At 38.6% G+C, this 111,553-nt stretch overlaps 5 protein-coding genes and 1 long non-coding RNA gene across 8 annotated transcripts; 4 read left to right on the top strand and 2 right to left on the bottom strand.

The window, feature by feature from the left end:
* The first annotated feature begins 12,789 nt into the window (after window positions 1-12,789).
* LOC109152238 lies at window positions 12,790-13,359 on the top strand. The gene has a single exon (XM_019299826.1). It carries the CDS (start codon window positions 12,790-12,792, stop codon window positions 13,357-13,359), a length of 570 nt encoding a protein of 189 aa, XP_019155371.1.
* A 77-nt stretch (window positions 13,360-13,436) lies between these two features.
* On the top strand, window positions 13,437-14,414 carry LOC109152237. The gene has a single exon (XM_019299824.1). It carries the CDS (start codon window positions 13,437-13,439, stop codon window positions 14,412-14,414), a length of 978 nt encoding a protein of 325 aa, XP_019155369.1.
* A 2,953-nt stretch (window positions 14,415-17,367) lies between these two features.
* LOC109152279 (TMV resistance protein N-like) lies at window positions 17,368-64,734 on the top strand. Of its 3 annotated transcripts, XR_002049375.1 has the most exons (17): window positions 17,368-18,143; window positions 19,841-20,909; window positions 21,269-21,541; window positions 21,636-22,942; window positions 23,211-23,248; window positions 24,632-24,760; window positions 27,471-27,562; window positions 27,716-27,826; window positions 27,955-28,134; window positions 28,593-28,718; window positions 28,810-28,905; window positions 29,183-29,365; window positions 29,453-29,628; window positions 29,948-30,078; window positions 49,897-49,999; window positions 50,669-50,719; window positions 50,809-51,157. XR_002049375.1 is itself a non-coding variant. In XM_019299873.1 (16 exons), exons 1-16 carry the CDS (start codon window positions 17,635-17,637, stop codon window positions 64,629-64,631), a joined length of 4,605 nt encoding a protein of 1,534 aa, XP_019155418.1. In that variant the 5' UTR covers window positions 17,369-17,634; the 3' UTR covers window positions 64,632-64,734. The 3 variants fall into 3 exon arrangements, 2 of the variants coding, with proteins under 2 accessions (XP_019155419.1, XP_019155418.1); XM_019299873.1 differs by lacking the exons at window positions 50,669-50,719; window positions 50,809-51,157 and adding an exon at window positions 64,528-64,734 and having other exon boundaries at window positions 17,369-18,143; window positions 49,897-49,977; XM_019299874.1 differs by lacking the exons at window positions 49,897-49,999; window positions 50,669-50,719; window positions 50,809-51,157 and adding an exon at window positions 30,840-31,518.
* LOC109152283 lies at window positions 28,146-51,993 on the bottom strand. The gene is made up of 3 exons (XR_002049376.1): window positions 51,941-51,993; window positions 28,567-28,661; window positions 28,146-28,211 (listed from the first exon to the last, which is right to left on the bottom strand). It is a non-coding gene; the product is annotated as an uncharacterized LOC109152283 (long non-coding RNA).
* LOC109152282 lies at window positions 61,140-63,013 on the bottom strand. The gene is made up of 2 exons (XM_019299877.1): window positions 61,470-63,013; window positions 61,140-61,389 (listed from the first exon to the last, which is right to left on the bottom strand). The coding sequence occupies exons 1-2, from the start codon at window positions 62,289-62,291 to the stop codon at window positions 61,255-61,257; spliced, it is 957 nt and encodes a 318-aa protein (XP_019155422.1). The 5' UTR covers window positions 62,292-63,013; the 3' UTR covers window positions 61,140-61,254.
* An 11,596-nt stretch (window positions 64,735-76,330) lies between the features above and the next one.
* On the top strand, window positions 76,331-89,308 carry LOC109152280 (TMV resistance protein N-like). Its single transcript, XM_019299875.1, has 7 exons — window positions 76,331-76,614; window positions 79,280-79,965; window positions 80,268-80,327; window positions 80,610-81,171; window positions 82,583-83,052; window positions 85,287-85,291; window positions 89,303-89,308. The coding sequence occupies exons 2-5, from the start codon at window positions 79,457-79,459 to the stop codon at window positions 83,048-83,050; spliced, it is 1,599 nt and encodes a 532-aa protein (XP_019155420.1). The 5' UTR covers window positions 76,331-76,614; window positions 79,280-79,456; the 3' UTR covers window positions 83,051-83,052; window positions 85,287-85,291; window positions 89,303-89,308.
* The last annotated feature ends 22,245 nt before the right edge of the window (window positions 89,309-111,553 follow it).

The following is a 111,553-nucleotide window of genomic DNA, read 5'->3' as shown; positions in this document are numbered from 1 at the left end:
AAAGAAAAAAAATGTAATCCCATTCTCATAATTATGATAATATATATGAATACACTTATTAATGTATTTGTTGATAACTAAAAGTGCACATATGCAATTTTCAAAAAAAAATATAGTACACACATGCGAATACAATATTATATATCTAGATGCACGGTTAATTATACGTTGATTTTATTATATATTAAGTGTTTTTAATTTTTTTTATTTACACTTATAATTCTTAAAATATTTAGACTATGCAATAATTATTTTTGTGACTAATCAAAAGTTAATTTTACAACCCATTTATACTTGTGTTATAATTTATGAATTAAAAAATGTAATTTTAATTTCTCACATGTAAATAATAAATAAAATTTGTTCCTAAATAATTTGAACGTTGCAAGTTGAATGCTGATCTCTTTACAACAATCTTTAAGTAATAATGAAGTAGTGGTTAGTTTTCAAATAAAAAATAAAAAAATTATGTAGCGGTTCTATGCACCAGTTGATAGTTGACAGTTGTCTTTTATGAATTATTGCTTCAACTTTTGAGGTGGAGTGGGGCCCACCCATGTGACCCAATTCCGTGAAATTTAATTTGGGAGTTGACTGAGACGACTTAAGTCTTTTTTTTTTTTTTTTTTTTTTTTTTTTTTTTTTTTTTTTTTTTTAACTGAGACGACTTAAGTAAGGCCTATATACTTAACTCCAATCCGCTATGTGCATATGTGGACCATGGTTCATGCACTGTATAGTGATTGCTTCTCATTACATTCTCTTCTATAGAAGCCACAAGTTGGCTCCTATCCATGTGAAAACACTGAAGTCTTCTCTGTCAAGTCTTCGTGATGTTTTATTTGTTTTAAGGACGAGAAAAATCTATAACTACCAATTTAAGGTGTGTATGAGATAAAATTTTTATTGTGACCTTTAATTATGTATAAATCTGTTTAAATTGTTTATAGTTGGTTAATTCAAATTAAGAAAGTTAAATTGTTATGTCTAATAGTACAACTTCTAATGTGATTATGAAAAACATGTGAACACAGTGTTAATATTTTTGTTTTTTTTCTGTTTTTGTTTTTTAACTATCGTCCTAACTTTAATAAAAAAAATCTGAACATATAGCAAATATTTTACTCTAATACTTTTAATTATTTTTTGTACCCAAATACGTTGGAAGGCGCAATTCACGTGAAACCATTCGTACATATTTGTCGACTGCTCCTCAGCCTACCTTAATTTGAGGGAGAGAACTGAAAATTAGGATCAATCTTAAAGACTTAAATTACTTTATTCAAACTCAAATTGTTATCTTTAATTTGAAAAGAACAAAAAAATCTTTAATAATTTCATATTTCAGTATGTCTTAAACGAATGGATGCCCAACATGATGAATTTTGACACAAAAACAACTAAAATTGTATTTTTTTCAAATATTAATGAACCGATCACGTATTTTTTACCATCAAACTTAGAAACACATTATAAAGTTTGGTAGGGAATATCCCGACCGACATAGCTTCACCACGACCGAGGTGCCTTTGTCCTTTTCTCTCTGTCCTTGCAGGTAACAGGTCGGGCTCCTTGAGAAGAACCCGGTCGGGAACCGACCGGGAGTTGCCCGAGCGATGGTGTCAACCCCGAGCGGTAGTCCTTCGGCGAGAGAGCTGACTAAAGACACGTGGCGGCTTTCTACGACGACAGACAGGGCACCCGGGAGGAGGACACGTGGAGGCTACGTGGAGAGCATGCCGAACGGCTGGATCTTTGTCTCCGGCGTCGCGGCTATAAATACCCACAGTAGCTACAGTGTAGGGGACTTTTGGACGATCGACAGGTTGTTATTAGAGACTCCCGACCGCAGTCAGTCGGTACTCAGAGCAACCAAGTAGATTGTACTTAGGAACTCTACCTTGATCAATAAAGACTTTACTTGCTTTAATTGGTCTTGTGTTATCTATATTGCTCGCGTAGAATTAGCAGTATCATTTTGGCGCCGTCTGTGGGGAACCGTGCAAGAAAGCTACGTCTTGACGAGCACCCGGTCCTTCTTTTCCACCATGTATCCGTGGGCACAAAACAATTTCGCTGATGACCAGGCGGATGCGGCAAGCTCATCCGACCATCATGTCACCTATCAGCAGCAGGGTCAGACGCTCAACCTCAACCTCTCACCGCCACATCTCTCAAACACCTACCCGGCCGCCCAACAGCCGGTCAACTACATACAACCAGGGTATCAGCCGCCCGTTCAGCAATACCCCCAACAGATGATGTACCCGGGCCAATATCCATACCCGGTCCCACCTCAACCGTACGGGTATTGGCCAGGCCAGCCGATGTATTATACACCACCGGTCGGCTACCCACCTTACACGCCTGCGTACACGGCTCCAGCCGCCGCCCCTCCAGTATACCCGGCCGCTCATGAAGAGCCGCAGCATCAGCCCGCTTCCCGGGCTCGACGCTCGGCTCGTTCGCGGTTGGGGTCGGGGGGTGCTGATGCGATGGAGGCACCACGGCAGGCCCAGCAAGCAGAAGCAGTCCCCGCCCGAGCGGAGGACCCTGAGGAAGTTGCCCGAGCGGTAGCTTTCGACCGCCTCCGGCCGGAATTGAGGCAAAGATTGGGACCCCAAGATCCAAATCCTCAACCGCCTCAACCGGAGGACGTGCACATGCAAGACGCCAGCCAGGAGGCTTCATCCGGGCATAGCGGGTCGAGATCCCATCGACGGCGACGCGCTCGGGATACAGCCCAAGCCGCTCAGACCGCCGAGCTCAATGAGACCCGAGGGCTGCTCTACCATCTCCAGGCTGAAGTTGCACAACTCAGGAATGCCTACCCTGGAGCACCCCCAGTCAATCAATCAACCCTACACCAGACGCCTTTTACAGCAGCGGTGATGGCCCAACCATACCCGCTTGACTTAAAGGTCTCTGGGGAGAAGAGCTATGACGGACGGGCAGATCCTGAGGCCCACGTCAACGATTTTTTCAGCAACATGATGCTGAAGGGCGTTTCGGACGCCGTGATGTGCAGGGCTTTTTACTCGACCCTCACCGGTCGGGCAGCGGAGTGGTTTCGAACCCTGCCACCCGGGTCGATCGACAAGTTCGAGACCCTAGCCGTCAAGTTTGTGCGGAAGTTCATCACTTCCAAGGTGGTGAGGAAGTCTTATATGTATCTCGAGAAGGCCAAGCAGCTAGAAGGGGAAAGCTTGACCGACTTCCTCATCAAGTGGAAAGCGGCGGTCGGGGAGGTCGAGCCCATGGATGATGCGACCGCCACCCACATGCTTCATATCTCCCTCCGGGCGGGGTACCTATATCAGGATTTCATCCTTCACCCCCCGACCACGTACGAGGAGGCCCTCCGAAGGGTCACGGATTACGCCAATGCTGGTGAGGCGAATGCCGTGAAGCGCTCGCAAGAGGTCGGCTCTTCGTCCCGTAAACCGGCCGGCCGGGCGGAACATCGATCGGGAGATGACAATCCCCGATCCCGCACCAGGCCTGGCGAGTTTACGGCCTTAAACCGATCTGCAGCGGAGGCCATGCAGTATGCCCAATCCTGCAATCTCATCAAACTCCCCCATCCCGATCGAGACGGCCCCGACAGGAGTAAGCACTGTGCTTACCATCGGTGTGCCGGGCATGACACCGAGGAGTGTACCCACTTGCGCCAATTACTGGAAGACCTGCTCAACTTGGGAAAATTGGACAAGTGCGTGGGGAAGAGAGAGGAGAGCAAAAAGAACACCGATCGGAGGGATCATAGACGATCTCACCATCGCTCCGATCGGTCGGGTCAGGACCGAAGAGACGACCGCAGAGACGATCGTCACGACGACCGACGGGACCCTGATCCCCCGACCAGCAGTCGCCCGGTCGGCAAGCCCACCATACATGTCATATTTGGTGGCCTAGAAGACGCTTCCCAGCCGAGGACGAATTGCCCGGTTGCGATTGTAGATTCCCGGGAGACCGGGAAAAGACAAAAGATGGAGCCCATAACCTTCACCCTAGAGGATCAGCCTAGCAGCAGTGACCACGGCATGGAAGCGCTCGTGGTCACGATCGACGTCAAGGGAACGGATGTCCAGAGGGTTATGGTGGATACGGGTAGCAGTGTGAACGTCCTATACTTGGACGTCTTTGAGAAGCTTGGCCTCGACAGGAAGGAGCTGACTCCGGTCGGTGTACCACTGTCGGGATTTACCGGAGCCCTTATATACCCCGAGGGAAAATTCACTCTCCCGGTCGAGATCGGCACCCCCCCGAAGTCGATCAAGACAGAGCTGGAATTCGTTGTGGTCAACCTCCATCGTGTCCACAACATCATCTTAGGCCGACCCGCCATCATGAAGATCGGTGGGATAATTTCCATGCCCCATCTCTGCATGAAATTCCCCACCCCTAACGGGGTCGGCGTAGTCCGCGGCGACGTTCAATTCGCCCGGAAGTGTTACACCCGAGCGGTCAACAGACGTGATTCCGGTCCGTCTTCCCGGGTGAATACTATAGCCAAAGAGGAGGCTAAGGAGCGGAAGGAGCAACCCGAACCTTCCGAAGAGATAGAAGAAGTTCCCCTGTCCGAGGACCGCCCGGATAGGAAGATCAAAATAGGCCGGGCCCTCACCCCTGAGCTCCGAGCAGAAGTTCTAAGCATACTCCGGACATGCCCGGGAGTATGCTGATATTTTTGCGTGGGGACCCGAGGACATGCCCGGGATCGATCGATCGGTCATTTGCCATAAGCTAGCCGTCGATCCCGCAGCAAAGCCGGTCGTGCAGAAGACACGACACCTATCTTCCGATCGCCGCGAGTTTGTCATAGAAGAGGTCAAGAAAATGGCGGCGATCGAGCACATCCGTCCGGTCATTTACCCCGAGTGGGTGGCAAACATTGTTCTTGTTCCAAAGCCCCCAGCTTGGAGGATGTGCATAGACTTCACCGACCTCAACAAGGCCTGTCCGCTCGACCCGTATCCATTACCGAGCATTCACCAGATGGTTGACGAGACGGCCGGGGCCGAGTTGATGAGCTTCATGGATGCCTTCAAGGGATACCACCAGATCATGATGCACCATGAAGACGAGAGCAAGACAGCCTTCGTGACCCCGGACGGGCTGTATTGCTACCGAGTGATGCCGTTCGGCCTCCGGAACGCAGGAGCGACCTATCAAAGGATGGTCAATATGCTCTTTGCTGACCTATTAAGCCGAACGATGGAGGCCTACATTGACGATATGCTGGTCAAGAGTCGGGACCGATCCGACCACACTCGAGACCTCCGAGAGTGCTTCCAGATCATGAGGAAGTACCAGTTGCGGCTGAACCCGACCAAATGCACATTCGCGGTTCAGACCGGCAAATTCCTCGGCTACATGATGACTAAGAGAGGAATTGAGCCCAACCCGGCCAAAGTTAAAGCGATTCTGGACATGCAACCACCTTCTACCGTTCGGGAAGTCCAGCAATTGACTGGTCGGTTGGCGGCCCTCAGCCGATTCCTCTCCAAACTAGCCGAGCGCGCCTTACCTTTCTTCAAGGTGTTGCGGAAGGTCAATGGATTTGTCTGGGACGAAGAATGCCGAGCGGCTTTTAATGAGCTGAAAGAATATCTCATGTCGCCGATCGTGCTCTCAAAGCCTGAGCTCGGAGAAGAGCTAGACGTATACCTCGCCGTCTCTGATCGAGCAGTAAGCGCAGTGCTGTGCTGAACCGATCCGGAAGGGGTACAGCGACCGGTGTACTATGTAAGTCACGCGCTACATGGTCCCGAGCTCCGGTACTCCCGGCTAGAGAAGGTCGTCTATGCCCTGTACATAGCCGCGAAGAAGTTAGCTCCCTATTTCCAAGGTCGAGCAATTCGCGTCTTGACCGATCAGCCGATCGGGCCTGTCCTCCGAACTGCTTCATCGTCAGGCCGCCTAGTCAAGTGGGCGTTAATGCTGACCCAGTATGCGATCGAGTACCGACCGAGGCCAGCAATCAAAGGTCAGGCTTTAGCAGATTTCTTGGTCGAATGCACCGCCCGGGATACCCGACCCCCCGAGGTTGCGGATCCCGAGGCTGAGTGGTGGTCGCTAGCTACTGATGGGTCAAGTAGCAAGAAAGGGGCAGGCGGAGGAGTGGTGGTCACGAGCCCAGAAGGTTTCAAGGTGTATTTCGCTCTGATGTATCAATTTCACCCGACCAATAACGAAGCCGAGTATGAAGCCTTTGTCAACGGCTTGCAGTGTGCTCGGGACTTGGGGGCTGAATACATCCGAGCCCAAACAGATTCTGCGCTCGTGGTCGGGCAAGTTCTCGGAGATTATGAGGTTAACGGAGAACGTTTACAACTATACCGAGACCTTGCCATGGAGAAGCTTGCACAGTTCCGGGGGTACACCGTCCGGCACATACCCCGATTGGATAACGCCGACGCAGATATCTTATCCAAATTGGCTCAAGACGCCCCGGAACACATGTCAAAGATAGCCCGAATCTTGGTGATCCCGAGACACAGTATCCATCGTCTACCGGTCAACCCAATTCAACCGGTGGAAGATAGTTGGATCACCGATCTAAAGGAATTTCTCGAGCACGGTCGACTCCCAGACGACCCGCAGCGTGCTCGAAAAGCCAAGCTGAGAGCCCCGAGGTTCCAGGTCTTGGACGGTCGTCTATATCGACGATCGTATGGAGGTCCCCTCATGCGCTGCTTGACCGCGTTTGAGGCCGACTTAGTGATGAAGGAGCTTCACTCGGGAATCTGCTCCTCACATCAAGGAGGCCGATCACTGGCCCGTCGTATCATGCTGATCGGGTACTATTGGCCGTCCCTCCAGCTAGACTGTGAAAAGTTAGCTCGGGAATGTGCGACGTGCCAACTGTTCGCCCGGATGCCTGGACGACCGGCAACGTTCTACCAGCCAATCACGACCGCAATTCCTTTCGCTAGGTGGGGGGTCGACATCTTGGGCCCTTTCCCTCAGCTTTCCGGTCGGAGAAAATTCGTGATCGTTGCCATAGATTACTTCTCCAAGTGGATAGAAGCCGAGCCGTTAGCTACGATCACCTCTCAGCAATGCGCTCGTTTCCTTTGGAGAAATGTGGTTTCCCGCTTTGGTGTGCCTGTGCATCTCATCAGCGACAACAGCCGCCAATTCGTAAGCCAGTACTTCCAGAATTTTTTGGCCACGATCGGGACGACTCACGTCCGGTCGTCGGTGGCTTACCCGCAGGGAAACGGTCAGGTGGAGAACGCTAACCGGACGATTTTGGAGGGTCTGAAAAAGAAGTTACACTCGGCCGGTCGTAGTTGGGCCGATGAGTTGCCATATGTCTTATGGACTTATCGGACGACCCCGAGGGAAGGTACTTTGGAGACCCCTTTCGCCCTGGTTTATGGAGCCGAAGCCCGACTCCCGATCGAGGCTTGGATCCCGACCGATCGAGAGAGAACCTACCACGCGGAGGAGAATGAACATGCCATGGCCGTGGATCTCGATGGGGTTGAGGAAAAGAGGGAGCTAGCTGCTCGGCGGATGGCCGAGTACCAGAAGCGAGTCAAGAGCTCGAAGGACGTTCGGGTCAACCCTCGATATTTTCAGGTCGGGGATTACGTCCTACGACGAAGAGAAGCCAGTCGACCGTTAGAAGGCGGAAAGTTGGCTCAAAACTGGGAAGGTCCGTATGTCATCTGCGCCGTTGTACGACCGGGAACATACCGACTGGAGACGACAACCGGTCGGGCAATCGAGGGGACTTGGAATTCCGAGCACCTCATTATGTTTAGGCATTAAGCCTCTTTTTTGTAATTTTTGACGAAGTCGGGGCTTTACCTGCGAGTAAGTCCCGGTCGTCGTTTGTAAATAAGCTTGTATGTATGTAAATATTTGCTTAACCGCCTGCGAGCGGGAAAGATTAACGTATATACGATCGGTGATTGCTCGACCGCTTGCATGCGTCGGCCCGATCGGTTAATTTCTTATCTCTAGTGCCTGCAGATTTATTTACCTTCAAGCCAAGCCGACCGGGCGAATCTATCGACCGGTCAAAAGCGCTCCACATCGGCGGACATTCGAGTCACGCCACCGATCGGGGAAGCTAGGAGCTCTCAGCATATATCCCCGATCCGTCCAACTTCTTTCCACGACTGCACCCACTCGTGCCTCGAGTGCACAATCGTGTGGGGGCTGGGATGAAGGAAGTGTTAGCAGGCCCGTCGCTCGGTTATATTCCGACTGCAGAGGCTTGCTTGTTTTCAAAAGTTTTCGACAAAGGCCATGAGATCGGGTAAACCCGCTCGGATGGCCAATCTGACGTCGAAACCCCGTAGCTCCGACCGGGCCATTAGGCCGTAGGATCGGGTCACGAACGGGTCGAGCTGTGCAAGACCGGGCCATAAGGCCGTGAGGTCGAGCATTAAGGATCGGCATTCCTACGCAACTTAAAGAAAAGGCGTGAAAAGGAAAACGAGCAACACAACTTCACCAAAATAAAAATTCATTTATAAAAAGGGTGCCCGGTACAAAACTCGGGACCGGGCTCCCGATCGAAATCATTTACAAAAAGGGAAGAAGGAATAAGACTAATCTACTTCTTCGAGCTCTCCGCACCGGCCTTCTTCGGCGAGCCTTCTCTGCCCGGAGCAGCATCGGCCCCGCTCACCTTAGCCCGGCTCTTCGGGTCAAAAGGCGCCGGGCCGGGGTCGGGCACCTCGTCGGGAAGCGTGGTCAGGACCAGTTGGAGGTCGTCCCCTTCAAGGGCCTGCTCCATGATCTTCCGGGTCTGGTCCCTCATTTTACGTTGGCCGGCCTTATATGCCCACCGGCCAAACGTCCATATCAATTTCTCCCCGACCTCGGTCCCTCGGACGGACTGAAGGAAGCGACCGCCCGACTCGGTGTCCTGGAAGAGGTGCTGCGCGAGTTTGTCCGGGTCGCTTTGTCGGGCCTTGAGCTCGGCGGCTTCCCCGATCGCTTGCTGGGCGACCTGCTCGGAAAGGTCTCGCTCGGCCTTGACCTTCTTCAGCTGGGACTCCAGGTCCCGGATCTCCTGTAGCCGCCGGTTGGCGACCTTCTTCAGGGCTTCAGCTTCGTTGGCCTGAAGTGCCCGCTGCTGAAGGAATTGGGTCGCCCGGGAGATCTGCACACATGAAACGATCGTGTTAGCCGAATGACAATACTTAGAAGAGGTTCAGAAAGGGGAAATGCGTTTACCTCAGCCAGGTCGAGGCCGATCTTCTCGGCCACTTGGCTCGGGGACAGCTTGGAGAAATCCTCCTTTGCCGACCCAGCGTTCCCGATCCGAGCAAGGATCGAGGATCCACCCCTGCTACCCCCGCCCGAAGGGGTCGGGCTGTGTTGCTCCCGGCACCGCTTTAAGGCTCCGGTCTCCGAGGTGGTCTTCTCGGCCACCTTTTCCTTTCCTTTCCCGACCGACACTCGGGAGACCAGGACTTCAGAGGCGTCCACCACGAAGCCTTCGGTCGTAGTTATGGTGGACGCCCCGATAGGTCGGGCAACCAGGATCTCCTTCTCCCCGGCTGGCTTAGCTTGGCTTTTCTTCTTGCCAAGGGAGATCTTGGCCACCGGGCGGATAGGGACGTCTTCATCTCCAAAACCGGCCATTGCTGCAAAAAAGACAAAGACAGATATCAATAAGAAAAGCGGTCGGGAGTGAAGGGCCCGGGGTCGGGATGATCCTTAGGCCTTTACCTTTCTTCTTGCCCCGGCCGGGCATCTTCGCGATCGTAACGCCCCGAGGCTCGGGCTTGTACTTATCGGGTATATCGTACACGGGCTCGGGCAAGTCAGCCGCCTCGTAGCTCTCGGGTGATTTAAAGATTTGGTATTCATAGATCTCGCCCGAGATCTTTCTTACGGCGTCGATGAGGGTCGGCGTCTCGACCGGGACGACTTGCTTCCTAAAACGCTGACTCTAGACCCTCTCGACCGGCAGGATCCACGGATCGTACTTCACGGAGAAGATCCGGTCCTTCCACCCCCGGTTATTCCCGGGCAGTCCATCCATCGAGCACTTATCGGCTCGGGACTGGGTCATCAAAAAGCCTCCTCCGTACGCGGCTGGCAGCACCTTCACTTGATACACGAAGTTGAAGAGCTCCATGGTGCAGGCCACGTCGTGTCGTCGGCAGATCTGGGGGAAACACGCGATCATCCGGTGCGCGTTCGGGCAAATCTGCCCGGGCATGACCTGGTAGTACCCTAGGAACGCGGTGAGCAAGCTTGAGAAAGGGAAGGTGATCGGGGCCATTAACGAGTCGTAATGCAGCCCGATCCACTTCCCGTGGTGCCGCTCGATTATGTTCCCGAGCTGCCTGCTGGTGTCGTACTCGACCCGGCCAGATAAAACCGCCGCGATCCTGCTGGCTTCCCCTTTGGTCAGCAAGCTCTGGTGACCCTCTACGCCTTCGCTGTTGAGGAACTCGTACCCGTCCCCACGAGCTGTTGCTGGCTCGGCCGGGTCTCCTTCGACGTCCTCGGCTTCGTTGGCCTGTTGCCCTTCTTCAGGCTCGGCCTGAGGGTAATCCCCTATTACCCTCAGCGGCGTTCCTTGAACATCCTCAACCGGGGAGTTCCGCTCGCTCGTGGACGTTTCTGCATTCCCCGACCCGCTAAAGCTCGACCCCGACGTCTCCGACGAGCTGGTGGACGCTTCCGGCTCGGGGGCTTGCTCGAGCACTGGCGGTGGTCGTCGCTCGACCTCTGGAGAGTAAGACATGATGTCTATCTCCTCGCTGCTCTGCTCGATCGTGTCGTCGTAGTCGGCAATCGAGACGTTTTGGCTATCCGAGTCCGACATTCGTTCTACCTAAAGGTCGGTCGGAAGTTAGTATAGGGCTCGGGATGTTAGCGCGAAGTTAGTATTGCCCTACCTCTATGCTAAACGATGAATAAAGAAGAAAGTAGAGGAATTAAGAATTTACCGAGTGATGGAACTTGGAAGGAGATTCGAAGTCTTGCTTTGCTCGAGTGGGCTGCTGATCTGCTGCTCGGGATTCTCTGAGAATGCCGGTTGCGTCAGAAGATTGAGGAAAGTTTAAATGAGGGCCTCAAAGGCCTATTTATAGGAGAGCATTTAGGCGGGAAATTCATCCACTTGCGTGACACGACCCGCACTGACTCCGAGGCGACGGTTACAGTCGCAGAGGCCAGCAGTGGCCGACACGTGGCGAGGAGGGGAATGACAGCTGGCCGGTCGGTTTAGTGGCTGAGGGTTGGACTTCTTCATCCCGTCCCGTTTTTTCCCGGACGATCAAAAAGGCCCGGACTGGGGGGCTCTTGGTAGGGAATATCCCGACCGACATAGCTTCACCACGACCGAGGTGCCTTTGTCCTTTTCTCTCTGTCCTTGCAGGTAACAGGTCGGGCTCCTTGAGAAGAACCCGGTCGGGAACCGACCGGGAGTTGCCCGAGCGATGGTGTCAACCCCGAGCGGTAGTCCTTCGGCGAGAGAGCTGACTAAAGACACGTGGCGGCTTTCTACGACGACAGACAGGGCACCCGGGAGGAGGACACGTGGAGGCTACGTGGAGAGCATGCCGAACGGCTGGATCTTTGTCTCCGGCGTCGCTGCTATAAATACCCACAGTAGCTACAGTGTAGGGGACTTTTGGACGATCGACAGGTTGTTATTAGAGACTCCCGACCGCAGTCAGTCGGTACTCAGAGCAACCAAGTAGATTGTACTTAGGAACTCTACCTTGATCAATAAAGACTTTACTTGCTTTAATTGGTCTTGTGTTATCTATATTGCTCGCGTAGAATTAGCAGTATCAAAGTTATTCTTTATTACACCGCATAAAATAAGCATTTCATATTTCCAATAAAATCCATCATTTTAAGTAAAGTTGTATTAATAATATTCAAATATAATTTAATGTACTTGTAATATATATTGGTAATCAAAGTTAATTGTTAGGCAATAAAATATGTTAAATGTACGCATACATATATAGATGCATAAAATATGTCTCTAAAGGAGTAACTAACATACAAATAAATCACTAATAATTAATTTTTAATTTTTATACATTATTTAAAAAAATTTATAAATAATTAGTAGTTTATAAGGTAGGTATTGGATTAGTGATAACAAATCCTTAGGAGAAAAAATAAAAACCAATCTCAACCTCACATGTGAAAAAATATAATGCACCAAATCAGATTTTTTAAAAAAATACGGTAATATTTTCATAATTATCACAAATTTTATTATGCAAACTTGAACACCAAAATTGATAATTTTTAGACTTTTTCATATTTGCATATTTAGTATTGACATTTTAAGTGAAGCGTAGTATAATTCGCCTTTTTAGTAGGCAATTCGCACTACTAAAACAATTTAGCCGCTGGTGAAGAAAGTTGATAGTAGGCGAATTATACTCCGCTTCACAAGTGGCGGGGATACTTGGGGTTGTTCAAGCACCGAACTTTGGGAAATATTTGGGCCTCCCCTCATTTATAGGAAGGAATAAGAAGGCAGCTTTCTCGTATATTGAGGATAAAATAAGGCAGCGAATCCTTTCTTGGAATAAAAAATTGCTATCGCAAGCTGGTAAGGAGGTCTTATTGAAAAGTGTGGCTCAGGCAATGCCTACTTTCTCAATGAGTGTCTTTTTACTACCTATGGGGGTTTGCACGGCTATTGAGCGCGTCATGAACCGATATTGGTGGGGACCTGGGAATGACCGTGGAATTCATTGAAAGGCTTGGGACAAGTTGTGTATACCAAAGAAGTAGGGTGGTCTGGGCTTCAAACAACTGCATGCTTTTAATATAGCAATGCTGGGAAAACAGGCGTGGCGGTTTTTAACCAAACCTGAATCATCGGTCTCGCGAGTCTACAAAGCGAGGTATTATCCAAATGGGACCTTTTATGATGCCAAAATAGGAAATAATCCCAGTTTTTGTTGGCGTAGTATAATGGCAGCTCAGAGTATGGTTTGTAGTGGAATCAGGCGCAGAATTGGGAATGGAAAAACAACCCTCATCTGGGACCACCCATGGATGCAGGATGAACATGATTCAATGATTCATACAGATAAGCCAACATATTTGAATAATGCAGTGGTGATGGGATTAATTGATCAAGAGACACAGACTTGGGATCCGGATATATTGGCAGATATTTTTAGTCCTACGGATGTGGATAGGATAAAAAAGATCCCAATATCACCGGATTATGAAGATATGTGGTATTGGTATGATGATCAGGGAGGAAATTATACTGTTAAGAGTGGGTACAAGACAATTGTGGGAACTCTCAATGATAATACGAGCACCCATAATTGGTTAGGCCTATGGAAATTAAAAGTCCCCCCAAATGGAAAACATTCTTGTGGAAGGCTTTGAGTGGTATCCTCCCTACCACAACGAATTTGATTATAAAGAGAGTGGATGTACAATCAACATGTGCTATGTGTGGAATAATGGATGAAGATACAATGCATGCTTTAGTAACATGTGATTATGCAACATCCATTTGGGCTCAATCTCACCTTCCAATCCCCATGATAACAACAAATATTTTTTATGATTGGTTTAGTGATCTATTGAATATTTTAGACACTAACCAAATTGTTCACGCAGCTGCTATCTTATACCACATTTGGAGAGCCAGAAACGGAGCGGTATGGGATGCATGTCTACCGCGACCACGGAAGGTGTTAGCCGTGGCCAAAGCCACCACACTTGCATGGCAGCGGGTCCACCCCACACACCGCCAAATAAACCATCACGCTGTCGCGCAAGGCCACCTTACTACCACTGCCGTGGCACGGCAGCAGCAGCAACACGCCACTGCCGACACACACGGACTGCCGGACGATGCTGGCCACACGACGTCGCCGACGGAAGATGCCGACTCCATCCGCAAATGTTATATCGATGCCGGTTTTATGCCTGCTACAGGAAAGGCTACGGTTGGCGCGATTTTGTTCGACGAAGAAGGAGAATATGTATCGGCTTTCAGTGCGCCCTTATCAAATTGTCTTTCACCGCTTATGGCTGAGACAATAGCGTGTAAGGAAGCCTTGTCTTGGCTATGGAATCGCGGGGAACGATCAGTACGCTTGCTTACAGATTGCTTGACCCTACAACAATATTTGACAAGTCGAATTGTCACAATACGGACTTACGTCGGCTATGCCATTGATGCTTGTAGAGCACGTATTACTTCTTTTGATTACTGCTCAGTTAATTTCATTCCTAGATCAGAGAACTATTTAGCTCATAGATTAGCAACTTCTGCTTTTAATTCTGCTACAGTTATGTATTCGGACAATGTCCCTCCAGACTCTATTCTGAGTACTTCTAATATATGCCTCATTGGCCACCTTTCAAAAAAAAAATACTCCGCTTCACATATTGTTTTGATAGTGCAAATATACTCCTCTTCACACATTTAATAGGCAATTTTTAGACTTTTTCATATTTGCTATGTGAGTTGCATATTTGGTTGTTAAAGATTACATATTTAAGTGTTAAAATTTTTCTAATAAAATTGATGATAGTTACGAATATGACACCACACTTTTTTATTTTGTTTTGTTTTTGTTTTTGTTTTTGTTTTTAAATGTAATCAGATTCGTTAAATTTTTACAGATGCAAATCTAAAATTTATTCTTAATTTTTCATAGAGATGTGTTGTTATGAGATCCTAAGCCTTATAAGTTATCCACTAACTGATAAAAATTATTTACTCCGTACTAAACAACTCTATAATTAATGAACTAACTTCTCATCACAGCTCAGCTTCGTTGAAGGTGCAAGTTGGTCACGTACATGTGAAAACATTCATATTTCTTTGTCATGTCTTGTGGGGACCGAGTCAAACATTAGTGTCTTTAAGTAGAATAGTGGCTAGTGGACACTCATAATTGATGATATCAACAACCTTTGGACAGTGATATGGATTGAATAGTCCAACTCACATGCGGAGTAATAACAGTACAGAGTCCTTTCTTTGTTCAATTTTTTTGTTTTGTGAACCCTTTCTTTGTACAAATATGAGATTCATAGGATAGCCCACATGTACAACTCAACTGATTATAGTGGTAAAACTTAAAAGTTAAAAAAAATGATCAGGGATCGAGTTTCAACGGTAGTAGTGTCAGAGCAATCTCTCAAAGTGAGGAGGGTTCTTTGTGCGCAGTAAGTAAAGGTCTAACCCTTTATGGTCACTTGAGTTATCATGATTTACATTCTCTCAATACTTTGTCAGGCCGAGATCGGGTTCAACCTTTTGAAAAGAATGAGATTCATAGGATAAAGTATCGTTATTAATTCTTATCACGTTAGAGAAATAAAAAAAATATAATTAAAAATCTATACAGTATATTTCTTTTTTCCTAATTATTATTTCATAAAAGTATTATACATTTCATACTAGACTAGTTTTTTTATTATTATTATTTATTAATATTATTTATTATTATTTACACAAAAGTTGTCCTTATTAATTATTGCTTCAACTTTGGGAATAGTTATGTTGTGCATGCCAAAACGATGTCGTTTTATTAAAAAATGCGCGTCTCTCCTTTAAAAAAAATCAGGTTCAATTCCTAGCAACAACATTATATTGTTCATTCATTTTGGAATTTTAGTTCATAGATTATGGAATTATAGTTCATTGATTCTGGAATTGTAGTTCATCGATTCTGGAATTTTAGTTCATAGATTATGAAATTTTAGTTCATTCATTCTGGAATTTTTAGTTTATAGATTAGATTCTGGAATTATAGTTTATCTATTCTGGAATTATAGTTCATCGATTTTGAAATTTTAGTTCATATGTTGTTGCTGAGTATCGAACCTGAATTTTTTTTTTTAAAGGGGAGACGCACGTTTTTAATAAAACGACGTCGTTTTTGTATCCGTATGCACCATGCATAGTGCATACGGATGCACAACATAATTTGCCCAACTTTGGTGACTAATTAAAGATTAATCTTACTTGTTCTCAAATGTATTATGTTTTCTCTTATTAATAATTAAAGCATATTAAGTGCATACATACATACATAAAAATGTAAAATATGTCTCTAGAGAGCAAAATAAAAATAAATCATTAAAATATTTTGATTTTATTTTTTGAAACATTATTTAAAACAATTTATAAATATTTTTCAGAAGTTATTTTTCTGGTTTTCAAACGGACCAAATATATTATATATATATATATATATATATATATATATATATATATATATATATATATATAAAATTACCAAGTTTGCATATTTATTAGTTGTTAAAGACTGCATATTAAGTGTTAAAGTTTACATGGTAAAATTGATGATAATTATTAATATGTCACCACATCATTTTTTTTTTCTTTAAAAAAATTCTGATCAAATTCGTCAAATTTTTACAAATGCCAAGCTGAGATTTGTTCTTAATTTTTCTAAAAATGTATTCTCATGAAATCCTAAGCCTTATAAGTTATCCACTAACTCCGTACTAAACAAGTCTATAATTTATGAACTAACTTCTCATCACATCTCAGCTTCGTTGAAGGTGCGGCAAGTTGGTCATGTACATGTGAAAATATTCATATTTCTTTGTCATGTCTTGTGGGTTTCTCTGCATGACCGAGTCAAACAGTATTGTCTTTAAGTAGAGTAGTGGCCTAGTGGACACTCATAATTGATGATATCAACAATCTTTGGAGAGTGATATTAATTGAATAGTCCAACTCACATGCGGAATAATAACAGTACAGAGTCTTTTTTTTTTTTGTTTTTTTTTGTTTTTTTTTTTTGTTTTTTTGTTTTTGTTTTGAGAACCCTTTCGTTATACAAATATGAGATTCATAAGATGTCCGTATGAGCAACTCAACTGGTCATAGAGACGAAAGTTGAAAAAAATGATATTCATAAAGTAACCATAACATATTAATTCTTATCACATTCGAGAGAAATAGAAAAATATAAATTAAAAATCTATGCAGTATATCTCTTTTTCTTAATTCATTTTTAATAAAAGTATTATACATTTCATACTAGACTAACTTTTTTTTTTTATATTTACACAAAATTTGTCCTTACTAATTATTATTTTAACTTTGGCAACTAATTAAAGATTAATTTACTTGTCTTCAAATGTATTATGTTTTCTCTAATGAATAATTAAAGCATATTAAATGCATACATACATTTTAAATGTCTCTATAGAGTAAAATAAAAATAAATCATTAAAATATTTTGATTTTATTTTTGAAACATTATTTAAAACAATTTATGAATATTATTTAGTCTTTTATAATTTATTTTTTTTGAGTACAGTCTTTTATAATTTATACATATAATGTATTTTTTATATTCACATGCTCAACATAATAATTTGCCTAGTGGAGAGTGATAGGGCCCAATGGTCCTTTTCTTCTACACATTAATTGTCTTTATTATTTATCAATTATTGCTACAATTTTTAGCAGGAGTGTCGCCCAGCTACCTGAAGAATCCGATGAAATTTTCTGAGACGACTTGTACAAAGTCACGCCTATTGTAGTTTTGTTTGTTCATCATATTTCATATGCTTTTCAATCTCCCTTCTAATTACTTCCCTGCTTGTGTTAGAGGAATCCGGCCGATTGAATTCCGGCCATATCAATATATGGCTTCATAGATGGCTTCTACCTCTTCTTCTGTTACTGCTTCGCCATCCACTCAGGGATGGACGTATGATGTTTTCTTGAGTTTTCGAGGTCCAGATGTTCGTAAAACTTTTATAGATTTCCTTTTTGAATCGTTAGAACGTAGAGGGATTCACACTTTCAAAGATGACGATCGACTGGAGAAAGGGGACTGCATCTCTCAGAGCCTACCAAATGCTATTCGGGAATCAAAGTTTTTTATCGCAGTCTTCTCCAAAGGCTATGCTTCGTCAAAATGGTGTTTGGAAGAACTTGCAACAGTCATGGAATGCCAAGAAAAGTTGAAGGAGCAAATTGTGGTGCCAATTTTCTACCACGTGGAGCCCACAGATGTCCGGAATCAAAAAGGAAGTTATGAAAATTCGTTCAAAGAATTGCATGAAAAAATTGGCAAGGATGATGAGAAGGTAAGAAGATGGAAGGAAGCCTTAAACAAGGCTGGCCAACTCAAAGGGTATCATTTGAAGAATGACTATAACGAGTATGCTTTCAACTTCATTCCTCTTCTCGTATGATTCATCTTTAATATATTATGCCTGCCCTTTAATTTGCTTCTTTAATATTTGCTCATCAGCTGTTTCTGTCTGCTTACTTTCTTCTTTTATTTTTAATTGGAATAAGGTTCAAATTGACCACTGACCGTAACCTAAAAGTGCAATTAGGTCACTGAACGGAAAAAAGTGCAATTAGGCCACTGAACACTCTAAAAACGTGCAATTTCAGCTGATAGTCGGTTACCATCAATTTTAGCAGGTTACTTGCTTACGTGGCAGCTGAGTTGACATTTTTAATAAATTTTAATAATAAATAAATAAAAAACACGGCCACCCCATCGTTTATTTTTTATTTAATTTTTTTTTTCAATTTTTTAAAAATTTATTATTAAAATTAATTATTAAAAATTATTAAAAACACCAACTCAGCTGCCACGTAAGCAGGTAACCTGCTAAACTTGATGGTAACTTGCTATCCGGTGAAATTGCATACATTTGGAGAGTTCAGTGGCCTAATTGCACCTTTTAGAGTGTTCAGTGGTCTAATTACACTTTGTTTTAGTTCAGTGACTTAATTACATTTTCAGGTTACGTTCGGTGGTCAATTTGAACCTTATTCCTTTTTAATTTCTATGCAAGTACGTAGTGGTTATAATTATAAAAGTAGTGTGAATATTTTTGTTAGTATAGACGTCCGTTAAGGATTTTATTAAGAAAACAACTGCAACTTTTTCTGATGCATGAAATGATGGAAATTAATTTTATATAGATGTCTCGATGCTATCTGTTGAGTTTGTCTCATATATGAATTAGAAATATGAGTTTGTCTCATACTAGGGGTAGGAGTGAAACAGGTAGACCTTTTGTACAGGGATTAGACGCCTATAAATATATTGGTTGTATCCCTTTGTAAAGGGATTGTGTCACCACTATTACCATAATCACTATGAATAATTGCCCGTTTGGTTCACGGAATAGTCCTGGAATGGAATAGCATTCCCAGTAATAGGCCTATTCCGGTGTTTGGTAGAAATTTCTATTCCCGGGAACATTGTTCCTGGGAACGACCTATTCCCCTTACAAGGGGAATAGAGGAATAGAGATTCCGGCCACCCCTGGTATTAGGCTATTCCTGAGTTCTCAGGAATAGCTTTTATATTTTATTTTCTATTTTACCCTTTGCTTAACCAACTGCTATATTTCTCTCTCTTTGCCAACTCCACCATCTGTTTCATTTTTTCCCTTTTTCTCTCTGTTTCTTTGCAACCGGAAACTCGCAGCACTGCCTCTCAAAATAATAATAATAATAATAATAATAATAATAATAATTTTATACAAGGGCATTTATGTCTTTTAAACATATATTCTATTCCTATTCATTAACCAACCAAACATTGGAATACAGTTCCCATTGTTTATTCCTTTAGCGAACCCAACAACAAAATACAATTCCTATTCTATTCCTTACCTATTCTATTCCCTATGGAATAACACTCCTATTCCCTCCAAATTCATTCCGTGAACCAAACGGCCCATAAGAGTATTGTTTCACCCCGTGGATGTAGGCACATTGCCGAACCACGTAAATCTTGTCTTCTTTACTTTTCTGCCATTATTATTATTTTCTTTCTTGTTCTTATTAATCTCAAGACTATCAATATTACAATTAGTTCAATCTTGTCAGATACGAAGCAACATGTGCTGAAAATGTTGCTGCCGACATACATGCTCGATTGAATCATGCATCGCTAGCCTTTGAGGAGAACTTAGTGGGGTTGGAATCTAGAGTTAATAACATTGGTAACTGGTTGATGTTGGATTCTGATGATGTTCGATTCATTGGCATTTGTGGTATGGGAGGTATCGGTAAGACAACAATTGCAACAGCTGTTTTTAACAGATTTTCGTCCCAATTTGAAGGAGCTTGTTTTCTTGCCGATGTTAGACAACATAATGTCATTGAATTGCAAAAGACCCTTTTAACAAAAATCCTAAAGGTAAAATCAGGAGTAAAAATAAGCAATGAGGTAGATGGAATGGCGAAGATAAGAACGAGGCTTAAAGAGAAAAAAGTGTTGATAGTTCTTGATGATGTAGATGACCAGCTGGAACAATTAGAGAGATTAGCGGGAGGTGGTCATTGGTTTGGTAGGGGTAGTAGAGTGATTATTACTACAAGAGATGCCCGGGTATTGCGTTCCCATGTAGTTGATGAAAAGTATATATATGAAGTAGAAACATTGGGAGAGGATGAAGCTATTCAACTGTTCAGTTTGTTTGCCTTTAAAAAGGAAGCTGCGCCTGATGTCAAAGAACTCTCTGGATTAATAGTGCGTTATGCTATGGGTCTTCCACTAGTTCTCAAAGTTTTGGGCTCTTATCTTTGTGGATTAAAGGCTGTCTACTGGAAAAACATCTTGGTGAAACTCAAGGACTCTGACTCCGTCCACACCCCCAAAGATAAAATTCTCAGAGTGCTTATGATAAGTTTTGATGGACTAGATCTTGAAAACCAAAATGTCTTTTTACATATTGCATGTTTTTTAAGAAACTGGAGGGAAGAAGTTGTAAAAGATGTGGTTGACAGTGATCTACTTGTGCTCATTGAAAAATCTCTTATATCTGTCAAAAATGGAAAAATTGAGATGCATGATCGAATTCAAGAAATGGGTTTGCATATTGCAAGCAAGGAGAACCCAAGAAAAATGGTATGGCGGCTTAAGGATGCTAATGACGTGTTTAGCGGAGCAATGGTAAGGCATATATATATATATATATATATATATATATATATATATATATATATATATATAGTAAGATCCCGTAGAAAAATTAGTAATTAGTCGGTTAAAATGATGGTTATGCATATATAGTACATGCATGTGGTTTCTTATTTCGTAGATAATGCATGCATGCATAATGTAATAAGATTATGTTATTATTGGTTTAATAACTCCATGGAGGCATTGTATATGTGGGTATCCCTTCCCTTATAATTAAAAAAAAAAAAAGCTATTGAATTCCTAATTAATAAGCTAGCTAACATTATTATATATTGAATGCATTTAAATTATTAGAGTGTGTACTGTACTGTACTGTTTTCTTATTTCAGGAACACATAGAAGGTATTGTGCTTTCTGATGATCAGGGGCCTCCTGAGAAAAATACCTTTAAAATTACTCTCAGTGGGATGAGAAATTTGAAGATGCTCAAAGTTGGTGGTGATATTGTTTTCAGCATCATTGATGGTTATCTTCCTAGCAGTTTGAGGTGGCTTGAAATTAAATCTTATGCTTCCGATTCATTACCAGGAAGCTTTAAACCATCGAAGCTTGTTGGTCTTACTTTGGAGAAAAGTTCTCTAAAAAATTGCAGGATCACTCAGGTATATGATTCTAATCTGACTTGCTACATATATGGTGTCTTTTTTTTTTCATCAAAGACTTTGGACTTATTCTATTCTCCATCTTTTCTTGCAGAAATTAGACAAATTGACCCTTCTGGATCTTAGTTATTCCAAGTCTTTGGAAGAAACCCCAGATTTTGATTTGATGCCAAATTTGATGACATTATACCTTGTTGGCTGTGAGAATTTAAAAGTGGTCCACTCATCTATTGGAAAGCTTAGGGAGCTTGTTTTATTGGATTTAAGCAGGTGCAATAACCTTGAAGAGCTTCCCAGCTTTAATCAAGTTTCATGTCTCAAGGATCTCGGTCTTGAATCCTGCAGCAAATTAAAGAATTTTCCAGAAATTGAGGTAACAATGCCACATCTAGTGGAGTTGAAATTAAGAAAAGTTGGAATCATAGAACTCCCTTCATCGATCCAGCAATTGCAAGGCCTCACTAAGCTATATTTGGATGATTGTGAACATCTTGTATGCATTTCTAACGGCTTCTGTGAGCTGCAAAATCTCAAAGTTCTTGTGATTAACCATTGCACAAATTTGAAGTCGTTGCCAAAAAATCTCCAAGACTTGACCTCGTTGGAATTCTTGAATCTCAATGGAAGTTGTTTTTATTCTTTACCTAAAAGTTTCAATCAACTTCCTTACCTTCAATACCTTGACATCAGAAATTGTGTAAACCTTAAAAAGCTCCCAAAACTCCCAAAAACCACCTGCCAACTATATGCAGATTCTTGTTTTTCCTATAGAAGACACATAGATGAGTTAGCAGACTTCCCGAAATTACAATCAGTAGCATTCTCTTTCTCTTATAAAGTTGGAAGGTCAGTGTATGATTTTGCTGATGAGATGTGTATTCATTTTCCCTCTCATAGAAAGACTCCTTTCAGTGTTACCTATCCAATCAAGGATGAGGATTTCGATAAGGTCAATGTCTTGAGAATATTCCAATATCAATGCTATAAGTCAAATGGTATCGCCATTGATCTCAATCCCGGCTGGAATTGTCAAAGCTTTGTGGGATTTGTGATATGTTTCCTCCCAAAATCAAATGTATGGAGATTACACTCCCACAGCGACATTGTTGATGTTGAGCATTGCACAATCATAGTCAAATTGTCATGCAAAGATAATACAAATGAAGTTCACCCAACAAAATGTGTCATTGTCAAATCAAGTGATGGTTCAGAATCCAAAGGAAGCTTATGCTTTGCCTACATACCATTTAGTGGTTTGTGGCCTGCAAAATCTAATAGTGTAACCCCAAATGATTTTTCAAGATTTGAGGTGAACTTTATGGGTTCAGAAGCGACTTCAAATGGGAGCTTTATGGAATCGAAAGCAATTGCAGGTTGGGGTTTTAATTTGTTATATGAAAGGTAAACATATTGATTTTGGTTCCTCTTCATTTACTTTCTTTCTTGAACTTTTTAATACTTTGTACTACATATGTTAGTTCAATATTAGCTACAACTTTCCAACTTCTTTTAGTCTATTTTATTTAGGCCAATGAATTTATATCAAGCATGCTTGTTTATTTTCTATCAAGCATGCTTGTTTATTTTCTAACATAATTATTAACTTGTACTTTTTAATTATTGAATAAATAAACACAATGTTTATGCATATTGCTTTTACTTTTTTCAGGAGTGAAAGACCAGCAAGTTGGGATGATAGTTGTGAAGGTACTCATACTTTGCTCATTTATACTATTATATATATATATATATATATATATATATATATATATATATAGTGGTTTGAATGTGGATAGTATTTTTCGTGTGGCCAGTGTAAATTCACCATGAGGTATGCATAAATGCACCACACAATGTTTAGAAATGCACCATAAAAATACCACACACAAAAAATGCATTACACCTCATCACACCAAATTGTGAGGGATCGCTCGGCAGCACAATAACTTATGATATAACACCATATATATATATATATATATATATATATATATATATATATATATATATATATATATATATATATAAAAGAGCCAATAAATTAAAGTTAGGCCTATATATAACATAAATTCTTTTGAAAAAAATGGCTGTCTAATTATTTGATTAAATGAATGATTCAATTTTTTTTAGTATTTGTTTTATATTTTTTCTAGTTTATCTTTTATTTATATAATTTATTTTTCCAAAATATACCCACATTTCGTCAATATAAACTTTAGTAACGAAATATTTTCCGTTAAGTATTTATTATTCTTAACATATTCATTGATTTCTATAAGGAAAGTCATAGATTCAAATCTTATCCTAATCATCATTAGCATAATTGTTGAAAATATACTATGAATATATTAGATGTATTAAAAAATACAATATAATACTCCTTTTACCCCATTTACATTAATAATGCTCCAGTTATGTTTTTTCTTTTAAATATTTTATCTACTTTTAAAAATAGTTGTAGTTTTAACTATTATAATTCAAATTAAAGGAAAGAAAAAAAAACCACAAAATTAATTTGATAAAGTTAATTGTATATACAAGCTAATTCTATTTTTTGAGAAAACATATCCTACTAATTTCAAAACTAAAAAAGATGCAAAATATTTTCTATCAATAATCTTATTAATCAAAATGTAGCTCGATCAACGTACCATAATTCTCATAGAACATTGGGTTACAGACTTACCGAGTTTTTTTTTTTTTTTTTTGTTCAACTGTGATTTTGAAATGAAATTTTCAATATTTAATAAAGTCATATCATTTTTCTTCTAATTAATTTCTTTAATGCATGGTTATGCATACATTATTGTCACTTATAAAAAGTAATTCCCAAGAGAAGAAATTTTTTTTGAACATGTTGAACATTAGGCTCTAAAAAGTTATGTTTGATCTTTATGGTGTAGAATTTAAAGAATGGGATATATATATATATATATATATATATATATATATATATATATATATATATATATATATATATATGTGTGTGTGTGTGTGTGTGTGTGTGTGTGTGTGTGTGTGTGTGTGTGTGTGTTCATCTTACTAACTAAACTATAAGTTTTTGCTAAAAAAAATGAATATATATCAAAGGAAAAGAAGGTGAAGATGAGGAAATGGGTGAATCACTTGATTGTGACAAAGATGTTGGAGAGTATGAAACAAAAGAAAGTAATGCAGGGCACAGTGTTGAAGTTGCAATGTCAGAACATAATGATTCAGGTAATTTATTTCTTAAACTATCATTATAATTATTCTATATATATATATATATATATATATATATATATATATATATATATATATACTCTTTAATATAATAGAAGGTGCGTTTCATTTCAATTAAAAGATAAAGATGAGTCAAATAGTACATTAATATTTTTTTTTGTCAATATACCAATTGAAAGGTGGTTTATTTCAATTACAATTTTTAACTTATATGATACTACACATTTATTATTTTATATATCAACTACCAAAAAATCCAATGGCATTTTAACCCAACAAAAAAAAGGGGGGTGGGTGGGGGTGTTTTTTTTCTTTTTCTTTTTCTTTTAATTTAATTTTAATTTATTTAAAATTTGTAATATATATATATATATATATATATATATATATATATATATATATATATATATATATATATATATATATATATTTTTTTTTAAAAAATTAATATTTTAAAAAATTTCTACATGGCATTCGGTAATCGAGTAGCAAAAGGTTTTATTAACAAATTAGACAAATTGTACAAAATTGATTAATTTATGGATCTGATTGAATTATTTTTTTAAGTTTAGTGTCCAACTACATTATCACGTGGAGTTTGATGTCTCTTATTTGAGTATTATTCTTTTTTTTTTTAATAACCCTGTCTAAAAGTTTTACACTTTATTTGTTAAAGGGGAAATTGTAATTTATGTCCCTTCATAATATGTCAATTATCAATATCATCATTGAATTATTAGTGGTGCAAATGTTGGCTCTCAATTTTAAAAAATGGTACATATATTGCCTTCCGGTGGTGTAAATTTTGCCCCTCAATTTTTAAAACGGTACATATATTGTCCCTCTCGTACTATACGGGAGGGGCAATATATGTACCGTTTTAAAAATTGATGGGTAATATTTACACCACTAATAATTCATGGGTGACCATTGATAAAATTTTACTATTACAATTAACATTTATATACGCAACATTGTTTGGCGAATGATTTGGCCTCTCATGATCATGCTAGTTTATTTATCTTTAACTGTAACTTTGTTGATTTCAACGTTTCAAAATGAAGCTTATTTCTTTTAATCTTGGGGAAACTCTCTTTGTTAACCTTGACTACAAATACAACTGATTTCATAATTCATAAAAAAAATTGAAAAATGTCATACTATTTTAATTTGTAAAGGAGGGAGTAATTATCAATTTGTACAGTCAGCCCAACTCAATTATTGGAAAAGAAATACAAAGTGATCACAATTATCATATTGAAGAAGATTATGAAACTACAACATCGCAACATGAACTTGGTAAATATATATTTCTAAATAACAATTACTTTAGCCCTTCATACCATCCTAATAAAATTCTATACTACGTTATGGATACTTCTTACTCTTTAGCATTTTATAATTAAGAATATTTATCTAATAAGAAAAAGATTTTAAAATCTTTATATATATATATATATATATATATATATATATATGTGTGTGTGTGTGTGTGTGTGTGTGTGTGTGTGTGTGTGTGTGTGTGTGTGTGTGTGTGTGTGTGTGTGTGTTAAATACTATTACACTATTATTATATTATTATATATTCACACACACAGACATTGATTGTTCAATAAGCTTCAAAAAGAGGTAATTTATATCGTGCATCCTGGTGCAAGACAACGTCGTTTTGTACTTTTTTTTTTATTTTTTAAATTTAGCTTTTTCGTTTTGCTGTTACTTTGTTAAAATAAAAATTCATGTTTTAAAAATGTACATAATTGTATATGAGAATGTACATAATTGTATAATATAATACACATAAATTTTTAATTGTTAAAAAAATTGCGTATTTGAATGTATATAATTGTATAAAAAAGGTACATAATTATATAAAATAATATACATAATTGTATACCACAATGTACATAATTGTATAACATAATGTACATAATTATATAACATAATACACGTACACTCTGTCGCGTCAACTCATCATACAACTTGATAACACAACGTCGTTTGGGAGGCGCGAGATGCACAGTGCCATGTGCACCGTGGTGCAGTGTATAACGATTGTAAAAAAGATCAATGGTTCAACTACTAAGTTTATACACACAGTTACGTTATATATTTTAATATTAATACGATACAAATATGGTTGAAGTGATACTTCAATTCCTTCATCGAATTTTGAATGCCTTATATTTTATTTGTTCGTCAAAATAAATTAAATAATTATTTGTCACCTATTTTCTTCAACATTTTTTTCTAATATTTAAAACTCATTTTTTATTTTAATTAGATTTTATGTAATATTTACTCACTAAAACAAAATTAACTTATGAATAGTTTGAGTAAGGTCTTAATTATCGATCTCATGCATACATTGCTAGTGTTGCAAACTTGCAATGTGTTGCAAAGGGTAACACAGTGCTAAAGAGGTTTGGAACTTTGGATGGCATAAACGTTGTTATTTATAAGTGTATGTGCGTAACAAATGCGTTCGTAATTCAATCAACATATATCATATCATTCATAAATCTATTAGAGTAAATAACATATTTTAATAATTAATATTAAATCAAATGGGTTCATGCAAATACGTTGACATGATAATTTTAAATAAGTCAACATGTTAACCTGAGCCATTTTAAAGATTTAACCCTTTATTTTCGTGTGTAATTTCAAGTCTTATTGGATCGGCTTTGTTGACAATTGCTAGGTCTAAATAGAACCAAATTGTGGAAGTCTACTGAAATTGTAGATCAAGTTCAATGCCGAATCGTTTCCATGCCAGAGTGCTTTAATACTAAGGTTTTTGAACTATTTTTTCTCTATTATTTTTCTTGTAGTTCATATTTCTTATTGATAGAAAATTGGTGCTTTAAATAATAAATAAGTTGTAGGTATTAAGTATTTAATTCTCCATGAATTTCAATACTTGATGTTGAAATGGATTTTGTTAAGGTTGCCCGACTTCTTTATACAAATTCTGGTGTTGGCATCTTGGCTCTTAGCTCAGATGGTATTCAAAAACTATGGAAATGGCCCAACAATGAACAAAATCCAACCGGAAAGGTAGTGAATAGATTATGAGATTTATTATTATTATTATTATTATTTTCTTTTTGCATTACTATTTATGTTAATGTCTTGCATTAATGTTTTGTAAATGGTCGAGTTTCTAAAGTTTACGGTGTCTAAAGGCCACTGCCAATTCTGCTCCACAACATTGGAAACCAAATAGTGGTCTTCTTATGATTAATGATGTGATAGGTGTCAACCTCGAGAAAGTAATTCCTTGCATCGCCCTCTCGAATGATGACTCTTATATTGTGTCAGCTGCTGGTGGAAAGATTTCATTGTTTAATATCATAACATTTGAGGTATGGGCTGTATGGCTATCGAACTAGTTTAACTCTTAATTATCACATTTGGCTTTATAAATGATCATGTGTGCATGCTTATATTTCTATAATGGAGTTAATATCATATGAGATCCTCCGAGTATAGTAATTTTGTCACGTTTAGTCCTAAACTTTCAAATTGATCATCTGTGGTCTTTTGACTTTCAAATTTAACCATTCGTGGTCCAAGTTAACCACCTATGGTCCTTCAAATATTAAATTTTAACCAACCATGGTCCTTTCAAGAGGACCACGACTGGTTAAATTTTGAAACTTGAAGGACCATGGGTGGTTAACTTGGACCACGAATGGTTAAATTCGAAAGACGAAGGACCACAGATGGTCAATTTGAAAGTTTAGGACTAAACGTGACAAAATCATTATACTCGGAGGATCTTAGATGGTATTAACTCTTCTATAATGTATATGTGATGTAGGTAACGGAAACAATCACGTTGTTGTCATCTGCACCAACTTTCTTAGCTTTCGATCATGATGACAATAACCTTATTGCAATTGGTACGGAGAAATCATCCATACATATATATGATAGGATAGAAAAGGTAAGTCATTTATGACGACATATCATATCTTATATTGCATTATGCATATAATAATTTAACATGTACTAATTTAATTGATTTTTAAATATAGGAATCGAATGAACTTAGAGAACATCAGAAACCTATCACTGGTCTAGCATTTTCTACAAAGCTTAAATTGCTGGTTTCATCAGATGCTGATTCCCAGGTAAGCATATGTAGGTCGATTAGCAAAGGAATGATAAACAACTATGGCAAGATCCATTCAATTAGCAGTACAGTGGAACATCCCATGAGTCCATGCATGACTAATTATGTAGCGACATAACAACAAACTTTTTGATTGCAAATTTATGAATTTTGTAGAAAGTTCAAGAAGTTTTCAAATATTTGTGTTTTCTATGTTATTCACTCTGTGCATACCGAAATTTATTATAACAAAAAGTTAACTGGAAACCAAGATTACATTTTTTTTTTTTTTTTAGCTTTGTAGCTGGAGCACTAGTTTATGGAAAAAGAAAAAATCAGTTCGCATCCAGTTGCCTACAGGTGAAGTGTGTTCAGGTGTTACACATGTGATGTTCCATGTTGACCAACTCCACTTACTAGTTACACATGAAACACAATTGGCAATATATGATGCATCCAAGATGGAGCACATAAACCAGGTAGAACGTGTTTTCTCAAATTTTGAAATACGCTAATTAACACTACCGTACCGGATTTAAATTTGGAGTATGCATGTGTTGTTTCAGTGGATCCCACATGGTTCCTTTTCTGCACCAATCTCTTCTGCTACATACTCTTGCAATTGCCAACTAATATATGCATCCTTCAAAGATGGGAATATTGGAGTGTTTGATGCACATAGGTTAAGACCGAGATGTTGTATTGCTCCATCTGCTTATTTATCCCAGGCTGTATTGAATAGGTAAGAGCACCTTCCTATGTCTAAAAATTTTGATGATTTCAAGAGCTTGTTGGAAATTAAGTTATTTTTATGAATTGAATTAAAATAGATTGATTAAATTTATATCTCAAAAGCAATATATACTGATGAATCAAATTAAAGGTCCAATAACAACAAACTAACAAACAACTTTAGATAATGATGTTGATTTGGCCTATAATTTTAGAATATATTCTTGTTTTTTTAATGAACAAAATATATATATATATATATATATATATATATATATATATTCTTTTTCTTAATAAAATGTTAAGTTGTCTATGTTATATTATTGCAGAAATGAGGGTGTGTATGCAGTTGTGATTGTAGCGCATCCACAAGAGCCCAACCAACTTGCATTTGGATTGACAGATGGGTCTATTAAAGTTATTGAACCATTGGAATCCGGAGGGGAGTGGGGAATATCTAGTAAGTATTTTATACTTTTTAATCATTTATATGAATAGCATTCAAAAAAAATATGAACATCTAAGTAACAAAAAGATAAAAATATTCTTGTAAATATCAATTACGTAATAACATTTTAAAAAACATTTTAATACATAACACATTAGATGCTAAGGAGTATTATATACATACATTTATATATACAAACATACATATATGCATACACACATGTATGTATGAATGAATTAATTAATTTTGTTTTGGATAGAATAAACTATAATTTTTCTTAGCCTATTAAACAAAAAAAATGGTTTATTAATGAAAAAAAAATAAAAATTTGAATATTTTGTGACAATTCTATATATCTAAACATTTAAATTTTGATGATTTAATATTAAATTTTCAATAAGGTTCAATAGGTTAATGGTTCAATTACTGATTGTATATACGCTCACACATTATTATTATTTTTTAAAATATGGATTAATTAAAAAAAAAAAAAAAGCTCATCAAAATGATAAAGGCCCTGTTTGGTAAAAAATTGGCTTATAGGCCAATTTTAGCTTATTTGACCACTATTAATTGTTTTTTTGAAAAAACCAATATGGTTATATTTATATATGAATCAAAACAGAGTCAGGTGGGATTCCATCCCAGTACATAGCTAACGAATAATTAAAGGCATCTGATGCTAAATCATGAGCTATAGCATTCTGTGATCTAGGAATAAATATAATTGAGATAGAATTAAAAGTAGCAATTAATCGTCTGCACTCATCTAGGACATAGCCAAGATAAGATCGTGGCTGAATAGAGGACTCGAGATAGCTTCGCAATGTCTGGCAATCCGTGTAGATTTGGACCGATTCTTCTCCTCGCTGTTTGAGCCATGATAAAGCTTCCTTACATGCTAGAGTCTCAGCCATAAGGGGTGAGAAACAAGTTTGTGGTGGCACGCAGTAGGCCGATACATAAGCTCCAATATGGTCTCGTAATAGAACTCCGGTTGTAGCTTTCATCAAGACGGCATCGTATCCTGCATCTATAAAGCATTGTTTCGGATATATAGGGCCGTCCGGCAGTAGTGTTGACGTGGGCGGGGCTGGCACGGCAGTGGTGGCAATAGCGGAGACCGGCAGTATCGCAGTAGGCGCTACTGTTGACGTCGGCAGGGCTGGGACGGCGTTGGCGGCAGTAACGGAGGCCGGCAGTATCCCGGCAGCATGGTGTGTGGCAGTGGGCATCTCGGTCGGCAGTGCTACCGGCGGTTGTTTGGCATGTAGTGATTGCCATGTATTCTTCATAGATAGAGTTGCTAATACAACCCTCTTTGGTAATTGTAGGCTTGCATCCCATACCGCTCCGTTTCGGGCTCTCCAAATATTGTATAAAATTCCAGCTGCAAACAACATTTCATTAGAGTCTAGAACATTCATAATTGTCCTAAACCATTCATGAAAAATATTTGTGGTAACATGGGGTAATGGAAGGCCAGATTGGTTCCAAATGGTTTTCGCATAATCACACAACACTAATGAGTGCATAACATCTTCATTGATCAAACCACACATGGCACATATTGGATCAACTTCCACTCTCTTTATAAGCAAGTTGTTAGTTGTAGGGAGGATATTACTTATAGCTCTCCACAAAAACATTCTCCACTTTGGTGGTATTTGTAGTTTCCATAAAGCGTCCCACTTATCAAACCCCGGGGTATTTTCATAAATGCCCACCACATGCCTGTATCCATTCTTTACTGAGTAGCATCCATTTGGGTCATCATACCAATACCACGTATCATTATAATCCGGGGAGACAGTATTTTTAATATCCTTGGCACATCACTTGGATCAAAAATATCTGTTAAAATATGTGGGTCCCATGTACCAGTTGTTTGATCTATTAAGCCGGATACCTTTGCATTCACTAATTGTGGTGGCATTTCTGTTTGGATCATAGGGTCCAATTCATCCTGTAACCAAGGATCCTTCCATATATGAGTGGAGTCACCATTCCCAATACGGCGCCTCACCCCACCAACTATCAAGTCTTTGGCTGCTATAATACTCCTCCAACAGTAGCTAGGATTATTTCCTAGGCATGCTTCGTTAAACGGGCGGTCATGATAATACCTGGCTTTATAAATGCGGGCTACCAAGGAGTCAGGATTGGTAAGAAACTTCCATGCTTGTTTTCCTAGCATAGCCAAATTAAATGCTCTCAAATCTTTAAATCCCAAACCTCCATATTTCTTTGGGATACATAGTTTATCCCAGGATTTCCAATGGATACCACGATCCGTTCCAGAACCCCACCAATACCAGTTCAATTTGCGCTCGATAGCAGAGCAAGCAGATACTGGCAACAAAAATACAGTCATTGAAAAAGTAGGCATTGCTTGGGCTACACTTTTCAACAATATTTCTTTCCCGGCCTGTGTTAGGAGCCTTTTATTCCATGAGCCTATTCTCTGCTTTATTTTGTCTTCAATATAGGCAAAAGCCATTTTCTTATTTCTTCCAACAAATGCTGGCAGTCCCAAGTACTTCCCAAAATTCGGCTCCTGGACCACTCCTAGGGTCTGCGCCACCATATCCCTGTCAGCTTCACTAGTATTCTTACTGTAACAAATACTAGATTTCTGATAATTGACCATTTGCCCAGAATAATTCTCATAAACAGTCAGAATATTCTTAACCTCAGTCGCCTCCTGTACATTTGCCTTAAAAAATAGTAAACTATCATCAGCAAAGAACAAATGTGAGACAGGGGGCGCCGCTCGTGCCACCCTACAGCCATGAATTAATCCATTAACCTGTGCCTGCTGTAATAATAGAGAAAGGCCCTCCGCACAAATAATAAATAGATATGGGGATAGAGGATCTCTCTGTCTGAGCCCACGAGTAGGTAATATTGCCTCTGTAGGAGAACCATTTATTAGAAATCTGTAGGAGACTGTGGTAACACATAACATGATCAAATCTATCCAACTCTCATCAAAGCCTAAAGCTTTAAGCATCCCTTTCAAAAAAGGTCATTCCATACGATCATATGCCTTAGCCATGTCCAGCTTTAAGGCTCCCCATCTATTAACACCACATTTTTTTCTATTCAAGAAATGTCCCACCTCGGCTGCTACTAAAATATTATCAGTAATTAGCCGATTAGGGATAAACGCACTCTGTGTGTCCGAAATAATATTTTCCATCAGGGGTTTCATTCTCCGCGTAATCATCTTGGCCATTACCCTGTATATCACATTACTTAGGGCTATTGGTCGTAGATCAGATACTAACTCTGGGGTATCTTTCTTGGGAATTAACACAACATTTGTTTCATTCAATGCAGGGGAGATAGTACGCATATTCAAGCATTCCACAATATAAGTAGCCATGTCACCTCCCACAATATCCCAGAAATGTTGATAGAAACCTGGGTTCATTCCATCTGGGCCTGGGGCTTTATCTGGGAACCTTGAAAACAGTGCCACCCTTACCTCATCAATCGTAAATGGCCGTAATAGTGTCTCATTTTGTTCATGCGAAACCTTTGGTACCACTTTCTCAAACAGCTCATGGCCAGATATAGGATTACTAGATTTAAACACATTGACAAAATAATCCATAACCACATTCTTCATATCATTCCCCTCAACCCAATCCCCTGAATTATTCATAATACGAGATAATGAATTTTTCTTTTTACGGTGAGAGGCATACCTGTGATAGAATTTAGTGTTGGCATCCGCATTCTTGAGCCAATGCTGTTTTGCTCGTTGTTTCCAATACGCATCCTCTTGGGCCTCCATATTACTCAATTCCACCTCCAGGCGCTGGAATTCAGTTAAAGAGCCTACATCCGTTCGTCCTCTGAGTTTCAATTGCTCTCTCCGGAGAGCTTTGATCCGGTCACCAAATTTATGATACCTGTCTCCCCCCCACTTAGCCAAGCGATTACCACAATGTGCAATATAGTCCTGCAACCCATTACCCCTCTTCTCATTCCACGATTCCTCTACCACATGCCTGCACCCCTCATCATATAACCAAGCCATTTCAAATATGAATTTTCGTCTGCCTGTCCTCCCAGTTCCTAATGGATCATGAATACCTAGAAAGATGGCAGAATGGTCTGATTGTCTCATTAACAGATTCGTCACATTAGCCCTTGGGACTACATTGGTCCACATACTTGTTGCCAGTACTTTATCCAACCTCTCCTCTATCCATCTTGGCGTACCCTTTCCTTTCTCCCATGTAAATTGATATCCACTCATCGGTAATTGAGCTAGCCCACAGAAGTCTAGAACCTCTCCAAATCCACGCAGGAGGTAATTCGGATGCGGATTACCCCTGTAACACCCCAGATTTTCAAGACTTTTTAAACTTATAATAAAGGTAGAATCTTATTAAATCCCAAGATATAATACAAGCGTTCGGGGTGCTATGCCACACCTGGGCTAGAGAACCCAAGTGCACAGGCTAACTAACTAATATCCTCAAAGTGTGATCTCATAAACGTGGCACGCAGGCCGAAAGGGAGACTATTCTACTTCTACGCTCCAGTTCTAGCGCGCTCCAGTGCTCTAGTCATCTGTGCCTGAAAGCCAAATATATCTGTTCAGCGAGAGATGCTGGTAACCCACTTCAACGCGTTGAAATACAATACATATAGAGATATATATAGATATACGAAAACCATTTTGAACATGAAGATATATCCTACGAACTCTAGCTTTAAAACTGGGAATGACTCGACAGATAAGGCCAGACACAAGCAATAGTCATAACGAGCATATGTAGTTCACAACAGATAAGGCAGTTAAGGCAAGGCATAGACAATAATCATAACCCAATACGAACAATCCCCAATATAAATCCCGTAGTCACAACCCCAAGATACTCATAATAACAACTCGTCCATATCTCATCACATAGCACACTTTGTTGGCGCCACAGGACCAATCGCATGCCCATACATGAGGGTCAGCGCATATAGCTCTGACACGGCCCCGCAGCACCCTGCCCCGTATCCACACGGAGGAGTTGTTCGCTTTGGCTCCCAATGAACCGCAGCTCACAAGAATGTGTAATCTGACTGTAGCCAGGAAACCCATCTGACTACAGCCAGCTTCCGAGCCGCTGCTCGGGAGAATGTCATCTGATTGCAGCCAGGAATTCCCATCTGACTACAACCAGCTTCTGGACCGCTGCCCAGGATACCGTAATCCGACCACAGCCAGGAATTCCCATCTGACTGTAGCCGGCTTCTGAACCGCAGCTCAGGAATAACCAATCCGATCGCAACCGAATTGGGGTAACACGCACACATAACACATAGCAAGCACATGCAACCCATATTACACGTTGGGGAGGGAAATAAACGTATAAGTAAACCTATGCGTGAACCATCACCAACTAGGAATAGTCCTAAGGGGTTCATACTCCTTCCACCTAGGTCAACCGGGTACCAATTCAACTAGCATGCAATATAATCGACTCATAATCCTACGAATGGTACCCGTAATACCAAACTAGACATAGGCACGACAAACGGGGTCTGTTGGGACACCACGGGGATCGGGGAAACATCAAACGGGGAAGCCGGGGTCCCGAGGGGGGGGGGGGGAGTCTCCAGCGGGTAGCCGGTGGGTGGGGGCCACCCGCCGGCTGCCCGCCGGAATTACTGTTCCGGGCAGCGGGTCGCCGGCGGGCAGCTGCCCGCCCGCCGGCCGCCCGCTGTCGGGATCACTGTTCCGGCAGTGGGTAGGTGGCGGGTCCCCTACCCCCCCCACCTACCCCCCACTGACTCTTTACACACAAAACGCCCCGGGAACCATTGTGGAACCCGAAACCATGCTTAGACACTTTACAACGCAATTAACGATCAACACGTAGACAATTAACGGATCAATTACGATAGACGAACGGCACATAACCTAACATGCTTTTCTAATCATAATCAGCACCCAAACATGCGATTTCCCACCCGATAATCCAAGAGTAAGATCATACGATACAACCTAGGGTTCTAATCACTTTTATATCAACAAGAATACGATTCATCTTCTAATTGCAAGATTCGGTAGGAACAACACATAATCATCAAGGATAGCAATAAGAACATCATAATCATCAAGAACAGCACATCATCATCAAGAATCCCAATTAATCATCAAGAACATCCCAATTATCAAGAAACTCCCAATATCAAGATTATCAAGATTCCCCATGGAATCATTAAATCAACATCAATAATAATCATAGTAATTCGCCATTCACAATCATACGGGGGAAACCCTAAGGGGAAATCATAGCTATGAAAATAGGTTTTGTTGAGACATGGGTTACCTCTTAGCCTTAATTAATTCCTTGGCTATGAAGGATCTTTCTTTTAAGCTTTCTTGATTTCTTGATTTCTCCTAGGGGAATTCTTGGAGCTCTCCTGGGGTGATTGGGGCGTCTGGGCGTGTGGGTTCTAGGTGCCTCTTAAGTCCCCTATTTATATATTTAGGAGTCCTGGTTAGGAACTAATATTATAGGCTTGCTAATTCTATTCCTTTTGGAACTAAGGATTGGGTTTAGGGATAAGGGTCCATGGCCATAGTGGACCATATTAATTAATTAAAGGGAATCCTAATCGTAGTCTGAATAGTAAAAGGCCTACTTCCTTTATTCCTAATAGATAACTAGGTCTAGGATTCCTAATTAGAATCTGAATAGTAAAGGGTTTACTTTCTTTATTCCTAATAGGCTTAGGACTCTAATTTAGGCAAGGGTCCACGGTTCATGGTGGACCTTTATTAATTAATTAAAGGAAACCTAACCGAATTAAATCATATTTAATTATTATTAACGGGATTAATTTAATAATTAATCCGGAATTGAAGGCCGTAACACGGGGTGTTACACTCTCCCCCCTTACGAGAAGCTTCGTCCCCGAAGCTTGGAAATCATTGCAGGGTTAACGAGTCAAGAGAAGAACCGTGGTCCTATAGAGAAGGTATTTCACGGGGGAAATTGTATACTTGCACGCCTATGTGTGTAGGGTTTTTGGGAGCGATTGGGTTTTACAGGGCTAAGAGAGTGGGTTTCAAACTTGAGGACACGGTGAATTCAGGAATTAGGATCAAGTTTTCGAGGTTGCAACTTAGGTTGTGAGGTTGCCACTTGTATGGAATTGTTAAAACATGGGATTGAGAATGGGGTCTGAAGGGTAGAAAGGGTTTTGAAATAAGGAAGGGGCCGATTTTCCGAGGGAGGGAAAGGAATTCGGCTAGGATGGGTTAAGGTTTTCTCGATTCCAAGTGAATAATCTGGTTAGATGCTTTGATCACGATGCTCCGACGAGCTGATGATCCTCCTCCCTTGGTGTTGGTGCTTGCTTGACTTTAAGATCCTTGTCAGACCTTGCTTCCCAGGCTAAGGTTTCGTCCTTCTCTTCTTTCCTGAGGGAATTTCCGTGGTGATTCAACACTTACTTCTTTAATGCGCCCAAGGTCTTGACCGAGTTGGGTCAACCAAGCCAATCTCTTAGGGCGCATTTCCCAACTTCTTCCCAAAGTCTCTTGGGAATCGATGGACTTTGGGTTGAATTTCTCTTCTTATTGAATTTCATCTCCTCTTTAGTGGATGAAATTCTTAGTAAGACTTCATGTCTTACCCGAGGTTCGGCATTGCTGTGCCCTGTTTGTGTTATTTTTTTAATGATGAAGGTGTCCTTGCGTGCCCTTTTTCCTTTAAAGCGCAGTCGGTTACCAAATCTCGTTGTGGGATGACTCGGTGACTTTATGAGTCACCTCATCTCCTTGTAGGTCCTTAATGACCCTTGAAGTCTTGGCGCGAATGTGTTCTTCACCCTTTTGCTTAGCACCATGGGCTACGTAGTTCTTGATTCCATACAACTTGTAAGGAGTCCTCTGATTTTGCTCGAATGATGTCCATGGTTTGGAGGAGTCCCGGTCCCTCCTTAGCATTTTGACTTTTAAGGTTTTCGTGGGTTCTTGGTACGAGTTCCCAACTCGCCTCCTTGGTTTGCGCAATCCTTTACGCCAAACATCCCTAGTCGGTTGTATCGTAGGATCCGATTTCAATTACTCGTGCAATGTAATTGATTGTGATTTCCCGATGGTGTCTCGTGCGTTAAGGTCTTTTACGTAGGACACTATGTTTGGGTGGTCCATGGTTCCTTACCCAAGACTCGCATTCCTCGATCGAGGCACACAAGTGCGCCACAAATTCAATAAAATGAGGGGTTAAGAAATCAGCACGTTGTACCAGTGGGCGCGAGGTGGGCGGTCGTCCGCCTGCCTGCCAAGCTCCTGCCAAGGACCCGCCAAGGTCCCGTCAAGGGCCCGTTGGGGACCCGCGGGAAAGTGACTAGGAAGAGTCAATTCCTTCGGGAAAGACCCCAAAAATGCACAGATTCATGTCCTGACAAGTCCCATGCCCTAGTGCACAATAAAAGGGACTTGGATACATATGATGACTCATCGTACAATGTTCATTGATCCTTAAGCACGAGTTTTAGAGGTAGATATGCATATATATGTGTATCTATGTTTTCTTGGTCTGGGTTAAAGGGGTGTAAGAAGTGCAAGGGCTATGTTTCAAAGCCGAGGGCGGATAGGGTCGGTGTCTCCAAGGTCGTAATACAGGAAGGGAGGTTGCTACCTTGTACGGGTTTGTTTGTAACGAGGGATCAAGAGCGAGGTTTGGAGTGATAGGATGGATTCTTTAACGAAATGGTACTTGATTGGCAAGGGGAGGGAAAGGGGCTAAGGACTCTTGGTTTCGAGTGATTATGCCTGTTTGGGGCTTGGTTGTGGCGTACAGTCGAACTGGTGATCCCTTTTCCTTGGTTTCGTTTGATTCTAAGATTTTTGTTTGATCTTCTCTTCCCGTGTCGAAGCCCCCTTCGTCTCTATGGCTTCCAGGGGAATTCTCGTGATGGTTTCCGTGCACGTTTCCCTCGGAGGTCCAGAACTCTGGACTCAGTCGGTTAGTGGGTCAAATCCCTAGGTCTTGACTCCTAATCCTTGCCGAGGGTTCTTAAGGGTCAAGAGGGTTTCGGGTTAGTCTTTCTTGTTTCTATTGGGTTTCATCCCTTCCTTGGAGGATGAAATTCTTAGCAAGGCTTTAGGTCCTCCTTGAGGTTCGACCTGTTGCACCTATTTGACGATGTTTTCTGTAGTGAGGGCCCTTGACACATTGAACGTATTGGTTTGCCCGCTCTTGTCAACGCATGGCGTTCTTCGGTGGCGTACATGCCGGCTTTGGCTTCTCATAAAGCCTTCACGGTTTTTCGTGCAAGGGTGGGATGATACGTATTCGTAACTTCCACCTACTTCGCCGATTCCTATCTAACAACTTATTTCAATATTGAATCAATGAATGTCGGTTCTTCACGCCCCTGGGTAGGGTAAAGGGCTTTATGCTGCTCTACGGAGTGGGGATATGAACTTAGAGTAAGGGCGATGATTCCAATGCTCATAACAATTTAGGGTTTCCGAGGGTTTGGGTTAGGCGCAACAAAGGGTGAGTAAGGTCATGACGGTTGTGAATTTGCTCTTAAGGTAATTAAGGATTCGGGGTGGGAGTTTTCAACAAATAGGGGTATCAAGATGCTGGGGTTTCAGGGCGGACGATAATTTAAACTGGGGTGGTGGGGTCGTAAGGTGTCGCGATATACTTACCTTGCACCCAAGGATTCGACTAATGGTGTCGTTCATTCGCTACTTTAATCGGTGTCCTAGTTCTCCTTCCTGTTTGTTGTAGCCGCAACCCGGGTTTGCCGAGATAAAGCAACTTGTCGGAAGGTGCATGCCATTTGTCTTAATCGGGGGTCATCGTGGTTAACCCTGGGTCGGTGAGTATTGCAGTCCGTCCCTTTTAGCAGTCCTGACGTCTTGATGCAACGTCTTTTCACCACCTCTTCTTAGTAGTTATCCAAATCTACCTTTTCTTTGGTCACGGTCCTTGCCAAGTGTTTTGACGGGAGTTAGGACGAGGCGATTTATCGGGTAAGTGTACGTTACCCAGTTGTGGAAGTAAACTTATCTATTCGCACCCTTACCTGGTGTGGTAAGCGTAGGGGGAGGTCCATTTAAGTTAGAGAGGGATGAAGTGAGGGGGAGTCATGTGTAGGTTTCACAATCTCACTGCGCGTCCTAAGATTCCTGAATCCTATGTTCCTAAGTACCTAGAGTTCAAGCCTAGTGTCCTAAAGTCCGGTCTTAAGAGTCTTATCCTAGGGTCAAACTTAGGCTCTGATACCAACTGTAACACCCCAGATTTTCAAGACTTTTTAAACTTATAATAAAGGTAGAATCTTATTAAATCCCAAGATATAATACAAGCGTTCGGGGTGCTATGCCACACCTGGGCTAGAGAACCCAAGTGCACAGGCTAACTAACTAATATCCTCAAAGTGTGATCTCATAAACGTGGCACGCAGGCCGAAAGGGAGACTATTCTACTTCTACGCTCCAGTTCTAGCGCGCTCCAGTGCTCTAGTCATCTGTGCCTGAAAGCCAAATATATCTGTTCAGCGAGAGATGCTGGTAACCCACTTCAACGCGTTGAAATACAATACATATAGAGATATATATAGATATACGAAAACCATTTTGAACATGAAGATATATCCTACGAACTCTAGCTTTAAAACTGGGAATGACTCGACAGATAAGGCCAGACACAAGCAATAGTCATAACGAGCATATGTAGTTCACAACAGATAAGGCAGTTAAGGCAAGGCATAGACAATAATCATAACCCAATACGAACAATCCCCAATATAAATCCCGTAGTCACAACCCCAAGATACTCATAATAACAACTCGTCCATATCTCATCACATAGCACACTTTGTTGGCGCCACAGGACCAATCGCATGCCCATACATGAGGGTCAGCGCATATAGCTCTGACACGGCCCCGCAGCACCCTGCCCCGTATCCACACGGAGGAGTTGTTCGCTTTGGCTCCCAATGAACCGCAGCTCACAAGAATGTGTAATCTGACTGTAGCCAGGAAACCCATCTGACTACAGCCAGCTTCCGAGCCGCTGCTCGGGAGAATGTCATCTGATTGCAGCCAGGAATTCCCATCTGACTACAACCAGCTTCTGGACCGCTGCCCAGGATACCGTAATCCGACCACAGCCAGGAATTCCCATCTGACTGTAGCCGGCTTCTGAACCGCAGCTCAGGAATAACCAATCCGATCGCAACCGAATTGGGGTAACACGCACACATAACACATAGCAAGCACATGCAACCCATATTACACGTTGGGGAGGGAAATAAACGTATAAGTAAACCTATGCGTGAACCATCACCAACTAGGAATAGTCCTAAGGGGTTCATACTCCTTCCACCTAGGTCAACCGGGTACCAATTCAACTAGCATGCAATATAATCGACTCATAATCCTACGAATGGTACCCGTAATACCAAACTAGACATAGGCACGACAAACGGGGTCTGTTGGGACACCACGGGGATCGGGGAAACATCAAACGGGGAAGCCGGGGTCCCGAGGGGGGGGGGGGGGAGTCTCCAGCGGGTAGCCGGTGGGTGGGGGCCACCCGCCGGCTGCCCGCCGGAATTACTGTTCCGGGCAGCGGGTCGCCGGCGGGCAGCTGCCCGCCCGCCGGCCGCCCGCTGTCGGGATCACTGTTCCGGCAGTGGGTAGGTGGCGGGTCCCCTACCCCCCCCACCTACCCCCCACTGACTCTTTACACACAAAACGCCCCGGGAACCATTGTGGAACCCGAAACCATGCTTAGACACTTTACAACGCAATTAACGATCAACACGTAGACAATTAACGGATCAATTACGATAGACGAACGGCACATAACCTAACATGCTTTTCTAATCATAATCAGCACCCAAACATGCGATTTCCCACCCGATAATCCAAGAGTAAGATCATACGATACAACCTAGGGTTCTAATCACTTTTATATCAACAAGAATACGATTCATCTTCTAATTGCAAGATTCGGTAGGAACAACACATAATCATCAAGGATAGCAATAAGAACATCATAATCATCAAGAACAGCACATCATCATCAAGAATCCCAATTAATCATCAAGAACATCCCAATTATCAAGAAACTCCCAATATCAAGATTATCAAGATTCCCCATGGAATCATTAAATCAACATCAATAATAATCATAGTAATTCGCCATTCACAATCATACGGGGGAAACCCTAAGGGGAAATCATAGCTATGAAAATAGGTTTTGTTGAGACATGGGTTACCTCTTAGCCTTAATTAATTCCTTGGCTATGAAGGATCTTTCTTTTAAGCTTTCTTGATTTCTTGATTTCTCCTAGGGGAATTCTTGGAGCTCTCCTGGGGTGATTGGGGCGTCTGGGCGTGTGGGTTCTAGGTGCCTCTTAAGTCCCCTATTTATATATTTAGGAGTCCTGGTTAGGAACTAATATTATAGGCTTGCTAATTCTATTCCTTTTGGAACTAAGGATTGGGTTTAGGGATAAGGGTCCATGGCCATAGTGGACCATATTAATTAATTAAAGGGAATCCTAATCGTAGTCTGAATAGTAAAAGGCCTACTTCCTTTATTCCTAATAGATAACTAGGTCTAGGATTCCTAATTAGAATCTGAATAGTAAAGGGTTTACTTTCTTTATTCCTAATAGGCTTAGGACTCTAATTTAGGCAAGGGTCCACGGTTCATGGTGGACCTTTATTAATTAATTAAAGGAAACCTAACCGAATTAAATCATATTTAATTATTATTAACGGGATTAATTTAATAATTAATCCGGAATTGAAGGCCGTAACACGGGGTGTTACACTCTCCCCCCTTACGAGAAGCTTCGTCCCCGAAGCTTGGAAATCATTGCAGGGTTAACGAGTCAAGAGAAGAACCGTGGTCCTATAGAGAAGGTATTTCACGGGGGAAATTGTATACTTGCACGCCTATGTGTGTAGGGTTTTTGGGAGCGATTGGGTTTTACAGGGCTAAGAGAGTGGGTTTCAAACTTGAGGACACGGTGAATTCAGGAATTAGGATCAAGTTTTCGAGGTTGCAACTTAGGTTGTGAGGTTGCCACTTGTATGGAATTGTTAAAACATGGGATTGAGAATGGGGTCTGAAGGGTAGAAAGGGTTTTGAAATAAGGAAGGGGCCGATTTTCCGAGGGAGGGAAAGGAATTCGGCTAGGATGGGTTAAGGTTTTCTCGATTCCAAGTGAATAATCTGGTTAGATGCTTTGATCACGATGCTCCGACGAGCTGATGATCCTCCTCCCTTGGTGTTGGTGCTTGCTTGACTTTAAGATCCTTGTCAGACCTTGCTTCCCAGGCTAAGGTTTCGTCCTTCTCTTCTTTCCTGAGGGAATTTCCGTGGTGATTCAACACTTACTTCTTTAATGCGCCCAAGGTCTTGACCGAGTTGGGTCAACCAAGCCAATCTCTTAGGGCGCATTTCCCAACTTCTTCCCAAAGTCTCTTGGGAATCGATGGACTTTGGGTTGAATTTCTCTTCTTATTGAATTTCATCTCCTCTTTAGTGGATGAAATTCTTAGTAAGACTTCATGTCTTACCCGAGGTTCGGCATTGCTGTGCCCTGTTTGTGTTATTTTTTTAATGATGAAGGTGTCCTTGCGTGCCCTTTTTCCTTTAAAGCGCAGTCGGTTACCAAATCTCGTTGTGGGATGACTCGGTGACTTTATGAGTCACCTCATCTCCTTGTAGGTCCTTAATGACCCTTGAAGTCTTGGCGCGAATGTGTTCTTCACCCTTTTGCTTAGCACCATGGGCTACGTAGTTCTTGATTCCATACAACTTGTAAGGAGTCCTCTGATTTTGCTCGAATGATGTCCATGGTTTGGAGGAGTCCCGGTCCCTCCTTAGCATTTTGACTTTTAAGGTTTTCGTGGGTTCTTGGTACGAGTTCCCAACTCGCCTCCTTGGTTTGCGCAATCCTTTACGCCAAACATCCCTAGTCGGTTGTATCGTAGGATCCGATTTCAATTACTCGTGCAATGTAATTGATTGTGATTTCCCGATGGTGTCTCGTGCGTTAAGGTCTTTTACGTAGGACACTATGTTTGGGTGGTCCATGGTTCCTTACCCAAGACTCGCATTCCTCGATCGAGGCACACAAGTGCGCCACAAATTCAATAAAATGAGGGGTTAAGAAATCAGCACGTTGTACCAGTGGGCGCGAGGTGGGCGGTCGTCCGCCTGCCTGCCAAGCTCCTGCCAAGGACCCGCCAAGGTCCCGTCAAGGGCCCGTTGGGGACCCGCGGGAAAGTGACTAGGAAGAGTCAATTCCTTCGGGAAAGACCCCAAAAATGCACAGATTCATGTCCTGACAAGTCCCATGCCCTAGTGCACAATAAAAGGGACTTGGATACATATGATGACTCATCGTACAATGTTCATTGATCCTTAAGCACGAGTTTTAGAGGTAGATATGCATATATATGTGTATCTATGTTTTCTTGGTCTGGGTTAAAGGGGTGTAAGAAGTGCAAGGGCTATGTTTCAAAGCCGAGGGGCGGATAGGGTCGGTGTCTCCAAGGTCGTAATACAGGAAGGGAGGTTGCTACCTTGTACGGGTTTGTTTGTAACGAGGGATCAAGAGCGAGGTTTGGAGTGATAGGATGGATTCTTTAACGAAATGGTACTTGATTGGCAAGGGGAGGGAAAGGGGCTAAGGACTCTTGGTTTCGAGTGATTATGCCTGTTTGGGGCTTGGTTGTGGCGTACAGTCGAACTGGTGATCCCTTTTCCTTGGTTTCGTTTGATTCTAAGATTTTTGTTTGATCTTCTCTTCCCGTGTCGAAGCCCCCTTCGTCTCTATGGCTTCCAGGGGAATTCTCGTGATGGTTTCCGTGCACGTTTCCCTCGGAGGTCCAGAACTCTGGACTCAGTCGGTTAGTGGGTCAAATCCCTAGGTCTTGACTCCTAATCCTTGCCGAGGGTTCTTAAGGGTCAAGAGGGTTTCGGGTTAGTCTTTCTTGTTTCTATTGGGTTTCATCCCTTCCTTGGAGGATGAAATTCTTAGCAAGGCTTTAGGTCCTCCTTGAGGTTCGACCTGTTGCACCTATTTGACGATGTTTTCTGTAGTGAGGGCCCTTGACACATTGAACGTATTGGTTTGCCCGCTCTTGTCAACGCATGGCGTTCTTCGGTGGCGTACATGCCGGCTTTGGCTTCTCATAAAGCCTTCACGGTTTTTCGTGCAAGGGTGGGATGATACGTATTCGTAACTTCCACCTACTTCGCCGATTCCTATCTAACAACTTATTTCAATATTGAATCAATGAATGTCGGTTCTTCACGCCCCTGGGTAGGGTAAAGGGCTTTATGCTGCTCTACGGAGTGGGGATATGAACTTAGAGTAAGGGCGATGATTCCAATGCTCATAACAATTTAGGGTTTCCGAGGGTTTGGGTTAGGCGCAACAAAGGGTGAGTAAGGTCATGACGGTTGTGAATTTGCTCTTAAGGTAATTAAGGATTCGGGGTGGGAGTTTTCAACAAATAGGGGTATCAAGATGCTGGGGTTTCAGGGCGGACGATAATTTAAACTGGGGTGGTGGGGTCGTAAGGTGTCGCGATATACTTACCTTGCACCCAAGGATTCGACTAATGGTGTCGTTCATTCGCTACTTTAATCGGTGTCCTAGTTCTCCTTCCTGTTTGTTGTAGCCGCAACCCGGGTTTGCCGAGATAAAGCAACTTGTCGGAAGGTGCATGCCATTTGTCTTAATCGGGGGTCATCGTGGTTAACCCTGGGTCGGTGAGTATTGCAGTCCGTCCCTTTTAGCAGTCCTGACGTCTTGATGCAACGTCTTTTCACCACCTCTTCTTAGTAGTTATCCAAATCTACCTTTTCTTTGGTCACGGTCCTTGCCAAGTGTTTTGACGGGAGTTAGGACGAGGCGATTTATCGGGTAAGTGTACGTTACCCAGTTGTGGAAGTAAACTTATCTATTCGCACCCTTACCTGGTGTGGTAAGCGTAGGGGGAGGTCCATTTAAGTTAGAGAGGGATGAAGTGAGGGGGAGTCATGTGTAGGTTTCACAATCTCACTGCGCGTCCTAAGATTCCTGAATCCTATGTTCCTAAGTACCTAGAGTTCAAGCCTAGTGTCCTAAAGTCCGGTCTTAAGAGTCTTATCCTAGGGTCAAACTTAGGCTCTGATACCAACTGTAACACCCCAGATTTTCAAGACTTTTTAAACTTATAATAAAGGTAGAATCTTATTAAATCCCAAGATATAATACAAGCGTTCGGGGTGCTATGCCACACCTGGGCTAGAGAACCCAAGTGCACAGGCTAACTAACTAATATCCTCAAAGTGTGATCTCATAAACGTGGCACGCAGGCCGAAAGGGAGACTATTCTACTTCTACGCTCCAGTTCTAGCGCGCTCCAGTGCTCTAGTCATCTGTGCCTGAAAGCCAAATATATCTGTTCAGCGAGAGATGCTGGTAACCCACTTCAACGCGTTGAAATACAATACATATAGAGATATATATAGATATACGAAAACCATTTTGAACATGAAGATATATCCTACGAACTCTAGCTTTAAAACTGGGAATGACTCGACAGATAAGGCCAGACACAAGCAATAGTCATAACGAGCATATGTAGTTCACAACAGATAAGGCAGTTAAGGCAAGGCATAGACAATAATCATAACCCAATACGAACAATCCCCAATATAAATCCCGTAGTCACAACCCCAAGATACTCATAATAACAACTCGTCCATATCTCATCACATAGCACACTTTGTTGGCGCCACAGGACCAATCGCATGCCCATACATGAGGGTCAGCGCATATAGCTCTGACACGGCCCGCAGCACCCTGCCCCGTATCCACACGGAGGAGTTGTTCGCTTTGGCTCCCAATGAACCGCAGCTCACAAGAATGTGTAATCTGACTGTAGCCAGGAAACCCATCTGACTACAGCCAGCTTCCGAGCCGCTGCTCGGGAGAATGTCATCTGATTGCAGCCAGGAATTCCCATCTGACTACAACCAGCTTCTGGACCGCTGCCCAGGATACCGTAATCCGACCACAGCCAGGAATTCCCATCTGACTGTAGCCGGCTTCTGAACCGCAGCTCAGGAATAACCAATCCGATCGCAACCGAATTGGGGTAACACGCACACATAACACATAGCAAGCACATGCAACCCATATTACACGTTGGGGAGGGAAATAAACGTATAAGTAAACCTATGCGTGAACCATCACCAACTAGGAATAGTCCTAAGGGGTTCATACTCCTTCCACCTAGGTCAACCGGGTACCAATTCAACTAGCATGCAATATAATCGACTCATAATCCTACGAATGGTACCCGTAATACCAAACTAGACATAGGCACGACAAACGGGGTCTGTTGGGACACCACGGGGATCGGGGAAACATCAAACGGGGAAGCCGGGGTCCCGAGGGGGGGGGGGGGGAGTCTCCAGCGGGTAGCCGGTGGGTGGGGGCCACCCGCCGGCTGCCCGCCGGAATTACTGTTCCGGGCAGCGGGTCGCCGGCGGGCAGCTGCCCGCCCGCCGGCCGCCCGCTGTCGGGATCACTGTTCCGGCAGTGGGTAGGTGGCGGGTCCCCTACCCCCCCCACCTACCCCCCACTGACTCTTTACACACAAAACGCCCCGGGAACCATTGTGGAACCCGAAACCATGCTTAGACACTTTACAACGCAATTAACGATCAACACGTAGACAATTAACGGATCAATTACGATAGACGAACGGCACATAACCTAACATGCTTTTCTAATCATAATCAGCACCCAAACATGCGATTTCCCACCCGATAATCCAAGAGTAAGATCATACGATACAACCTAGGGTTCTAATCACTTTTATATCAACAAGAATACGATTCATCTTCTAATTGCAAGATTCGGTAGGAACAACACATAATCATCAAGGATAGCAATAAGAACATCATAATCATCAAGAACAGCACATCATCATCAAGAATCCCAATTAATCATCAAGAACATCCCAATTATCAAGAAACTCCCAATATCAAGATTATCAAGATTCCCCATGGAATCATTAAATCAACATCAATAATAATCATAGTAATTCGCCATTCACAATCATACGGGGGAAACCCTAAGGGGAAATCATAGCTATGAAAATAGGTTTTGTTGAGACATGGGTTACCTCTTAGCCTTAATTAATTCCTTGGCTATGAAGGATCTTTCTTTTAAGCTTTCTTGATTTCTTGATTTCTCCTAGGGGAATTCTTGGAGCTCTCCTGGGGTGATTGGGGCGTCTGGGCGTGTGGGTTCTAGGTGCCTCTTAAGTCCCCTATTTATATATTTAGGAGTCCTGGTTAGGAACTAATATTATAGGCTTGCTAATTCTATTCCTTTTGGAACTAAGGATTGGGTTTAGGGATAAGGGTCCATGGCCATAGTGGACCATATTAATTAATTAAAGGGAATCCTAATCGTAGTCTGAATAGTAAAAGGCCTACTTCCTTTATTCCTAATAGATAACTAGGTCTAGGATTCCTAATTAGAATCTGAATAGTAAAGGGTTTACTTTCTTTATTCCTAATAGGCTTAGGACTCTAATTTAGGCAAGGGTCCACGGTTCATGGTGGACCTTTATTAATTAATTAAAGGAAACCTAACCGAATTAAATCATATTTAATTATTATTAACGGGATTAATTTAATAATTAATCCGGGATTGAAGGCCGTAACACGGGGTGTTACAACCCCCCCCCCCCCTTCTCATACTGGAATAGAAGCTCATTGAAGTCACCAATCATAACCCATGGTAGATCAAATTGCTGCTTAAAAGATTTAATGAGATTTCATGCCTCCCCGCGCCTATGTCTCTCTGGAAAGCCATAATAACAAGTCATTCTCCAATGTGGAAAACCACTCATACTGATCTCCATATCAACATAATTCTTCGAATAGGATATCAGTCTCGCTGTGCTGTTTCGGCGCCACATCAGTGCCATGCCACCACTTAACCCACGTTCTCCTCCTGGTTCAACGTAAAACAATCCCTCAAACCCAAGCTTAATTCGAACACGTTTCGCATGATCCCTTCGTACCTTAGTTTCCATTAAAAATACAAAGTCAGGCTTCTTCCGGGACACTACATCCTCAAGTTCACGAACTGTCTGTGGATTGCCCAAGCCACGACAGTTCCAGCTTAGTGTACTCATTGATTCGGGCGGGTCTGGGAACCTAGACCCGCCATCTGCAAGTTTTTTGAAACATCAATATAAATGTTTGGTTAATTGGCTTTTTGCAACTCCAAAATGCTAAAATTAAAAAAGCTACTCCTAGTAACTTTTTCAATTAGCTTTTTAAGAAAAGAAATTATATTAAACAACTATCAGCTAACAGCTAATTTACCAAACACTTTTCTACAATCAGCTAATGTTATCAACTATTTATACCCTCTAATTAACACAATCAGCTAACAGCAAACAGCTATCAGCTAACAGCCATTTTACCAAACAGGGCCAAATATTACTCTATAAAATGATATAAGCTAAATGCACAAACTCGACTTTGACAATGCTAATAACAAGTTCAACAATGTCAAACCATTTTCAATTATTTTTCCTTTCTACGTTTAGTTTCTTGAGTTTTTTATATATTTTTTTTTAAGACAAGAAAAATAGTAATTTGTGATTTTGAAAAGAACAACAGATTACACATTTTTATGGTCTAATTATGATTTTGAGACCGCATTTTGTATGTGTGTACATTTTGACCAACTAAACTCTAATTTTTTATTTTCTTCAAAATATTGAATATATGTTAAAAGGGAAAGAAGGTGAAGATGAGGAGATGGGTGATGAAGAAGGCCACCAATTGGAACAAAGAAAGAAGGCCCGACTTGATAAGGGCAAGGCTCCGCTTATTTAAAGGTCTTTTATTTAAATTTTCTCTTCTTGATTTGTGCTTGAAGATTTGAATTGAATGTGTCTTTGAATATTTGATGATTGATATGCTTATACAAAATTACTTTTTTCTTGAATTCATAACTCGATCAAAATTTTATGCGAAGAATACTTTATATATTTAAAGTGCTTGATGTATGACCATTTGGATGTCTTAAAGTTTTAACTTGATGTCATCATACAAGTTGAACTATATGGGATTTGCTATGTATTGCCATCTTCCTTCAAAACCTCACATGGGAATCACATGAGACTATCTGTTTGAGCATTGTGCCATCATGCTATGTTGCAAACAATATAAATTTCTTACAATAGTCTTCAAAAAAAATTTATTAAGTCTAAAATTAAATTTATATAGTGTTTATATGCAAAAGTTGAAAGATTTATACTTTTTCACTATGTTTAAATCTTTGTCTAATCTAACAGAAAATAAGGATTAGCAAATTTTAATGGAATAAGGGTCAAATATGTCATAGAACTGCATAAGATAATGTAATTAGGCCATTAAACCTAAAAAATTTACAATTGAATCCTTAAACTAACTAATTTTATCCAATTAGTTGGTTTTCATATTTCTGACAGGTCACCCTAAATTTAAAATATTTTTTAAAAATAATTATTTCATATTTCTGCCAGGGTGTTTTTGGCAATGTTGCTCAGTTGTTTTACAGGGCATTCAGAGACATGGTAAGTGGTTTACTAGTGGCATTGCAATTTGAGTAGTATTGGAATGTGTTTGCTTTGTTTTTGCTCATTTTGTGGCATCGATTTTGCAGGGTAATGCTGGTGTCTTTTGAGGTGTGTTTGGAGTACATTGGCAGTATTTTTGCAATGGAATTTGCAGGGTGTTTTGCTCTCAAGTGTGGTTGAAATTTGCTGTTGGTATAGGTGTGTGTTGATATCAGTGTTTTTTCAAGTGTGTTGGCTGTGGACTTTGTAGCATGTGTGATATCTGGTCTTCCACCATTTCTTTCGATTCAAAGGTTTTTGGTGTGCTTGGTTATGTAATTTTGTTGTTATTAATGTTGCCATGTGGACAGTAGGTTATGTAATCCTTCGACTTTAGCCATGGCATTGTTTGTTGACGATTTACTTTCGTTTTTAAATAAGTGGTTTGTGTGTGAATTTGATCGTCTCTACTCTCTATTTTTTGTTATACGAACAAAGAGTAAAGAGTAAAATTGTGAAATTTTTTGTTGAATATTACGACTTAATACTTAATATGAGATTTTACGCGATTACAAGATTATGTTTAGAGGTGATTACGGGCCGACTCAAGATCGAATCAATCCTGAATTGATCCAATAAAATAGGTCGGGCTTAATCCAAACCTGAACCGACTTATAGAAGATCAGTTCAGGTCCTATAAAAAAAAAAAGTCTAGGATCCAGGTCACTAATTGCAGGGACGTGGCACTAATTATATTATTATTGAGATATTATTTTTAAAAAAAATTGCCAAATTCTAACTACTTATGGAGTAAATAAATTTTAAGATTTTTTAAATCTTTTTTCATGATTTGTAGCCAACATAATTTTTTATTACCTATCAAAGTAATTTTCTTTCCTAACTATTGGTTTTAATATATTTTTATTTCCTTTCAAAAAAAAATATTTTTATTTATTTTGCAATTTCTTTTTGTGTTCGAATTACGTATTTGTGTATGAAATTATACTTTAGCCCTTTGAATAGTAGGGTCATCCTCCCCCGGTGACCAGTTTCACCGGATTGTGCATGCACCCATCCAACCACATGCACTGAACCTGGACATTTATTGCGTTCAATTCTGTACACAATTCTTCATTCAAAATAAGACATCAGCAACTCATTTAAAGTAATAATTGAATTTAGTTCCAATATTAGAATAAAATCAGTAAATACTACTTTTATAATCCTCATGACGATAACATTATTGTAATTGGTACGGAGAAATCAACCATATATATATATGATAGGATTGATAGGATAGATAATGTAAGTCCTCTATGACATATCATATCTTACTGTGTTATGGGTATGATAATTTAAAATGTACGTACTAATTTAATTGATTTTTAAATATAGGACTTGAACGAACTTGGAGAACACCAGAAACCTATCACTGGTCTAGCATTCTCTACCGGGTTTTAATTTGGAGTATGCATGTGTTGTTTCAGTGGATCCCAAATGGTTCTTTTTCTGCACCAATCTCTTTTGCTACATACTCTTGCAATTGCCAACTAATATATGCATCCTTCAAAGATGGGAATATTGGAGTGTTTGATGCACATAGGTTAAGACCGAGATGTCATATTGCTCCATCTGCTTATTTATCTCAGGCCATATTGAATAGGTAAGAGCACCTCCCTATGAATAAAAATTTTGATGATTTCAAGAGATTGCTGGAAATGAAGTTATTTTTATGAATTGAATTAAAATAGATTGATTAAATTTATATCACAAAAGCAATATAATGATGGATCAAAGGTCCGATAACAACAAACTAACAAACAACTTTTTGGCCTGGAATTTTAGAATATATTCTTGTTTAATTTTTTAATGAACAATATATATTCTTTTTCTTAATGAAATATGCCCCGGTGGCTGGACTTCTCACTAGCTCGGGCACTTGGGACTTCGAGGTTGTCCATGATCTATTTGATCAAGCTGACGTCCCTAAGATCATTGCTACGCCTGTATCACCTGATTACAAGGATGAATGGTTCTGGAAAGATGATATTCATGGTAGATACAGTGTGCGTCAAGGCTACCGGTATCTTATGCAGCCAAATACATACGGTAACCAACAGATGGAGTTCACAGAATGGAGAAAATTGTGGAGGTTGCCAGAGGCGGACCTACAGTGGGGGCGGTGGGGTCAGCTGCCCCCACTCACTCCACCCCCACCCCTTATATAACCCTTGTATGGATATGTGTATATATAGTACATGTTTTAGTATAAGTATTATAAAATAGAGAAGTGTTAACAAAATGTGGTCTAGCATAGATGGCAGAGCACATGGTTGGTCTACACGCAGGCCACAGTTCGATCCCTTCTAACTGCTTTCAGCGTTTCCTTCTCTTTTTAGCACTACCTTTTCACATTTTCACTATTATTAGTACTTAATAGTGCATATTGCTTCAACACTATAATATAATCTTCATTTATATATTAATAATAATGAGATGAGATGTGTAATTTATAATGGATCTTTTATTCAAATTACTTTATCAAATTGATTATGTTCATTATTTCACATTTTCACTATTATTAATAGTGCATATTGCTTCAACACCATAATATAATCTTCATTCACATTTTCACTATTATTAATACTTAATAGTGCATATTGCTTCAACACTATAATATAATCTTCATTTATATATTAATAATAATGAGATGAGATGTGTAATTTATAATGGATATTTTATTCAAATTACTTTATCAAATTGATTATGTTCATTATTTCACATTTTCACTATTATTAATAGTGCATATTGCTTCAACACCATAATATAATCTTCATTGATATAATAATAATGAGATGAGATGTGTAATTTATAATGGATCTTTTATTAAAATTATTTTATCAAATTGATTATGTTCATATTTTGTTATGAATATTTTTTATAATGTTTTGATGTGTTTTATAATTTTCTTATATCCAATATTATTTATGGCTATACTTTTGAAGTGTTTCATTTTTTTTCTAATTATCAATTTTGCTTTAATATTTTGCCCCCGCTGAAAAAAATTTCTGGGTCCGCCACTGGAGGTTGCCGATCCCTCCAAAGATCCGTAATTTCATATGGCGTTGCATGCGGGATGTTCTTCCTTTGCGCGAAAATCTCAGGACCAAACATGTATGGGTGGGCGGAGGCTGCCCTTTTTGCGCTCATGACCACGAAACTGTCGAAATCAGGAGATAGAGTTGAGAAGTGTGTGGTTAAGCATTGAGTTCATGGGAAGGAGAAGGTAAGCTATGAATATGCGTTTTGTGTTACACCGGAAAAAGAAGAAGCATCACTCCTTTTATAAGAGAAGGAGGAGGCAGTTATAACAGAATGAAAAGGAGCGAAAAGACAAAAAGACCCTTGGCGGTTAATTCTGTTAATCCTTCCTCAGCATCCTTGCTCAGCTCAGCCTTGTTCCATCTTTGCTTCGGCCTAGTTTATTTGACATTCTCCATCACCCCCCCGTAAGCTTGGAGTGTGGACATCACGAAGACCAAGCTTAAGTTGAAAAGCATCAAAAATTGGAGCTGGCAAAGTCTTTGTAAAACCATCAGCTAGTTGCTTGTGAGATGGAATAGGTAGCAGCTTTATCAACCCCTCATTAACCTTTTGTTTAACAATGTGACAATCGATCTCTATGTGCTTTGTTCGTTCATGAAAAACATGATTTTCCCCAATAGCCACTGCTGAATGATTGTCACAAAACAAAGCTGTGGGAACATCAAAAGTAACCTGCAAGTCTGCCAGGAGATAGTGTAGCCATTGAATCTCACAAACTGTTGATGCCAAGGCCCTATATTCAGCCTCTGAGGAGGACCTTGAGACAGTGGCCTGTTTTTTTGTCTTCCATGAGATTAGGTTGCTGCCAAGGTAAATACAATAGCCAGTGATGGATTTCCTAGACTCTGGACAATTTGCCCAATCAGAGTCTGAGAAGCCTAGCAGTCTTAGCTTGGACTCTTTCTGATAGTATAACCCCTTTCCTGGTGAACCCTTTAGGTATCTAAGGACCCTGTGTGCAGCAGTGAGGTGAGTGGAAGTGGGCTTATCAACAAATTGACTGAGTTGCTGAACAGAATGGGAAATGTCTGGCCTGGTATTAGTTAAATACAAAAGTTTACCAATCAACCTTCTGTAAATCTCAGGGCTGTCAAGGGGATCACCCTGTGTGCTAGTGAGCTTAATTCCTGTGGTGGCTGGACTCCTTGCTGGTTTAGCATCCAGGAACCCATTCTCCCTTAAAATGTCCAGAGTATACTTCATTTGAAACAAACTGACTCCATTAGCAGTTTTGCAAGCCTCAATGCCCAAGAAATAGTTCAGGCAGCCAAGGTCCTTGATTTTGAAGGATGTATCCAAGAATTGTTTTAGAGCATTGATCTGAGAAGGGTCATTCCCAGCTACCAAAATGTCATCAACATAAATGAGGAGAGCAGTGTAAGATCTACCTGAGGATTTTGTAAATAGTGAAGGGTCAGAAGTGGACTGAGAATAACCATTGTCAACCAAAGCCTTAGTCAACTTTGCATTCCACTGTCTACTGGCCTGCTTCAACCCATATAATGACCTTAGCAGCTTGCATACTTGCCTTGGTTTGTCACAGTGAAATCCAGGAGGCAACACCATATATACTTCTTCATCTAAATCACCATGAAGAAAGGCATTGTTTATATCCAATTGTTGAACATCCCATCCTCTTGCAATGGCTACAGCTAGGAAGGATCTGATTGTAGTCATTCTTGCAACAGGTGAGAAGGTCTCAGTGTAGTCTATTCCCATTTGTTGAGTGTATCCCTTGGCCACAAGTCTGGCTTTATACCTTTCTATTGAGCCATCTGCTTTATGCTTTATCTTGAAAACCCACTTGCATCCAATGGGAATTTTTCCAGCAGGTAAATCTGTCAATATCCAGGTTTCATTGGCAATTAAGGCCTCTATCTCAGTCTGCATAGCTTTCTTCCATGATTCATCCTTAACAGCTTCATTGTAAGAGTGTGGTTCATGAGCATTTAGGATGGATGAGGCACATAATCTGTGGCTCAGAGGTAAGTCATCAAATGAGATGACATTGTTTAGAGTGTGTGGAGAGGTTCTCTTTTGTGAGCTAGTCTGGGTCAGAGACTGACAGTAGTAGTCCTGAAGCCTTGTGGGGATGCTCCTTACTCTTTCTGATCTCCTAGGCTCAGGCTGATTAAGACTTTCTCTTTGAGGATATACTTCTATTTCATCCCCAAAACCACCAACTGAGTCTGTTGTGGGCCTATCTGCATTGGATGGCTCATGACTAGTTCTGGATTCAGTATGTTGTAGCTCTTCTGCATCCATGAAATCTTCCTCCACATCTGTTGTATATGTGAGATGGGGGCCATGTATATCAACATCTGCATCAACAGGGATCAATGGTAAGACTGGATCTATCCCTTGATTATGGAGGCTGTCTGATGTCCCATCCTTGAAAGGATACACTTTCTCATAAAAAACAACATCCCTGGAAATGAATGTACTTTTGTTAGCAATATCATATAGAACATATCCTTTTACATTAGCTGGAAATCCCAGAAATATGCATTTCCTTGCCCTTGGCATCATCTTATGCCTTCCTTGGGAAATGGTGCTACCAAAACACAAGCAGCCAAAACTCCTTAGAAGACTGTAATCCACAGCTTTATTATATAGAAGTTCATAGGGAGTTTTTCCTCCATTCACTTGTGTGGGCAATCTGTTAATCAGGTAAGATGCATGAAGAACACAATGTCCCCAAAAAACTAGGGGAACACCTGACTGGAACTTGAGGGCTCTTGCAACATTCAAAATGTGTTGGTGTTTTCTTTCTGCAGTCCCATTTTGCTGTGGTGTGTACACACATGATTTCTGGCGTACTATTCCTTTCTCATTAAAGAAGGAATCCATGGAAAATTCAGTCCCATTATCAGACCTTACTATTTTTACCTTAGCTGAGAATTGAGTATCAACATAAGAGCAGAAATTCTGGAATAGGCCTTTAACCTCTGACTTGTTTTTCATCAAGTGTATCCAAGTGAATCTAGTATGATCATCAACAATGGTTAAGAAATAATGCTCTTTCTTGAAAGATGCAGCAGCAAAAGGGCCCCAAACATCTAAATGAATAAGGTCAAAACATCTTTCAGCTCTTGTATTGCTAACAGGAAAAACTGATCTCTTTTGTTTGGCAAGATGACATATATCACAGACAAAATCAGTGTATTTATGAGATTGCACAAATTCAACACCACTAAGGTTCTGAATCTTATTAATGGGGTAGTGTCCCAACCTATTATGCCACATTTGCAAAGTAAAACTATTACATTGTTTTCCAGAGCTATCATGCTGTTTTATCTTGGCAGGAGGATGTTCAAGCAAGTAAAGTCCTCCCTTGGTCCTAGCAAAACCATCCATTATCCCATGTGTTCCCTGGATATCACAAGTGTTAGCATTCATGACAAGAGTGCATTCATTTTGTTTTGTCAACTTGGTGGCAGAAATTATGTTGAAAGTAAAGGAGGGAATGTAGAGAACATTTTTCAGCATCAAGTTAGGGAACAACTTGACTTCCCCCACATGTGAAACCTGTACATCTTCTCCATTTGGTAGCTTGACAAATATGTCAAGAGCTTTATGACAGTTCTCAAAGTATTCCAGAGAACATGTGATATGATCAGTTGCTCCTGAATCCAGGATCCATACATCTGAACAGTTCAAAACAGCATTAATATGGGATTTAGGAATAGACCTGCCTTCCTCAGAGTTATTAGGTATGGTGTTGAAATTTGGCTTCATTGCAGCCTTGTTCACTGTGATAGCTGCACTGGTAGAAGCTGGATTGACCTGAACTCCTTGAGTTTGCCCTTGTAAAAGGGAGACCAACTTTTGAAACTGATCAGGTGTCATCCCAATATCACTGACTTGGTTGACAGAGAAGTTCTGATTGTTCTGATTATCATGACTTTGCTTACCTCTTGATTTAAAACCAGGTATCCATCCAGGTGGATATCCATGCTTTTTAAAGCACTTATCCACAGTATGCCCATTCATTCCACAGTATGTACACTTTGCCACACTTTTTCCTCCAAAACTATTGAACTTCTTCTTATTGTTTCCATTAATCACAGCCACAACATTTTGCTCATCTGCTGTCTGATTCTGAATGGCATTAGATTGGACAATCTCTGAGGTTTTATAGTTACCTGAGCTGTTGATCTTCCTTTCTAATTTCAGAGCCATATTAAGGACCTTTTCCATACTTGGAAGAGGTTCCATCACCAGAACACCTGCTTTTATGGCCTCAAACTCATCACCTAGGCCTTCTAGGAATCTGATCACTTGATCATCTTCCCTGTCCTTCTTAATTTTGTTGATAATAGTACATTTGCATCTAGGTAAGCACTCACAGACAGGCAGAGGTCTCACAGCTCTCAATTGTTCCCAAAGTGCATTACATTTTGTAAAGTACTCATTAACTGAAGAGTTACCTTGCACATTCTTGTATATTTCATTCTGGATCTCAGCGATTTTGTGAGGATCTGCCTGGCTGTACCTCTTCTTCAAGGCATTCCAAATCTCTTCTGCTATTTCGAAATACAGCATGCTTTCAGCAATGGACGGATTAAGGGATCGAAGGATCCACGCACACACGATGTCATTACATCTTTTCCAAGTGCTATACCTCGGATCCATGTGAGCTGGACAGACAATCGATCCATCTACAAAACCGAACTTGTTCTTCACGCTCAAAGCGATCTTCATAGACCTACTCCAAGTCGCATAGTTCTGCTCAGATAGGGAAGGGGAAACTAGAATCGTGTTAGGATTCTCAGTCGCATGGAGATACATTGGATCATCAAGCTCGTCTACTCTGTGCACCGAGCTTTGGTTCACTGGAGCTTGACTGATCGGAGTTGAATTCCCTGCTGCGTTTCCAGTAGGGTTCGCTGGATTGGCATCTCGATCCATGATTACAGCGGCGGCGTAGCTATGAGGCCGCTCTGATACCATGTCGAAATCAGGAGATAGAGTTGAGAAGTGTGTGGTTAAGCATTGAGTTCATGGGAAGGAGAAGGTAAGCTATGAATATGCGTTTTGTGTTACACCGGAAAAAGAAGAAGCATCACTCCTTTTATAAGAGAAGGAGGAGGCAGTTATAACAGAATGAAAAGGAGCGAAAAGGCAAAAAGACCCTTGGCGGTTAATTCTGTTAATCCTTCCTCAGCATCCTTGCTCAGCTCAGCCTTGTTCCATCTTTGCTTCGGCCTAGTTTATTTGACATTCTCCATCACGCTTGATCATCTGTTCATGGATTGTCCAGTAGCTGTGCAACTATGGGGGAGTGCTTTTACCTTCAGCGACAATGGCTTGATTGCTACAATGACAACTATGTTTCGCACCAGTCCAGTGGGAGATCTTGTTGTTGCTGCGGCTAAACTGTGGGTAATCTGGAATGCTCGTAACGAGTTGGTATGGAAGAATGAAACGCCAGTCCTGGAGTCGATGCGTATGCATGTCCAGACGCTGGTTTCATCATGGGAGCAGCTTCGCAATGAGGTAACTTCTGTGTCTCATGCTACTGGAATGCGTAGCTCTGCTTGGGAACCTCCCCCTATTGGTTTTCTAAAATGTAATGTGGACGCAGCGACGTTTGATAATGGAGCGGGGTTTGGCGCTGTGGTACGAGATTCAAATGGTAAATTTATTGCTGCTTGCAGTGCACGGCTGGAGTGTGGGAATGATCCTTTCATGGCGGAATCTATGGCGGTGAAGGAAGTTTTAACTTGGATGAAATCACACCATTTTAATAATATTATGTTAGAATCAGATTGCTTAAATTTCTGTTCTGTTTTTAATTCTCGTACTCTGAACTCTTCTTATGTTGGTTTGGTCATTAAGCAATGTTGTAAGATTGCTACAGACATCGGGAACGTTTCTGTTCGCCATGTCAATAGGTCAGCGAATCATGTTGCTCATGTGCTAGCACGGGCGTCTGTTTCTTTGTCTGGCTTCGGGTCGTGGTTTGGTGTACCACCACCCTGTCTTTCGTTGTTGGTTGATTATTAATGAAGTACCTTATTACCTTTCAAAAAAAAAAATATTATTGCAGAAATGAGGGTGTGTATGCAGTTGTGATTGCAGCGCATCCACAAGAGCCCAACCAACTTGCATTTGGATTGACAAATGGGTCTGTTAAAGTTATTGAACCATTGGAATCAGGAGGGTGGGGGATATCTAGTAAGTATTTTATAATTTTTAATCATTTATATGAACACCTATCAAGTAACAAAAAGATAAAAATATTCTTGTAAATATCAATTACGTAATAACATTTTTAAAAACAACTTAATCCATAACACATTAGATGCTGAGTATTATATACATACATTTATATATACAAACATACATATATGCATACACACATGTATATATGAATGAATGAATTAATTTTCTTTTGGATAGAATAAACTATAATTTTTCTTAGCCTATTAAACAAAAAAAAAAGGGTTTATTAATGAATTTTTTTTTTCATATTTTGTGACAATTATATCTACATATTTAAAACTTGATGATTTAATATTAAATTTTCTCATCTTTTTTTTTTTTTTCAATAAAGTTCAATAGGTCAATGGTTCAATTACTGGTTATATACACTGACATGTTATGTTTTTTTTTTAATATGAACTAATTAAAAAATAAGTTCAAAATGATAAATATTACTCTATAAAATGATATATACACGAAATACACAAACTATGACTTTGACAATGCTAATAACAAGTTCATTCAACAATATCAAACCATTTTCAATTATTTTTCCTTTCTACGTTTAGTTTCTTGAGTTTTAAATTTTTATATTTTAAGACAAGAAAAATAGTAAATTGTGATTTTCAAAAGAGTTAATTACCAAAATGGTCCTCTGACTATCGCAAAATTACCAATTTAGTCTTCGACTATTTTTTTTACCTAAAAAAGTCCTCAACTATGCAAAAATTAACCAAAATGGTCCTCTGTTAGGTCAGCTGTTAAAAATTTGTTTAAGTCAAGGGCAATAGAGGAATTTCACTTTCATTGTTATTTTTCTCCTCTTATTTAGCCAATTGAAACCTAGCTTCACGCATTCTTCTTCCATTTGTTATTTCCTTCACGCATTCTTCTTCTGAATCTCCATTGGAGGACCACGCTTGGACTTCAACAACAAAATGGTGACAACATGCCAATGATAAAAGTCCAACACTGCCATACCACAAACTGATCCAACACTGTCATACAACAAATTGATCCAACACTGTCATACCAGTTGACAACATAAACTAATCCAACATTATCATCCAAAATGGTGACAACATAAGACTGTCAAAACAGCAAATTGTTACCAAAACAGCAACTATCATATTGTTACCAAAACAGCAAATTGTTTGCAAAAAGCTATCATACATACATAATAGTTTCCAAGAGCACTTAACTAACAACCTAATCTAGATCAACTGGAACTGCATCTGGAACTAAACTGCATCTAGATCAACTGGAACTGCATTTGGAACTACTGGAATGAATGCTGGATCTACTGGAACTGCATTTGGAACTACTGGAATGAGTGCTGGATCTACTGGAACTGCTGGGGCTGCATTATTTATTCTCTGCATTTTTGTAATGTTACTTTGTTAAACGAATACAATGTAAAACATAATATAATTTGTTAAAATAGTATGTAATTTACCTGAGGACACTTCCTACTATTATGGCCTATACACTTGCAGATTGAGCAATGAAGGGTAACATGCATTCTTGACATTTTCACTCCATCTTTGGTTAGTTCACCCGCAGATTTCTTCCTTAATTTTCTTGGTCTGCCAACCTTTTTTGTAAACAACGGAGGAAGTGGTGGCTCTCTATCCGTTTTTGGCCATTCTTGAGGCCCAGACATAGGGTGAATACAACCTGAGTATGCTTGTTTATAATTGTCAACAGTGTAGCATGAATGGACATAGTCATGTAGTGGAGCTTTTCCATACTTAACCCAAAGAGCACATATGGCATGCCTGCAAGGAATGCCAGTGAGATCCCACTTCCTACAGGAACATGTCCTAGCTCCAATGTCTATTTGGTGTTGTTCAGTAGCCCCCTTAACTTCAAACAATACATCTGTACTTTGATATGCCCAATACCCTCCTGCTTGTTTCTCATAAATAGAAATTTTCCTTGCTATGGATGGACATATTCTTCCTGACCACTTCATTGCATGCTTTCTACATTCAAATAACCTCAACATAATTTGTTTTCTCACAATCTCAAGACATTGTATTAGTGGGCAGTCTCTAGCATCCAATATCATAGCATTGAAGCTTTCACAAATATTATTGACAAGCACATCACAGTTAGCATTTGTGGAGAAATGAGATTTAGACCATTGTGAAGGATGCTTATCACCCAACCATTCAAAAGCTCCCTCATCTATGCACCTTTCTACAGTACTTGAACCCATCTCTACAAGCCTCCCAACACATATACATTCTAAGAAATCTATTCTTTCCTCCCTCATACTGTAAATCAGATAACTTTACCTCACATCTGGATCTTGGATTTGTTTTTTGTATCTCTAAACGGTAACTCCATATTCTGTTGAAGTTATCTTCAAGCTCACCCTTTATTTCACGCCTAGCAAAGTCCAATGCCTTATAGGCTTGCCTTTTACTTAAAGAATGGTGTTCATCAGTGCAGACTGCCTTTCTAAACTCACCCATCTTCCAATTACTATTTCCAGCAATTTTTGTTTTCCATCTCTTTGCAACTAAGGATGAAGTTATCAACTTGTTGTCACTCACCCATGGACAATTAACATGCTCATCATTGAAAACAGTCACCTTCCAAAAGGCTTCATCAGGATCTCTTCTACAGGTTGCTTGCCACTTACAATCACTTTGGGTACATACAGCTACACACCTAACCTTATCATTCTTCTTAAATTTCAGCTCCTTTCCATACTGTATTCCATATGTCTTTACTGCATTTTTGAAATCCTCTTTACCCATAAAAGCTCTACCAAGCCACAAAGGATTTGGCAACTCTGGAAGAGGAGGATTAGGCCTAATAGACACACCCAAATGTACATCAGTCCCTCTTTCCTCATCAGAAAAGTTAACCTCACTGTTACTAGGCCTTTTATTTCCCTCACCTGCATCATGTACCACTTCTAGGTTTCCCTCACCTGCATACTCTATTTCTGGATCTGTGTATTTAACAAATTCTTGATCATCAACTTGACCTTGCTCAATTTCATAGTCACTTCCTTCAAATTGGTCCAACTCAACTTCTGAACTGTAATTTTCTTCTTCCTCACTATCATTTTCTTCTTCCCTAATATCATTTTCTGGATCTACATTCTGATTTTCTTCTTCATAAATGTCATTTTCTGGTATTTCATATTCTGCAATCTGATTTTCATCTTCTCCCACCACCCCTACAATAACCCAAATCTCTAGTACCTTAGGTCTCACAATAGAGTTAACCAAGCTCCAAGCATCCAAATCTAAAATTAACTCTACCAATCCAATATCACTCTTAGAAAAACATCTACATCCATCTATCTTATATCCCAACTGTTGAACTTTCTCCCATAAAGTCATTATTCCCCACTCATCATAATCCATGTTAGAAAACCACTTAACAGTTCCTCCAACATACTTAGGTGGGTTGCCTACTTCTATCCTACCACCATGCCTTAGTTTAAGATTGAAAGTAGTGTTCTCTTGACCACCTGGTATATAAAATGCACTTTAATAACTTCAACACAACTTTATAAATTCCAAACATCCAATAAATTAAAAAAAAAAAAAAAACATAGTATGCTTGTTTATACAGACAATATTCAAAAAGCATATATAATGGTGGTCCCCATACTGGTTTCGTTTGCAGCAAAAACAAACTATATATTTTGCAGTGGTCCCCATGTATATACATTGATTTCCCCATGCAGACTCAAACCAATGCAGTGTCCCCATGTGCTTTAAACATTACAGACATTATTCAACTCAAACCAATGCTTTAAACACATCTTTATATACATTATTGCAGCATACATAGCGACATATCTGATCATTGCAGTCAAAAAGCCAAAATGCAGCCTATAACAACAACGTATCTGAACATAATCATACACATTACCCTACCCATTACCCAAAAAAGTCTGCGTCAAAAGCAGTACACAAACAGAAATAAAATTTCAACCACTTACTTGGTGCAGGGTGTGCGCGAATCCCACTCCCAGGTTGCATCTTGCTGGGAGACCTCTCGAACCTCTCTTATTTCGAATCTGTTGGGATTTAGGTAGCGGTACGTAGCGAACCCACTCTCTCGAACCAGTCTGATGCGCTCTCGCTCTCAATGCCGAACCCTAACCTTCGAATCAGAGTTTAGAATTAAGAATTTGGATTAAATATCGTGGGCAGCCCGAGCTGACCGACTAGCATCCTAAAATTCCTTTATTACCCTTCAATTTAACGGACGTTACAAGCTTATTTTGACAGAGGACCATTTTGGTTAACTTTTACATAGTTGAGGACTTTATTAGGTAAAAAAAATAGTCGAGGACCAAATTGGTAATTTTACAATAGTCAGAGGACCATTTTGGTAATTAACTCTTTTCAAAAGAACAACAGTAAACAGATTACACATTTTTATGGTCTAATTATGATTTTGAGACCGCATTTTGCATGTGTGTATACATTTTGACCAACTAAACTAAAATTTGTTTTCAAAATATTGAATATATGTTAAAGGGGAAGAAGGTGAAGATGAGGAAATGGGTGATGAAGAAGCTGCCCACCAATTGGAACGTAGAAAGAAGGCCCGTCTTGATAAGGGCAAGGCTCCGATTATTTAATTTCCCATTCATCAAGAAAGATCTTTTAAATTTGTTCTTCTTGATTTCTGCTTGAGGATTTGAATTAAATGTGTCTATGAATATTTGATGATTGATATGCTTAGACATAATTACTTGTGAGGAAGACTTTATATATTTAAAGTGCTCAATGAATGACCATTTGGATGTTTTGAGATTTTAAGTTGATGTGAGTTGAACTATATGGGATTTGCTATGTATTGCCATCTTCCTTCAAAACCTCACATATGGGAATCACATGAGACTGTCTGTTCGAGCATTGGGCCATCATGCTCTGTTGCAAACAATATAAATTTCTTACAATACTCTTCAAAAAAATATATAGTCTAAAATTAAATTTATATGTATATAAGCGTCAAATATGTCATTAAACTCCACACAATAAATTACAATTGAATTCCTAAACTAACCAATTTTATGTCATTAGTCTAATTTGCATGTTTTTTCGATTTCTAACAGGTCACTCTAAATTTAAAATATTTTTTAAAAATAATTATTTTAAATAACTATTTAAAAGTTAAAAAAAAAAAAAAAAAAAAAAAAAAAAAAAAAAAAAAAAAACCTCTCCGATAACTAAGAGCAGTAATTTTTCCTATGTCACTTTTGGACCAAAATCTCGATAATGAATATTTGATCGAAAAGTATTCATAGATCCTAAGTCAATCCCTAAAAGATTGTTGTGGTCAATAAATTATTATAATCTCATATTTGATATTTTAGGATGTTGAATCCGTCTCCAAATATGACCAATGCAACACTATTGTTTCATAATTGGACACTATGGACAAGAGTTCACTTTGTAAGGTGGGCCCATCATAATTCCCATACTAAGGGAAGGGGGGGTGTATTCGGCAAATTATGTTGTGCATCCGTATGCACAATGCATGGTGCATACGGATGCAAAAACGACGTCGTTTTAAATCAAAACACGCGTCCTACTTTAAAAAAAAATCAGTTTCGATTCCCAACAACAATATTATGTTATTCATTTTTTAGTTCACTATTCTGGATTTTTAATTATGCAATTCTGGATGTATAGTTATATAATTCTGAATGTGTAGTTATGAAGTTATGGATGTGTAGTACAATTATGCAATTCTGGATGTATAGTTATGAAGTTATGGATGTGTAGTTATGCAATTCTGGATTTATAGTTATGAAATTATAGATGTGTAGTTATGTTATTCTGGATGAATATAGTTATGAAATTATGGATTTGTAGTTATGCAATTCTAATTTTTTTTTTTTTTAAGTTAGACGTCAAAACGACGTCGTTTTTGCATCCGGATGCACCATGCATGGTGCATATGGATGCACAGCATAACGATTGAGTGTATTTAATCATGACTTTTATAGAATTTTAAAAACTTTTAAAATGATAGATTTTAATAAACTTTGATAGTCTTTCATAGAGTCGTTCAAATCTTTTTAAAACTTTATAAGACTCTATAAAAGTCTATATAAAAACATTCATAGACTTTTATCAACTTTTTATTTTAAAAAGTCTACAAAAGTCATTGAAATTCTGAATTAAATACATCCTTACAAACTTTCAATGATTTTGATACTTATTATTTATATAATTTTCTTACAAAACATTTATAATATATCATAAAATTCTTCACCCACATCAACATTCTCAACATTATTATCTTTTTCCATAGTATGCTGAGACTTATATGCTAATTACTTATTCTTCAAAAAAAATGATAATTACTTATATATATTATTAATAAACATCAACAAAAAAAAACTATTTTATTATAAATTCATAACAATATTGAACAATAACATTTATAATAAAAGAATTAATAAAATAAAATATTTAAAAATATAATTACAAGTTACATAAAATAAAAAAATAAAACTCTAATATTAATAATATATATATATATATATATATATATATATATATATATATATATATATATAATTATACTTGATATATTGCTAGGCATCACACAAAGTATTATTATTTGCAATAGCAATTTGAGACTGCGAATAACAACAAGGTGCTACTGTTTGCAACCCCAAATTGTTGTTGCGAACAGTGGTTCGCTATTCGTAGTAACATGTTGCTAAAAAATGAAAAATATATATTACGAATATAAACATAAAAAGAATAAAAATCAAAATATATAAGTATTTATATGAATATTATGAAACATATACTAAAATTTGACAATGAAAATTTTATTTTGTTCATGTATTTAGGGAGAATTAGAGAAAGTTAGGGATAACAAATTCATAGAAAAAATAAAAAATCACATAAGCAAGCACTAATGAAGTAAAAATAATATTATTTCAATTTTTTTTTTTTTTTACATCAGAGGGGAGGGGGAAGAGAGCTAGTTAGCATCGCTACTAGCCCACATCGCACGAAGGCGATCTTTGCCAATAATTTCCTCAATGCCAGGGGGGGCACCAACCAAGATCCTTCTAGTTTCCATTGAGATTCACAGCCATATTTGTCAAGGCATCAGCACTTTCGTTTTGCTTCATGTGTATGTTCCTTAAAGACACACTCCAGTTTCTGGCTAGCCGCATTTTGATGTTCTCAATATGTTCATTGATAGGTCCTCTCAAGGGAGAGTTTTCCATGATCCACTTCACGACAGTTTCCGCGTCTGATTGGACTTCAAGATCCCTAATGCCTTTTACCCAAGCCCACTGAAGGCCTTTGAGAATAGCTTGAGCTTCTACAATAATGGCCGCATCTGCAAAATTTGTTTTCCCGCAGAAGTCGCCCATCCATTCTCCATCTGTACGTCTGTGAATTCCTCCAACACCTGCCCTTAGGGAAGTTGGTTTTACACTCGCATCAACATTTAGAGTACGTCCAGTTGTAAAGTTTAGGATGGAGAGAAAAATTATTAGAGTTTAGGTATGAGAAAAATATAGGATAATGAAGAAAAAATAATTTCATTGAATTTAGATAGGTTTATAATGTTTAAATAGGGAGAAAAAATAGAGTTTAAATAGAGAGATAAAACATTCATTAGAAAGAAAATTTTGAAATCTTGGGATTGATGGTTGGATTTCAACTATTTATATTTGAGAAGGAAAAGTCTACAAAAGTTCATAACTTTTTGAATACCACATGACTTTTAAAGACTCTTTAAAAATCATAATCGAATACCACACGACTTTTAAGACTTATTAAAAATTTTGATTGAATACAGCCTGACTTTTAAAGACTCTCTAAAAGTTTGAATTGAATACCTCCAAACTTTTAAAGTTTCATAAAAGTCTTTAAAACTCTTTGAAAGTCATGATTGAATACACTCCCTTAATTTACAATTCAAATTATAAACATTCAATATGTAAATTGTAAATACGTAGTATTTAATATATAAATTGTGAACATTCTGTAAATTGTGTATTTTAGAATCAGATTCACCTAGTAAAATAGACCCGAGTCCACAGAATAATTTGCTAGGATGATGGTGCACAACGAAATGTGAGATGTGAAGAGAAATTTTAGGGGTTAATATTGTAATTGTCATTTAAGAGGCCCCCCACACCCCAACCCGACAGAGCATGTGGGAGGATGTAAATCACAGTGACTCAATGGGTTAGTAGGCAGGGCCAAATGCCGCCGACCCGACAGAGCATGTGGGCAGGGCCAAATGCCGGTGCGCACAAGGAATCTGCCCACTTTAGATATAATTCCTACACTGCCGTCGCCGAGGTTTGAATGTTGGTCTCTTACCCTAAATATTACTCACTAAACCATTGAGCTAAGCCTATGCGGGTGGATATTTTATATTCTCTAATTTCGATTAGTGGATCCAACTCATATATATAATTATAAATTATTGCCTCATTTCTAATTTCTAAATTCAATGCCATTGACGGAGAGACAGCATGCGTATGTCGGGATATGCAAATTGGATATTCCATAGTGGAATTTCCGTCTTTCCAAAAATCAATTGTCTTATTTTATTATAACTTTGCGTATTTGGTAGGATGGAATTGTAAGTCTACTCTTCTCAAATTTTATAAAATTACAATTTCATGATTTAATTGGAGGAAATTGTAATTTTTTTCAATCATAAAATTGTAATTCTTAAGAGTTAGGATGTCTTAAAAATCACAATTCTATAATTTTTGAAATTATAATTTCAAGGTATGTAAATTATTATTATTATCACTATTGGAAATTATAAAATTTCCGACCACCTGAAAGTAATCTTAAATCAAATCGAAAGCAAAAAGTGGTCGGAAATAGCAACAAAGGTTTTTCCGGATACCAAAAGTGGTCGGAACAAGACTTTCGACTTGATTTAAGATCATTTTCAGGTGGTCGAAAATTTCATAATTTCCAGTAATGTATTATTATTATTATTATTATTATTATTATTATTATTATTATTATTATTATTATTATTATTATTATTATTATTATTATAAAACGACATTTTTGTCTTTATACATTTCATCCTTTTCAATTCTAATTATTCTATTTTCGTCTTTTTAATTCTCTAATTTCAACCAAACACTTTGTAAACTAATTGATGGAATATTCTTCCTTTAATTTACAAGAACTACCGACAACCTGACACGACTTAATATATATTGGACATATGTATAATAGATCTTACCAAATCACTAATACTACTTTCTACTGGTTCCCATTTTAGACCAATCATTTTTAGGAGTTTTTATGTTTTAAAATCTATCTTACCAAATCACTAAAACTAATTTTCAAAAAAAAATAAAAAAAATCATTAAAACTACTTTCAATTGGTTCCCATTTTAGACCAATCATTTTTAGAAGTTTCTATTTTTTAAAATTTATCTTACCAAATCACTAACTAGTTCCCATTTTAGACCAAATCACTAATACTACTTTGTCCTTAAGATTTGACACTAGGTGATCAAATACTTGAATCTCAGGAATTTCATCTTCTCTCTAATTGTTTTCAAAATTCTGAATCTTTGCTTTATTTTATTTATTTTATGCAAATCAATCATCTAAACAATTGTTAGAATTAGCTCTAATGAATAAATTAGAAACTAGTGCTTGATACAACCACTTCTCTGTTGGATCGATAACTCGTACTCCGAGTATTATTTGTTTGCAAACATACTACGCATCACTTAACGTTTCTTTTCACATTCACTTATGATACATGCTGAGGAAATATTATTATTTTATTATTATTACATTACATAGTTTAGATATTGAAAAGTTACTAAATAATTGTTTAGAAATTACTAAATAGTTAACTTATTACTCTTAGTATTCGAATTAGTTGAGGTAGATTAATTATTTATAAACTACCAAATAACTTTTTTATTTTAAGAACTTTTGTAATCAACCCTATAAAAGGTAGTGTTTTTTGGAATAATAATTGAACAAGCAGAAATTCAATCAAAAAAAGGTTCTAAAACAGTTACTACCAAATAACTTTTTTAGTTTAAGAACTTTTGTAATCAACCCTATAAAAGGTAGTGTTTTTTGGAATAATAATTGAACAAGCAAAAATTCAATTCAAAAAAGGTTCTAAAACAGTTTTGGGTTTTAAGTAAATTCATTTTTTTTTCTTTTCCTATTCCAACTATTATTCTTTCTTTCTTTTTCCTTATGTTAAAAAAACATAGAAACTTGAATGACATGTACAAATCTCAAAATCAACATACTAACTCTAAGTTTCAGAAAATTTTACAAAATTATCAAAATTACCGTTTTTATCATCCTCGATCAACCAACATGTATATGCTCAACTAATTAGTCAACTCAACGCAACTACTCCCGTAGCTTAGTTTGTTGTATGTTCATAACTTCATATATATGCTCTTTCGAATCTTCATTCTAATTAGTTCCCTGCTATATGTTCTAGAGGAACACAAATTCCGACCATATCAAAAAAGAAAAGAAAATGTAATCGCATTCTCATAATTATGATAATATATTTGAATACACTTATTAATGTATTCGTTGATAACTAATAGTGCACACATGCGAATGCAATATATATCTAGATGCACTGTTAATTATATGTGGATTTTACCATATTAAGTGTTTTCAAAAAAAAATTATTTTTATTTGCACTTATAATTCTTAAAATATTTAAAGAATGAAAATAATTATTTTTGTGACTAATCAAAAGTTAATTTTACAATCCATCAATATTTGTATTATAATTTATGAATTAAAAATTTAATTTTAATTTCTCACATGTAAATAATAAATAAAATTATTTTTAAATTATATTTTAAATTGAGTGACCTGTTAGAAAAGGGAAAATCTGTAAATTGGACAAATTGTTTGAAATGGGTTAGTTTAGGGACTTAATTGTTGTTTTTTTGAGTTCAATGGCCTAATTGCATTATTGTGTATGGTTCGATGACCTATTTGACCCTTATTCCTTATTATTATTATTAAATTATTATTATTACTATTATTTTTATTGTTATTACTATTAAATTATTATTATGATTGTTAGGTTATTAATATTATTGTTAAATTATTATTGTTATTATTTCATCATCCTTATGCATACAAATTTGTTGTTGTTCTAATGTACAAATGCTCTATAGGAATTAGGATTATTGTATTTAATAAAATTAGAAAAACTGAATAAATAGAGAAATGGAAAACTAGAAGAATGGAGAAATGAAAAACTGGAGAATGGAGAAGGAAGAATGGGAAACTGAAAATGGAAAAACAAAGAGATGAATTAAACGACCCCTTAGTATTTTTTTTTTTTTTATGTTTTTGTATTTTTACTTTCGTCCTAACTTTAATAAAAAATCTGAACATATAGCAAAGATTTTACTCTAATATGGGTCTATAGTATATAAATTATGAATATACTGTATAGAAATTATGGATATAAAATCGTGCCCACCTTGCAAGGTGGGCACGTGCTCACAACATAACATTCCCTTAAATGAAGGAGTGACCATGAATTTTGGTACTAAAATAATAGTCTTGGATGAAAATTGGTATTAAAATAGTAGTCGTGAATAAAAATTTGTAGGAATTAAACGTGGATAGATCAAAACTGTCATTTTGCTAATACATGTGAGATTAAAATTGTATTTATTCGAATATTAATGAAACGATCACGCATTCCTTATCATCAACATAGAAACACATTATAAAGTTTTTCTTTATTATACCGCATAAAATAAGCCTTTCATATTTCCAATAAATTCCATCAAATTTAATTGTTAGCCAATAAAATGTGTTAAACGTACGCCATACATATATACATACATTCTTCCAAAAGGTTGAACCCCCATCCTAAGGGCCCCCACACTCCGACCCGACAGAGCATTTGGAATGATGTAAATCATGGTAACTCAACTGAACATGAACCACAAAGGCTAGACCTTTGCTCACTGCGCACAAGGGCACTTTGAGAGGTAGCTCCCACACTGCTACATATATACATACATAAATATGTCTCTAAAGGAGTAACTACATAAAATATGTCTCTAAAGGAGTAACTACAAATAAATCACTAATAATTAATTTTTAGTTTTTATACATTATTTAGAACAATTTATAAATAATTAGTAGTTTATAAGGTAGGTATTGGATTATACGATAACAAATTCTTAAGAGAAAACTAAAACCAATCTCAACTTTACATTTGAAAAAGTATAATGCACCAAATCAGATTTAAAAAAATACGGTAATATTTTCGTAATTATCATAAATTTTATTATGCAAACTTAAACATCAAAATTGATAATTTTTAAGACTTTTCTATATTTCTACATTTAGTATTGACATTTTAAGTGAAGCAGAGTATAATTCTCTTACTGCTACTTCTCCTACTAGTACTACTACTGCTACTGCTACTGCTACTGCTATTACTACTACTGCTCCTACTTCTCCAAATACTGCTCCTGCTGCAGCTGTTGCAGCTGCTACTACTACTACTGTTGTTGTTGTTATGTATTTTTTATGAAATTTTAATTCTATTTGCCTTCAAATATTTTTAAACGAGCCAAAGGCCGTAATACTTTTAATTATTTTTTGTACCCAAATACGTTGAAGGCGCAATTCACGTGAAAACATTCGTACATGTTTGTCATGTTATGTATGGCTAATTTCTTTGGGTAATGATGTGAATCCTTTCTTTCCACATGAATGGTCTTTATCAACTCTTTTATTACAAACAAAAAAAGATTCCAATTTCAATGGTCCATTCCAATTTGATCATTAAAGCTAGCTGCTTAGCATTGGTCCAATTTCATAGCAACCACATTCTATATAATTACAACGCAGAAAATAAGCCTTTCATATTTCCAATAAATCCATCATTTTAATGTTTTAAGTAAATTTACATTAATAATATTTAAATATACACCTCATCTTCGTTGAAGGTGCAACTTGGTTATGTCCATGTGAAAACATTCATATTTCTTTGTCTGTCTTGTTGGTTTCTTTGCAAGACCGGGTCAAACAGGAGTGTATTTAAGTAGATTAGTGGCCTAGTGGACACTGATAATTGATATGAACAATCTTTGGACAGTGATATTGATTGAATAGTCTTAACTCACATGCGGAGTAATAATAGAGTCCTTTCTATGTACAAATGAATTAGGAAAAAGAGTTTGACTGCGTAGACTTTTAATTTATATTTTTTTTTTCACTTTTAAGGTTGAACATTAAGTTCTTGGACATGTGATGATCCATATTTTCAAGAAAAATTTATGTACAACTTAAAATGATTTTGTTTTTGAAATGCGGATTATAAGGCAGTATACACAGAGGGTTTATTGTTCCAGGCAACTGTTCTAATACTACTTATTGATTCTGAAGGGTTAAGGTACAAGTCTAGAAGAAGTGAATAGACTTGTAAAGTTTTAAAATTTAATGACTTGTTCAAGTAATTTTCATTTTAATTTTGAATTCATTTTAATTTTTTCTCAGGTAGGTTTCATTTTAGACATGTGTGTGCATTTTGTGGCCAGATTGAGAATGATAATTGACTATATCTTTCTTCATAGGATATTCTGAGGTTTTCTGCTAGGCGGTATTTTTACTTAGTCCTATATTTATTCATTGTAACATGTTGGATATGTCCTGTACAGTGAAGAATTACAACATAACTGGAGATGCAATGAAAGTTGGATTATCAGTGCTAGGCATGCTCTTGCAAACAAATTGATGATAAAGTATTATATTGATGGTTATATAGTTTGGGTTCAAATGTCTTTTACATCTTTTTCAAGATTTCATGTTAGTTAGCTAAACCGGAGCTGAATTGAAGAAAATAGATTCTAAAGAATTTTCCTAGCAAAATACTGATGCCGTGATAAATGATAATACTTATATGACCTCTGTCACTCTTCTTGGCATTTCCACACTCCTAACGCGCATTATTTGATTTGATCTTCATTTGCAATTTTAATCACTCTATTGGCTTGTGTTTTTAACTATTTCTTTTTTCATCAGTTAAATGACCAGCTTCTTAGATGTGAGGTAACATCAGTCTCTGCTATGACTTCTCATGTTGATATGACATTGCCTCCTCTTAATAATATTTATGTATTGTTGTAAGTTCTTTCAACTTTAATAACTGACTATTTCATTTTGACAAAATGCAATAGTAACTAACTTTGGTGAATTTACTTATCTTTCTAGTCAACTGGAGAATGGATGTTCTGGAGTGTTTGTGATGGTTGTATCATCAAGATCACCAAAGGCATGAAAAATTGGTTCTCTTTGCTTTAGTCTTTAGAACCTTTTTCCTTTTGTCTTTTCTTGGGTAATTATGCTTTAGGGACAAGGGATGTTGCAGTTTTAGAAGCAATGCTTGAATATGGAAAGAGGGAAGGTGGCCTTGTCCAAGTTAAAAAGTTTTAGGCTTTCTGCACAATTGGGACTACAAACAACCATATTAATTAATATACTCATGTTTTCACAATCAATATGAAGAATATAGTGAGATAATGCAATGCAATTGCATTTGTGTGATGGTTGAATAATGGAAACCTTTTCATTGTAGTTTAGTGTGGCCATATGTAACTTAGATTGACATTAAATTAAATTAAATTAAATTAAATGATAACATCAATGATGAAATTGTGTAAGATGCAAAGCTTAAATTATTACTATTAAAAATCATATACATAATTGTTGTAAAAATCATATTACTATTAAAAATCATATACTAGCTGAAAAGCTACAAAGCTTTTCTTTATTACACCGCATAAAATAACTTTTCATATTTCCAATAAATCCATCAAAATTATTTGTTAGCCAATAAAATGTGTTAAACGTACGCATACATATATACATACATAAAATATGTCTCTAAAGGAGTAACTAAAAATAAATCACCAATAATATATTATTTTTTAGTTTTTATACATTATTTAAAACAATTTATAAATAATTAGTAGTGTATAAGGTAGGTATTAGATTATATGAGAATAAATCCTTAGGAGAAAATTAAAAATTAATATCAACCTTGCATTTGACAAAATTGAATGCACCAAATTGAACTATTTACCCTTTAGATTTAAATTTTAGTTTTTTTTCATTAATTTTATACAATTTACCAAGTTTGCATATTTATTAGTTGTTAAAGACGGCATATTAAGTGTTAAAGTTTACATGGTGAAATTCATGATAATTACTAATATGCCACCACATTAAAAAAAAATAAAAATTGATCGGATTCGTTAAATTTTTACAAATGCAAAGCTGAGATTTGTTCTTAGTTTTTTCTTATAAATATGTTCTTATGAGATCTTAAGCCTTATTAAGTTATCCACTAATTAATAAAAATTATTTAGTAAACAACTCTATAATTTATGATTGGAACTATGTTAATGTTAAGATTAGAACCCTTAACCTCATTATTACCAATAATGTGTTCTACCACTTACTCTAACTCACCTCTTATTAAGATTTTATAGTTTTTTTATACTTGATAGGGAATACCCCGATCGGCCTGGGCCCTACCCGACCGGCGCACCTTCATTTCTTTCCTCCTCTTTTTACAGATCACAGGGCGGGATTTTTAGCAGAAACCCGGTCGGTTCCAGACCGGCATGTTCAGTTCCCGACCGAGGGACCTTAGGCAAGAGCTGAGGAAAGACACGTGTTGGCACTTGGCGGGGACAGCGAGGCACCGGAGAGGGTGACACGTGTTTCGCCACGTGTCGGGCTGGCCGGAAAGCCCGGGTTATGTCTCCGACGTCGCGACTATAAATACCCGTCATTGCGACAGTGTGAGGATCTTTTGGACAATCGCTAGACCGTTATCAGAGCAACCCGACCGCATTCAGTCTGTACCCGAGCAGTCATTTAGATTATACTTAGGACCTTCACCTCAATCAATAAAAGACTTATTTGCTTTACTTGGTCGTGCATGTGTTAATCACTGCTTACGTGGCAATTAGCACTATCAATACTAATACTAAAATATGTATTATATATACATATATACATACAAATACTATATATGGGGTGGAGGTGGGGGTGGGGTGAGGGGGGGCAGCTGCCTCCCCTGTCCCCCCTCTCCCTCCGTCCCTGAATCTGCAGTATAAAAATTATGAATCTATTGTATTTAAATTATAAATCTACGATTTAAAAATTATGAATCTAAAATATAAATTTTATAAATTTAAAGTATAAAAATTATGAATATAGAACCATGCCCACCTTGCACGTTTTCACAGCATAACGCTCCACTAATTATTGCATTGGATCTAAGCTGGAGTGGCACGCAGCTAGCTTTCTTAATTTAAGCCTCTCTACCTTCTCTAGCTTTCTTCAATTCCTCACACAAATCTCTATATATTGTCTCCCTTCTCTCTTTCAGATCTCCATATTCAACCCTTCTTTATTTCTCTCTCAGACCTCCATATTTGACCCTTCTCTGATCTCACAGCTTCCCATATTCAACCCGTATTTGTGACCTTTTTTTTTCTTTTTCTTATGGCATCACTGTGAAGCCTCTTGATTGGTGAAAACGTGATCGACGGTGTGGTATGTTTTCTTTTCTAAATTTTATATTACAATTAGATTTCTGTGTGTGTGTTGTTGAGTAATGGAAACCCTTTTTAAACAGCAATGCACTTTCCTAATATCTCCATACTTATCATCATATTCTTAATTTTGTAAAACAGAACTTTATAATGTTACTAATAAATAATCTGTAGTTCAGTTGGTTCTCATTTTATTTTATACGGAGTAAAATATTTAAAAAAATGTGTTTAAATCAATTCACCTTTTATTCAGATCTCTCATTTTAATATTTTTTCACTTTTTCGTTTCTTAAATAAAATTAAAATATTTAGGGGAGTTTTACTCCTTTTATTATTTTCCTTTAATTATCCCTGTGTGTAAAGATACAATAGAGAGCAAATATCAATTCTTATTGCACAAGTATTAATAAAATATGAATAAATTATTTATAAATAATGGATCAAAATTCACAGTCTTAACCTTGATTCATGGTATAATTTACCTCCTTTCTTGAATTGTGGTTACCAACTTTTAAAAGCTGGATTTCTTTAAAAAAAAAAAAAAAAAAAATTAGACTGGATCGTAGTGGCGCTCAGCTTTTAAGAAATTTGTGGGTAAATAGTGGACAGTGATAGGGCCCAACGGTCCTTTATTTGTACACATTATTATCTTTAGGTTAATAACCAATTTAATCATTTAATTATAGCAAAATTACCGATTTAATCTTTGACTATTATTTTTATCCAATAAAATCCTTAACTTTGAAAATCTTATTCAATTTAATCCTTTTATTAAAATTTTATCCATAAATTTAAAGACAAAAAAGTCATTTCACTGCTATGATTTTCTTCTTGGTTCTCCTTCTCCTTGGTACCCAATACTATTACGAACACATGATGTGAGCAATAAAAACTTGGTATGCTGAATGGAAATTCGAAGCTCAACCATTTGAATATTACTCTCAAAGTCCAGACATACAAAAATAATGACAGACTCACATAGACACAGACATATAACAGAATGCATACCTGGAACCTGACTTCTCTTACTTCTTCCTCCTCCTTGCGGCTGCTCTACTCTCCGTGTTCATAACTATATTCGGTACCAAGGAGAGGAAAGACGTTGTAAAAGAAAAGCATAGAGAAGTGAATTACCTTTTTGTCCTTAAATTTAACAGTTATGGATGAAATTTTAACGGAAGGACTAAATTGAGTAAGGTTTCATAGTTGAAGACTTATTACTTATTAGGTAAGAATAATAGTACCCGCACGGGTTTAGTTTAATGGTTTAGTAGAAAATATTTGAGAGAAGAAGAATAATAGTTTATGACCAAATTGATAAATTCACTATAGTCAAAGGAACAAATTGGTCATTAACTCTTGTCTTTATCAATTGAGTTCTACTGTTAAAAAAAATCAATTGAGTTCTATTACATTTACTTCTAAATTCTACTCATTCATTTTTATTTCATGATGTAATGTAACAAACAATGATGAGATATTTTATCACGTGAGTCCCAAAGAAAAATCTATATAAAAGATTTGTGAAAGAAAGTAAAAAATTAAGGGTAAAAAGTGGGAGTACATAAAAGTATTATACATTTCATACTAGACTAACTTTTTTTTTTTTTTACACAAAATTTGTCCTTATTAATTATTACTTTTTCTATTTTTAGTAAGGACATTTTTGTCTCTTCGTATTTTTCTTTTGCTATTTTTCCGGTTTCAACAAGTTTAATTGGTTTAGGACTTTACTAAAAATTGGTTGAAAATATGATTACTAAAAATCAGAGGTTACCTAAAGTTTTAAACCAATTAAACTGGCTGAAATCGGAAAAATAACAAAAAATAATAAAAATAGAGAGACAAAAATGTCCTTATTAAAAATAGAAAAAATCATGAGAAGGACTAAAAGTATCCAAAAAACAATAATCTGGGATGTAAAATGACAAAAACGATAGTCTGGGACTAAATTTGGAATTGCCACTACAGACAAAAGACCTTCGGTGGAATTAACTCTATTATTTATTATTTTAATTTTGGCGACTAATTAAAGATTAATCTTACTTGTCGTCAAATGTATTATGTTTTCTCTTATAAGTAATTAAAACATATTAAATGCATACATACATTTTAAATATGTCTCTAGAGAGTAAAATAAAAATAAATCATTAAAATATTTTGATTTTATTTTTGAAACATTATTTAAAACAATTTATGAATATTATTTAGTCTTTTATAATTTATTTTTGTGAGTACAGTCTTTTGGATCATTATTGCGTGGACCATGGTCCATACAAGTTGTATAGACCATATTTTGTATATTGTAAAATAGTGTATATTCAATACAAAAATAATGTACATTTAGTACAAAAATAATGTATATTGTATTCAGGGGATGTACATTATTTTTGTACTGAGTGTATATTATATTATATAATGTACACATAGTACAAAAATAATGTACATTTAGTATATTAAAAATGTACTTTTTACTATGGTCTACATAACATTGTGTTGACCAATATTTTGTCACAATGTTTTATAATTTATACATATAATGTATTTTTTATATTCACATGCTCAACATAATAATTTGCCTAGTGGAGAGTGATAGGGCCCAATGGTCCTTTTCTTCTACGCATTAATTGTCTTTATTATTTATCAATTATTGCTACAATTTTTAGCAGGAGTGTCGCCCAGCTACCTGAAGAATCCGATGAAATTATCTGAGACGACTATTGTAGTTTTGTTTGTTCATCATATATTATATGCTTTTCAATCTCCCTTCTAATTAGTAATTACTTCCCTGCATGTGTTAGAGGAACCCGACCGATCCAATTCCGGCCATATCATATCAATATATGGCTTCTACCTCTTCTTCTGTTACTGCTTCGCCATCCCCTCAGGGATGGACGTATGATGTTTTCTTGAGTTTTCGAGGTCCAGATGTTCGTAAAACTTTTATAGATTTCCTTTTTGAATCGTTAGAACGTAAAGGGATTCGCACTTTCAAAGATGACGATCGACTGGAGAAAGGAGACTGCATCTCTCAGAGCCTACCAAATGCTATTCGGGAATCAAAGTTTTTTATCGCAGTCTTCTCCAAAGGCTATGCTTCGTCAAAATGGTGTTTGGAAGAACTTGCAACAGTCATGGAATGCCAAGAAAAGTTGGAGGACCAAATTGTGGTGCCAATTTTCTACCACGTGGAGCCTACAGATGTCCGGAATCAAAAAGGAAGTTTTGAAGATTCGTTCAAAGAATTGCATGAAAAAATTGGCAAGGATGATGAGAAGGTAACAAGATGGAAGGAAGCCTTAAACAAGGCTGGCCAACTCAAAGGGTATCATTTGAAGAATGACTATAACGAGTATGCTTTCAACTTCCTCTTCTCATAAGATTCATCTTTAATTATGCCTGCCCTTTAATATTTGCTCAGTTGTTTTTCTGTGCTTACTTTCTTCTTTTATTTTTAATTTCTATGCAAGTAGTGATTATAATTATAAAAGTAGTGCGAATATTTTTGTTAGTATAGACGTCCTTTCGTTAAGGATTTTCATTAAGAAAACAACTGCAACTTTTTCTGATGCATGAAATGATGGAAATTAATTTAATATAGATGTCTCAATGCTATCAATGTTACAATTATTGATGTTAGTTCAATCTTGTCAGATACGAAGCAACATGTGCAGAAAACGTTGCAGCCGACATACATGCTCGATTGAATCATGCATCGTGATGAAGGATAGATGTGATACTGCTATGTCCAATGAGAAAGGATGAAGAATGAAGCTGAGGGCAATCTTGTCTTTTCCAGCCTTATTTGTATTTCTGTTATTCCGTTATAACTGTCTCATTAGTATAAAGGATGGCAGTTATCCTTCTTTGTAATCAGACTTCACTTTCCTATCTTTCTGATGAATGCAACAATGAACACACTCCATTTTTCTTCTCTTCACTGCATCATCATGAACTCATCAGTTTGATTATAGCTATACCTGCTTGTTTCGTCACATCGCTAGCCTTTGAGGAGAACTTAGTGGGGTTGGAATCTAGCGTTATCAACATTGGTAACTGGTTGAGGTTGGCATCTGATGATAATGATGATGATGTTGGATTCATTGGCATTTGTGGTATGGGAGGTATCGGTAAGACAACAATTGCAACGGCTGTTTTTAATAGATTTTGCCTCCAATTTGATGGAGCTTGTTTTCTTGTTGATGTTAGACAACATAATGTCATTGAATTGCAAAAGACCCTTTTAACAAAAATCCTAAAGGAAAAATCAGGAGTAAAAATAAGCAATCTGCAAGATGGAATGGTGAAGATAAGGAGGAGGCTTCAAGGGAAAAAAGTGTTGATTGTTCTTGATGATGTAGACCACCAGCTGGAACAATTAGAGAAATTAGCGGGAGGTGGTGATTGGTTTGGTAGCGGTAGTAGAGTGATTATAACCACAAGAGATGTAGGAGTATTGCGTTCCCATGGAGTTGATAAAAAGTATATATACCAAGTAGATACATTGAAAGAGCAGGAAGCTATTCAACTGTTTAGTTTCTATGCCTTTAAAAAGAAAATGGCTCAAGTGCCAAATAGCACCATGAACCAATTGCGATATGTCATGCCGCACCCTGAACTTACATAAGTGATTATTCGATTCACAAACCAAAAAAAATTGTCCGCCTAGCCTTTTTTACAGGTTTCCCAGTTGCCTTGATGACATGGCACAGGTAATGTGTTGATGTGGAAATTTTTTTGTTTTAAGTCAGTCTTTGCTTGGTCAAATAAGCTTACTCAGATCATGAAGTTTAGTTTTTCAAGACTGTCGTCCAAGCTTTTATCTCCAAAACCACAGCAATTTTCCCCTTCTTCGTCAAAGCCTATCGTGGAATGGGTCGACTAACCTCTGCGATTGAAATCCCAGAAGAACGGCGCCGGAGCCACAGAGATAGCGGCCGCGACCGTGACCGTGGCTGTTACTCTCCGGAATCCGATTCTTATCGTCGTCGCTATCGGAGTCGCAGCCGTAACCCTAGCCGAAGCCGGAGTCGCAGTCTCAGCGGCAGTAGGAGTCGTAGCCGTAGTCCAGACTACTCAAGGTATGAGCCTTCCTCTCATAGCCCACCTAGGGGTGAGAACGAGCCAGAGGACGTTGATCAAGACTTTATTGACTAAAGGCAGAACAACGATTTGAAGGAAAAAGAGAATGAGAAAAAGGAAAGCTCGAAGTTGGAGTCTAAGAGGTCGAGTGATGATTCATCGGAGAGTGAATCTGTTTCTGAATCTGAATCGGATGGTTCACGATACAGGAAGTCTAAGAAGAGCAGGAAATCTGGTTCTAGACGTAGAAGCAAGAGATCAAGATCAGTGTCTGAAAGTGAGAGTGAATCCGCTGATTCAAGTGATGATTCAGAAGCTGAAGCTAGGAGGAGGAGATTGAAGAGAAGGCGGCACCAAAGGAGTAGTCTGAAGAAGAAAAGTAGAAGTAGAATGATGAGTGATGAGAGTGAAACAGAGTCTTCTGAAGCCAGTGAATCATCAGAAGATCATGTCAAGTCAAAGAAGAGGAGGTCTTCTTCCTCAAGGTATAGGTGGAGCAACAAAAGGAGTGGGAGATTGCTCTGAAAAGTCGCGAAAGATCATTGCTGGCCTGGAGTCTCTTGATCGCCGATTTCGATAGATTATAGCCTTGTGACGAAGATCGGCCATGGAAGAGTATAACAGAGGTTACTTTATATTATTTAATATAAATGGTGAAAGGGCTGCCAACTAAATACCTCCACATCAGCAAGAAAGAAAAAAAGAAAATAAAAAACCTCCACATCATCAAGTTATAACTTGTTACTTGGAGGCAACCTGCTAAAAAAGCTAGGTGGACAAAATTTTTTAGTTTGTGAATCGAATAATCACTTATGTAAGTTCAGGGTGCGGCATGACATATCGCAATTGGTTCATGGTGCGATTTGACACTTGAGCCAAAGAAAATTCCTAAGTCTAGCTTTGAAGAACTCTGTGGATCAATTGTGCGTTATTGTAATGGTCTTCCATTAGCACTTAAAGTTTTGGGGTCTTCTCTTTGTAGACTAGAGGCTGCTGAATGGGAAAGCACTTTAGAGCAATTCAAGAACACCCCCTATGATGATATTCATGCCAAGCTTAGGATAAGTTTTGATGGACTTGATGACAACAACAAAAAAATCTTTTTGCATATTGCACGTCTTTTCAAGAAACAAAGGGGAGAAGTAGATGTAAGAGATGTACTTGAAAGTGATTTAGGTGTGCTCATTGATAAATCCCTTATATCAGTGAAAAATGGGAAAATTGAGATGCATGATCTAATTCAAGAAATGGGTTGGCATATTATATTGCAAACTAGAGATCTAGCTAGGAGGGAGCTTGGAGCAGGGTGGCATGGAAGATTGAGGATGTTATGTACGTTGTTGATCATGTGTTAACTGTTAAGCTGCAATATATATGGTGTGGCATATATTTAATTCCATGTGTTTTCCTATTTCCTATATATAGATGATGTAATAAGATTACGTTGCATTGATCAACAGACATTTCAAAATTAAATATTTAATGTATCAATATGTTAAGAGACATTTCAAAAATGTTTATTTTTTTTTTGGAAGACAAACTGTTAAATTTTAATATGTAAACAAACTAATTTAAATTTTATGAAGATGTCCTTTTTAGTCTTTTTACATTTATCAGCTTATCAAAAAGCTAATTTTACCAAACACTTCCAATCATAACAGCTCCTCAATTTTCAGCTCCGAGCTTATAGCTTTTCAGCTTTCAGTTCCTTTTCAGCTATCAGCTCCTAGCTTATAGCTTTTCAGCTAGATTTGCCAAACAGAGCCATCATAATATTTCATTATATCTAAGGTTCCATTGATACAAAAGGACATTTTATTTACATGCATCATATCGAGTAGTCGAGTACAAATACATTTTTTGGCAATTGGCATACTATAGGCAATAAGGATTAACAAGAGTAAGAATACTTTAATTGGTCAATATAATCCTCCCCCCACAATGCTTCATCATCATTTGAATCAAATTTAACCTTCATTTTGGCAATTTATACCCTGGACCATGCATAGTTCACATAGATATATTCTGAAACAAAAATCGAATATTAATGCAAAATTCTCAAATAAGAATATTATTATGCATTATCAAAAAAAAAAAAAAAATTATTATGCAAGGAAAAAATGATAGGATATATCTATATCTATATCTATATCTATATCTATCTATCTATCTATCTATCTATCTATATATATATATATATATATATATATATATATATATATATATATATATATATATATATATATATATTGGAGAAAGTGCTTGTATTCTGTAATACATTTGAGATACAATAAAAATATAGAATACAACAGGGAACAAAAACTGGATCATTTGATATTTTCAGGCGTGTAATCACTTTCCTATAAGTTTTAATCTTATTACAACATTATATTATTTTCTTCTCTTAAATAACCATGCATTCCGTTAGTATAAACTTTAATAACAGAATATTTCGTTAACTATTTATTATTCTTAACTTACTCATTAATTTCTATAAGAAAAATGTATTAGATTCGAACCACATTCAATCAGAGTTGACACAATTGTTAAATATATATTACAAATATGTTAAAAATGTATTTAAAAAATATAATATAAAATTCAACATAAACTTTGGTCAAATAATTAACCCGACTAAATACATAACATTCAAAGTTGACCATCAAAGATTATAAATCAGGAACCTTGAAAATCATTTTCTTGCATTAAAAAAAAAAAAACAACATTTAAAAAAAAGAACAAATTTAGGTTAACTTTTTTTTTTTCATTTAATTAATCTTGTTTTTGATTATTTAAAACAAGACTCAATATTTCAATTATGTTTTGCATTATTGTAATGATTTAGGTCATTATGGTATTAATATTTTTGTATGTATTTCTATAATGGTACTGATGGTTTTTGGGTTTTCGGGCCCAAGGAGGTCCAACACAACCTTAAGCTGGAGGATACACCTTTCACAAAAAGTCTAGATTTTTTAGTGAAGTATGATGCTCAATAGTGCTTTCTATTCCCCTCTCTGGGTTCTCCCCCTTCTTCTTGTCTTCTCCTCATTTTATAGCTAGCTCATCCCCAAAAGTGTCCGTTGGACCATTTAGTAGGGTAGTTAATAGGTATTAACTTGGTTATTAGTGGGGTAATAAGTGGGAGACTTAATAGGTAGCCTTTATTTGGGGGGTTATGGATGAGGTAGATAAATAGGACTTTTAAGGGTAGATAATTAGGAATAACGGCTAGTTAGTCCGACCCTCTACCCGTGCCGACCTCCGGGTCGAGCCGACTCCTGGGCCAACCGACTCCTCGGTTTGGCTCGTATCTCTTTTGGGCTTGCTCCATTTTCTTCTTGGGCTTCCCTTCTTTGTTTGGGCTTTATCTCTTTTCTTCTTGGGCCCCGAGCCCACGGGGTTCACACCCCATCAACTAGTCCCTCACTTTTCTATGTCTCGTGCTTAGCAGGGCATGGAAAAGTATATTGTCTTGCCTCAAAATTTCCTTTATTAGCCCCCTCGATTTTTGCCGACTCTTTATTCAACATTCTACACGACTCCATCCTCATGACTTCTCTTTGTTTGCCGTATGACCGACTGCTTCAGTGGATGTGACCTTCTGGCTCTGAGCCCCTTTCTCTTTAGCCGTCGAAGTGAATCTCGGCTGTAACTTTTTCTTTCTTTAATAAACTTCTAAGGGTTCGGACCCTCGATTCCTTCTTTATTCGCCGAGTCCCTCAGTCGAGGCGACTTTTCGGTGGTAGCTCCTTTTCCCTCTAGAAATGTCTAAGGGTCGGAACCCTTGTTTCTTTTCTCTTTTTCTCTAGAAACGTCTAAGGGTCGGAACCCTTGTTTCTTTTCTCTTTTTCTCTAGAAACGTCTAAGGGTCGGAACCCTTGTTTCTTTTCTCTTTTCTCGTCGAGTCCCTCAGTCGAGGCGACCCCTGTAGGCTTTTTCTTTACTTAGAAACGATTTAGGGTCAGTGCCCCGTTGTTTCTTTAATTTCTCGCCGAGTCCCTCAGTCGAGGCGACCCCTGTAGGCTTTTTCTTTACTTAGAAACGATTTAGGGTCAGTGCCCCGTTGTTTCTTTATATATACTTGCCGAGTCCCTCAGTCGAGGCGACTCCTTTTGGCTTTTTCACGGAAACGTCTAAGGGTCTGGGCCCTTGTTTCCTATCTTTCTCTTGCCGAGTCCCTGGGACGATTGGCTGTAACCCACGCACTTTATTCAGATTTCTTGGAATCCTCGTGCTCATACATGACCTATCATTGGCTACTGATAAAACCTTTTCAAATGTGTAGCATTCCATATACGATCTATAAGCTTGCCTTCCATGGTCTCTAATTTGTAAGTTTCGGCCTGAACTACAGCCGCGATGCGGTACGGCCCTTCCCACTTGACCGCGAGCTTGCCTCCTTCGGTAGGCTGGCTGGCTTGTCGATCCCGTAGCACTAGGTCGCCAACCTGGAAGGTTCGCGGGCGAGTTCTACGGTCGCGGTATCTTTTCACTGCCTGCTGGTACTCAGCCATTCGCGCACTCGCGGCTTCCCTTCTTTCTTCTAGAAAATTTTTCTCAATCTGCAGGTTCTCCTCATTCGCTGCGTCCGAGTAGGTGCGAACCCGGTGGGTGGGTTCGACCACTTCGACTGGAACCTTGGCCTCAAAGCCGTATGCGAGCGAGAACGGACTCTCTCCCGTCGCTCGCCGCTGGGTAGTGCGATAGACCCATAGGACTCGATCAAGCTCGTCCGCCCAGTTTCCTCGGACGTCTTCGAGTTTCTTCCGGATCCCATCGACCAAGGTTCGATTCACATTCTCAACCTGCCCATTTGCTTGGGGGTAGGCCACTGACACCTTGGTATGCTTGATACCGTGTCGGCGGCAGAATTTGGCGAATGCCTGGCAATCAAACTGTCGCCCGTTATCGCTGACGATGTGTTCGGGCAAACCGAAGCGACAGATCACCTTTTTCCACAGAAAACGTCGACACTGGTACTCGGTGATGGTAGCCAAGGGTTCCGCCTCGACCCACTTGGTGAAGTAATCGATGGCCACGACGCAAAACTTCAATCCTCCCGGGGCGACGGGTAATGGTCCCAACAGGTCTATTCCCCATTTGGCGAAGGGAATGGCAGTGGTGACCGGTGTATAGAAGGTGGCTGGCCGAGTGTCTTTCCTGGCGAATGCCTGACAAACGCCACATTTGGACATCCGTTCAATACAGTCTCGCATCATGGTCGGCCAGTAATACCCTTGAACGACCAATTTTCGGGCGAGCGTGTGAGCACCCTGGTGCGCAGCGCAAATGCCTCTATGAGCTTCATCCATTACCTTCTCGGCCTCAGGCCTAAGTAGGCATTTCAGCAGGGGTCCTCCGAACGACTGTTTATATAGGTCTCCGTCAATGATCCAGAAGGAGGGGGCTTTCCGCCGAACCCTCGCGGCGACTGCCGGGTCAGTTGGCAACTCGCCCGTTTCCTTGAATCGCCGGATGTCGTCTATCCAGAACATCTCAGGGTTTTTCTCTCGTTCCCACCCTTCGATGTTTACTTGCTGGACATCTAGCGGCGCCTCTTCGACACTCGGCCGACTTAGCTCCTCCTTCTGGCAAATCTTTATTAAGTGGTCCGGCACCCCTTCCAGGGCGATTTTAGACAAGATGTCGGCCTCTACATTGTCCGCCCGGGATATGTATTCTATTTCATAAGCTTCGAACCCCTTCAACATCTTGGTGGCACATTCTTTGTACAACGCCATCCTCGCGTTCTTAGCTTCGCACGTCCCCGAGATCTGCCCGACTACTAGTCGGGAGTCGGTTTTGATTCGTAGCCGTTCGACTCCTAGGTCCTTGGCGAGTCGGAGGCCGTTCAATACTGCTTCGTATTCGGCCTCGTTATTCGATGCAGAGAACAGGTACCTTAGGGCGTAATACAGCCGAAATCCCTCCGGAGTGATGAGCATAACGCCGCCTCCGCAGTGCTGTCGACTCGATGCTCCATCCGCATGTATCTCCCACCACTCGCCCGGATTGCTCTCCGAGGCGTGTTCCTTCTCCTCCTCACTCGCGGTACACTCGACCAGGAAGTCGGCCAAAGCTTGGCCTTTGATGGAAGGCCTGGGTTGGTACTCGATCCCGTATTGAGTCAACTCGACGGCCCACTTTACCAGCCGGCCGGAGGACAAGGGGTTCCGTAGCACACTCCCGAGTGGCTGATCCGTCAGGACCCGGACGGTATGGGCTTGGAAGTAAGGCGCCAACTTGCGCACGGTGACCACCAAGGCATACACGATCTTTTCCAGGGCGGTGTACCGTGTCTCAGCAACTTTCAGCGAGCGGCTTACATAGTAAACCGGGTGCTGGACTCGGTCCTCCTCTCGCACCAACACCGAACTTACCGCTTTGGCCGAGGCGGCGAGGTACAACAGTAAGGGTTCGCCCTCCTGGGGGGTAGACAGTACTGGGGGAGTCGACAGATATTGTTTTAATTCCTCGAACGACTGTTGGCATTCGACAGTCCAAGCGAATCCCTCTTTCTTCTTCATGGCTTCGAAGAAAGGCACAGTTTTATCCGCCGATTTGCTCAGAAAACGGCTGAGAGCAGCCAGTCGTCCGGTCAAGCATTGTAGGTCCTTGATAGTAGTAGGAGGCTGCATGTCGAGGATGGCTTGTACTTTCTCTGGGTTAGGCTCAATGCCTCGCTTGGTGACCATGTAGCCCAAGAACTTACCGCCCTGGAGGGCGAACGCACACTTCTTGGGGTTCAATCGGAGGTTGTACTTTATCATTACTTTAAAGCAGTCGGCTAAATCTTCCGCGTGCTTGTCCTCCTCTCGACTCTTGACGAGCATGTCGTCGACGTATGCGGCCATCGATTTTCCTAGCAGGTGGTGGAACAACCGGGCGACCATTCGGGTGTACGTAGCCCCGACATTTTTGAGTCCGAATGGCATGACTCGATAGCAATAAACTCCGTCCGGAGTTAGGAAGGCAGTCTTCTCCTCGTCCGCCGGGTGCATGAATATTTGATGGTACCCTCTGAAGGCGTCCATAAAACTGAGCAGCGCCGACCCGGCCGTCTCGTCGACTAACTGGTCGATTCGGGGCAGAGGAAACGGATCTTTTGGGCATGCTTTGTTAAGATCAGTGTAGTCTACACACATTCGCCACGTCGGGGGCTTGGGCACGAGGACCACGTTAGCCAACCATTCCGGGTACTTGACCTCACGGACGTGCCCGGCTGTTAACAGCGTGCTGACTTCTTTCTTCACAAACTCCCTCCGGTCGTTGGCCAAATACCGTTTCTTTTGTACGACCGGCCGGTGCTCTGGGTCTACGGCGAGTCGATGCGATATGATCGATCGATCTACGCCGGGCATATCTTCTGGGCCCCAGGCGAAAACCAGCCGGTGCTCTTGGAGTACTTTCGTGATTTCCCCCTTTAACTTCTCCAAAAGGCCGACTCCAATTCTCACTCGCCTGCTCGGCTGTGCTGGGTCAATCTCAATTTCCTCTAGCTCGACGGCCGGCTCTGGGCGAGGTATCACTGTTTTCTTAGGGGGCCTCTCGGTGATCTCATGGACCTGCATCCCACGCTTGCCCATTCCTCTACATGCTTGCAGATAGCAGTCGCGGGCGACCTTGCGGTCACAACGCACCGTTCCTATTCCGTTCGGCGTGCGAAATTTCAGGCATAGATGTTCGATTGAGATCAGGGCCCCGAGGTCTTCCAAACCCGGGCGGCCGAGTATGGCGTTGTGTGAGCAGGCTAGATCGACCACGATAAACTTCATGCTCAACTGTTGTATGTCCGGATAGCTGCCGATTTCCACAGGAAGAGTGATGGACCCTTCCGCCTCCACCGAGTCCCCGGTGAAACCGGCGAGAGGGGTGTTCACGGGTCTGAGCTGTTCTCGGGTCAGCCCCATCTTGGTAAAGGTCTCCAGGTACAGTACGTTGACGCTGCTCCCGGTGTCGACCAGGATTCGGCGAACGACCACACCGTTGATGTCCATGGCGATGACCAACGCGTCTCGATGCGGGGTTTCCCCGGCTGGCAGGTCCTTATCGGTGAACACGATGGGCTCCCGGCATATCTTTTTGGAGCTCTCTTCTCGACCATAGACTGTTCCGACATATAGCTGCCGAGCCCAGGCTTTTCGGGTGTTCGCGGAATCGCCGCCTTCTGGCCCGCCGACTATCATGTTAATGACTCGCTTCTGGCGCCATTGGGCTTCGTCCTCTTCGGAAGCCGGCTGCTTGCCTCGGCTGTTTTCTGCGTCGGCGGCGGGTCCCTCGCCTCCTCGACTGGTCGACCTTCGCTTCCATTGGTTAGGGGGCGGTGTCCCTTGCTGGATGATCCCCTCCATGATCTTCTTTAGATAGTAGCATTCTTCCGTGCTGTGAGTATAAGTTTTGTGATAGCGACAATATTTAGAAGTCTTACCAGTATCCTCGTCCACTGCACGGTCGTCAATCGGCGGAGGCGGAGGCGGGGCGACCGCCTGTACTTCGTTGACTGGTCGCTCTGGAACCGGTCGATAGGTGTGAACGACGGGGCGGTCATACGGTCGCCTGACCTCGGGTCGCCGGGCTGCATTCGAGCGCCTTTCTCTCGTCTCCGCCCGCGTCCTTTTTCCGCTGGCGGACCCACCGACCTCACGCTGCTGTTTATGCTTCATGGCCTGCTCTGTGTTGGCCCTCTTGTTGGCCATCTGAATAGCCTCCGCGTATGTCGCCGGGCGGTTGTCCCTTAGGTCCCGATACAGCTGTCCGGATCGCAAAGATTCAATGAAGAAGGTGAGCGCTGTTTGGTCCTCCACTTCTTCTATTGACTGGATCTCCTTTTGCCAGCGAGCAAGATAGGCTTTCAAGGACTCGCCTTCATCCTGATGGATGTCGCCTAAGTGTGTCAGATCCTTCTGTGGCTTGATGTTAGCGGCATAGTGGCTCATGAAGCGGTCTGCCAGTTCCTCGAAGCTGTGAATCGACCCTGGGGGCTGACCTACAAGCCACCTTTGGGCGGGCCCCTTCAGCGTGGGTAAGAAGGCACGACACATGACCGGATCCCGAACTCCTAGGACTTGCATCTTAGCTTGGTAACTCAATAGATGTTCTCGCGGGTCGCCTGATCCGTCGAACGTGGCTTGCTCCGGGAACTTAAAGTCGCCCGGTAACTTAAAGGCCATGATCTCAGCAGAGAAGGGTAACGCGGTTAGCAGTGCTCGTCCGGGGGCCTTGGTTCTTCCTTCTACCTGCTCTTTCAGATTTTTCACCTCTTGGGCTAGGTTGGCCATTTCGACCCTCTCTTGGGTGTGGTTACCTGTCGATTCCGCGCTTTCGCCAACCTCTGACTCGGCGGGTTGATCGTGGTCTCGGGCGGGCTGCCCCACGCGGCGAGCCACCGTCCGGCCTTTCCCCGCACGGTTACGCTCACGTGTGCTCTGCCGACCGTGAGTTTCTACCGGAGCGCGGAGGGGTTCTCTTCGTCCCAGCCGTTCTCTCGCCGACCGTCGCTCGACACCAGGGCCTAGCCGAGAATGAACGGACTGGACGGGTTGACTCACCGCCCGGCGGGTTGATTGTCGATTGTCCGGCCTTCGCGGCTGCGGGGGGTCTTGTTGCGGTATCCGAGTAGCGGATTGCTCCCGTATTCCCCGACTTGCCTCGGCAAAAGCGCGTCCTATTGCGTGTAGTTGATCCGGGGTGAGTGGTACCGCAGTCGGCTGTGGATTTACCTGCGGTGTTGGTGGTGGTGTTGCGTCGTCTTCCCGGCTTCGGGTGCTTCTTCGATTCAATTGATCTCTTAGGTCGGCTCCTAGCCCATTGCGTTGGCTCAATTGCTCTTGGCTTCCTGTCATGGTAAAGTCTTTCAATTCCCCACGCCCAGGACTCTTCTCGATGATCTCTCGGACCCGCTTTGCTCAGAAGGCACGCGACTCTTCGTTTCGATCCCCACGGACGGCGCCAGTGATGGTTTTTTGGGTTTTCGGGCCCAAGGAGGTCCAACACAACCTTAAGCTGGAGGATACATCTTTCACAAAAAGTCTAGATTTTTTAGTGAAGTATGATGCTCAATAGTGCTTTCTATTCCCCTCTCTGGGTTCTCCCCCTCTGCCTCTTACAAGGGTGGAGGAGCCCTTTTTATAGTGACTCCTCCTCTACTGACTTAAAGGCTCATGATGGCTGACTTAAAGATTACATTCAATGTGCCGTGCCGTTGGGCGACGTTACAGACTCTGCCAACGGCTCTCTCTGGCTAGTAACTGTCGGACCGAGTCCGACTTTTAATGCCTCAACGGCTCCTTGTCTTGACTGTTCTGAAGGCTCCCTCAACGGCTCTCTGGGCCGGGCCTGGACCGACTCCTCGTCCCTATTTGGCACTGGGCCGCCCTTCCGGGCTCTGAACTGGGCCTCCCTCTTTGGTCCTTCCTTTCTGGGCCTCTTTTCTTGGGCCGGGGTTCTCACCCCATCACGCCTTATCTTAATTCAATAGGATCAAGGTGGGTTTGGTTACCAAAAATTACTAACAGCAAAGGACCCAAGCAAGTATGGGTACCTAAAACCAACTAATCTTTTTTGTAGGATGTTTGGTACATCGACAGTGGTTGCTCACACCACATGACTAGAAATAAATCATGTCTAGTGAATTTCAAGAAAATCGATGGACCAAAAGTTATATTTGGAGGAAATCAAAATTATGGAACTACAAAAGGAGTTGGTACAATTGAAAGAAATGGTTTGAAGATCGAAGATGTTTCATTTGTTGAAGGTCTAAAATTCAATTTGTTGAGCACTAGTCAATTTTGTGATAAAGGCTATCTTGTGGAATTTTCCAAAGATAATTGCCTAATCAAAAATGAGCTCTCAAATGAAGTTGTGCTCACTGGAAAAAGGCGAAAGAATATGTATATTGTTGATTGGAGCACAAGCAAAGATTCAGTATGCTTAATGGCCAGAAATTCGAATGAAGCAAATTGGGAATGGCACAAAAAGCTCAACCATTTAAACTTCAAGACCATCAATCAGCTTGCAAAGAAAAATCTAGTTGAAGGACTACCAAGTATTATCTTCAAGAAGGACCAAGTGTGTGATGCATGCCAACGCGGAAAGCAAATCAAATCATCATTCAAGTCTAAGACGCACGAATCAACATCAAGACCGCTAAGCTTGCTACACATGGACTTATTTGGACCGGTTGATCCAATAAGTGTAAGTGGTAAGAAATATACTCTTGTTGTTGTTGATGATTTTTCCAGGTACACTTGGACCGTGTTTCTCAAGAAGAAAAATGAAGTTGAACAAATGTTGCCGAAGCTGTTGAAGCAATTACAAAATGAGAAAGAATTGCAAATATCAAAAATCCGAACCGATCGTGGAACCGAGTTCGTGAATGGAGTTATACAAGCTTTTTGCAATTCACATGGAATTTCTCATCAATTATCTGCCGCTAGAACACCACAACAAAACGGTGTTGCCGAAAGAAGAAACCGGACGCTTAAAGAAGCCGCACGAGTGATGATTAGTGCAGCCGGTCTCCCGAAAAGATATTGGGCGGAAGCTATCAACACTGCCTGTTATACTCAAAATCGAAGCATGATCCATAAGCAGTATAGCAAGACGCCATATGAGCTATATAAAGGGAGAAAACCAAATATTGGTTATTTTCATATTTTTGGATGCAAGTGCTTTATTCATATTAACGATAAATTGCATCTAAAAGCTTTTGATGAGCGTGCAGATGAAGGAATTTTTCTAGGATATTCGACTACCAGCAAAGCATTCAGAGTATTGAACAAAAGAACAATGGTGGTTGAAGAATCCATACACGTGGTATTTGATGAAAAATCACACGTCAATACTGATGCTCTGGACGAAAATGGCAAAAATATTGATCAAAATGGTAACGAGTGTCATATTGATTTTTGTGATACTGATGTTACGTGTGAAGAAAATATTTTGCAGGGAATGGATGAGTTGGAAACTAATTCTCTAGAAAATCCCATCCATCATCCAGTAAGAAATGAAGTGCGGGATGCAATTGGTATTGAAATTGCAAATCAACCCAGGGATGCAATTGGTATTGAAATTGCTAATCAACCCAGGAATGAAGTTGAAGTGGAAATTGCAAATCAGCCCTTGGATGCAATTACTGGAGAAGTTGGAAATCTAGAAAATGAAGTAGAAATTCGAACCAGTGCTACCTCTTCTCAACCAGTAAATCCACCCAGCACCATGCACCCTTTTGAACCAGACTTAAGATGGCTCAAAAATCACCCACCAGAATTAGTGATCGGAAATGTTCGAGATGGCGTGAAAACAAGATCATCTACCATGGAAGCATTGTTCACATGTTATCTATCTCAGATTGAACCAAAAGAAGTGGACGAAGCTCTAAATGATCCAAGTTGGATTGACGTCATGCAAGAGGAACTCGATCAATTCAAAAGAAATGACGTTTGGGAACTTGTTCCAAGACCAATGAACCACAATGTTGTAGGAACTAAATGGGTCTTCCGGAACAAAGAAAACGAAGAAGGCGTGATTGTTAGGAATAAAGCAAGGCTCGTTGCAAAAGGATACTCTCAAGAAGAAGGAATAGATTTTGATGAAACCTTTGCACCGGTAGCCAGACTCGAAGCTATAAGGATTTTCCTAGCCTACGCCGCACACAAAGATTTCACTGTTTATCAAATGGACGTGAAAAGCGCATTCTTGAATGGACTACTCGAAGAAGAAGTTTATGTCGAACAACCCCCAGGTTTTGAGGTAAAAGGCGAAGGTGATAAAGTCTACAAACTTAAAAAGGCATTGTATGGGTTGAAACAAGCACCTAGAGCTTGGTATGATACCTTGTCAATGTTCTTGATAAGCTGTGGATTCACCAAAGGCCTTGTTGACAAAACTCTCTTTAGAATTCAAGATGGTGATCATATTTTATTAGTGCAAATATATGTTGATGATATTATTTTTGGAAGCACTAACAATTCTTTGTGTGAGAAATTTTCGAAGCTTATGCAGAATAAATTCGAAATGAGCATGATGGGTGAATTGAATTATTTCTTGGGCTTACAAGTCAAACAATTGAAGGAAGGAATATTCATCAATCAAGCAAAGTACACCCGCGACTTGATAAAGAAGTTTGGCCTTGATGGAAAATCATCGATCAAAATTCCAATGAGTACATCAATAAGGCTAGACAAAGACGAAGATGGAAAAGATGTCGAACAAACGAAGTATAGAGGAATGATTGGTTCACTACTATACCTCACTACAAGCAGGCCGGACATTTCATATGTTGTGGGAGTGTGTGCAAGATTCCAAGCAAATCCAAAAGAAAGCCACCTCACTGCAACAAAGAAAATCATAAGATACTTGAAGGGCACAATCAATGTTGGATTGTGGTATCCTAAAGGTACAGATTTTACGCTAACTGGTTTTTCAGATGCGGATTTTGCAGGTTGTAAAATAGACAGAAAAAGCACCTCCGGAACGTGTCAATTCTTGGGAGGAAGGCTTGTTTCTTGGTTTAGCAAAAAGCAAAATTCCATCACAACTAGTACCGCCGAGGCTGAATACATTGCTGCAGGAAGTTGTTGTGCTCAAATTTTGTGGATGAAGCAACAATTGAAGGATTATGGAGTGAATTGCGACGATGTCAACATATTTTGTGACAATACAAGTGCAATCGCTATCACCCACAATCCAGTGCTTCACTCAAGAACCAAACATATCGACATACGACATCATTTCATAAGGGATCATGTTGAAAAGAAAGATCTAAAAATCGAATATATCCCTACGGAGAACCAAGTTGCAGATATTCTCACGAAGCCTTTATGCGAAACGAGATTTTCTACTTTAAGGCATGAGTTGGGAATGCTTGAAATGAGCTAAGTATCACTGGACTTAATCTCATGATTTAAATTGATACTTGTGCTCATATAATTTTTACTTAATATATACGTTTATACATTTGTTCGAAAATTGCATAAATAATTTAGTCTTATGTGTTCAGTATCTATTTGTAAAATTGCATGTGAAATTTAACGTGAAAATATGTGCCATGCAATTCTTTTTCGAAAATCTGTGTTTATTTATTTTAATCGCATGATTATGTTTTTTTTTTTAAGTTTAGCTATAGCATAATATGTGACATGTATGATTTAATTGTTTATGTTAAAATTGCCGTACCAATATGTGTGTTATGATTTAATTGCTAAGTGTTTTTAATTAGTTAATCTTTTTAATTGGTATCTAAAATAATTTGCTAGTTTCTAAATATTTGATTATTTGATTATATTTGTGTTTTAGAATCTATCGTGTTTGTGTATGTTTATTTTTGGTGATTAATTGAAATTTGTCTAATTTTCTAAATCTTAGTTTATTTTAATTGGGAGTTTACCGTATGTATACATGTTTATATATGGATGTGATTTAATTGCTTTTATTCAAAATTCCATATATGTTTCGAAATTATGTGTAATTATATGTGAGTTTTACGAAATTATGTGTAATTTGTGTGTGATTATATTTATGTGATTATATTTTTTATAAATGATACATCTAACGTTTATATATTTTTTAGATGATAAAGGAAGAGATCAGATTGGATTGAAACCTCCATCCTTTAAACCTCTACCCCATAAAACCCAATCCCATTAAAACTCTTCACCTTTTAAACCTATACCTCTTAAACTTCCACCCATAAATTAAATCCCACAAAAATCTCACCATATCTCACAAAATCAGATCCTCTCTCTCGTAAATCTCCTCCCAAATCCAACCTCTCTCTCAAATCTTCAAAAATAATCAGAGGTGTCCATTCATAATCATCTTACTCTATACACCTTACGTATATAGAGTACCTAAGAGACTGTGAGGCATTTAATGCTCTTGTCTGCTAATGATAACCTTTTTCTCTCTCCTAGTAACACCTTAACCAAAAGACACCTCCACCCTTAAAAGTGCCTTGTCACCACACCTTTTCTAAAGGTCTCAATTGAGATTTCTATCTGAGATTTATACCTCTTCTATAATCCTTCTTAAACCATACGAAACCTTTCGTATTCCTCTCAGACGAAATTTTTCCAGTTCTATCAAGATCAGAAATCTTTTTCTCTCAAACTCTCAATCTCACCGGCAAACACCATGTCTGGAACCAAAGCCATGCAACCCAAAAATCTGCTTACTCTACAACAACAATTGATCGATGGGATGACACTCAATCCGGTGTTTTTCATGTTTGGAGCCATCAACAAAGAATTAGCAAAGAAGATTCTCAATGCTTTGAAGGATTGTGGACTATACGATTTCTTCACCTACAAATATGTTGGAGTTTTTGAAACAGATGTGACCGAGTTCTATTTGCATGCCACTGTGAAGAACAACGTGATTCACTCTAAAGTTGGAAGAACAGATGTTCAAATTTGTGAAAAAGACATCAAGGAGTGTTTCAAATTTCCTGATTCGGAGCTAATGCCAGAAGCTCACCATTATGATGCTCAATCCTTTTGGAACGAAATTTGTGGTCCAAAAGCACCTGTGATTCACGACTCAACCAAGCCAAAGAACATGCTGAAACCAGAATATGATATGCTCATAGAGATGATGTACAAGATTCTGGACAATAAGCTTGGAAGTGTGGATGATTTATCTGGAACATCCGTGAGTCTGATGAATGGAATCATGCAAGGAATAAAATTCAACTGGGCAAAATACATCTTCAATCGCCTATTATTCTTTGTAAACAATGCAAAACCTCATGGCAGACCACTTGAAGGAAATCACTTTTTGCATAAAGTTGGGTATGGACTTATTGTTGGAGAAATTCTGAGAAAGAAGAATGTGCCTCTCAGAAGACACAAAAATGTTGGAATCTACAGAACACTCTTCAGAAAATTTGGACCTGACTATGGCAAGAAGACAAATCGAAGAAAAGGATCAGAAGGAGGTGGTTCTACAAGCACACCTCAAAGCTCTCGAAAAAGAAACAGTAAAACTCCATCTGCAGGAAGTGCACACATGGGTTCGAGCAACCCAAGCAACAGAGATCAAGAAGCCGTAAGCTCGGCTATAGCACTTATTCCATTTCAGGAAGTGGTAGAGTCTGAAGCTCATGAAGTAGACATACCCGTGATGCCAGCTGAAGAAGACACCACCCAAATGGAGTTTGCAGGAGTTGAAGTGCAAGTTTCAAATGACTTGCAAAGGAGAATCTCGAGTCAATCGGCAGTAGAAACTAATGTTGAACCCATTGTGTTCGACACAACAACAACCCGAGATGATCAAGATATGATGAAGGAATTAAACCGAGTTCAAGCATGGAAGGAATGGAGACTTGAAAGATATCACTCTTTTATCTCCAAAGTTGATTCAGAATTGATACAAAGTGAAGAATTAGCCTTTGAATGGCTAGGAACCAACTCAATGCTTGAAGCACTAAACATGGATGCAAATCAAGTTTATAGGCTGAAGCTTCAAGAAAAGAACAGTAAAGGAAAGGGAGTGGCCGCAGCAACTCAAGAAGATGCCAATCAAGTCTCTCCAAATGATATTGAAAAAGAAAATGAAGTGAGATTACAGATTGCTCTACATAGATCGTTGACTGACACTCATAGACATCCAGGTGATACTTCAATTAATATAGCCAATGATTTTCTTGAAAATTTTGGAGAAAGGGCAAATGAAGGAAGTACACTTGTTGAGGTACCAATTTCAGCTTCTGAAACACATGAGTCTATTCCTGTCAGAGTTCACTGTGCTGAACTTTTGATATCAAATGTGACCCCCACCAACATTGATATAAATGTTATGGACCCTACAAGGGATGAATTTAGAGACCAAATTGATGGTGAAATCAGACCATCAATTGGGGGGGAATATTCACATGAAGTGCCAGTACACGATAACACCCCTATATTGTCACTTCAAAATACCTCTCTGGAAGCTACTTTAAATGCAGAGCCTATTTCAAGAACAGATGTAATTGAAGAAGAAGTGGAAAATCATCTTGAAGAAGCCGAATCACCAGAAGAGAATTTATAACTCACCGAAAATCCGGTTCTTGGAGATTCAAGAAGGAATTTATTCAAGAGTTTACACTCTTTGAATATGCAAGGAGGCCGAACCCGAGAAGAAGATGAAGATGATTTATTGGTTTCTTTGTTTGCAAAAGTCACTGAATCAAGTGATGTGGTGTGTCAAAAGATTGGAACAACTCTCACCGAGCAAGGACATCTTTCTTTGCAAAATTTTGAGAACACACGAACAAATTTGAAGGAGTTGTTGGAGTATCAAAACACTTTGCAGACAAAAATTGAAAGAGCCGAACGCCATTTGAAAGGAGATCTTACTGAAGGTTTATTGAAGATCATCCAGCTGATGAAGAAGGAACGAGAAGCCACATAGAAAATCAACAGTGAAAGACACCTGAGACAAATCAAAGCCATACAAGATCAAGAAACAAGGATAAATCACCTTGAGGTAGAATTATCCTCTATGGCTAACAAAATATCTGATTTGCAGGATGTTTCTCTCAAAACACATGATGGAGTTAAGATTGTTAAAGCCAATCAAGAACAAGATTCCAAATCCCTTGGCTTTTTGATTGATAATGCCATAAGGGGGGAAGAAATTCTCAATCATCTGGCTTTACAACAACATGAATTCATCATTGGAAGTCAACCGCAACAGCCAGTTTTGACCGCCGCACCTACGAAAGGACGTGGTCAACATTCCCAAGTTGGTTTCGCTCAATTTGCAAATCCGAGTCTTGGATCAAGCTCATCGAAAGTGGCCGAAACTCGAGGATGGCTCGAATGCTCAAAAGGAACTTTAACACTGCAGAAAGTCTGGACATCCGAAAATGTGCCGGCTATGGTGAAAAGATGGCCAAAAGCTGATCAAGCTAAATGGATTTCGGACAAGAATAAAGAAGAAGAAGCGAAACGAAAGCAAACCGAAATGTGGTATGAGCTCAGAGACTATACCAAGAATAATGGTGAAAGTTTGGGATTCCAAAGAAGCTTTGAAGAATGCATAATTTGGTGGGAAGCCGGAGCTCTTCCGGGCACCAACATTAAAGAGGCATTTGGACACTACATGGCTGGGAATGTGACTAAGAGATTTGAATGTGAAAAGTTCAAGAATGATATCTGCAAGATGAGAGAACATATCAAGGATATATTGAAAGCAGATATGGGAGTCAAGAAACCCAGAAGGTAATCAAGCATAAATTCCTCAAGAATATGATGTTTTAAATTTCTATGATTTTGGCTAGCTACAATAATATTTCCTCAAATCGACTAATATGAATAAAAATTTCCCATGGTCTGATCTAAGTCTGTTTATGATTTATTTTTTGGCTATCATGTAATTAGTTGGTGAATCAAAAGACAAGAGTTGTTAAACGCATGCAAAATTTTGATAAAGATAAAAATTGATTAAAAAAAAATAATCAAGGATGCGTATAGGACTTGTCTAAATTAATTCACAAAGTTTTATTTTCCCTAGAATTATTTTTGTCAAACTCATCTTGGCTTTGTCGAAATAAAATTGAGTAAAAATAAAAATATTTTTCAAAGACTTAAAGCCAATGTTTGAGTATAGGTTATGGCATTATCAAAAGGGGGGAAATTGTTAGGAATAAATTGTAATAGATTTTGATAAGCCATATTGTAATTCGTAGATCCCCAATTTTATTTTATTAGACTAGTCGAGTCTTAGACCAAGAAAGGGAAAAATAAATTCATTAGTTGAGGAAATGGATGAAGAAGAGATAAAGCCAAAAATCAAGAATTTGTCAAGAGAAAATGGCAAACAGAAGAGGAAGATGTATGCGTATGAAATTTGAGAAAATCCCTTCAAGAAATCCCGAAGAAGAAAGAACGTGACTAGAAGTTTGCATGAAGCTATCTTGAAGATCAAGCATCTATGGAAAGAAAGGAGTACACCAAGTGGAACAAGAAGATAACTAATAGGTTGTACGGACGAGATGGTAGAAGCTTGAAATATTATGTGTAAGGTCACAGGTTCGAATCTCACATCCCACATATTTTAAGAAGCCAAGTTAAAATTCCATCGGATCAAGTAAGAGGCGATGGTTTGGCCGAAGGGATACAATTCCCAAGTCAATGGGATGAGATTTCCAATTTGACTATGGGATGAGATTTCAAGGGATGCAATTTGCAAAGTCAAAGGGAATGAGATTTCCAAATTGACTAAGGGATGAAGTTTACAAGTGAAGGGATGCAGTTTCTCAAATTGGTATCCCAAACAAATTGGAACCCCGAAATTGAAATAGGGATGCAATTTCATCAGAAGAATTGAAGTTCAAATTGGTACAGGGAAATCAATTTGAAGGGATGAGATTTACAAGGCTTCAATTCAATTGGAGATATAGATTGCAAGGGATGAGATTGCAATTCCAAATCAAGTAAGGGATGAGGATACACGAAAAACAGAGGAAGATATTAGAAGAAGTTGCAGGAGCAAAAATATATTCTCCAATATATTTTGAAGATAAAAATCCCAAGAGGCGTGATCTACACCAGATGGAGATCATGGGACGCCATTTTTGCTGAAACCTCAAGCTCAATTTGAAATATCTGACAAGATCTGCAACGTTATCTTATCTTCTGACAAAAGGCTATACAGCTAAGCAAAATTTGAAAATGAGACCGTTTCTTTCCAACGGACGGATTCTCATTACCAGCTATAAATAGATGAAGATTGAAGCTGAGGAAAGCAGAAGCAAGAACGCAATAGAGCAAGAACAGAGCTAAACAGAGTATACAAAATTCAAAGAAAGCTTTCCATCTCAGAAGCTTAAATTGATCTATCTTTTGTGAGATAAACACTCAGAGTGATACAGAGCTTAGAAAAGAAATATCCAAGAGTGTTGAAATCTTCATCAACTTCAAGAGATTCAGCGCATCAACGAAGATCATCTACAGAATCTCAAAGTTGGAAGCAAGGCAAAACTTGTTTTGGAGCAAAACAAGGGAAAGGATGAAAGTAACACGGAGTTGTGAAATCCTGGATTGTCACACGGAGCTGTGAGATCCGAAGCAGCAGTGTCGGAGGACATTGGGCGTGATTGGTGTGGGCTTGGTGATCAAAGCACCAGATCACGGGATACGTTTCTACCGGATCGTAGAAGACGGGGGGAAAGTAGCACGAAGTTGTGAAATCCTGGGAAAGTAACGCGCCGACGTGAAACCCGAAGCAGCAGTGTTGGAGGCACTGGGCGTGATTAGTGTGGGCTTGGTGATCAAAGCACTAGATCACGGAATTCATTGTATCTTGGAACCAAGAAGTGGTGGATATAGTGAATTGGCTCTTTGAGAAGAGCAAGTGGAGTAGGAGGATTACATCACCTCGCGAACCACTATAAATTGCCTTGTGTTCTTTACTGCTTTCTTTACTTACCGCTCTTGCTTGCTTCTCACGTCAATAATCTTGACACAATCTACACACACACCGTATCGTTTATTTAATTCCGCTGTGCACAGGACTCTAACATCTAGTTAAGAGTCTTGGTTTATCTCTGGCTTACCTTTTGTTATATTGTGCAAAAAAGTATGAAAGTCTATTCACCCCCCCCCCCCCCCTCTAGACTTTCACCTTACCTCTTTTGGGACCAACATTATGTAATTCTGGATGTGTAGTTATGAAGTTATGGATGTGTAGTTATGCAATTTTGGATGTATAGTTATGAAGTTATGGATGTGTAGTTATGCAATTCTGGATTTATAGTTATGAAATTATCGATGTGTAGTTATGTTATTCTGGATGAATATAGTTATGAAATTATGGATATGTAGTTATGCAATTTTGATTTTTTTTTTATAAGTTAGACATCAAAACGACGTCGTTTTTGCATCCGGATGCACCATGCATGGTGCATACGGATGCACAGCATAACGATTGGGTGTATTCAATCATGACTTTTGTAGAGTTTTAAAGACTTTTAAAATGATAGATTTTAGTAAACTTTGATAGTCTTTCATAGAGTCGTTCAAATCTTTTTAAAACTTTATAAGACTCTATAAAAGTCTATATAAAAACATTCATAGACTTTTATCAACTTTTTATTTTAAAAAGTCTACAAAAGGCATTGAAATTCTGGATTAAATACATCCTTACAAACTTTCAATGATTTTGATACTTATTATTTATAATTTTCTTACAAAACATTTATAATATATCATAAAATTCTTCACCCACATCAACATTCTCAACATTATTATTTTTATCCATATTATTTTGAGACTTATATGCTAATTACTTATTCTTCAAAAAAAATGCTAATTACTTATATATATTATTAATAAACATAAAAAAAAACTATTTTATTAGAAATTCATAACAATATTGAACAATAACATTTATAATAAAAGAATTGATAAAATAAAATATTTAAAAATATAATTACAAGTTACATAAAATAAAAAAATAAAACTCTAATATTAATAATATATATATAAAATTATACTTGATATATTGCTAGGCATCATGCAAAGTACTATTATTTGCAATAGCAATTTGAGACTGCAAACAACAATAAGGTGCTACTGTTTGCAACCCCAAATTGTTGTTGCGAACAGTAGTTCGCTAGCTATTCGTAGTAACATGTTGTTAAAAAAGGAAAAATATATATTACGAATATAAACATAAAAAGAATAAAAATCAAAATATATAAGTATTTATATGAATATTATGAAACATATACTAATATTTGGCAATGAAAAATTTATTTTGTTCATGTATTTAGGGAGAATTAGAGAAAGTTAGGGATAACGAATTCATAGAAAAAATAAAAAATCACATAAGCAAGCAGTAATGAAGTAAAAATAATATTATTTCATTTTTTTTTTTACATCAGAGGGGAGGGGGGATATCCCAGAAGGGAGCTAGTTAGCATCGCTGCTAGCCCACATCGCACGAAGGCGATCTTTGCCAATAATTTCCTCAATGCCAGGGGGGCACCAACCAAGATCCTTCTAGTTTCCATTGAGATTCACAACCATATTTGCCAAGGCATCAGCACTTTCGTTTTGCTTCCTGTGTATGCTCCTTAAAGACACTCCAGTTTCTGGCTAGCCACATTGTGATGTTCTCAATATGTTCATTGATAGGTCCTCTCAAGGGAGAGTTTTCCATGATCCACTTCACGACAGTTTCCGCGTCTGATTGGACTTCAAGATCCCTAATGCCTTTTACCCAAGCCCACTGAAGGCCTTTGAGAATAGCTTGAGCTTCTACAGTGGTCGCATCTGCAAAATTTGTTTTCCCGCAGAAGCCGCCCATCCATTCTCCATCTGTACGTCTGAGAATTCCTCCAACACCTGCCCTTAGGGAAGTTGGCTTTACACTCGCATCAACATTTAGAGTCCAGTTGTAAAGTTTAGGAGAGATAGAAAATTATTAGAGTTTAGGTATGAGGAAAATATATGATAATGAAGAAAAAAATAATTTTATTGAATTTAGATAGGTTTATAATGTTTAAATAGGGAGAAAAAAATAGAGTTTAAATAGAGAGAGAAAACATTCAAAGTTGTTAGAAAGAAAATTTTGAAATCTTGGGGTTTATGGTTGGATTTCAACTATTTATATTTGAGAAGGAAAAGTCTACAAAAGTTCATAACTTTTTGAATACCACATGACATTTAAAGACTCTTTAAAAATCTTAATCGAATACCACACGACTTTTAAGACTTATTAAAAATTTTGATTGAATACCGCCTGACTTTTAAAGACTCTCTAAAAGTTTGAATTGAACACCTCCAAACTTTTAAAGTTTCATAAAAGTCTTTAAAACTCTTTGAAAGTCATGATTAAATACACTCCCTAAATTTACAATTCAAATTATAAACATTCAATATGTAAATTATAAACATTTAATATATAAATTGTGAACATTCTGTAAATTATGTATTTTAGAATGGGATTCACCTAACAAAATAGATCTTGAGTCCACAGAATAATTTGCTACGATGATGGTGCACAACGAAATGTGAGATGTGAAGAGAAATTTTAGGGGTTAATATTGTAATTGTCATTTAAGATGCATGCAACTTCGGATATTTTATATTCTCTAATTTCGATTAGTGGATCCAACTCATATATATAATTATTGTTGTAAGAATAATAGACCAAGAGATGAGAGGGAAGGTTGAGATTCTCATTCATTGTTAGAATCCTTATACAAAGGTATCACCAAATATAAAGTAATTACAATACATATAAAAGGTAGTAACCTATCAATTACAATTACTACCATATATACAATAATGTCCATAATAATAATATTTATAACACTCCCCCTTGGACATTATTTGACATGATCCTGCCTTGTAAAAATTTGCTAGGAAAACCCTGTGGGAAAAACCTAGACAAAAGAGTATAAATGTATATATTCATGCCTCGTTAAAAACTTCACTAGGAAAACCACGTGGGAAAAACCTAGTTGAAGAAAAGAGTACATGATATTTGTAAGAACATATTTTGTACTGATTGCCTCATTAAAAACCTTAACTTAAGAAAACCCTGTGGGAAAAAACTTAGTTAAGGGAAAAAGAGTACAACCATAACTTTCAGGGCACAATCGACATAATCTTCAGGATTTTGGGGTTTGTCTACTTAAGCAATTATTTTATAACTTTTCCCCATTTACATTACTATATCATACTCATGTCTCGTTAAAAACCTCACTAGAAAACCCAGTGGGAAAAAAAACTAGTTGAGCAAAAAGAGTGCATGATGTATGTGTATTCTTTTTAGATTTAGCTGCCTCATTAAAAACCTTAGATTTAAGGAAAAACCCCCGTGGGAAAAAACTTAACTAAGGAAAAGATCTTTAGTCATCTAAGACCCAATCTTCAGGATTGATTCATGTAAAATGATACTCCCCCTCAAGATAACAATCTTTAATTCCCATAGATTAAATTTCCAAACTGTATAGAGGGATTTTGTAAATAAATATATACAACTGTCATTTGAATAAATATACTCTATAATAATCTCGTGACTCTTCTGGAGTTCACGTGGTATAATATTGATATCATAATATCTAGCCAAAAGGATTTCATTATATATCCTTTTATCATTTGTGCAACACAATCTTTATTGATCCTTTATGGGACAATGGGGGTATATATAGTACAACCAGTTTTGGGACTTAGCATTATGGGGATACAAAAATAATAGCCAGTACCCAAGTAGCCCATTGTATATTGGTTTGTCTAAGTATCCAATCAAAATCATATATTGGCTAACTGGTGTATGAAAATTTCTTCAAAGAAAAACTCGATCTTCAAATCGAGATAATACTTAGCTTTCTCAAGCTTTTGTTTCAAAATCTCCGTCTTTAGATATGGGCTGACATCATCAAGCCCTTTTATATATTTCATTGATGTTTTCCACCATCAATATTGACTTAGATAATAAATAATAAATAAGTTCATTATCAACCCTTTATCGAGCACACAATGGTACATATTATTCATTCAATGAGGATATTAACTCCATCTTTAAAGAGTAAATATAATGACACTTAAATTCTCATTTCCGAAATTATAAATCCATCAGAGATTTCTCAAAATAAATATTAATTATTTCAGGTCCTATAAAGACCTTAATATTTTATTGTGCGATTCACTTTTTCTCATTTTTAGAACTTAAAATCCTTCGGGGACTTTTGAATTTAATATTAGTTGCATATCTAATCTATTATTCTGCCAATGATGTAGCGAAACTTAATGTCATTTATCGTGGGAAAATATGTTTGATTAAAATCAATCAAGGGTATCTGCGTGAACCCATAAGGCTACAAACTCGCTTTATATCATATCACCTCATTATTCTTATTTCTCTTTCGTGCACACCCACTTGTAACCTTCGGGGTTAACTCTCAACGGTGTATTGTTATAAAGAGAATTATTAATAATTAGCGAGTCGAGCTATGCCTTAATTGCTCCTTTATACGTTAAATAGTCATGGCACTTCCGGTGCATAACTCTGGATCCAGATTATCATATAATGGAGCAATTTGTACAGGCTATTGTGTTGTCGACAACTATAATACTTTCATAAATCTTTCCCATATTTATAATTATTTATGGCAATATTTAAGTCAACCAGATTCTAGACATTTCCCAGAACTTATTCAGATCACATCTGGTTGTCCCGCATCCCTAGTATTATGTTTGTTTGGTGCACCTATAAATTGACTAGGGTTTTTCGTCATCTGGACGAGCGTCTCCAAGACATAATTTATTCAAGGTATATCAAGAGTGACAATGTTTATTTACTAGATCTAGTATAATGATTCTTATACCTTACACCGATAGATCTCCTACACTTCTGGCATCAAGGAGTATCGATAGGATATATTTGGTTCAAATTGGGGATGGTATATGGACCTAATCACTCTTTTATGATCAGTATGATCAATAGATGTATTTAGGCAGATTATTTGCTAATATCGCAAATATATCATCTTCTGAACTTTCAGTTCAGTCTAACTAGTACATGAATTTAAATAATGAAGATATTTTCATTTATGTAATTTCTTGGCATTCTATTAAATTTGAATCTTATCTCCCCCTAATGCCGAGAAACGATCTTCATTAATTAAGTATGCAGTCAACGTACCTAAGGATATTTATATTAGTATCCTATCATGTTCTCTTGGCATTAATTAATCAAGAGACTAAGGCTTCTTTGGTAGCCTTTTTAGAGGTACGATGTGGTGGTGATATATTGAAATAGACTGCGCACTATAAGTAATAACGCAGATAGGGAAATGTTTATTTTGAAACCATGTACTATGTATAACAATCCTTGAGAGATTGGTTTGTGATATGCAGTGAGTTAGATTTGGATTTCAAACAAAAGTATATCCCCAAAACAGATGATTCAATAATTTCTCCTTCACACATGCTCTATAAAATACTCATGTGGATAAGAAATTGTAATATCTAACTCATTATGTTTGCCCTCAATGACCCAATTGGTCATGCCATAATTAAAAATTGGATCTCTAAAATGTAAAGATTATCGCAACACAATAAGTTCTCAAATGTATATAAAATTTACCACAAGTGGCATATAAAATCATATAGGGCAAGCATACACATTGAACAAAATGAGTGAAACATTCGAACGCCAAAAGAAGTATATATGTTGAAAAATTATCAAATATTAACAATTTGTTTGCTTCAGGCAAACCAACATGATGTGACTCACTTTTGGCGGTTAAGCACATAGCATTTTTGCATAGTAGCATATCATTAAAAATAGAAGTTGCAGACTTCATTCATGAGTCATTGGTCACTCAAAGAACTACTACTGGAGTACAATGTGACTATCATAAATGACATGCAAAATAACGAGTGACAGATAAATTAACGTTCTAAGTTTACCTTCTAGGCAAAACTATATTAAAAATTAGGTACTATACTTTTGTTTAAATACTCAAATTTGAGATTTATTTCAATGTCAAAGACTCGTGTGAAACAATGCTATAATAAATTAGCGCAGCCAATAAACTTGAATTTTGGACAAATAACAATTGACTTTTAAATCAATACCAAGTCAATTTTATATTTGGGGAATTTGTCCTAGTGCTATTATCATATAATTGGCACAATAAATTCGCCTTCGAGGCAAAGCTATATTCAATATTTATGCTATATATCACAATATTTAGACTTATATCATCTAATTGATATCACAATATCAAATTAAGGTTTAGCAACGACAGGTGCAACCTAATAACCATATTGAGAATTCATGTTATTATCTCATTTATAAGTTGCGTGATGAATCACAATAGCTATGGCCTATAGCAAATAATTAATTGCCAACAAGAGAAATAACAAATTCTCTTATATGAGCCTAATCGAGAGATTATAGGCTAAAAACTAATTAAAGATAAGCATATTCAATATGTGATATAATTGTCCCTTGAGTCATGGACACCAAAAACTCGATTAAGTCATGCACACCACTTTAAACAAAGAGTATCATGTGTGGTACACACAATGCATGACATGAAAAGAGAGATTCTATTAATTCATAAATTAGAAAATAAAATGAGAGAAGTACCGTTCGCCGAAGGGTAACGAGCACATGTTCGTTGCTGGGGCCATTCATTCCTATTTCGGGGAGTCAAAAAAAATATTTTTCCAACTTCCAAGCAAGCTATCATTTTATCTCATGGTTTCATACAAGGATGAAAATATCACAAAATAGCAAGATATACAAGCTGAAAACAGCAGAAATTTTCAGAATTTTAACCTGGATTGCAGAATTTTCTGAGAAAAAACGGTAACACATTTTGAAACAAAATTTTGCAGATATGTAGTTCAGCGAGTCTAGAACCTACATAAAAATTTTCATGTCAATCCAAGGTTTAGAAGTATTTTTCCCAAAATATTTTCCAACATTGCGTCAGACAGAAAAATTACTTGCAGCACACTGTCAGAACTTTACAAAATTTTTCTGGAGCAACCAAAGCATATTTTTAAGAAATATTTTCACAGACATCAAATACCACAAGTCTAGGTTCTCCAGAAAAAATTTCATGCCAAAAGGAGTTCAACAAGAATTTTTCATGAATTTAGTTTTCAAACTACACCAATCTGAATTTTCAGGCATGCAGTGACCAAAATTTTCATGCTCATATATAACTAAATGGTGATTTCAGTTTTGCATGGCTCAGATGTAACTATCAAATATCAATTGCCATTTCCAGACAAAATTACAAGCAAAAACAGGAGCATCAGCTTCAATAACTGGTAAAGATGGCGTAGAAGAGTAGTATCATACTCTCACAAGCATAAAAAAAACGTACAAGTTTTGTCATTCTGTGGCATGAACACAGTTGAAAAGTATACGACTTTCATGGCATTTGAATTTTATTCGCATTATGACAAAGCTATATGCAATATTATTCAAAAGATATATCAAGTTATTGATAGATTAGCACCATCAAAATGATACATTGCATATACTACTTCATGATGGCGGAGAATTTGAATATTCAAATCTTTAATATAAATGATGGTTTTCATCACCATGAAACATAAGAAGCCCCAACTTTGGCGAATTGGCAAACAAAATGGCAAATAATAAAATCATAACTAGTTTCATCTTTTGATGCAAGACTCGAACCATTATCATTAACACCTTTGAGATAATTCATGTATATATGAACAGGTAATGACCATGGAGCATAACCAACTATCATATTCATATTGGCATTTGGAGCAACAGATCTTTCAGTAGAAACCAAAATTCATTGAGTATACAAGCACACTTATTCTACTCCACTCCGTGCATTATATCCACCAAATCAAAGTGGAGAATTGCTTATTGTGCAATATAATAATGCAGCATCAAACGTCATTCAACAAATATTTTGAAAAAAATATCATTAAGAATTCACATCTTAACTACATAAATATATATAGGTCTCCTATGAACCAAACATTGCTTGAATTGTTAACATCAATAATACCATTATTAAGACCATCACAACTTGGTAAGTTCAAAGAATAAATTCTGATCTGGAACTTTGCACAGTCAAAGAATTAGGATCATACACATTCAAAAATTAATACCATTGTTGAACCATGAACATGCATAGGATCCAAATCATGATTAAAACTATGCAAGTATAGTAGTCCAACTATTCAAGTATAAACCCAGGAAAGCTAATTTGATGGACAAGTTATTATAATAGTCCAACTATTCAAGCATGCTCAAAATCTTAGATCTGAAAAATTTAATTATCAAAGTCTTAAAACCAAACAAGATTAAGATGATGATAAAGGCAAATTCATATGTTGATTTTCACCAAATAATCAATGGCATAATAACACTTAGCTTTTGGGTTCCATAATTGGAAGAGATGGACATTTCGCCGGTGGAGTCGGCCATTCTGGAAGATTTTGGTCAGAAAGTCGATCTGACACGGAGGATCCGGGAGGTGCTACTGAAACGGAAATCTCCTCCGCGAAATGATCCCGCCATTGCTGTAGCCGACGACGATGTTTTGAGCCGATGCACCTCCTTCAATGATCGCGTGATCGGCCGGTGGAAATCCCTCAGCGCCACCGCCGATGCTCCGGTCCTGGCGATCGTCCTTTGGTTGGGTATCGGGTGGCCGATGGATGACCTTCCTATCAATGAACAAATCATTGATTCTATCTTTTCGTTAGAGCAAAATGCTGATAACGTATTGTAAGAATAATAGACCAAGAGATGAGAGGGAAGGTTGAGATTCTCATTCATTGTTAGAATCCTTATACAAAGGTATCACCAAATATAAAGTAATTACAATACATATAAAAGGTAGTAACCTATCAATTACAATTACTACCATATATACAATAATGTCCATAATAATAATATTTATAACAATTATAAATTATTGCCACATTTCTAATTTCTAAACTCAATGCCATTGACGGAGAGACAGCATGCGTATGTCGGGATATGCAAATTGGATATTCCATAATGGAATTTCCGTCTTTCCAAAAATCAATTGTCTTATTTTATTATAACTTTGCGTATTTGGTAGGATGGAATTGTAAGTCTACTCTTCTCAAATTTCATAAAATTACAATTTCATAATTTAATTGGAGGAAATTGTAATTTCTTTCAATCATAAAATTGTAATTCTTAAGAGTTAGGATGTCTTAAAAATTACAATTCTATCATTTTCTAAATTATAATTTCAAGGTATGTAAATTATTATTATTATTATTATTATTATTATTATTATTATTATTATTATTATTATTATAAAATGACATTTTTGTCTTTATACATTTCGTCCTTTTCAATTCTAATTGTTCTATTTT

Source organism: Ipomoea nil, unplaced genomic scaffold, assembly GCF_001879475.1.
Source record: "Ipomoea nil cultivar Tokyo-kokei standard unplaced genomic scaffold, Asagao_1.1 scaffold2403, whole genome shotgun sequence".
NCBI classification, from domain to species: Eukaryota; Viridiplantae; Streptophyta; class Magnoliopsida; order Solanales; family Convolvulaceae; genus Ipomoea; species Ipomoea nil.
This window is presented reverse-complemented; position numbering and strand designations above follow the sequence as displayed.

Coding starts and splice junctions, on each gene's coding strand:
- LOC109152238 (XM_019299826.1), top strand. CDS start 12,790: ATGCTGGGAAAACAGGCGTGGCGGTTTTTAACCAAACCTGAATCATCG.
- LOC109152237 (XM_019299824.1), top strand. CDS start 13,437: ATGGATGAAGATACAATGCATGCTTTAGTAACATGTGATTATGCAACA.
- LOC109152279 (XM_019299873.1), top strand. CDS start 17,635: ATGGCTTCTACCTCTTCTTCTGTTACTGCTTCGCCATCCACTCAGGGA. Junction 28,719..28,809: donor TATATGATAGGATAGAAAAG/GTAAGTCATTTA, acceptor TTTTAAATATAG/GAATCGAATGAACTTAGAGA. Junction 30,079..49,896: donor AGGGGAGTGGGGAATATCTA/GTAAGTATTTTA, acceptor ATATGTTAAAAG/GGAAAGAAGGTGAAGATGAG.
- LOC109152282 (XM_019299877.1), bottom strand. CDS start 62,291: ATGAGGGAGGAAAGAATAGATTTCTTAGAATGTATATGTGTTGGGAGG. Junction 61,390..61,469: donor ATAGTAGGAAGTGTCCTCAG/GTAAATTACATA, acceptor ACAAAAATGCAG/AGAATAAATAATGCAGCCCC.
- LOC109152280 (XM_019299875.1), top strand. CDS start 79,457: ATGGCTTCTACCTCTTCTTCTGTTACTGCTTCGCCATCCCCTCAGGGA. Junction 79,966..80,267: donor TTGAAGAATGACTATAACGA/GTATGCTTTCAA, acceptor CAATCTTGTCAG/ATACGAAGCAACATGTGCAG. Junction 80,328..80,609: donor CATGCTCGATTGAATCATGC/ATCGTGATGAAG, acceptor TTGTTTCGTCAC/ATCGCTAGCCTTTGAGGAGA.